The following is a 137,170-nucleotide window of genomic DNA, read 5'->3' as shown; positions in this document are numbered from 1 at the left end:
TAAGCTGTGGAGAGATTCCTGTACCCTGGAATGTTCCCCAAGCGTGGAGCCTTTCCAATGCATTGCAAAGGCCTTCTGCAGAAGGAAGACGGCTTGGCTGCAGTAATGGTATTAGAAAGTCCTTCCGTCTGTAGCTTGGATGGCACAGTCCTGTCCACAGACCTTCAGTGCTCTAGCCTGAGGATAGGTGGCAAGACCACAGTGAGCCCTTCTCTCAGCAGTGGCTTCTGGGGGTAAGAACTGCTTCTCAGAACACCCACTCTTGTTTCTCTGTGGCCAGCAGGCTGAGGCTCCCACACTCACTGGCCAAGGGGAGCAAGGGCTGTAACTGGCTCGGTCACGGGCTATACTGCTGTTAGAACCAGTACAGGCTCCGCATTGGAGGTAAGTCAGGTGACAAAGAGCTGGCGCTTTAGCAACAAACCTCACTTCCTTCAGTACAGCCTGGTCTGTCTGTCTCTGCAGTTTCTGCTCACTAGAGTCTTAATATGACGGCACTGCTGTTTCCAGGAAGCGACCGTTCCGGCTTTGCCGTGTGCACCTCTGTCTCCAGCCGAGTCGGAGACTCCACACGCTGTCCATTCCAGAATTGCGTTCAATACCATCCGCCATGGAGACAGCCTCACTTTCTTCCTCCCGTCTCTGAGGCCCTGTACACTTGTCCCCTGAGATAGGGCAGCTTGTGTTCTGTGCCTCACCTTCCACGGGAGAACTGTCGCACGATAAATAATGAAAACTCAAGATTCCTGACCCGACTCACTTCTCAAGGCTGCCCAAGGATTCTTGTCATCTAAGCACAGAGCCAGACATTTTAGATGAGTTCTCTCATGGGTTCTCATACTCAGCATGTTGAATACCGCACAACTGATAAAAATTAAGATTTTTATGATAGGGGCGTAGAGAGATGGCTTGGAGATTCAGAGTGCTTACGGCTCTTGCAGAAGGCCCGGGTCTAGGTCCCAGCATCAGCATAGTGGTTCACAGTCATCTGTACCTCCAGGTCCAGAGATCCAAAGCCAACCTCTTCTAACTCTGTGAACTCCTGTGTGTGTGCGCGCACACACACACACACACACACACACACACACACACACACACAAACAAACAAGTGTTTTTTTTTTTCAATGAACATGACCTTAGGTACCTAAGAGTAGGAAAAATAGTCCTCTGCAGGAAGATACATACCAATTGCTTATACAATATCAAATTGTCAGCCCTAAAAACACACACAGATGTAACATGTACACACATAACACGTATACACACATGTATGCAGACTGAGCAGATCATATTTTGGAATATATGTGTATACACACACATATATGTATGCATGTAATAACAACATTGGGGAAAAGAGGCCATGCGCTCAGGAAAGGTGGCCCTACCCCTTGCCCGGGCAGCATGGGAGAGCGGGCCCTCGATGGTACTGATCACGGGAGAACTGGTGAGATGACCAACTGAGCTACCCTCCAGGCTGAGATCCAGAGCTTTGAGTTGGTCCACCCCAACATCTACCCATCTATGATCTGCTGGGGTGTGTGAAGGGGCTGGTCCTCCAGATCCAAAGCTGCAGGATCTCCACGACACGGGGCAACAACCGGACATCTGAGAGGAGTCAGTGTGGATCCAGTATTGCAAGTGTATCAGGAGCCAGAGACCCTGAGCCAGACCAACGGCTCGCTGCAATGAACGTGTATTTGCAAGTAAAGACGTGTGGACGAAAGGGTACACTGTGACTCACTGCAGCTTCACGGCGATAGTAGTTTTGTTTGTTTTTTTGTTAAACTAATAACAATTTATGATATAAAAATGGAAAATAGAGGAATTGATCCATTGTCTCACCCTTCAAAAAATATGAATCAGATCATGTAAAAAAGGACTTGAGAAATTTAACGTACTAGTTAAATATATAAACCAATGTCCTTTAAAAAGGTTTGACCTTAACCATACAGAGTTGTGAGAGTCGGGAACTGAACTCTATCTCCTGTCAGGAATGTTGGAAGCCATGATCCTCTGAGGTTACACAGCCGGTTACAAGCAGACCAATGACATTTGGAACTGAGTTTAACTCAAAGCTTACGTTCACATCTACTGTGCCGTCCTTTCCCTCCACAGGCAGCTTTGGCTACAGCCCAGGCTTTCCAGCAATAATAGAAAGTGACGGAGAGCGTCCCTGGCATGAATGCTCAAGGCCCTGGGTTCCATCCGGAAGTGTCGCCAAGCAATCAGAGTCATAACAATGGTGAGACGCAGCAATAGAATGAAATCCTCTGCCGTGTTCCTATTAGCACCACCTCCAGCCTTTTCCCTTCCCAAACCTCAGCAGATCAAGAACCAAAGGGTAAAGCTATGCCTAGAGTACAGCTTACCTCATAAGCTGTAGTCTGAGAGAGAATTCCCAAGATACCCGGCTGAGACACTGAGACAAGGGTGAGCTGTGTCTGCAGGAGACTGGGACTTAAGATAGAAGCAAAAACCCCTATTTTGTAGGGAGTGGTTACAGTGTAGCTGAGTGGCAAAGGGCTTTTTACCCTATGTTCTAGCCTCAGTAGCGAAAAAGTGTGTGTGTGTGTGTGTGTGTGTGTGTGTGTGTGTGTGTGTGTGCTTGGTGGTAGGGATGGAGGTGTTATGTGTACATGATGTATTGTGGTATGTGTCTGTGTGATGTGTGTAGGGTGTTTGTTTTGTGTGTACATATGTGATATGTATATTTTGCATATGTATGTGGGACGTGTGTATGTGTGTGTGCATGTGATGCTTATAGGGTTTGTATGTGGTATATGTGTTCTGTATGTATGTAAGGTATGTGTGTCTTTTGTGTGTGTGTGATATGCATGGGGTGTGTAGTGTGAGATGTATGTATATATGTGTGTTCTGTGTATGTGTGTGTTATATGTGAATGTGTATGGTGTGTGTAGAGTGTGCATGTATTGTGTGTGTGGAGTGTGTTTTCTGTATGTGTAATGTGTATGGGGTGTATGATGTGTGTATGTGTGTGTAGTGTGTTTTGTGTGTGTGTGATATGTATGGTGTGCGTATATGATGTATGTGTGTGTTCTTTGTGTGGTATGTGTTTTGTGTATGTGTATGGGGTATGTGTTCTCTCTCTGTGTGTGATACATGTGTGGTGTATTTGGTGTATGTGTGATATATATGGGACATTATATAATGTGTGTGTGTGTGTTCTGTGTGTGTATATGTATGCCATGTGTATGTGGTGTGTGTTTATGCGTCTGTTACCAGGTGTGAGAGTACATATCTGTAATGCCACTGTTTGGGAAATAGGGGCAGGAGGTTCAGAAGTTCAAGGTCATCTCTGGCTCCTTGAGTAGCTCAAGGACACCCTGGGTTACCTGAGAACTGTGTCTTAAAGCCGAAATCAGAAAAGAAAAAGACAAGAGGGGAGATGGCTTAGGTGGCCTAGCAAGTGGGACAGTCCATGGGACTGCAGCCAGGCCTGACAGTGACAGGAGGGAGGCGTGTCCTGCCCTCTTTCTGGTTCTGATTTAAGGGCAGGACCCAGGTTCCTACTTGAGTCTGGAGGAGCTGACGCAAAGGTCTGTCAAAGAGAGACTCTGAGTTGCTGGAACATTGTCCCCAACGGAACTGAAGTAGGTGTGACCTCATTTCCTTGAATGGACACCTTTAATCGTCATCAGCAAAGCAAATACGAGCGGCAGAGCCAGGTTTCCTCAGTGTGGACATTTGAGCCGTGACTTTGATGGACACACCTGAGAATGTCCGGTTTGAGAGCTCAGCCCTCACGCTGCCTGGTCGGCCGGTTCTGTTTCTTTCTTTGTTTTTGAGACAGACCCACCCCATGCCCATCAGGCTGAGTTTGAACTTGAATTCTCCTGCCTCAGCTTCCGGGTGTGAAGTTGTGGGTGTGGTAAGAGCTCTGCAACTGTACTTCCTGGAGTGTTGGGAAATGCTGCAAGTATCCAGGGCACACCTTTAACTGCTGTGCTCAAGAGACGGGTGGGTCTCTGAGTGTGCGGCCAGCCTGGTCTACAGAGTGAAACCCTGTCTTTAAAAAAGGAAAGAAAAAAAAAAGAAGGAGGGACTGAGGGAGGAAAGGAGAGAGAGAGAGAGAGAGAGAGAGAGAGAGAGAGAGAGAGAGAGAGAGAGAGAGAGAGAGAGAGCTCCAAGTATCACTATATCCCTCTACAGAAGAAGTGAAGGTAAAGACCACGGTGGGTTGTAGATTCTTGCAGGAGAAAGTGGGTCCTCTGGGTGTGCCTTGAGGTGTCTGTCCTGTCACACGCCTGCTCACTCTCTGCTCCCTCTCCTGTTGCCATGCCTTCCTGGCTGTAATGCATTGAGGAGTTTGCATCCCCTCAGACTTAAAAGAATTAGCCCTTCTTCAAAGACCTAAGTTGCCTCTTACCAAATATTCTGTCCCTTTAATGAAAATATATCAAAACCAAGCTCTATGCCAGTAAAGGTCAGTCTTACAAACCAGAAAAGTAACGTTTGGGATTGTTTTGTTTTTGTTTGTTTGTTTGTTTGTTTGTTTTTGCTGTATACAGTAATAGTCTTCTGAACTTATTGGAAGAGGGAAAAAGTTAAAAGATTAAAAAAAAAAATAGATGACCTGGCTGGGGACTGACAGCTCAGCCCGGAGGTGGCGTGCCTAGCCTCGAAAGACCCTAGGTTCATCTCGGTACTACAATAAACAAACACGCCAAGCCAATGACTGTTCAAATCTCAAAAAACATAATTCACAGGAAGAAATATGAACAGAGATATCTGGGGTGGGGTCAATATATCAAGATGATAAAAGTCATAAATGTTTATGTTCAGATAAAAAGGTTCAAAGTGTATCTCTGTTTCTCGTGTTCAGTTTGAGATGTGAGGTCTCGGCTGTCCTGCTGTCATGCCATCACGGACTCTATCCTCTGGAACTGTCAACTCAGCTGAACGTTTTCTTTTATAGGCCACCTTGATCATATGTTATATGGAAACAATCAACGGTAGCTAATTCCGATGCTGAACCAGAGGGGAACTCGTCTGGGGTTGGGGAAGACTGACAGCTCGTCAGAAGATCTCGCAAGAGCCTGGGACTGAGCTGTTGGTGCTGGGTGCTTAGTTAATCACACCTTTGCCTCTATTCAGACCTAAACCTCATGTAAGGACCCTAAGATGGACTGCGGACTGGGCGTCGTCATAGACCGCTTCCTTCTTTCCGGTGTGACCCAATGGTGACCCACTGATTCTGTCTCCTTCCTCTGTGTTGTGTGGGCGGAAATATCTTCCTTGCATCTCAGTCCGGGTGTTTCATTGACCTGTCATCCTTGCTTTCCTGCCTGCGGACAGGGGACACAGTGAGCAGCCAGCACACAAGGCTGACAGCCTGCTGGTTTTTTAGCACCCTGGGCATCACACCCGCGAGAAGAATCGGAGCACCGCACCAGGCGCTTCTGATGTTTGCTCTCCTCTGGAGAGGTCGGGGAGCCTCGCAGCAAGCATGTGCTTGTAGGGAGGTCATTGCAGCTGGAAAGTCTCTTTTCTTCTATCACGAAGAAGATGTAGGAAAAAAAAGATAATCCCAGAGCAACAGGATGATCACACTAAGAAAACAACAAGGAAGAAGCAGAGAGGACCACGGTCACAGAGTACAACAGCCAGAAGCTTCACAAGATGATGGCGAATCGTGTTGGCTCAGTGATGGTGGGGGACAAAGCTGAGTAGAGTCTACTGAGCTACACCCCAAGACTGGAAGTTCTTCAATGAGATAAATCCAACAAGAATTGGTTAAATTGATCAGGTGCTGGAGTCAGGAGAATAAGGGGTCCAAAGCCATCCTCAGCTAAGGGCAGTTGGAAGTGAGCCCAGGCTAGTGAGAAAACAGAAGTTGGGTTTCTCTCTCCTTGGTGTCTGATCATTATGTGTGGCTAGTCTCTTACCTTCCTTTCCAGCCACCCAGTTGCCCTCAGCAGGAATTGGCTTTAACGGCACATTCCCAGCATGCTGCTGGTAAAACCGGCTCACAGCACACGTGGCACATGAACCAGACTGACCAGAGGCAGGAACTTAGCCTGGCCAACTCTCCAGCCTTCTCACCTTCTGAAGACACTTCTGAGCATGGTGCAAATGTGACCGATGCTTGTCCTCTGCGCGCCGTGGGCGACTCCTCTGGGCTCAGCTGTTTCCTCACGGCCTTGCAGTTCTGGTTCCCCTGAAATAGCTTTCTAGAGATTCTGGGTGTGATAGGGTGCCTCCTGAGTCACTAGGAAAAATGGAGCAGAGAACTGAACACAGGAAGTAGGAATCCCTACCCAGCACTAAGGGTTCCTGTAAGTCAGACAGGCACCCGCACCGGCTCTACTTCTGATCAGAAGTGCTAGAGGCAGGAAGTATGTTTGCTGGCCATGGGGGAGGAATGGGGGGACCTTTAGCTCTGTGCTAACCTACTCCATATATCTGAGCTCATGTTGCAGGCTCTGGTCAGGTGTGGTGGTAGAGACAATCTAAAGCCAAAATACATTTAAAGTCACAGCGTATGTACTGCTGGGGGTCTCTGCACTAGGGAGGTAGAAGCAGGAAGATCAGAACTTTAAAATCATTCTCTAGGGCTGGAGAGATGGCTCAGTGGTTAAGAGCACTGACTGCTCTTCCAGAGGTCCTGAGTTCAATTCCCAGCAACAACATGGTGGCTCACAACCATCTGTAATGAGATCTGATGCCCTCTTCTGGTGTGTCTGAAGAAAAGATAAAGCCTAACTATGTAGACCAGGCTTAACTCACAGAGAACTACTTGCTTCTGTTTCCTAAACAAAGGCATGTGCCACCATATCTGGGACAAATAAATGGATATGTACCCAGGGAGGCAAACTGCCCTTGTAATCTGTAAATCATTAAACTTTTTATGGCGAGAAAAAAAAGATGTGTTTTGAATTAGCCAGGGGGACTCAGTTTAGATGATGCCAACGTGTAGGGGTGCTGGATCCAAACTTGGGTGGGAAATGTGGGTTGGTTTCCAAAGGCAGTGGGGGTCAAGAGGATAGATCCAAGTCCAACAGTGGGCACCACCCTGGGGCGGCTGTAATTGGGGGGCTAGGAAATGTTCAATTACAAGTGGGTCCTAAGAAGCTGCGGTTGCAGCGTGATGTCACTGGGAAGGGGAAGCCCTGGAGAACCGGGCGGGGAGGGGGGGGTAGGGTGTTGCGCAAGGCTGAGTCCGGCAGAGTAACGACCCCTGGTGGCGCCGGAGGGAACCGTACCTCAGCAGGCCAAGTAAGCACAGCAGTCTTGCCTGTCGCGCGGGAACCACGGGGAAGTACAGGGAAGGCGCGGACTCTCCCAGGTCTTGGGCAGTGTCAGCTCTGGGAGGAGAGGCTCGCTCAGAACCAGCGTTCGCGTCCACCTCTGGACCGCCCTAGCCAGGGGCGGAATCCCACCGGGACAAATGAATTCTAGGGGTGAATGAATTCCCCCACGCCTCCGCCTGCAGCTGCCTTTGCCTTATAAGGCGGGGTCGGGCGGCGCCGGGGGAGTGGCCGTGGTCGCCCCTGCCCCTCCCGGCCCGGGCCAGCTGCTGGGACCCGCTACCCAGCGCAGCGCAGCCGCAGCGGACAGCCGAGAAGCGCACGCACCGCAGGCCATGGGCAAATCAGGTTAGTCACCCGTATGGCCCGCGGGTATGCAGGGAAGGTGCCTTGGACCCTCACCGTCACCCTGCCCCATCTGGGGCATGATCCCCTGGGAGGCCCTGGAAGGTCCCTGTCACTCCCGCTGCAGTGCGGGACTCCTGGGTGCGGGGTAGGGAGCGCGCTTCGCAAAGCGCTCAGAGGAGCAGCTGGGCTGTTTCTGGTTCAACCTGGGGGCGGAGGTAGCGGTGAGAACACCGGCTAGGAGAGAAAGAAAGAAGGGATGAGATGGAGGGTCCCTCTGGCTGCGGGCCACGGATTGCGTCAGTGAGGGCTCCCAAGTGCTGATGGGGATAGCCGTCGGAGTCTGCCAAGGCGTGGTTATGCTTTGTTCCACAGGAGGACAAAGTTATAGTGGGAAAAAGTCACCAAACCGTGGCAGCCTCCTGCAAAGCAGCTAGTCTGGTCCCACCCAGCTAAAAGGCAGCTCTGAGAATCCTTTTCGTTTTCTTCTGGCTCATCTCCTGAGTCCCTTCTGTGCCAGGCTGGGTACTGTGCAGAGCCTCCCCGTCCTCACTACGGTGGCTGTAAAGTTTGAGTTTCTAAAGAGCACTTTTCCTGTCGCTCCCTGCTCGGCACCTTCCACCCCATTGTCAGACCCTCTGGCCACTGGCAGCAGTCCCTCTGCCACACAGCTGTGCTGGCTGGCAGTCACTCAGGCCCCTGTCCCTCAGTGTCCCGGCCCAGTCTTCACCACTCCCACCCTCCAGTCTGAAACCTTCCTCATCCTTCTGTGTGCAATCCTATGAGGGGGAATCCCACCCACAGTCTCTCCCCTCCTTCAGAGGGACAGCCTACACCGTTGTTTGTCACTCCTGCACAGACAAGGGACAGGTGGGCAATCGGTCTTTTTGCCTTAGATCTCTCCCTCGTGGGCACCAAGGCTTCCTGCTTCTTAGGACAGCATTCCTGCCTCATGGGTTCTCCACTTTGCTAATGCTAAACCCTTTAATTTTTGTCCCTGTAACCTCTCCCTCCCGCCATAAAATTACATCGTTGCTACTTCACAACTGTAATTTCAATACTGTTATGAACTGTAATACACATATATGTGACCAGCCCACAGGTCGACAACCACTCAATGGAGTCAATGGGCTGTGAGCCTCGGATGAGGACAGCTTAGTCCCTTTGTGGAGCTGTCCTCCCAAACACGTTGGAAGTGTGGTCCCCCGACCTGGTCCTAACCTGCTCCAGCCTGACACACCTGGCTGGATCTATTGGTCATTTGCTATGTGATATTAAGCATGATTTTTTCTTCCTGCATGCCTCAGTTTACCCATCTGTACAAAGACAGTGTCCCGTAAGATCCTTTGCAGCGGAAAGGAAGAAAAATGCTGTTTAATTAGGGCAAATGAGAGCTGACCTGGGAAAGCCTCCTGAGATCTCTACTTGAAAATTAACTCCTTCCTCTCCAGACTCATGAGTCAGCCCCGGGATTCTCTACAGCTACTTTTCATTTGATTAATATTTCTTGCTTTTGTTATTACTTTAAGACATGGTCTCACTGTGTACCTCTCTCTAGCCTGAAATTCCCTAGATAGACCAAACAGGTCTCAGACTTACAAAAAGAATCACCTGTCTCTGCCTCTCTGGTACTGGGATTAAAAGCTTGCCCCTCCCTGCCCCACCCCATTCTAAAGATACAAATTGGCTGTTTCCAGCTCCTGCTCTAAGATACAATTTTCTAGAACTGCACATGGGTTGACCTACTGCTGTTCTCCTCCTGTCTCTCTCCCTCTCTCTCCCTCTCTCTCTCTCTCTCCCTCTCTCTCTCTCTCTCTCTCTCTCTCTCTCTCTCTCTCTCTCTCTCTCTCTCTCTCTCTCTCCCTGTCCCCTCCCTCTTACCGCCCATCTCTCCTCCAGGCTGTGGACCCGGTGTGGTAGAGGGACAGCCTGATCTTTAGGAACATTCATTTTGAGTTGTGGAATGTATAAATGAAACTGATTGGGAAAGAGGCTCAGGAGGAGGTGGGAAATGACCCAAGCCCACGGTGTGCCAGTGAGGGAAGCAGGAATCACAGGAGAGAGGCCTCATCTAGAGGCTCATCAAAGGTGTCTGAAGAAGGAGATCAGATCTAGGGGGGTTGGAAAAGCTCTGAGTTACAAGACAGGGGGTGCCACCAAACATGGTAGGACCATGTGTGGCTGGGATGAGGGTCAGAAGCAAGAGCTAGAGAGTGGAGAGACAGACTGCCTTCCTGTGGACAGACTGCCTCCCACAGACGACAGTACTGCAAGTTCCTAGGGTCCTGCTTCTTAAACTTTGTCTATGTGTGAAAGAAGTAGCCCCGCCCAACAGACTGTTATACAACCCCAGGTGTACCAGCTTAAAACGATTGTACAAATCAAATATTTACGGATAACAATTCATATGTTGTGTGTGTTCTGTGTGTTCCACTGTGAGTGAAGGCCAGAGGCAGACGCTGGGTGTCGTCCTCAAACACCCTCCTTATCTTTTCAGACAGGGTCTCACTGAACCTGGGGCTGGCTGATTCAGATGGACTGGCTGGCCTTTGAGCCCGGAGCCCCACCATCTTCCTTTCTGACTTTTAGCTCTGGGGTTACAGGTGTGGCTGTTGTGCCCAGTTCTGTGGTTTTAGTTTCTGTTTTTTTTTTTTTTTTTAACTAGGAATGCTGGGGGTCCAAACTTAAACCGTTATGCTCGCCTGACAAGTATTGCCCCTGCTCTAAGAACTTTATTTTAAAAGACAGACAGACAGACAGACAGACAGACAGACAGACACACACACACACACAGAGAGAGAGAGAGAGAGAGAGAGAGAGAGAGATATTTGAGATAGTCTCACTATGTAGCCTTGGCTATGTAGGCTAGGCCAGTCTCAACAAACTCATAGAGATTCACCTGCCTCAACCTCCTGAGTTCTGGGATTAAAGGCATGAACTACCAACGATCATATATTTGGAATTCCTGTTCTAACTGGAGCTAAAATCCGTTCACTGACTTGTTTGTTTACGGTGCTGGGGACTGAACATGGAAGTAGTCTACCGCTATCCTATATCCCTAGATCTTTGGCAGCTTTTGATTGCTCTCAAGTGAGTAACTCAACGCAGTTTTTAAAATCAAGCACTCTAGGGTCAACAAGATGGGTCGGTGGGTGAGGGTGTTTGCGGCAAAGCCTGGAGACTTGAAATTGACCTGCGTGGTAGAGGAAGAGAGTCAACTCCCATGAGTTGTCCTCTGACCTCTGAACACAGACCATGGTGCTCACACACATCCTGAAAATATGTAAAGAGGGGGAGAAAGAGGAAGAGGAGGAGGGAGAGGAGGAGGGAGAAGAGGGGGAAGAGGAAGAGGGGGGAGGAAGAGGAGGAAGAAGGGAAAGAAGCAGCATTCCAATAAGACAGAAGCCAAAGCTATACTAGTTTTACTGAGAAATGGCAGAAGAAAAGTGTTTTCAGGAATTAAACCATTGTGTGTCTGTAAGAGCAGAGCCCTTTGTGTGTGCAATAAAAGCACAGACATCCATAACTCATGGGCTTCTTTGAGGAGGGCCCGGTGTGGAGACTTGTTCGGTGCACAGCCCTCATCTGAACCTCATTCAGAACTGCAGAGGGAAGACCACCGGCCGAGCGCTACCAGAAGTTCCTCGGGTCTGTCCTAACGCTTTCAAGCCAGGTTTGGTGGTCGATTCAGAAATCTTTGGCTGTTGTCAATATTCTCACCACCTCCACATTCGGTGATGTGGCCACACGGTGCCTTACCCCACAGTCTAGGAAGCTGTGGTCTAGGACAAGGATGGGAGCCACTGGGGAGGAGGGATAGGTTTGCAGATGGTGACAATTTGCAAGAAATAAAAGGAAGGGGGGGGCATGAATCGGCTGCAAATGGCGCTGATGTGGGTTGCAGAGAAGAAAAGAGGGAGCTGGTGGCAGGAAGCAGGTCCTAGCTGACAGAGTCTGGTGTCACCCCCACCGGCCCCCACACTCACCAGTACTCTTCTAGTTCAGCCACACATTCCTGCCTCTTCGAAGTTCTCAAAAGAGAAAGTGCCTTTGCTGAATAACTCAGAGCCAGTAAACCTCGTATACAAACCCAACCCTGAAACCCGGGCCACCAACGGAGGCTTCAGGGAGGTGGCTTCTCACTGACCTAGAAGTTCTATGTGGCTTCCAAAAGACCACCTAGGTACTCGGTCTGCTTGTCTGGGTCTCAGTTTAGCATTATGAAACAGATGTCACCGTCACCTCAGTTATGGTCCTAGACCTTCATGGTGGCCATGAGTGACCCTGTGAAAACACAGAGAACTGGGGCACTGTTGGAGGAGCTCAAGGTCCTGCCCTCAGCCCTGTTCTCTTTCCTGGGTTACAGTGTGCAGCAGGTGTGCTGGGACCTAAGAATGAGGTAGAGCTGTGCCTCAAATAATAGTGGTGTCCAGTCACGTAGCCCCTGTTATATGACAGGCAGCAGAGTGAGACATTTGCATTAATAACCTCTTAATAGCACAAGGCCATTACTGTCAGTGTGTTATATAACGTCTGGACCAGTGTGTGCTTGTGTGTGAGTGTGTGTGTGTGTACAGAGCCTACCTTTTTGATTTCCAAACTCTATGCTTCCAAAGCACACTAACCACATGCCCTCACTCCAGTCCCCGTCCCAAATGAAATCTGGCTGGTGGGCGCGCGCGCACGCACACACACACACACACACACACACACACACACACTCACATGCACAAGTACTATAATTGTCTCTAAGAATCTTGGTGTTCCAGACACTGAACTCATAATACCAGAGGCTATGAGAGCAGAAGGCCAGGGATTTTCTACCAGGTGGGCGCTTGGGACCTATGCAGGGGGAGGCCACATGAGCCAGGGCAACCCAAGCAACTCCAGTTTAAATCTTCTTCTTCTTCTTCTTATTATTATTATTATTGTTGTTGTTGTTGCTATTATTATTATTATTATCTTTAACCATTTGAAGGGTTTCCCTACCGTGAGGCCATCTTGAAACCGCAGCTGTCATGTTCTAAGCACAGAGGAGAGCCTGGAGCTCATGGTGGCAGAGACTTGTCTAGACCAGTGTTTATCATCCTGTGGGTCTCTACCCTTTGGGGTGGAACAGTCTTCTTACAGGGTGTCTAAGATTATTGGAAAGCACATATATTTACATCGCAATTCATAACAGTAGCAGATTTATAGTTATGAAGTAGCAACAAGAACAGTTTTATACTTGAGGAGCTGGATTAACGATCACAGCATTAGGAAGGGTGAGAGCCACTGCGGGCAGATCCTCGTGCCGTGGGCAGGACTGGCACCTGAGCAGCCTGGGCACTGCTGTCTGGCGGCCTCGATCACTCAAGGTGTGTGTGCGCCGTCATTTTCAAACTGGTCTGCTTGGAGAAGGCTGTCACTCTGAGAAATGGATCCCATGCCCACAGGCCTCTAAGAAACTCTTGGTTGCCTGTTCCCGACATCAAGAGGGGCTGTTGGATGTGAAAGAGCAAACACACAGACGTGAGGGCAGGAGACGGGGAGGGCGGGTGTGCTTATGTCTGAGCGACCTGAGGCAGGTCATATGCTGCCCCAGATGTGGCTTCTCCCTCAGAAACAAGGACAGGAATCTAGTCCTGGTACTGTCTCTGTACCTGAAGACAGACCTCGGAATTCCTTCACTTTCCTCTTAAAGGACCTGGAGTGGCCCACCCAGAATATCGGGCCTCGCAGGTATCCTGGCAACCCCTTGGTTCTATGTAGCCCCCATAGTCTCCTGCAGTCCCAAGATGGCGGAGGCCTCTCAAGCAGGCCTACCCAGCTCTGAGGAGACTCTTGAGAAATGTATTGTTTTTCCCCTTCCTTCCTCTTCTGTGAGAGACTGGAGACAGTTGTGAGTGTAGGATCCTTTCTCCTATTGGTAGCTTCAGTTGTCCCTGAACGTCACCTAGGTGGCATCTCTACCACTGTTTGGTAACCCATGGGCTATGGCTGAACTTCAGAACAGGGCCTTGCTTCAGACCTAGATCCCTCCTGATGGCACACCTAGACCAGCAAGGGAACTCTGGGTCCCCTCCCTTACAAAGCACATTGTTTCTAGTCTAGTCTTAAAGATGGGTAGTGGAAAGATGATCCAAGAGGTGAAGAGCAGTTAGTTAGAACGCCAAGGCTCAGTGAGGGACAAGCAGGAGGAAGTATAAGCCGGGGACGGACGGGTTTGCCGGTCCCTCCTTCTCACTGAGGGACAGCTAAGGGACCTCTCTGCCTGCCTGTGGGCGGGAGGTTTAACTTTGACTTTATCTGTGTTCTTGGGTTTTTCTATAGAAGCAGGGTGTGCCCTGGCTGGGTGTGGTCACCAGCGATAACTCACCTCCTAGGGCTCTCGTCTGCTCAGACTGGGAGGGGACTTCAGAGAACCCTAACTGGCTGGAGGGGCCTCTGGCTTTCAGCTGAGGGAATGGAGAGAGCCGTCCTCTCTGGAGACTTTAGGCCCTGCAGAGGCCCTGGCTGAGGGAGCCCCCCTGGCACTGATCTTGTGTTGGTTCAGGAACTTGACTTTTGTCCCTTGGAACTTCCCCCATTCTGGGAGCACACTGACCTAGTTTTTAAAGGCCTTATATGTCTCTGCTGAAGACTACAGGACCTACGTCACAACTGGTCCAATACAGACTCACCCCAACACTCACCCTGCTTTAAAAGTGGCTTCCTCTCTCCTGGGTCCCTAATAGCCTGGCCCTTTCTGCACCCTTGGCCTCCTCCTGCTCCCGATCCTGGGACACTGTTGCAGGGAACTCTCATGACAATGTGCAGCCACTGAGCCTCAAGTGTCTCACCATGAGACCTGGAAATTCTGGATGCCCCTGGCTGTGCCTATCACTGAGACAGGGTGCCTTCCTCACTGTGACCGTGTGGCCCTTTCAAGCCCTTGCTTTATTACCCTGCCTACTTACTGAAGGGCGGGGAAACTCCTGGAAGTTGTAGGCCACTTCTCCACCTCCCTCACCCACACCCACGGAACCTTACAAGGAATGGAGACCAACTTCCTTGAAGACACCGCTTGTCACTTTCTTGGGGGAAGCTTCATAACAGAAAGCTTTATGACAGCCCTGGCAGAAACATGTATTTCCTAAAGAGAGATACAAACTTCAGATATCAGACTATTGGGACAGTGGACCCAAGGAACTGGACTTTCCCCGGAGTCTCCTGCTGCGGGGAAAGAGAGGGTTGCAGCCCCAGTGCCAGCCGGGGCAGGGACTTGCTTTCCAAGAAGAGACTCAGAGAGTGCTGACAACTTGAAAAGAGCTGCCTTGTAGGCCAACCTTGAGCAGAACCACTTCCTCGTACACACCTTGCCTGTCAGTTAAACCTCGGTACGGCCACATTGTCACCTTTCTCTGCTTTCCCATAACCTTGGAGTTCTGAGGACAGGGATGGTCATCACCGGGTACTGAAGATGGGGTGGACCCTCGCTTCTCACGGCTGCCAGGGCCCCATTTTCGCTGAGAGAGCAGACCTTCTTAGTCCTGCCAAACTGTCACCCTGCCCTTTCTACCCTCTGGCTCCAGCTTTGTCCTGTAGGATCCCAGAATTCACCAGAGCACCCCCACCCGAGTATGTCCCCTAGTCTCTTCTCCAAGATAAAGAGCCCACTGTGTGGTTACTTTCACAGGACCCCACTTCCAGCCTCCTGCGTGCCCGTTTGGTTCTCTCCTCTCTGCCTCTTGTGCAAGGCAGGGTGGAGCACCCTTGGCCTAGGGGCTGTGGCTCTGTTACCACACCAGCTCCTCAGCTCTCTGCAAGAGACCCAGCTTGTGACTTGTGTCCAGGAGTTGCCCTTGTTCCCATGATTCCCCCATTCCCCATGGTTGTGGAAAGGACTGTGTTTTGACATCCCCTGTTCTACGTCAGCATGGTAGCCCCGAAACCCACCCTCAGATGCTCTCTGTGTAACCGCCTAGTGTCACATGGGTTCACACTGCTCCAGGATCTCCCCACTTTGCAAACTCCACACTTATTAAACACTGCCCGTTTCCTCCCACATGGGAACACCTGGTCTCTGTCCTTTGGCTCACAAGGGTGTGGATCCTCTCTGGCCACCGGGACCTGAGGATTTCTAGCTGTGGTTCCACCCTCTGCACTGTTAATGTGTCCTCTTAGGTTCACATCACCACCTGTTACCCCAAACCTCAGAAATAGATTCGGAGCCCCTTTCAACCCTGCCCCACCTGAGACCGAGATCTCCTGCGCAGCCTTGCTGGACCCTACAGCCCCCAGAGGCAGTCTTCTTCCTCTGACATTTGTCAGAAAGTCCTAGGATGTGATCACCAATCATGACCTTCATTTCTTCCTTCTGCCTGCAGCTAGCCCTAAACACTTCCTTCATGACTGTAGTTACACGCTTCCTACCCTGACCAAGGCAGGCTCCTAGCAGATGCGATCAGTCCGGTGGCCACTCACAGACCTGCCCTGCACCCCATGACTCCAGAGAGGGTTAGATTCTAGATTCCCAAGGCTGTTGCTGGTGTGTGATCTTATCCTGGCCGCGCTGGCTCCAGGTTGCTCGTGCACATTACTAGTCTGCTTTACTCGGCCATCACTGGCCTCTGTCAGCATCATGTGTGAATCTGCTCAGGTAGCAGGTGAGTAGACTATTTGGACCAAATAGCTGGTCAGCACTCGGGTGGGCTGTGTTGTCTGTGAAGAGTTGGAGGAGGATGAGGAGGTGTTCGCAATGGAGGAAGGTACAGATGCTGATGCTGGTGGTTCCTTGGAGGGACAGACGGATGGTCTGAGTAGAGGAAAGATGGGAGACGGGTGGAGTTGTGTCAGATGGGAAGCAGTGTGGGTCGCGTCCACTCTGTGCCCTTCTCAGCACCCCTCAGCATCCAGCAGCAACTCTCTGCATCCACGCAGCCCCCTGCTCTTCCTCAGAAGTCTCCCACAGCCTCCGATGTTCAAGTCTCCGAAGATCCTAATCTACAGAGGTCCGATCTGCAGAGGGCGGTGGTGGTGACCGAGGCGGAATGAACGTTGGCGTGGAACAGGGCTGGTGTGACCAGGATGAAGAAGGGAGGGACCGGCAGTCTCTCGGTCCCGAATCGTGGGTCTCCCCCTGCACTGAGCTGCTGTCTGTTTCTCTATCATTCCAGCTTCCAAACAGTTTAATAACGAGGTCCTCAAGGCCCACAACGAGTACCGGGCTCAGCACGGTGTCCCGCCTCTGAAGCTCTGTAAGAAGCTCAACCAAGAAGCACAGCAGTAAGTCCCCAGGGACACCAGGCCCCAGCCCTTTACAGAGATGCTACCACAATCATGGAGGCCCTTGGGTGGTTAAACGGATGTAACTGGGGTTCAGATGTAGCCAGGCTTAAGGACCCACTCTTTTGCTGGCCAAGGCAGGTCCCTTTGTTCCTGAGAGTCAGGTCGGTCTTCTGAAAATGGGACTATTGGGAGGCCCTGACTTACGGTGCAGCAGTGTTTCTGCTGTCCGTCTGGTGAGCCCAGATAGGGCAAGAGGCTCAGCCGTACAAGTCTCAGACATTGGATGGGGTGTGTGTGTGTGTGTCAGGGGTGGCGGTGAGGGTGTCCCTGAGTTGGGCCTGCTCTAAGAAGACACATTATGCAGGTATTCGGAGGCCCTGGCCAGCACGAGAATTCTCAAGCACAGCCCAGAGTCCAGTCGTGGCCAGTGTGGAGAGAACCTCGCGTGGGCATCCTACGATCAGACAGGTAGAACTCTCAGCTCCTCTCCTCTCTGTTCAGCTAGACTTAGGAGGAGGTCTCTGGGCACTCCTCCTGACACGCCCGTCGTGGTTCAATGATGGTGGAACCACAGGCCCAAGAAGGGAAAGAAAACCCATGGACTCTCTGCATCTGCCTCTGGACTGACCTCAGTAGCTGGCCCACAGCCAGGAAGCTGGGAGCCTGAATAGAGATGAGTCAGACTTGACCGCTCGGGTGCAGAAGTCCAAGTCAGAGGCGTGGGCGCCCGAGACTTCAGCATCTGTATAATGTCAGCCTGCCTCTGTGGCACTGGCGAATCCTTGTGTCCTACCACATCATTTATGTCTGCACTGTAGGAGTATTTCTTCCACAGATAAAAATATGAGCAGTTTTTCTTTTCTTTGGAAGAAAGAAAGAAAAGGATGACTTTTCTTCTTAGGGCTCAGGAGGGAATGGCCCCACACCCACTAAGCAAACAGCCTTGAGACTCTAGCTCCTACAGCCCCGAAGTAGCTTTTTAGGAAAATAGTGAGAGATGTTACTATCTCTGGAGCTTTCTCCAAACCTCAGAAGTGAATGACTCCGTTCCCTCCCCAGCCTCACATTCCTGGGGACTCCCAAGGGGGTTCCCCAAGTGTCTGGATTCCCTAGCATCACCCCCCCACACACACACCAGCTGTCCCCTCCCCAGAAGCTATATGCCAGGAAGGCAGCTGATAGTGGGGCCTCTGAGCTTCCTCCTCATCCGGCAGACTCTGGGCCAGACTCTGGCTGCTCCTGACTGGGAGAAGGGTGCTGCGTAGATGTGACTTGATAGGACCCCAAGGATGCTGTTCTGTTCTGCCTGACCTTATGCTAGATCCCAGGGCACCATGTTCAAGCCAGTACTTTTTCTGGCCTGAGTTTTCCTGTTCGTACACAAAGAAGTCTGGGTTGATGTCTCCTAGTTACATACTAGAATCTTTGGAGAGCTGAAAATGCTTTCCGACCCCTGGGTCTCTCCTCTAGAGAATTGAGCTGATCTCAAAAAGGACCTGGGCCTCAGTGTTTGGTAAATGGTCTCCATGGTGATTCATCTTGATTCCTGTGTCCCCATTGGAGCTGTGGCTTTGAGATCGACAGATCCTAAGAAATGCTTCCTTACGCCACGCTGACAGTGGATGCTCAAGATGGAGGCCCCTCAGACGGCAGCGAGAACTCTTAGCCTACGGGCTCAGCTGCCTTTATTCCCATGGGTAGTTTAGAAACAGACCCCAAGCAGAATGGAAACAGGCTCTCAGAAATTCAAAGCATCGCTAAGAGACCTTCCCATTGCAGAGGTCCAGAGCAGGGAAACCCTTGTCCAGAATGCCATGGTGGTTCAGTGGCAGAAGAGAGGCTACCTTTCCTGGGGACCCTTGAACCCAGTGCCCAACTCTCCCAGCGAATACATTTTCCTGAGTCCCCGGGAGTCTGCAGGGAGTCACCCTGATGTTTTGCCTTGCCAGTGCTTTGTGGAATGGGGAGTTTGGGGTTTGGGGAAGAAGATGGAGGGGTGTATGTGTAGACTTTGTTGCTGAGCTCTCGGGCATCTATTCTTTACAGGAAAGGATGTGGCTGATAGGTGGTACAGTGAAATCAAGAGCTACAACTTCCAGCAGCCTGGTTTCACCTCCGGGACTGGTGAGTGGAGGGGCTAGGCTGAACGGCAGCCTACGGTCTTCAGAAAGCTCTCTTTCCTCCTGCATTGCTTCAGCTATCCTTCTCCCAGTTCACTTTTCCCAGAACGCAAAGCTTTCCTCACCCCACCCACCACCATCCCAGACCTGTTCCTGACCCCGACCCCACACCCTCAGCCAGCTCAAAGCTGGGCTTGTTCCTGCAGTGTCTCTTTCTTGAATTGACACCGGAGCACATGTGACCAACTGCTTGTCCTGCCTCTGCTGTCTCTCCTAGTTACACTGCTGTGGTTCCCTGGGGACAGTTCAGAAAGGGTCAGCTTGTGTTCACCTCCTTCTACACACACACACACACAGAGAGAGAGAGAGAGAGAGAGAGAGAGAGAGAGAGAGAGACAGAGACAGAGACAGAGACAGAGACAGAAACAAAGGGACAGAGAGACAGACAGACAGAGAGAGAGAGAGAGAGAGAGAGAGAGAGAGAGAGAGAGAGAGAGAGAAAGTTTCCCTTGCCTTGTAGGCTGTTGTGTGGGACTTGAGTCATTCCTTTTTCTCCCCATCCAAGGACATGGTGGTGGTCTCTCTGGTGCTTGGGAGACGGCAATTCAGAAGCAGCAAAGATCACCTTTCTTATAGGCCTTGTGTGTGCACGCGTGCGTGCGTGCATGTGCGTGTTTGTACATGCAGATACACGTGCGTGTGCTCATACATGTGTATGTCTGTGTGTGTATCTGTGTGTATACACGTGTGTGCAATTGTGTGTAGCTACATGAGTGTGCAGAAGGAGATCAGAGGTTGATGTGTAATGTCCTCATTTTCTCTCCACCTTATTTTTTGAGACAGATTTTCTCACTGGAGCTCAGCAATTTAACTAGACTGGCCAGCCAGCGAGCCCCCACCCCTACTCCCACCCTACCCTTAAGGAGACTGGGGAGACTACAGTGCTGCCGGCAAGCCTTTTTGCACCAGACTGAGGACAAGCCCTTTCTCCAGCCCTGAGCAGCAAACATTTATCTTATTAACGTCTGGGCAGCTTTTCTGGGCTCTGAGGCCCTTCTGCCTCTTTGCTGCTCCACCTCCACCCCTTGTCTTTCCTCAGAAGTGACTCAGACCCCTGCTGAGCCCAGGAAGGAATGTGGGTCTGACTCAAAACTCCGGAGAAACTGAAAGGGGGAGCCCCCTCCTTACTCCAACCCCTCCCCCATCATCCCATCTAAGGTAGAGCCTTCTGGGGCCTACCGTCCCCTGGGGAGTTTCTTCAGAAGCAGGAAATGACATGTTCTCATCATTTCCTGTGGTGCACTGCTCACCCTGACCAGGAAGGGTTCTTGCAACCTTGTTCAGTTAGCTGCCCCCCCCCCCAGGTTGCCAGGCTGAAGAGCAGCAAGCAGCCTCCCGAGCTTCAGGTGACAATGACCTTGCCTCTGAATGAGGAGAAGTGATTAAGGCTGTGTAGGCAGAGCCTTGTCTCCTTTTAACAGAGTCCACAGACTTCGATTTCATAGCTTGCTTTTCTGTGAGGTTCTTGACCAACAGGACATATGCCGGATTTTGGAGCTGTTGTGGCACTGATTGATGGAACCACAATGGAGCTAAACGCAGGTGCTAATGTGCTCTGCCCAGTTAGCTGGGAGAAGACTGAGACCTACAAGAGAAAGGCTTCTGTCACGTCTTCTGTTCTTACCTGGTGCCTCTTCCACGGCCACTGCACAAGGGGACAAAGGGCATTTGACACCTGAGAATAGAGCCTTGTCCAGTGTTGTGGAGCTATGGCTTCAAGCCTTGAGGACTGCCAAGCCCATCTTACTCAAGTCTTTCCATGCCTGAGTTTCTTGCTGCATTTGGGGGGGTCCCCAACCTGAGCTTATATAAGTGAAAGGCCTTTGAGATACTTTATAACCTACTTGGACTGACAGCCCCTCCCTCAGCCAGCCTTTAGCAAACTGCCCCTACTATTCATTATGATTACTTTGTTTATCATCCTAGAGTTATTGTGTGTGTGTGTGTGTGCATGCACATGTGTATATGTGTGAGTGTGTGTGTATGTATGTGTGTGAGTATGTGTCTGTGTGTGTGGTGTGTTTGTATGTGTATGTGTATACATGAGTGTGAGTGCATGTGTATGTGTTTGCCTATGTGTGTCCTCTTTTGCACCCTCAGAGACCGTCTGGATCAGTAGAGAAAGCTGTCTCGTTGTTTCTTCTTTGTACGCTATTCCATTGCGAGGATATACTGTAATCGGTTCAGTGTGGTTTTCAAAGTCCTATTCTAGGAAGTTCGGTCCACAGTCAGAAAGAGGATGTGATCCCTTTAAGAGGTTCAGACAAAGAAGAAAAGAAAAAGGAACCGTTGTCGGAAGTTACTGTTAGAAACCAGTGTGTATCTGATGTTGCTAAGGAAGTTGTGTCCCTTAATTCATCTCTAAATGCCATAATGGGATTACCCTGTGCAAATGGAAACCTCTACAGAGACTGCCCAGTGACCTCCCTTAAGGAGGAAAGTACATACATCATCACAGATGAGCACTTTCTTTCCAGCTAGTTGCTTGGCAACCAGTGGATGATGTCTGTTTCCCCTCCTCTGGGAAAGAGAAAGATGGTTGATGGCCAAAACCTGTGGTCATGGCCACTTTAGAGAAAGCTGTGGGAGAAAGGGCTTGAGCCCTGGCCAAGAGGCAGCCAGGGAAGCAGGAGTTCCTGGCAAGGTTGCCCAGTGCCTGGAGCTGGGACCCACAACAGACCAACCAAGGGTGACCAGGCCAGTAGGGCCTCTCTGTTCAGAATTGAAAACCAGTTTATAGAGCTGAGGTCAGTACAAGTTTGAAGATAAGTAAAGATGTCGGGTTGTACCTAGGCAGTCTTTCTTTTGCTCTTTGCGGTGTGTGTGCGTGTGGGGGGTCATAAGTGAAAGAGACTGTAGCAACAGGGACGGGGTTTGGTCAGGATGGAAAGAGAGATGTTTGGTAAACAAAGGGGTGGTTGTGTAAGGTTTACTTAAACAAACGACATTTAGTCAGAGACCTAAGAGACAAGATTCTGTTGGTCAATAGAAGAGCTCCCAAGGTTGGGAGTCTACAGTGGTGGAGAGCTTACTGGTGTGCACAGTCTTGGGTTCAATTCCCAGTGCAAATAAACAAAAACATCCACACTTAGGCTAATTTGAACAAGGGTTTATTCCCAACAGGGTCTTCAGTCAGAAGCAGCTCGCTGTGTTCGGGAAATGGAGATACCAGGCCAGAGTATTAGCTTTCATTCCGGGTGTAACCAGGAGTGAGTACACGGTTTACTTGAGGAAAGTGAATAGGACTTACGCCTCGGAGTGATCCCCTGTATTTTCCTGCTGATGCATTTGTTTCACAGTGACAGTGGGTTAGAGAAGGCGACATGATTCCAAAAATAGTCCAGGATGTGTTGCAGTGTCCTGAGAGAGAAATCTGTATGGAACCAAGGCTGGGGTTAGCTTTTAGACTTGCATTCCTCAGGAACTATCCGTAGGTTGTTATGAGGAATATCTTAGGAGAGAATGCAGGTCATCCTAGGGGCATTAGCACTAAGATGCCGTTGGTACAGATGGGTCAGCAGAGTAGGCAAGAGAACCAAAATCCAGAGTGAGGTTTGGATCGATTGCATGCGTGAGTCACAGGTGTGATGTGGAAGTGTGTGGTGTTTGTTTTGGGAGCAGAGACTGCAGATGTGAGCGGAAGAAATCCACCCAGGAGTCGGTCAAAGATGAGGTTGCCTGAAGAAAAGGAGAACGAGAACCTTGGATTGGGAAGGATGTGGAGGGTGTAAAACCAAGATGGAGACTAGGGGATGCTAAGAGACTAGTGTCCCGGAACTCAGCGAGGGAGAAAATTTAGAAAGGAAGGAATGCTGAGTGTTGTAATGTTTCTGAGAGACCAAATAAGACACAGATTTAAAGAAAAAAAAAAAGACAAGAAAAACAACACAGGAATGTTTAAGAAGTTCAGCTTTGGGGGTCTGGAGAGACAGTTCAGCAGATAAAAACATTTGCTGCTGTTGCAGAGGACCCAGGTTCAGTTCCCAGTCGCCATGTGGTGGTTCGCAACCACTCAGAACTCCTATCCTGGGGGTATGACTTCTTCTGACTTCCTAGGGAACCATAAACTTTCAGGCCAAACATTCATACACATACAGCAAAATTAAAAATCTAAAGAATAAGCAGTTTCACTTGGGGGCCATTGTTGGGGGCTGGGTACCTGGTGTCATGGTCGCTGGGACCCCTGTGCTCTATCAGGATCTCAGGAGGACCAGGAGAAAGTGTTGAGTTGGCCGAAGTCTGTTGACTGATTGGCAGGATGTACTTTACAGATCCAGTGTCAGTGTGCTCTGTTTCTTCTTCATGACTGGCATCTGGGCACGCAGGGCTTCGAGGATCCCTTGAGCATCCTCTTTCGGGTTCTGATGACTCACCTGCTCCTTCCTTGTTTCCTACAGGACACTTCACAGCCATGGTGTGGAAGAATACCAAGAAGATAGGCGTGGGGAAGGCATCTGCGAGTGACGGCTCCTCCTTTGTGGTGGCCAGATACTTTCCAGCGGGGAATATTGTCAACCAGGGCTTCTTCGAAGAGAATGTTCTACCTCCAAAGAAGTAACTTACACCACCAAATGTATTCAGACAGAGCGCCTATAGACCACAAAAAGCCAGAGGGTGTCTGTCCCTGTGAGTGTATGTACTTAGGTGTTTGACCTGTGAGCATCTCTTGCGACAGCTGCACAAGAGCTCATTCTGGTTTAAGGATGGGTGTCCGAAACATTTATCCAGAGGGTTAGTTAGCTAGACCGAAATTATTCAGACTACGTAAGATTGATTCTGACACCGTTTTTCTAGTTTTGTTCGTTTTTTGCTGCTGCTGTTGGTTTTGGTTTTTTGTTTGTTTGTTTGTTTTCAAGACAGGGTTTCTCCGTGTAGCCTTGGCTGTCCTGGAACTTGCTCTGCAGATCAGGCTGGCCACAAACTCAGAGATCTGCCTGCCTCTGCCTGCATGAGCCACCGCCGCCTGCATTGGGGTTTTTTGTTTTGTTTTTCTTTTTTTCCTGTTATTTTTAAAGCAGACTTCATTTGAGACGTTCTTACTTCTAATGTCGATCCCTGGCTTTTGTGTACGCGGAATATTTGCCATTCTGAGACGTGCGCCCTTCCTGCATTGCAATCTCCTTTTGGCCGATATTGAAGGCATCAAAACGTCCTTTAGATGTGACACAGCTCAGCCTGCCTTAAGAACGTGGCCAGCTGCATTTCACGGGATCAGTGAGATTTCTCACTCTCTATCGGAAGAGTGAGATTCAACCTCCGGGATTCCCTAACGGAATTGCCAAAGAGCAAATGGAAGGAAAAGTTTTCCAACCTTTAAAGAGCAAATGCCACGGCCTCTATCATGTCTCGTGTCTCACACATCGTTTTGTTGTTATGTTTTAAGTTTCACCACTCACAGCCCTACTCTGGCTTCTGGGGGCGGGGCTAGGTCTGGAATGTACCCCACCCCCACTCCCTTCGCGGTGGACCCTCATACTGCCCGGGCTCTGGGCCAAGGCCTTGGACTGTGAAGTCAGTAGAGCAGAGGTGAGCTTCACTTGGGGGTCCTAGAGGAAGCCCCGCAGCCTCTATCCTTCCCCAACCCTGCAGGCAGTGACCACCCAGGCCTGTCCCCCGCAGCTGTAGCTGCAGCTGTGCCTTGGCTTCCTCCCGGAATGTGTGACAAGCCGGGAGGAGGCCCAAACAGGGAGATCGGGAAGGATAATTTGATCCCGTGTTTTGCCTCAAACTATACACAGTTCCTTCCCTCTGAAGAGCTGATTAACCAGGTCCACCGGGAAGGGACTAAGCCAGAGGTTCCGTTGCTGATCCCCGAACGGTGGTATCTCCTGCAAGGAGATGAAGGGGTTGTTGGTCTAATGACAGCAAGGTTGGATGGTCTTTGTTACACTGTGAACACTTGGTTCATCCGGAGATAGCGACTAACGTGACAATAAAATCTTTTCCTTTTTGTGTTATTTCTTCCCCTAATGTGATTCATGCTTAGTTTATGGCTGAGGTAATCCAGGACTCTGAATCCATCTTGAGCTACTCCTCCTCCCCAGCCCCTCCCCTGGGGATCGCGTTGCACGTGACCCACTAGCTCACAGATGAATGGACTACCTGATCCGAGCCAACCAGGAACAAGGAATTTGAGCTCAGGCACATGGAAAGAATTTATTGGTGGAACCGAAAACACATGTGTGGTGCAAGTTTAAAATAGAGCGCCAGCAAACCTTAGCTACATGTCTGTTGCTCAGTTATTAATGGTAAAGACAGGTGAGCTTGCCCTGCAGACACAAGCCTAGAATCCCAGCTACTCTAAAACTGGGGCAAGAATGTGGGAAGTTCAAGACCAGGCTGGATAATCTACTGAGACCCTGTCTTTTTCTTTTCTTCCTTCTTTCCTTCCTTCCTTCCTTCCTTCCTTCCTTCCTTCCTTTCTTAAGACTTATTTTATTTATGTGAGTACACTATTGCCATCTTCAGACACACCAGAAGAGGGCATCAGATCTCATTACAGATGGTTGTGAGCCACCGTGTGGTTGCTGGGAATTGAACTCAGGGCCTCTGGGAGAACAGTCAGTGCTCTTAACCACTGAGCCATCTCTCCAGCCAAGACCCTGTCTTAAAGGAAGGTAGGACTGTCCCTTACATGCCTGAGGCTCTAGGGGCAAGTGCCATGCTTTATGCTTCGAGTACCAAGAGGCTCTTCTGAGCTTCCTGCTTGTAGCCCTATATATTTTTGAAATGCCCTAATTATCTTTAAGGGTTTGCAATACAGTGATGCCAATCTATAAGGATCAGAATATTAGGGTCTCCTTCCCAGGAAATTCCCATAAGTGGGACATGATCGGGGCAGGTGCGATGTGGGTGGAACAAAGAGACCTGGCAGGGGCCCTTTCCTGGCCACACCAATCAATCAAACCGCCGGTGAACTTCCGGTCGATGCCTAGGAGTACCAGTGTCTGGGTAGAACCAGGTGGAAGAAGCTGGTGTGGAGCAGAAGCTGGTTGAAGCCACCCTCTAAGCTAGTCTGTATCCACAGTTGGTTGGGACTAAGGAGAAGGCTGCTTTCCAGGTCTGGAGAAGAGCCAGAGAGCAATGCCGGCTGAACAGATGGGCACAGGCACACCCACTTGCCTTTTTAAATGTTGACAGTATCCCTGGATGTCCTAGCACCTGCTATATAGACTAAGCTGGCTCCAAACTGGCAATTCCCCTGTCCCAGCTCATTTCTTCTTTAACTTTAAAGAGCATTTTATTAACCAGGTGTGGGGTGCATGCCTTTAGTTCCAACCGAGGCAGAAGCAGACAGACAGACAATTCTCCCTGAGTTCTGAGCCAGCCTGGGCTACCTCACAGGTTCTAGAACAGGCAGGGCTACGTAAAGAGACCCTGTGTCTCAGGTGTTTTATTACAGTAGTAAACCAACGGGACCCAAAGCAGCTTGGAGAGGAAAAGGCTCTTGCATCTTGCACTTTGGGTAACAGTCCCTCGCTGGGGAGGCAGGAATTTAGAGGCCGGAACTAAAACACAGTCCATAGAGAAGGGTTGTTTACTGGCTGCTCAGGCTGCTCAAGACCACCTGCCCAAGGACCAACCCACAGTGAACTGGGTCCCACCAACCGTGAATCAAACAAGACCCCCCCCCCCCGACTTACATACAGGCCAAATAATGAGGACTTTTCTCAACTAAGGTTCCTTCTTTCCAGATGCAGCCAGACCAACCAAAACACCATCTCTAAACAAAACCAAACTGTACATAGTGTGTGTAGGTAAGAGGACAACGTTGTGCACTCTCTGCGTCCCTGTGTCCTTATGTGGGCTCCAGGAGTTGAATTTGGGTGCTCAGGCTTTGAACACCTCTTTTTCTTCTTCTTCTTCTTCTTCTTCTTCTTCTTCTTCTTCTTCTTCTTCTTCTTCTTCTTCTTCTTCTTCTTCCTCCTCCTCCTCCTCCTCCTCCTGTTCTTCCTTCTTATTCTTTAATCTCAGGTAGTCCAGGCTGGCTTAGAACTCCCAATCCTCCTGCTTCTGTGTCTTGGATTACAGGGATGGACTATTCTAAGTTTATGTGGCTCCAGGGACCCACTTTGTGCGTGTGATAGGCAAACATTCTACACACCGAGCTTTATCCCCAGCCCAGTTTAATGAGCTTTTAACCTTTTAAAAAAATTTTTAACTCTGAGACGGTCTATTTTGTTGCTCAGGCTGGCCTGAACTTAGGCCTTCCTCAGTCTCCAAGGACTGAGACACATATGAACTAGCACAACCTACTTTTTGTTTTAAGGCCTGTGTTGCCTGGGCTGACCTTAAACTTTTGAGCTCAAAGTTCTTCCTGCTTCTGCCTGCGGAGTAACAGGATACAGGGCTTTCAGTCTTTAGTTTGCTGAGGATGGGTGAGCTCTGCAGTTAAGACCAGAGAATATGACTAACGATCATCAGATGAACAAGCCTCTTCTCTCCAGGCCGCAGGAGGGTCTGTCAGACCTTCCCACTCCGTGATCTCTTGCTGGAGGCATGTGGTGAGTGAGCTCCTTTCTGTCCTGGTGCTCTGGGATCTCATGACCTTCTGCTTGTAAATGTCCCAGGAAGTGGGGTTCTGACAGTCAGGATGACGGTGGATTCAATCATCCTCACAGCTTTCATGATGCTTCCTGCAGACATGTGGCCCCTTTCTCCGGTGTTGAGAGCTGGCTGAGAAGTATGCAGGACTGAAATTCTCTGGGGGAGAGGGGAGGGAGAGACAGACAGACAGACTGGGCAGTGGGGAACTGAGTCACATAGGGAGTTCTCTGAAGTGGGGCTGGGACCTAAGCACTCCAAATGGGGACACAGAAGTTCTAAGTCCTTCATGGGCATCCCACCCGAAGAGACAATTGTCCCCACAATCAGGTAACAAGATGTGTAACTTCAGTATTATAGTGTAATTGTTTTACAAATAAACTTCAATTAATCCCAACACCTGGGAAGCAGAGGCAGGGTAGATCGCTGAGTTCAAAGCCAGCCTAGTCTACAGAGGGGTTCCAGGACAGTCAAGGCTACATAGAGAAACCCTGTATCCAAAACAAATGAACAAACTTAAAATTGATGAAGGAGAATCAAAGCCAGGCTGGAGAGCGGTGGGAATGGAGCTCACAGTCTCTCTGGGCATTCAGGAGGACTGGAAGCTCTGCTGTGAGGCTTGGAGGCCAGAGTAGCCGGCAGGGTCTGAGTCGGGTCCTCCTGACACGTACAGGGGCCCGTATGGCACGGTTCTTCCTAAGAGTTCCCTGGATGGCTCTTCTCCATAGGTCATACACCATTGCCGGGCTCTGTCCACATCTGTAAAACGAGAACAGATGTGTGTCTGCCACACGCGTGCGTTTCTGAGACGCTCCTACACAAAGGAGCCGTAGGCGGGACAAAGCAGGCGGAACCACCCCCTCCCCGCCCCCTGCGAGTTTCCTAAGCCATTGGGGCAGCGGCTGCGTGCTCACGGCCCGGAGGCGAGCCTGTAGCGCCACCGTGCGGCGAGCGCTTCGTGGAGGCCCATAACCTCCCATCAGCGCCCATAAACTGCGGTAATTATTAACTGAGAAACAGGAGCTGGCATTTATTTGAACGTTTGCTACAAGCTAGGCACTGTGAGTACTGCGCTGTGAAGCGAGTATTCTCATCTCACAGGAGAGGGATCTGAGGTCTGAGTGAACTGGTCTAAGTAACTCGGAACGGAGACACCGGACCAGGTCAGGATTTTACTAGATACTTGGAAATCTGGACCAGGGCGTTTCCAAGTCCTCCCATCTTCCTAGGGCTGGCGGACCCCTCCATTTCTAGTCGTGAGTGTCACCCACTTCTCTGTTAATGAAAATGGTACTCTGACTCCAGAGGTCGGAAGCCAAAGGATTTGTCTTCTCAGATGTTCACGAACCTTGGTAGAAAAAGGGCCCTTAGGGCCTAAGAATTGAACCATGAAAACTGGGTGGTTCCCACTTCCTGGAGGGATGAAGGGAGTGATGCGCTACATACAGCTGGAGTTCCAGGTTTGACACGGGGGAGTCCTTTCTTAGCAGGACTTCAGCCTCCTAGTTAAAAGGGGGGCTTCTAATGGTAACCTCTCCGCCCATCCCAGTATTTCTCCCTCCACAGCTGCCCTCTGCCCCACCCAAGCCAGCTCTGACATTCCTGACGAGGCCTTGAACTGTGGCTTGGAAGACCCCAGGGGCACGCCATGGTCCCATTACTGAGCCCCATGCCTCTGACAAAGGCCTGGGGGCAGGGAGGGGGCATTATGATGACCTCATCCATTCTGTGACATCACCCTGTCTCCCACGCCCACTCCTCTCTGGTCAGCTGCGCTGCAAACAACCATCAGTACAAATCCCAAAGGCCTGAAAAAGTCTGCCCTCCAGTACCTGCTAACCGATCTTCTGTCTCAGCCAACAAGAAGCACCATGAAACTGGAATTCACAGAGAAAAACTACAACAGCTTTATGATGCAAAACCTGAACAAACAGAGGAAACGCAAAGAGTACTGGGACATGGCCCTGACTGTGGACCACCACGTCTTCTTCGCACACCGCAACGTGCTGGCTGCCGTCTCTCCGCTAGTGAAAAGTCTCGTCTCCAGCAACGACATGAAGGCCACCGATGAACTCTACATCAACATCGACCCCAACTACCTGAGTCCGGCCGCGGTGGACCAGCTCATGGACTACTTCTACAGCGGCAAAGTGGTGATCTCAGAGCAGAACGTGGAGGAGCTGCTCCGAGGCGCCCAGTATTTCAATACCCCACGCCTTCGGATTCACTGCAACGACTTCCTCATTAAATCCATTCGACGCGTCAACTGCCTGCGCTACCTCTTCTTGGCTGAGCTGTTCGAGCTCAAAGAAGTATCAGACTTGGCCTACTCTGGCATTCGTGACAACTTCCACTTCTGGGCCAGCCCCGAGGGCTCCATGCACTTCATGCGCTGCCCACCCGTGATCTTCGGCCGCCTGCTCCGCGATGAAAACCTGCACGTGCTCAACGAGGACCAGGCCCTCAGCGCGCTCATCAGCTGGGTGTACTTCCGGAAGGAGGAGCGGGAAAAATACTTCAAGAAGTTCTTCAATTACATAAATCTCAACGCCGTCTCCAACAAGACGCTGATGTTCGCCAGCAACAAGCTGACGGGGCTGGAGAACAACTCTGCCCACGCGACCTTGATCGAGAGCGTCCTGATGGACCGCAAGCAGGAGCGGCCGTCCAGCCTGCTGAGCTACCAGCGGAGAGGGGCCCTGCTTGACTCAGTGGTCATCCTCGGAGGCCAGAAGGCCCATGGCAAGTTCAACGATGGCGTGTTCGCCTACATCATCCAGGAGAACCTGTGGCTGAAGCTCTCAGAGATGCCCTACCGGGCAGCCGCGCTCAGCGCCACTGCTGCTGGCCGTTACATCTACATATCTGGAGGGACCACTGAGCAGATTTCAGGACTGAAGACGGCGTGGCGGTATGACATGGATGATAACTCCTGGACCAAACTACCCGACCTGCCCATCGGGCTTGTCTTCCACACCATGGTGACCTGCGGGGGGACGGTTTACTCCGTGGGTGGTAGCATTGCTCCACGCCGGTACGTCTCTAATATCTATCGTTACGATGAACGCAAGGAAGCCTGGTGCCTGGCAGGGAAGATGAGCATCCCCATGGATGGCACAGCAGTGATCACTAAGGGTGACCGGAACCTGTACATTGTCACCGGGAGATGCCTGGTGAAGGGCTATATCTCCCGGGTCGGTGTAGTGGACTGCTTTGACACCTGCACAGGGGAAGTGGTTCAGTGTATCACCTTCCCCATCGAATTCAACCACCGGCCCCTGCTGTCCTTCCACCAGGACAACATCCTCCGTGTACACAGTCACCGGCAGAGCGTGGAAATCAACTTACAGAAGATAAAGGCCAACAAGTCAACAACCTCAATACCTCTGTTGCCCAACAGTTGTCCCTTGGATGTATCCCATGCTATCTGCTCCATTGGAGACAGCAAGGTGTTTGTGTGTGGGGGTGTCACCACGGCCAGCGATGTCCAGACAAAGGACTACACCATCAATCCTAATGCCTACTTGCTGGACCAAAAGATAGGTGAATGGAAGACCCTTGCCTGCCCACCAGAAGCACTGGACTGTCCTGCCTGCTGTCTAGCCAAGCTGCCTTGCAAGATTCTTCAAAGAATTTAAACAACTTTTTAAGTGGGAGAATAAGTAAATGCATTATTATTCACAATTTAACGACAGAGAGCAAGGGAGGAGTGTGGCTTTGGCTTTCCTTTAGTGGTCGATGCTTGGGTCTGAAAGTGGAGCGCTGGGCTAGGCATGTCCCTGATGGGTGGAAGTCAGGGTTGACGTCTCAGTGGGGGTAACGAGCAGAGAGGCAGTCTGGTTGGTAGTCTACAGCGGGTAGATTTGTTTGTTTGTTTATGGTATTCCAGCACTCTCTAAACTGAGGCAGGAAAAATAACCCTTGGTGGTGGTGGGATTGAAGTTCCTCCCAGACTCTGGGCTAGGGAATGTTTGGGGCCCCCTCCCCCTTCTCAGGGACCTGCTAGCATAGTAAAGCTATGCTCAGAGTTTCGATGTCATGGGCTTTTCCAGCATGTGTTTGCTTCAGGTCTTCTGGGAGACAGGAAAGGACCTCTCCCAAGTCTGAGAGGGCAGCCTGTGGGCTGGGGAGGAAGGAGGTGTGTGGGTAAGTCCAGGGACAAGCAGGGACAGGTTGTATTTGTGTACCTAGGGTGGTTTATGTCTCATTTGGGGGGAAGTTGAAGATTGCTTACAACTTCTTCCAGTTGGAGAGGTTCCTGAACTTTCTCAGGAGTGTGAGGTTTGGATCAGGGGTGGGAAACCTTACAGTAAAGGGGGAAGAAAGAAAGCTGTGTCTATAGTGGAAGGAAGCTGTGACGGGCATCAGGAGGCTGGAGTAGCAGAACCCACTAGGGTATTCTGGGTAAATTAATTTATACCTCTGTGCCTTAATTTCCTTTCCTTTTCTTTTTAAAGATCTATTTATTTATTTATTATATATAACTACACTGTTGCTGTCCTCAGACACACCAGAAAAGGGCACTGGATCACATTACAGATTGTTGTGAGCCACCACGTGGGTTCTGGGATTCGAACTCAGAACCTCTGGAAGCGCAGTCAGTGCTCCTAACCTCTGAGCCATCTCTCCAGCCCCTAATTTCCTTTTCTGTAACAGAGGTAGTGAGACTCTGTACCTAAGAGTGTAAGTGGAGTTTTAATGAATGAGCGAGGTACCAGGACAAAAAGTCCCAGCATACATTGTGCTGAGGATCCCCGCTCCCCAATTCTGTCACAGGATCTTATTCTATAGCTCAGACCTCTTGGGAACGGACTCTGTAGCTGAGGCTGGCCTGGAATGATGGTCCCCCTCGCCTTTACCAAATGTCTCATTGTAGCTTCTAGTGCTGGGACCACTGATGTATACTTCCACACCTGACTCAGAATTACCTTTTTAAAGGACAAGCCTTGCTCCATCCAAATATCCCCAAGTTCCATTGCTTCAGGATGCCACAGAAGGGTAAAACCTGGTGTCAAGAGGCCTTCTTATAAAAACCAGTTCCCAAAAACATGTTCTAAATTACCTCTTTAGATAACAGGTATAAAGTCCGGGATTCAAAACTGGAATATTTTGGTCCAAATGTATTATTCAGAAAAGCAATAGAATTGTTTTCTTTAAAGCTTTATGAGAAACAATTTACAGTCGCTATCTTTGACTTACTTAAAATGTACAGCTTAGTGGGACACGTGGCTCCTATAATCTCAGCATTAAGATGAGTTACACAATGAATTTGGGCTGCAGGGGAGGCCCTGGTTCAAAATGGGGCAGGGCCTGGAGAGAGAGAGAGAGAGAGAGAGAGAGAGAGAGAGAGAGAGAGAGCGAGAGCTCATAGGCTAAGAGCACTGGCTGATCTTACCAAAAAAAAAAAAAAAAAAAAAAAAATAGCTGGGCAGAGCGGCAAATGTGTTTTATCCCAGCACTTGAGAAGCAGAGGCAAGTAGATCTCTGAATTTGAAGCTGATCTACATAGCCAGTTCCAGGACATCTGAGACCCTATCTCAATAGTGTGTATGAATGTGTATGTGTGTATATTTATATGTATATGTATGTATATATATTTAAAGTATGCAACTCTATGGTTCTTAGTCACTCACAGAGATGTGCAACCATCATCAAAACTTTAGAATATAGTCTGTCTCAGAGAGAAACACTGAACCCTGGGCGTCATGGCTCACACCTGTGGTCTAGCACCCCCAAGTCTGAGACAAGAGTTTGCCAGGAGTTCTGGGCTAGCCTGGCCTACTTAATTCTAGGTTACACAGAGTGAGGCTCGTGCCAAACAACTCACCCAAAGACCTGCAATGTTTTACTGCCACTTCCAACTTCACCCCCTTAGCTCCAGGTAGCCCCAGGTCTATTTTCTGCCATTACGAATCTCCCAGTTTTGGACAGTTCATGTGAGATGTTCATGTATCTGTCTGATCTTGCATCTCCAACTTAGCTTTGTTTTTAAAAGTTCATCTGTTCTGAGGCATGCCACCCATTCTATACCACAATGATCGATAAACATTTGGATGATTTCTGCTTTGGGGCTATCACGAATAACACTGCCTCAAACAGGACTATGCACATTTTCATGGCAATGTATGCTTTCATTTCCGTTGGGTGAACATCGAGGAAGGTATGTCCAGGAATTCTGGGTCTAACCAGCTGGGGGGATGATGGACCTTCCAAAGCAACTGGTGTCACTTCCCACCAGCAATGCACGAGGGCTCCGAGGGCTCCGGGCCACCACCCACACATGCTATCCTTCGGAACACTGACTTGAAGTGACATCTATTGTGGGTTGAATTGCATTTCTGTGATGGTTAAAGGCAAAGAACGGGGCTTCTCTGACTACAGTGCCTGCCTTTGGATCCCTTTCTTCTAACTGGCTGTCTCTACTTACTGCAGCTTGTTATATCAAAGCTGTTTGATATCCATGGGAGGCCTCCTCTTGTCTGAGGAGAAAGGGAGGAAGGGTAGATGGGGAGAAGGAGAAGGGAGAAGGAGGGACTGGGAGCAGAGGAGGGAGGGGAAGCTGTGATCAGGATGTAAACAATAAAAAAAATGAACACTTTTTTCTTGGGTTTATTGGATGAGAGTTATTAAGTAACCTCGCCTTTTCTGTACTTAACAGCTATCAGAGAACTTGTTTCTATGAAAGAAAAGGGTTTTATCGGAGGCAGGATCTTGTTATGAAGTTGATCTTGAACTTGGATCCTCCTGCATCTCCACCTTATGAGTGCTAAGAAAGGTTTAAATCAGGAAAAAACAAAGATTACGGCTGAGACTAATACTGTATTGTATCAGCTCAGACCATGGAATAATGGGGGGTCTGCCTGTCAGCCTCTGTTAGAATATCCCAGACTTGCTAAGAGTGAAAGTCAATCCTGGTGACACATGTGCACTGTGGGAGTCAGAGAGCGCCTCCTTCTTCCTTATGGGTCCCAGGAACCAGTTGTTACCCCCCCACCCCCCGACAAGCACCTACTGAGTTTAAGGTTAAAATCTCCAATGATGGCCAGACCCGGAGGCACAGGCGGTCATCCCAGCTCTGGGGGATGGAGGAAAAAGCATCAGGAGTCAGAGGTCATTCCTGACTGTATCGGGAGTTCCAGGCAGGCAGAGTGAGATTTTGTAGACTGTGGTTTCCCAGGGACGGAGGAATTTGAAGGAGCTGCTGTCAGAGGGGATGGTCTTCCTCCAGAGGCGATGGAAATGTCCTAACAGCTGAAATTGCACATCACTGGTGGATTAAAAAAAAAAACCTTTGAATATATGAAACATATAAATCGTATCTCAATAAAACTGTTTAAGAATGATCACGGCTTCTGCCCTGTTCATTCACACTTTCCTCCTCCCTCTGAGGAAAGCCAAGTTCTGTGTTGTCTGAGCCTTATCCCGCCTCAGTGAAATTTTCAAGGAGAGCTCCTGAGCCAGGGCCAACTGCTGTGCTCCCCAAGAGCTCTGGCCTTAGAGACCCCTCGAGGTGATGTTTGTTACGAAGGGGCTGGGTTTTGAGATGGTCAGTACAGGCAAGTACACCTGTCCCTTTAAGGAATGTAACGTAAATTAGATTTCGGAGCCACTTATTATTTTCCTGGCACATTATGTACCTCTGAGGAAAGATACACTGTAAGTGGACATGTTATGGGCATCTACCAGAGAAAAGGGCTAGAACAAGGGTTTTAGCCAGTAGACAGTTTTTATTAACCAGTCAGCAACTACACAGGGTGTTTGGGATCACAGTGTAGTCCTGAGTCTTTCTCGGGGTGAACTTTTAAGCACAAACATCATGTTCTGGATTGACGTCCTTCAGTTAACAAGAACAGTTAGCCAGAGGCAGCACTACAGAAGCCAAAAGACAAAGGTAGTAACAGACTTGCCCGAAACCTCGAGCACCGATGGCTTAGGCCTTTGTTTCTATTCTGGCTGCCGGTGCTGTCTACACGCAGAGTTTTACCGCCTGAATGGTTCTTCCATCATGGAGTTCATTGTGCTAAGGGGGCCTAGTAGTTATATAATGAAAGTCAACCTAGGACAAAAAAAAATATTGTGGTGCTGGGATCAAATCCAGGATTTTGCAATTCAAGCGATCTCCAGGCCCCAGCACAAAAAAAAAAAAAAAAAAAAAAAAAAAAAAAAAAAAAAAAAAACAATTAGAGCCTTCTAGTCATAAATATGTTTTAGAAGGGATCAATAGAGATCGTGGTGGTTAACACTGGTGATCGAAGCCCTCAGGAAGCTGAGGCAGGAAAATGGCATGTGTGTGGGGCCGGGGTAGGATGGATCAGTAAAAGTCAAGCATGCAGGATGTGTGTCTGGATCACAGGCAAGGGTCTGAAATGCCTTTATCTCAAGGTTTTCCTTTTGCTGTGTTGGAGATGGGACTCAGGGCCTTCTCTCTAGGCAAGTGCTTTACCAGTGGGCCACACCCTGCTTACTGGTGCTTTTAGTGGATGAAGGCAGATCTCAAATTTAGATTCCATTATATTTAGTTTAGTTTTTAAGACAGTCTCATTGAGTAGCCCTGGCTGACCAGGAACTCATAGAGATCCACTTAACTCTTCTCCATTAGATACATTTAAATATTTTTAAAATTCGTGTGTGTGTGTGTGTGTGTGTGTGTGTGTATGTGTGTCTGTGTGTTGTGTTTATGTGTGTATATGTGTGTGGGGGGTTGGGTAGTGTGTGTGTGTAGTGTGTGTGTATAGTGTATGTGTGGTGTGTGTGTGTGTAGTGTGTGTGTGTGTGTAGTGTGTGTGTGTGTAGTGTGTGTGTGTAGTGTGTGAGTGTGTGTGTGTAGTGTGTGTGTGTGTGTGTGTGTGTGTGTGTGTAGTGTGTGAGTGTGTGTGTGTCACATGTGTTCAGGTCCCCACAGAGGCCAGAAGGGGTTGTATCTTCTGAAACTGGAGGTACAGGTGGTATATGCCACCTGACCTTGGTGCTGGGAACCCAACTCTGGTCGGTAAGAGCCAGAAAGACCTGTTAGCAGCTGAGCCATCTCTCTAGCTCCAGAATTTTTAGAAAGCAGCACAGATTTGAATTTGAGGATTACTCAGTAACGTGCTTGCTGCACGACATGAGGACCGAGTTCTTGTGCCCAGCACGCACATAGCACCTGGCTGTGATGGTGCTCATCTGCAAGCCCTGTGCCATGCAGACAGAGACAGGGGGGCCCTGAGTGCTCCCTGCTCTGCCAGTCTAACAGACAGCTCCATGTTCACTGAGAAACCCAGTGCTCCTCCTCCACACCCGTGCCACAGCCCAGTAGAACCACTAGTTTAAGGTCATTTTCTGTCACACCGCAAGTTCAAAGCCAACCTGAGCTTAATCAACAGATCCTTTGTGTGTGTGTGTGTGTGTGAGAGACAGAAAGTGAGAGAAAGGGGGTGGAGAGAAAAAAGTAAGGAAGGATTAACATAAACAAACAAACCTTCCCATTACTGGAAGCAGAACCATGTCTTCTGAACCACTTGGATTTTCAATACCCTGTGGAATGTCTCTTGAGTGTCCCCCTGGTTCTGCACTCAGTGTGGCCATATTTGTGCATCTGCTTTCTGCCTCATTGCTGGGGTGTGCGAGCGCTACTCAGGCAAGGCGAAACAGGAGGGCATTAGGCTACATGCCATCCTCACCGCAGTAAGGTGTTGGGGTGTTGAAACACAGCCTAAGATGGGGGGCCCAGGCCAGGTGAGAGATGGTGCCGGTTGAGCCTGAAGAGGCAGGGTTCCTAAACTCCTGGACATCCAGTTACCACTGGGAACTGAGTGGGCCTTGTGGGCTGCCAATGGGCAGGGGAACTCCAGCTTAGCTCAGGGGTGAGTGTTCGTGTCTGGAGGGCAGAGGGGCCTTCTGTGGAGAGGGCTTCATTACCCTATGGAGAACTCATTAACCTCATTAACATGGAGAACTCTGTGCTGTGTGACTAATGGTCACGGTCCTTATGTAGAATGTTGTGGTCATGGATCAGGAGTAGATATGAGAATTTACCGGAGTTTCTGGATCCACTCAACCTTCCCAGTTTTTTGTTTTGTTTTGTTTTGATGATACAGTTCCTCTTGCCACACACCCACTGAATTCTTTATCTGCCTCATCTGCCCTGAACAACCCAACCTGTTTGCCCTGTTGTGTCATGGTTTTCTGTTTTAGTTAGGGTTTCACTGCTGTGAAGAGACACCATGACCGCGGCAACTCTTTCAAAGGAGAACATTTCATTGGGTCTGGCTTATAGTTTCAGAGATTCAGTCCATTATCATCATGATGGGAACCTTGCGTCGTGTAGGCAGACATGACACTGGAGAAGCCAAGAGTTCTACATCTTGATCTGAAGGCATCTAGGAGGAGACTCTGCCACACTGGCCAGACTTGAGCATAGATATGAGACCTCAAAGTCCTACCTCCACAGTTCCTCTAACAGGGCCACACCTTTTCCAGGAAGGCCACATCTCTAAATAGTGCCACTTCCCATGGGCCAAGCATGTTCAAACCACATAGCTAGAAACCTTACCAGTGAATATTTCTGTCTTCTTTCTTCTACTTACTACATATCACCACTGAGTGTTCTCTGCCCTCCAGGCCTCTCCTATGTGAGCACATTGCCATTCCCTGGAATGTCATCCTTGGTCTGTGCCCCTGTGAAGTGGAAGTTTCTGGTAGTGTCATGTGATGCAGACTTGTGTGGCCTTTTGCTGAGGCAGGACCACAGAGAGAACATGTGAGGTTTGCAGAGAGCGTAAATAGGTCTCAGTGGACAGAGATGGGGGCTCACATAGCCCGGCAATGTTTCACTAATCTGTCATCTTTGCTGATCTTCATTTTGTTGAGAGAGGCAGGGCAGAGAACCTCTTGTGGCATCCTGACTAGTTTTGGTCGCTCCTGCTGACTTGTGCTGATTCAGAGGAGGCTTGGTGGTTTCTGCTGACTCATGTTTGGTGTCCTGACACTACTGAAAAGGACAGCTGGTGTCCTGACAACTAAGATTGGCACCACCCCAAAGAACTACTTCTAAGCAGGTCCACATCCCCTTGTCCTGTTTTCCATCTTTTCTCCTCTACCTTTGGATAATGGGTTAAAAATGGGGTCAAAGTATTTGAGAACCTTCATTAAAAGTAGTTTTGAAAAATCTAAGCCTACACCCCTCCCTCCTGAACCCCCAAGGCAGTCTTCTGCTCTTTTCAGAATTCTTCCATGGCTTACACTGGGAAGCTGCAGATACTCTTCCAAACCGGGGGCTTGGGCTAGATCATTGCCCAAGTAAAGCCACCTCAGGAGTTCTACACAAGAGGAACACTCGTAGCCTGGGTGCTCAAGCCCTCCATGATTTGGTTTCAGCATACTTCCCCCTGTGTCTACCTGGTCTCCTTATTTCTTCCCACAACATTCCAAACCCTCTCTAGCATCCTCTATGAGTCCATTATAAAGATTTTTATTACATTTATTTTGTGTATGAATGAAGGCCACAGTGCACATGTAGCGGTCAAAGGACAGTTGAGAGAGTTGGTTATCTCCTTCCATCCTGTGTGTCCCTGTCTTTAAAAAATTAATATGTATGTGTGGATGGGGAGGAGGGGAACTCAGGATTCTGGTGGCAGATAAGTCCTATCAGCATGATACTGGTATACAGCAAGTGACCCCTGGCTCTCATCACGGGAAAGGTGACGTCAAATAATAGGTAAGTCAGGGGTCATGTGATAACAGAGGAGAACCACAGAGGAGCCAAGGTTGTTCTTTTGGAACCTACTCTTGAGGGAATTTATTAAATCTTGCAAGACCTGACCACCAACAATCCCCAACCTTCTCTTCTAATCCCAGCACCTCCCACCAGGCTCTGCCTCCTACAAGTTCCAGTGTTCTAAGTGCTGTTATCCCAGAACCAATGCAGTGGTTTGAATAGAAATGACTCCCGGAGGCTCATATATTTGAATGCTTGGTCTTTTAGGAGCACACTACTTGCCAGGAAGAAGGTATGGCCGACCGTGGGAGTAGGTGTGACCTTGTTGGAGGAAGTGTGTCGCTGTGGGTGGGTTTTGGCATTTCAGAGGCCCAAGCCAGACCCAGAGTATCTCTTTCTTCCTGTTGCTGTGAGTTCAGAACTTCCAGCTACTTCTCCAGCACCATGTCTGCCTGCATGCTGACATCTTTCCCAGCATGCTGATAATGGACTAAACCTCTGAAACTCTGAGCCAGCACCAACTAAACATTTTCTTTATAAGAGCTGCCATGGCCTCCTCCATTGTTGGTGGGATTGCAAGCTGGTACAACCACTCTGGAAACCAGTCTGGTGGTTCCTCAGAAAACTGGACATAGTACTACCTGAAGACCCAGCTATACCACTCCTGGGCATTTACCCAAAAGATACTCCAACATCTAACAAGGACACATGCTCTACTATGTTCATAGCAGCCTTATTTATAATAGCCAGAAACTGGAAAGAATCCAGATGTCCTTCAACAGAGGAATAGATACATAAACTGTGTTACATTTATACAATGGAGTACTATTCAGCTATTAAAAACAATGATTTTATGAAATTCTTGGCAAATGGATGGAACTAGAAGCTATCATCCTGAGTGAGGTAACCCAGTCACAAAAGAACACACATGGTATGCACTCACTGATAAGTGGATACTAGCCCAAGAAAGCCCTGAATACCCAAGAAACAATTCACAGACATTATGAAGCTAAAAAAATAAAATAAAATAAATAAAAATAAAAATAAAAAAGAAGGCCAAAACGTGGATGCCTTAGTTCTTCTTAGAAGGGAGAACAAAATACTCACAGGAGGAAATACAGGGACAAATAGAGGAGCAGGGATTGAAGAAAAGATTGTCCAGAGACTGCCTCACCTGGGGATCCATCCCATATGCAGCCACCAAACCCAAGCACTGTTGCTGATGCCAAGACGTGCTTACAGGCAGGAACCAGATATGGATGCCTCCTCAGAGGCTCTGCCAGAGTCATACTGATACAGTTGAGGATGCTTGCTACCCATCAGACTGAACAGGGGGACTGCAATGAAAGTACTAGAGAAAGGACTGAAGGAGCTGAGAGGGTTTGCAATCTCATGGAAAGAACAACAATATCAATCAACAAAACACTCCAGAACTCGTAGGGACTAAAACACCAACCAATGAGCACACATGGAGAGACCATGGCTCTAGGTGCATATGCAGCAGAGGATGACATTGTCTGGCATCAATGGGAGGAGAGGCCTTTGGTCCAGTGAAGGTGTGTTTTCCCAGTGTAGGGGAATGTCAAGGCACTGAGGTGGAGAGGGTGATGGGGAGAGGGAGCACCTTCATGGAAGCAAGTGAAGGGGGGGAGGGGTGGGAGAAAAGGGGGAAACATTTGAAATGTAAATACAGAGAATATCCAATAAAAAAATAAATAAAAAAGAGCTGACGTGGTCATGGTGTCTCTTCACGGCAATAAAACCCAAACTAAAACATTCTACAAGTTGCTTTAGGTCATGATGTTCTAACAAAGCAATAGCCACCTAACTAGGACAGCAGTTGGCTCTTGCAGAGGACTTGGGTTTGGTCCCAGCGTTCTCATCAGAGGCCCACAACCACCCGGAACGTTAGTTCCAGGGAAAATAACGTCCTCTTCCAGATTCTTCATTCACATGGTACACATACTAACAAGCAGACACACACACACACACACACACACACACACACACACATTCATGCAAATTAAAATAAATGAAACTAAAAATCAAGATAAGAGATGGACCTCCCTCTTTTGTGGAAGAAGGAAGTCTGCCAGGAAATTACCTGCATGTGTAACTTTAATATCAACTCCTGGGTCTTCAGATAATTACATGTCAATTCCTTAAAATATATGTCTAACCCTGCCATCCCCTTCCTGCTCTTGCCGTTATGAACGGAATATTTATGTCTACCTTCTCAACCATATGTTAAATCTTTAATTCCTAGTGTGGCTGTGTTTAGAGATCAGTTCTTGAAAGAATTAAAGTTAAGGAAGAATTGAAGGCCCTGAAGAGACAGAAACTCCACAGGATGACTAACACAGTCAACTAACTGGACCCTTGGGGTTCTTAGAGACTGAGACACCACCACAGAGCCTACATGGGCTGGAGTGAGGTCCCCACACACATGTAGCATATGTACAGGTCAATTGATTCAATCAGAATGAGAACTAAAGGCCCAGCCAGTGCTGATCGCAGGGGAACCCAGAGAACAGACTGGCATCCATTATCTGACAAATTATATATTTGTCTCTCTTTTTATTTTGAGCTTTTCCCCAATCATAGCAAGATTTTTTTAATTACTCCTGATTAAGTAACACAGAACAAGTTTTTCCAAAGCATATGTAGTGTCCTTTATCTCATGAGAAGTCTAAGTTGCTATCCTGGGTAGTAGAGGGCTGAATGTCTGAACATGACCAGCAATCCTGGGTGACTTCTGACTGGGAATGATTAACTATATCCCCAGGTCTCTTCTTGTAGTACAGAGTCTGATTCCCCAAGTTCTCTCTGTTTCCCAAAGACTGGAATCTTTTTAAGAAATATTTATTATATATGAGTACACTGTTGCTGTCTTCAGACACACCAGAAGAGGGCATCAGATCCCATTACAGATGGTTGTGAACCACCATGTGGTTGCTGGGAATTGAACTCAGGACCTCTGGAAGAGCAGTCAGTGCTCTTAACCTCTGAGCCATCCCCCTAACCCCAGCTGGAATCTTTTAAAAGGAATTTTCCAGGAAGCTCCAGTTTCACAACCCCAGTTTTTGCAACGGAAACTCGTTGTTCCTGGGAACCAAGAAGGCAGGCTGCAGGGCATGCATGGATTTATAAACCCTGTCCTACCTCAGAAGATAAACTCCTGCTCTTCCCTCTCCACACGGCAGACACCCATAGACAACAGCAAGCAAAGGTCGAGATGGGTGTGTGCTGCTGCAGTCACGCGAGCTCTCACCCTCCCTGTCGCTGCGTTCCTCAGTTTCCAGGTCCAGACCTGAGGAGGGTGGGCATCAGCCCATGACTCTGTGTTCATACCAAACAGAAGGCTCGGGAGAAGGTGGAGGGCCAGGGAGTGGAAGAGCCCAGGGCCCAATGAAACCTTAACTTTAATGAGTCCACAGTCTGGGAGAAAGTCTATTTGACAGCAGCGTCAGTGGCTTCTGCTTTCTTTACCCCGGTGTGGCAGATCCGTGGTGTAATGGTAGCTTCCTCCATCACCAGAGAAGTGGAGAGAATCACTTCGTAGGGTCCTTTCCGGGATAGTTCTAGAAGAACACTTAGGCTATGTGCTTGACCTGGATTGGGTATCACTGAACTCAAACAAGGGATAGCTAGTGGTGGGCTTGGGGGTCAGCTGGGTCCCTAAGATGGTTTCATGACTAGCCTGTATGGAGAACTGGAGGGCCAGTAGTGACTTGAGAAAGGAATGGTTAGAGAGTTCTGCCAACTGCTGATCTTTAACCTCGGAGACCATAGGGGAGGCCTTCCAAACAATCTCATACAGGGTAAAGCTTTTCCTCTATGGGGCTCAAGGGGGTCTCAGAGCAAAGCAAAGGAAGAGGTCTATCCACCTTTGCTGGACTCTGGGTCACACAGGCACCACACAGCCAGCGTTCCGGTGCTCCTCAGAGGAGGGCCTCAGCGGCCTGGGGTGCTGTGAGTAGAGGTCTCGTCCAGAGTTAACTTCTTTGTTTTCATTAGTTTAGCTGCCTTGGCTCGTAGACAGGTGGGCCATCCTGTGGCTACAGGGTCCAGTTGTTTGGAAAAGTTCATCATAGAACATTTCTATTTGGGTTAAAACCTTTTTGAGGTTTTGAGACATCTGCCCGAGGGCTGGGGTAGAAGTCAGAACTGTATTAAAAGTCTTACATGCCTTTTGTTTAGTCTCGGTACAGTTTAGGGGTTTGGTGCACCCCTGCTTTGTGCTGGTGTATAGAGGCCTTGCTATTTCCACAAACTCTGGTACCCAGAGGCAGCAATACCTAGCTATACCAAAGAACTCTCAAACCTGTCTCTTAGTCTTTGGGGTTGGGGTCTGAAGGATGACAGGAACCGTCGGAGACAGGCTTCCTTTAGCCTCTGCCCAGCTGGTACAAACAGTTGGCAGCCTCTGATGTATGAAACTGGGCTTTCGTAGTCACCAGTCTGTGGCCCGAGGTCTGCAAGTCTTATAGCCACCCCTCAGTTGTCAGGGGGTTAATACTTAGGTTCTCATCCAGCAGGGTTGGAGAACTTTTGAATCTCTGGGGAAGCCTGGTCCAGGCATGTGGCTCACTGTAACTGCCCTTTGGGTTTGTCCATTTCAAAGCAAAGATGGATTGACCACTTCTGCCAATGTGAGGCTGAAAAATGCATCTTTCCGGTCTGAGACAGCGTGTGCCTGTTCCTCTGGGACACCCAGATGTGTGAGAATCAGAGGTCCTAGGTTTCTTCACAGGCAAGAGAGGTGTATCCCAGGGTGACTGGCAGGGCCCCAGGATGCCCGTCTCTCCAAGCCTGGCAATATGGTTGTCAGTTTCCCCTTTTGTTTCCAGGGTCATTGGGTATTGTTTAATCTGGATGGAGGTGGCTGAGCCAGTTGGCTGAACAATTACAGGAACTTGGTGTTGGGCCAGTCCTGGGAGGTCGGTTTCCCCTCACACTCCCAGGAATCTTTGTTCTCAGTTTGGGAGATAGTCTAACTGCACCTTTTGGTTGGAGGTAAAACTTTCTGCCAAGAGGTTTTCTTCTGACACGGGGTAAGACCAAACTTTGCTGGCATCTGTGAGTCTAACTGCATCTCATCCGCAGAGAAGAAGACAGCCTTCAGTTCATGCAGAAGGTCTCCTGGCAATCGGTTCTCCGTTGTCAAACACTTGAGCAGCCTCAGCAACTGGGACCTGCTGATACCTTTTCTTTCTTTTTTATTGGATATTTTCTTTACTTACATTTCAAATGTTATCTGCTTTCCTGGTTTCCCCTCTGGAATCTCCCATCCCATCCCTCCCCCCCCTGCCTCTATGAGGGTGCTCTCCCACCCACCCACTCCCTCCCACCTCCCTGCCCTGGCATTCCCCTACACTGGGGCTTCAAGCCTTCACAAGACCAAGGGTTTCTCCTCTCGTTGATGCCCGACAAGGCCATCCTCTGCCACATATGCGTTGGAGCCATGGGTCCCTCCATGTGTACTCCTTGGTTGGTGGTTTAGTCTCTGGGAGCTATGGGGGGGGGGTCTGGGTAATTGATATTGTTGTTCAAACCCCTTCAGTTCCTTCAGTCCTTTCTCTAGCTCCTCCATTGGGGGTCCTGTTCTCAGTCCAATGGTTAGTTGAGAGCATCTGACTCTATTTGTCAGGCTCTGGCAGAGCCTGTCTGCTTCAGTCCCTCTTAAAAGGAAGAACAGGGGGCTGGAGAGATGGCTTAGTGGTTAAGAGCACTGACTATTATTCCAGAGGTCCTGAGTTCAAATCCCAGCAACCACATGATGGCTTACAACCATCTGTAATGAGATCTGATGTCCTCTTCCGGTGTGTCTGAAGACAGCAACAGTGTATGTACTTATATATAATAAATAAATCTTTTTAAAAAGGGGGGGGGCCAAAATATTCACAGGAGGAAATACAGAGACAAAGTGTGGAGCACAGACTGAAGGAAAGGCCATCCAGAGACTGCCCCACCTGGGGAATCCATCCCATAAACAGCCACCAAACCCAGACAGGATGCCAAGAAGTGCTTGCTGACAGGAGCCTTTAAAATTTTCTAACCATTTCATTTTTTTTTCTAATATCTGGGATCAACTGGATGACAAAGGAAATCTTTTTAGCAGCCACCTGTAAGCCTTCTAAAAAGGCTTAGCAAAGGTTGTTTAAAGCTTCAGACCTTGGTCAGTGTTAGAAGAGAAAACCCGCTCTGTCTGGGATGCACTGTCCAGCCCCAAATCTCCCCACCTGGCCCTGGGAAGGTTTTCTATATTTTTAGAGAACAGCAGGTTTTGAGTCTTCCAATTATATGAATCATTGGTTGAAAAGCAGACAGAAGGCGACAGGACATACGTGACAACGACGACGACGTGTGTAGTGACAGCTGCTGGAGGGCCGAGGAGGCGGAGCTTCAGGCCGAGGAGGCGGAGCTGCAGGCCGAGGAGGCGGAGCTTCAGGCCGAGGAGGCGGAGCTTCAGGCCGAGGAGGCGGAGCTGCAGGCTGAGGAGGCGGAGCTGCAGGCTGAGGAGGCGGAGCCGCGGGGTCCTATCCTCACCATGAGGCTGTAGCAGCACGGGTGAAGGTGTTCATTCAGGGAGACCACAGCTGTGGCACACGCCGCCAGCTCCAGACCAATTTCCTGGCGAAGCTGGAGAACAGGATTGCTAGGCAGCAGTTTGAAGAAACAGTTCCAACTCTAAATAACCTTTGCGCAGAAGCAGAGCAGCTTGGGGTAGGCCAATCGTATCTTGAAGGCTGTTTGGCTTGTTCAACAGCATTACCATCTTCTTATGCATGGAAACTCATTGTGAGAAGGTCTTGAAGAAAGTCTTGAAATCCATCCAAAAACAGAATGAGAAGATATGTGCTCCCCGAGGCCTCCTCCAAACAGACCCCATTGAGAGAGGTCTTCAAGTTATTGAAATCACCATCTATGAAGACCGAGTGTGGGCAGTGGAAGATGACCCTCCAGCTGAGACCTTCGTCTATCCACTGGCCGATGGCAAAGTGTCCCTACCTCCTCTCCAGAGCGTTATTCTCCGGTCTCTGCTGCCAGAGCCACGGTGCCACACCTGGAGTGACAGCTGGTCACTCAGCAGCCACTCTGTGTCTCCCAATTGTGTAGAACCGTGTGATCTTTGGATTTATCTCCCAAAAAGTTCAAGGAAGCAATTCACTTTTTAAAATTCAAAGCCATTTAAAAACCAGGCAGTGGTTCAGCCCAAGACAAAGTCGTCTTCTCATCTGACACCAGCTCACTGGTTCTTCTCGTCCCTTGGGTCCGTGTCCTAGGAGGCTTTATAGTTCCACAAGTCGTGTCTTAGCTCAGTTCTTCCCTCAGATTAGTAACAGGCTTTGAGGGTGTGCTATGCCTGTAGTCCAGCTAACCCACCCCAGATTCCCCAGGCTACCAGCCTTGACAAGTTTCAGATCTCAAGATTGATTTCTACTGTTCAATATCAGAAGCTCCTTGAGAGAATATTGTATGTTACTTGTTTTAATATTGCGGTTATTATTAAAGCAGTATTTAATGCAATCTGGGTTATTTCATTGAAAGCATTTCTGTTCATGTGCATTACCTGGACATGTTGGGGAGCTGCTGTGTGTGTGTGTGTGTGTGTGTGTGTGTGTGTGTGTGTGTGTGTGTCTTGCTTGTTCATTTCACCGATAAGATGCACAAGTAGCAGATACTCTGCCATCAGATGTGCCAGCTCCGCCCCCAGCTCCTCCCCAGCTCCGCCCCAGCCCCGCCCAGCCCCGCCCAGCCCCGCCCCCAGCCCCGCCCCAGCTCTGTCCCAGTGTAATAAGCAAGTGTCCTAACCCCCTAATTCTAGTTTTGTTACAAATATGACTTAGGAAGAAAAATTAGGAGAAATAATACTGTATGCTGCTAATTTGTAACCTACTGATAAGCTCTGATTCATAGCCTCCTCACATAAGTTCAGGGCACCGAAATTTTTTGATTGACTCAAGTAAGTTTTGGCTTCGGTGTAACTTGCAAGTTCAAGTTAATTTTCCAGCCCTATTTCTACACACTCTGTATTGGACTGTCTTACGTCCTTCCTTTTAGGAGGTTGAAAGCACTTGTTTGGGAGAAGTTAAGAAATTTAAGGAAAGAACGAAGCAGTTACAAGTTGAACTTTTAGAGATATTGTAGGTGCTAATACTGGATTTAATCTTTCAGATTTAATTTGTTTTCTGGGCCTTGTAGTGAACCCCTTAGATCTGTGTAATAATGTAATTGTATAACTCTCATTTGTTCTTTTAAACTTGTTGCAATAATGTTGCCAAAATATTAATATTAATATTAACACATTTTCTTAAATTAAAAAAAAAAGAAAAGAAAAACAGACATAAATAACAAAAGACAAAGTAGAACTCCCTTTCTCCTTCCTTAGGGAAACGAATCCACCTCTCTCTCTCTCTCTCTGTGTGTGTGTGTGTGTGTGTGTGTGTATGTGTGTATCCCACTTAGTTGGCAGGGCCCCTGGATGAGAGGCCCAGCGCCTCCCTACCTCCACAGGACCATGAGCGGGAGTCAAAAAACAAACTCTGAGATTGGAACAGGCGGAAGCTTCTTGTATTTGTTTGTTTGTTTGTTTGGTTGGTTGGTTGGTTTCTCTGGGTGACCTGGCAGCGCCAAAAGGATTCAGGTCCCCAACAAGAGGGGCACAGCTCTTAAGCTAATTACACCAGAGAAAACCGCTGGTCAATACAGGGAAACCAAACTAGTGGAAATACATAGAGAGGCACACAAAGACACACAGTAAGGCAACTGATAGTGACCATCACACATTCATATACCTGGACAGATCCCTTAACCTGCCAACCAGGATGGGACTTGCCTGGCCTAACATTCACATCTTAACCTGCCAATCAGGATGTCAGTTTCCCAGGGATATATCTTTCTGCCAACGAGGATGTCAGTTCCCAGAAAGGCGCTGGGAACTTAAACTTTCTTTGACCCCCACTCAGAGTGGAAGTCTTATTCCAATGGCTTCTTACATTGGTGCAGGTGTCTCTCTTATTTGGGGTCCATCACAGAGCAGGTTATAAAGGCAAATGCCATGACAGCTCATGCATAGGTTCAGGAAGTGCCGCCTGGTAGTTGGTTTGGGTCCAAGCTTATTGTGGCTAACTATCCAAAGCCATTCTGACTGACTTCTGTTGTGATCGGCTTCCAAGAGCACCAAAGCACAGGATATAGCAGAATATGCAGTCAACTTAGGCATGAGAAAGTTTCCTAGTAACGGCACAAAATGGCAGGCTAGACAGGTAAAAGTTACCTAGGCCTTAACATTTTACTTAGGCATTAACATACTTAACAAGGACAGCTAACCAAAAGCGGGATTACAGAGACAAACAGCCAGACTATTGCTTTTAGAGAGGTTCCCGGAACTATGGACTTTGATGATCAGGCCTTTGTTCCAGTTTTGGCAGGTGGTGCTGCCTGTGTGTTTAACTTTACAGCCTGACTGGTTCTGGCATCATGGAATCAGAAATGCTAAGGTCTGAGGTTTACCAAAGCTTGGGGCCCTGTTACAATTCCATAACCCCTTTCTTATATCCTTGACTCTAAACCCAGAATGGTGTGTCTGAATCTGCAAAGCGCTGTTGTTTGCTGGGGTTGGAACCCCCATTTGGTTACATCTGCATCAACTTCTGTTTTTGATGGTTTTTTTCACTGCTTAAGCTTTTCCTTAACCCCCACCCACAGGTTGGAAGCTTACTCAGTGGGGTCTGACCCTAAGGTCACCATTCCGAGTGATCCATTCAGCATTGGGAAACTTAATCTCCTTGAGTCCTGGGCTTGGCCCCACTACACTTCCTGGTCTTCCTTTTCCCTTCAGGCTGTACTCTTTGCCTCCTCCTTTTCATAATATATCTGTGTAAGAGCGACCACCGATAACCAAATAGCACATATCTGTGTAAGAGTCACCACCGATAACCATATGGCATGGTCAATACTAGGCCATCTTGAGACCTCACCTGCCAATGCCACGAAGCCAGAACTCTTCAATTTAGCCTCAGAAAGATTTCTTTGGTACAAAAAGCAGCCACACTTTTCTCCAAAATATCATAAGGCCATTTGATAATATTCTTTTCCTCATAAGCCTCTTGAGCTAAGCCATCATAATCTTCATTGCTCTCACTTCTGTCTTCCTCTACATTCATACTAGTGTGGCCATTAAGCATCACTTAAAACATTCAGCCGCTTTCCTAATCTAAAGTCCCAAAGTCTAAATTTCACCAAAAAGCAGTGTGATCAGGCCTGTCACAGCAATATCCCACTCCTAGTACCAACTCCTGTTTGGTCAATATTCCAGTGCTTTGAGAAAACACCATGACTATGACATTTAATTAGATCCTACTTACAGTTTCAGAGGTTTAGTCACCACATTATAGAAGAAAATTTGCCTAACCTAAAGGAGACACCTACCAAGGTACAAGAAGCATACAGGAACCAAAAATAAATTCCTATAGCACATTATAAGACATCTAAACATCCTATACCAAAAAAAGGATATATTAAAAGCTGCAATGGAAAAAGACCAAGTAACATATAAAGGCAGACCTATTTTATTATCACCTGACTTGTCAATAGAGACATTAAAAGCCACAGGAACCTGGAAAGATGTTCTGTAAACTCTAAGCGACCACGATGCTAGTCCAGACTGCTATACCCAGCAAAACTATCAATCAGATAGAGAAAGATAAAGTCAAATTTAAGCAGTATCTGTCTACCAACTATCTTCCAGCTCTACAGAAGACACAAGAAGGAAAACTTCTATCTGAAGAGGTTAACAACACCTAAGAAAATGCAAAGAATACATAATCCCAGGCCAGCAAATCAAAAGAGAAAAAAAAAATCCACAACATAGCAACAAAATAATAACAGGATCAATAAACACTGCTGTATGGTTTGTACGTGCTTGGCCCAGAGAGCAGCACTTTTAGAAGGTGTTGTCATGTTAGAGTAGGTATGGCTTTGTTGGAGTAGGTGTGTCACTGTGGGGGTGGGATATAAAATCCTCAGCTGCCTGGAAGTCAGTATTCTGCTGGCAGTCTTCAGATGAAGATGTAGAACTCTCTGCTCTGTCTGCACCATGCCTGGATGCTGCTGTGCTCCCACCTTGATGATAATAGACTAAACCTATGAACCTGTGAGCCAGCCCCAATTAAATGTTGTCCTTATAAGAGTTGCTTCAGTCATGGTGTCTGCTCACAGCTGTAAAACCCTAACTAAGACAACTGCTCACTGATAATTCTCAACATCAATGGTCTCAATTCTTCCAATAAAATGACACAGACTAACTGATTGGACTTAAAAAAATAAAAAGATCTATATTTCTCCTGCATTCAAGAAACACACCTTAACATCAGAGATAGACACAATCTCAGAGTAAGAATGAAAAAAGCTATTCCAAACAAATGGACCCAAAAAACAAGCTGATGTTGTCATTTTAATACCTGAAAAAATTAGACTTCACACCAAAACTAATCAGAAGACACAGGGAAAGACACTACATACTCATCCAAGAAAAAACCCACCAAGAGGATATTTCAGTTCTAAACATCTATACACCAAATACAAGGCACCTAAGTTCATAAAAGAAACACCACCATAGCTAAAAATCATATATGGACCTCACACAGTGATAGTGTGAGAATCAATACCCCACTCTCTCGAAAACAGACAGGTCATCCAAAAACTACGCAGAGAAATGCTGGCATTAATTAACAACATAGTTCAATCGAAACTAAAAGACATTTACAGAACATTTAACTCAATATAAAAGAATATACTTTCTTCTTAGTGGCTCATAGAACTTTCTCCAAAACTGACCACTTACTTGGACACAAAACAAGTCTTAATAGATACAAGAAAATTGAAATAACAACCTGAATTCCATCTGACTACCAGGGACTAAAGCTGAATATCAACAATAGATTTTGGTTTTTGTTTTGTTTGTTGTTTTTTATTTGTTTGTTTGATTTTGAGACAGGATTTCTCTGTGTAATAGCCCTGGCTGTTCTGGAACTCAATCTGTAGACCAGGCTGGCCTCAAACTCAGAGGTTTGCCTTCCTCTATTTCATGAGTGCTGGGATTAAAGGTGTGTACCACCACTGCCTAGCTATCAACAATATCAAAACTCTTGAAAATTGAACAACTCACTCAATAAAAAAATGGATTAACACATAAATTAAGAAGAAAACTAAAAACTTTTTAGGATCAACCTAAATGTAAAAATGAAATCACAACACACACACACACACACACACAAAATGAAGGTGGTTCTCAGAGGCAAGTTCATAACACAAGTGCCTACATAAAGAAAATGAAGACATCTTTATATTAACAATATAATGGCACAACTGAAAGACCTAGAACAAAATTAATAAATTACACCTAGTAGATTGTAAAAAATAGTCAAACTCCGAGCTGAAATCAATAAAATAAAAACAAATAATTTTTTTACATAGACTCAATGAAATGAGTTGGTTATTCGAGAAAATCAGTAATATTTATAAACCTTTAGCCAAATAAACTAAAAGATAGAGAGAAAAGATTCAAATTAACAAAATTAGAGACAAAAAGAGCACATTACAACAAAGGAAATTCAGAGAATCATAAAGATATACTTTAAAATCTGTATTCCACCACACTAGAAAACCTAAAAGAAAGGGATAATTTTCTTGATGTATACTACCTGCCAAAGTTAATCCAGATCAGATAAGCAATCTAAACAGACACATAACCCCAGGAAAATAGAAGCAGTAACTAAAAGTCTCCCAAAGAACAGCAACAAAAAATAAAATAAAAATTCAGGACAGATAGACTCAGCACAAAATTCTATCAGAACCTCGAAGAAATAATTACCGTCAATACTTCCCAAACTATGACGCAAAAGAAAAACAGAAGAAACACTGCCTAATTTTTTAAATGAGACATAATTATTCTGATACTTAAACCACACAAAGACCCAACCAAAAAAAAAAAAAAAAAAAAAAAAAAAAAAAAAAAAAAAAAACCTACAAACCAATTTCCCTAATACACATAAAGAGCCAACAAAAAAAGAAAATTACAAACCAATCTACAAACATAGATGCAAAAGTTCTCAATAAAATACTGGCAAACAAAATTTAAGAACACGTCAAAAATTTCATCCAACATGATCAACTAGGCTGAATCCAAAAGGTGAAGGGACTATTCAACATTTGCACAAAATAAATGTAATTCCTTACATAAATAGACTAAAGACAAAAACCTTATTGCAAAGAAGAGCTATGAAAAAATCCAACATCTTTCCATGATAAAGGTTCTCGAGAGATTAGGGATCAAAGAGCCATACCTCAACATAATTATAGCATCAACTTAAGTGGAGAGAGACCCAAAGCATGTCCCCTAGAGTTAGGAACAAGACAAGGCCATCAGCTCTTTCCATAGCACCCAATATAGGACTTGAAGTCCTTACAGCCAAAGCAATAGGACAACTGAAGGAGATCAGGGGAAACAATAGGAAAGGAAGAAGCCAAAGTATCTTTGAATTCTACCTAAACGTTCTACCAAGAAATGTCTACAGCTGAAAAACACTTTCAGCAAAATAGCAAAATACAAAATTAACATGCAAAAAACAAGAGCCTTCCTATATACAAAAGTCATATGGACCGAGATAGAAACCAGGGAAACAAAACCTTTCACAATAATTTTAAAAAAAAAAAGGGGGGAGCAACTCTAATCAAGCAAATGAAAGAGTTGTATAACAAAAACTTTAAGACATTGAAGAAAGAATTGAAAAAGATAAGATATCAGAAGATGGAAAGGTTTCCCATGGTCATGGACTGGTAGGATTAATATAGTAAAAATGGCCATCCTATCAAAGCAGCGTACAGATTTAATACAATTCCAAAATTCTTCACATATGGAATCACACACACACACACACACACACACACACACACACACACACCACAGGGTGGATAAAATAATTCTGGATGATGAAGAAAGGCTGAAGGTAGCAGCATCCTCAGACTCAAGCTGGACTACAGAGCCATGGTATTAAAAACAGTGTGTTGTGGACACAGAACAAACATGCTGAACAATGGGAACAAAGTAAGAACCCAGACCTAAATGTATAGATCCATGGACACCCGATTTTTAACAAACCCAGACATACTCACTGGGAAAAAAAAGCATCTTCAACAAATGGTGCTGGTTAAACTGGATGTCTGCATGTAGAAGAATGCAAAGTGACTCATGTCTATGGTCCTGCAAAACACCCAAGTCCAGATGGACCAAGGGCCCCAACCCAAGGCCGGACACCCTGAACTTGATAGAAAACAAAGTGGGAAATAGCAGGAATGGCAGAGGGAAAGGCTTTCTGAACAAGAATATTATCAATACAGGTGCTGACATCAACAGCCTCAGGAAACCGAAAAGCTTCTGTAAGGCAAAAGACACTGCCATTTGGACAAAGAAGTAGGCTGCAGAATGGGAAAATATCTTTATCAGCTCCACATCTGACAGAGGGCTAATATAAAATAAATATAGAACTAAACCAACCCACCCCCCCAAAACTACAACAACCCCCCCCAAAATCAAGAAAACAAATAACCCAATTAAAAATGGAGTACAGACTAAATACAGACCTCAAGAGAGGAAACATAAATAGCATCTTTAATTATTTTTAAATTAAATACTCGACATCCTTAGTCATCTGGGAAATACACATCAAAACTGTGAAATTTCCTCTCACACCAATAAGAATAGCAAAGATCAATAAAACAAGTGACACTCATGCTGGTGAGGACGTTGGGTAAGGGAAACTGTCATTTATTAATGGTGGGTGTTGGGATAATCTTTTTGTATACTCTGTGAAGGTGTGTTTCTGTCCCTTTTCACCTGCCTAAGGCATTCTCTGATTGGCTTTAATAAAGATCTGACAGCCAATAGCTGGGCAGAAAGTAGAAGGCAGAACTTCTTGGTAGAGAGAAAGGGATTGTGGGAAGAATCAGATGCAGGAGGATTCTGACAGAGGTGGGAGGAGCAGGTACCAGTCTGAGAGGTGATGGGCCCTGTGGCGGATGTAGACTAGAATAAATGGGTTAATTTAAGTTAGACAAGGTAGTTGGGAGGTATCCAGCTATAGTGCCTACGCGTTTATAAATAATAAAAAAGCCCTGTGTCATTATTTGGGAGCTGAGGGGCTGGCGATAGGTGTGAGTCTAAACTATAAAATCATTATGAAAATCAGGGTGGCAGTGGCTCAGGAAACTGGGACTAAATCCCCCTCAAAACTCAGCTTTTCCACTCCTGGGCAGATAGCAAAGGTCTATATGCCACCATAACAGTGGCTCTCAACCTGTGGGTCACAACCTGTTGTGCTAAGTATTAAAAATAAGAGCCACCAACCCACGTCATTGGTGGCATCACTGAGTCATATGGCTCCAGAGGGGAATTTTCATATCAGTAGTGGTGGGTTCCGGTGTGGCACTATCACGACTCCAGAAACTTGTAATTTAACAATCAGATTTATCTCAGTAATGTACCTCAATAAATTTGCACTCCACAAACTGTCCGCACAATAAACTCAGAGCCAATTGATATGACGCGACCTGCCCACCTAGACAAGACAAACCATCCTGTACTAATCCATCCCTTATGAAATATTCATAACTACCTGTGGTTATTATAGCCACACGGAGATGAGTTTTCTTCATCCTCCATCTTGCCTCCCCCTCTCCTGGCTTCTCTCCCCTTTCCAGAACTCTGTTCCGGCCTATCTTTTCTTTTGTCCAATCACAGGCCTCGCCTTATCTTTTGCCCGCCCTCCTTGCATATTCCAACAACCCTCTTGGGGTGGTTGAATGACGCTTTCACATGGGTCACCTAAGATCATCAGAAAATACAAATCGTTATATTACAAGGACAAAATCACATCTAAGAAGTATAATGAAAATAACCATATGGATGGGTGTACCACGGCGTGAGGAGGAACTATATTAAAGGGTCACAGAATTAGGAAAGTTGAGAAAGTCGCTCAGCTGTGTCCATTGCTGCTTTATTCATAACAGCCAGTGTTACAGGACAGTTGGTGATTGTACACAAGAAACCTATTTGTTAGCAAAGCATGAAAGCCTAGAAAGATTCGTGTGTGTCAGATGCAGTAAGGTGTGTCTGGAAGAAATGCAGTTTGGGTGTGCCTCTAAAGGCCTAGACAGATAAGAATGCCAAAGAATTAAAAGTTCCTGCACATTTCAAGGCAAATTGCTTGGGGGAGGCCTGTGGCCTTTGCTCTAGGACCTGAAGCAAAGTCAGCTGGATGGCCTTGAGCTGCCACTGTGCAGGTAAAATGGTTTGGCCCCCACTGACTTGGCTTGGAGCCACCACCACCATGACCATGACTTGGCTCAGCCTGGCCAGGGTGTAAGGAGGAGCTAGAGACTTCTTTTATAGCAATGGACCTTTGAGAGAGCTCTGCTCGCTTTGCCTTTTGGGCTCTCTCCCTTTAGGCTTGGAAGAGCTTCATGGAAGGAGCTCCAGGTTAAATGAGGGACTCATTCTTTGGGCTAGTAGGAACCTCAGAGAAGCTGCTGGCAGGGCACAGGTGAAAGGGGATTCCAGGAGCTCAAAAGAGAGGTAGACTAGCTCAGTGGAATGACACAGATAGAAAGATTTCTAAAGAGCTAGCAGTTTAGTTGTAGAATCAGGCTTGTAAATAGACTTTTTGTATATAGTTAAGAAAGTAGTTACCTTGCTGAGCTGGTGGGTTTTTGCCACAGCTCCAGTGTCTTTATGGGTATAGATATTAAATAAATTTAAAAAGATAATTATTATAAGCCTTAATTGGAAACACGCTTGATACTTGCTGTCTGAGTTAGGGTTTCTATCGCTGTGAAGAGACACCATAGCCAAGGCAACTCTTACAAAGGACAACATTTAACTGGGACCGGCTTGCAGTTCAGAGGCTTAGTCCAGGAAGCATGGCAGCATCCAGGCAGACACGGTGCTGAAGAAGGAGCTGAGAGGAGACTCAAGTTCCACACTGGGTGTAACTTCATCTTATATATGAGATCTCAAAGCCACCTCCAGTGACACACTTCCTCCAACAAGGCTACACCTCCTAATAGTGCTACTCCCTCTGGGCCAAGTATTCAGACACATGAATCTAGGGGGGCCAAAGCTATTAAAATCACCACCTTTCACCACCTGGTCCCTGCAGCTTGTAGCCATAATTTACAATGCATTTAGTCTAACCGCAAAGTCCCCAAAGACTATCAGAACCTCTAAAAGTTCAAAATCTCATCTGAGATTCATGCAGTCTCTTAACTGTCATCCCCTATAAAATTAAAATGAAAAAGCAGATGGCATATTTCCAACATTACAGGACATACATTACCATGCCAAAACATCCTAATGAAGAAATACTGGACTAAAACAAGACCAAAACACACTGAATAAACTCTAAATTCTGCATCTCCATGTCTGATATCCAACTCCTGTCAGCTTTGTTGTCTGCAACACAATTCTTTCTCTTGGGCAATGTAGTTCTACTCCCTGTTAACCACTTTCCTCAGCAGGTATCCCATGACTCTGGCATCTCGAATAACTTGGGGTCTCCAAGATGTCAACTCCACAGCTTCTTGTTTTAATGTCTGGGATCCACACATAATCTTCTGGGCTCCCTTAAAGGGCTTGGATCATGTCTCCAGCTTTGCCTTTCTTCTGTAGCACTCCAGTGCTGTTTGGCTCTACTCCGCTGCTGCTGCTGTTTCTTGGTAATCATCCCATGCTACTGGGGTCTTCCTATATGCTGGAAGCTGCAACTAGGCTGCACTTTCGCTAATAGCCCCCCATAGGTCTCTTCCTGATGAAGCCTCTACTTCTGTGCATGACCCCTTCAGTCCTGGGCCTTCAACTACCACTGAGTCTACACCTTCACCAGTGGCTTTTCCTGGCCTTGAAGAGTCCCAAGCCTTGGCTGCTTCCCTTGACCCTTTCATGCCTTCAAAACCAGTACCACATGGATGCACATTCCCAAGTCTGGCTGCCAGCACACGGTCCTTGACCCTGTATCCGGAAACATATGGCTGAAAGCTGCTAAGGTCTGTGGTTTGCCAGGGTTGGAACATGACCCCCTTTTTCAAATACGCCTTTACCAGCTTTCCTTTTTTCAATGGTTTCCTTCACTGCCTAAGCCTAGGCATCATGAAACTTGCTCTGTAGACCTAGCTGACCTTGAACTCAGAGATCTGCATGCCTATATCTCTTGAGTGTTGGGATTAAAGGATCTTTCTGCTGAAATTAAAGGCATGTACCACCATGCCTGGACCTAAACTTCTCTTTAATTACTTTTTATTATAGGTCTTTATAAGCATGACCATTAATGCCTCAAGATCTGGATTAAATGTGTGTCTTCCCATCTCAATATCGGGATCAAAGGCTTGTCGTCTTCCTGCCTCACGATCCGGATCTCAGGTGCGACCTCCATTTCTAGACTGCAGTTCATCCCAGATATAGTCAAGCTGACAACTGAGAATAGCCATCACAATTCATCCCTTTCTGACTTGACGCACCATCATATCTCCTATGTCCAAACAACAACCGGGTCATAACAACACCTAACATGATGTAATGCCTTTGTACAATGCAAATGCATAGTAAATTTAGATTAGATGGCAATGTCCCTTTTCATAAGATGGAAACTTAGCTGGGTGGGATGTTGCCTCAAAGTCAACACTCTTTTAATTTCACTTAGTATCTTTAATCTGTCTATCTTCCTGAACACAGGATTTAGCTCCATTCCACTTCCTGGTGACCCTTTAATCCTTGGATCATGCATTTTTGTATTTTCCCTTTCTAAGCTTGCTACATTTGATCAAAATGCTCTTGGTAAGAGTGAACTACAGGGCAGAGCCTATGCTGGGCCTTTTTTGAGACTTCCTTTGTCAGTGTAATTAATCTGAATCTCTTTACCTTAGCTTCAGGCAGACTCTTCAGACAAGGGCAAAAAGCAGCTACATTCTGCATCAAAGTAACAAGAACAGTCTCCAGGCCACATCCTAAAATTCACCACTGAAACCTCTTGAGCCAGACCCCCACAGTTCTAGTCAGTCTCCGGCTGTTTTCCATTGCTTCCACTAGAATTGCCCACTGAGCCCCACTTAAAGTGTTCTACCGTTTTCCAAAATCCACATTCCTCCTAACAAAAGCATGGTCAGGTCTATCACATCAATACCCCAGTGGCTGGTACCAACTTCTGTCTTAGGGTTTCCATTGGTATGAAGAGACACCATGACCAAGGCATCTCTTATAGAAGACAACATTTCATTAGGATTAGCTAACAGTTTCAGAGGTTTAGTCTGGGAAGCATGGCAGCATCCAGGCAGACATGATGCTGGAGAAGGAGTTGAGAGCTCTATGTCTTTGGAGATTTTTTTTTTCTTATACTGCTTTGTTTGGTTATGCTTTGTGTTTTGTTGTTGTTTTTTTCTTATTTTTCTTTTTTTAAACTTTACTGGTTTTTTTGCTTGTTTATTAAGGTTTCTAATTTTGAGTTTTTATGGGTTTTGTCCTCCCCCCCCTGTATGTGTGTGTATACATGTTTCTTTTCTTTTTAATTTTATGTATATGAGTACATTGTAGCTGTCTTCAGACACACCAGAGGAGGGCATCAGATCCCATTACAGATGGTTGTGAGCCACCATGTGGTTGTTGGGAATTGAACTCAGGACCTCTGGAAGAATAGTCAGTGCTCTAACCACTGATCCATCTCTCCAGGCCCCCACGTTTCTTGTGCTCTTAGTTTTTAAAATTTTATTAATTTTCTCATGTCATCTTATTCTTGTTCATCTTTATTTTCCTGGGTTTTTTTTTTTTTTTTTTTTTTTTTTTTTTTTTTTTTTTTTTTTTAGATTTTATTATGTATACAGTGTTCTGCTTACATTGCAGAAGAGGCACCAGATCTCATTACAGATGGTTGTGAGCCACCATGTGGTTGTTGGGAATTGAACTGAGGACCTCTGGAAGAGCAGCCAGTGCTCTTATCCCCTGAGCCATCTCCCCAGGGCCATCCTATTTGTTTTTTCTTGTTTGGTTTTTAAGAGAGTGAGAAAGGAGTGGAGTTTGAAGGGGGAGAAGGGGGGACCTGGGAGATGAGGAAAGGAAGCCATAATTGAAATACAAATTTGAAATAGTATGAAGATTTGATTAAAAATGTAAAAAAAAAAAAAAAAGTAGGGGGGGTTGGTGAGGAACCACAGACTTGCCTAACAGAAGCATTTTCTCAATCCCCAGATGACTCTAGGTTGTGTTGAGTTGACGTAAAACTAGCACAACAGCTAACAGTCATCTTCTCCTGGGATTTCTCAAGGTAGTCTCTACTAGTTTCCCAGGAATGTCCCAGTGACAAATGAGGGAAATCATACATCATTATTTCCTGGTTCTGTTTATCAGACATCATCTACCCTGGCATCTGCCTTTGCTAAGTAGACCACACTGGCCTCACACTCACGTTTTGATTTGTTGTTTGTTAGAGTTTGTCCTGGGATGGTTTCTATTGCTGTGACGAAACACTGCAACTAAAACGCAAGTTGGGGAGGAAAGGGTTTATTGAGTTTACACTTCCACATTGCTGATCACCAATCACTGAAGGAAGTTAGGGCAGAATCCTGGAGACAGGAGCTGAAGCTGTGGGTATGCATGGGAGATGTGCACTAACTTTCCCCAAACTTTTCTATAAATTGTTGTCTCTACATTTAACTTGTTGTGTATGTGTGTACTGTGTTGTCTATGTGTGCAGTGGCATATTTGATTGTGCCACGGTAGCCAACTCAGGTCAGCAGGCAGGCAAACAACATTTTTACCTGCTAAGTCATGTTGCCGGCTTTCTACTATGCTTAGGGTGGTTTTAGAAGGCCCGGATGTAATTCGGTGGTAGAGTTTGCCTAGCAAGTGTATACAGCCTTCTGTCCCCACTCAGCAAAACGAAAGAAGGCAGTGGTTTATGTAGCAACTTAAAAAGCAAAAAGCCAAAAAAAAAAAAAAAAAAAAAAAATCAAAGCTATGTGTATCAAGACACACAGGATTGGCAAGATGGCATACTGGATAAAGGTGTTGTCACCATGCCTGATAACCCAAGTTCCATCCAAGGGACCCACATGGTAGAACTGACTGCCAACAAGTTGGCCTCAGATCTACACACACATTTTAAGTAATTATAATTAAAAAAAAAAAAAACTCACAAATTTTCTGTCTTTACTATTTCTGAAGGCATCTATGACCCAAGAATTGGTTGGTTGCTTAATGGGGGTTTCTATGTGATGCCCAGGCTGGCTTCAGACTCCTAGGTTCAAGTAGCAAAGTGACCTTTTTTTCTTTTGAGGATAGTAACATTAAATGGTAAACGCGCTTCTCTTGGTCTAGGGCCCCATAAACATTTTCAATAATCCAGGAGGAAGGCAATGCAAGATTCTTCTACCAGCTTTCCAAGCAAGGAAGTGAGGCTCAGAAACACCAAGGGTTGAGTAGTCGGGAAGAGCTCTCACATCTGATACCCACAAAGCCCTCGAACCCCAGTAAAGGTTGTTCCTGGTCTCAGCTTTCGGTAAGGTGGCACTTCCGCTGGCTCCTCCCTCCGCTCCAAGTCACGAGTTGTCTCCAGGGCTCCGCCCCTTTGCCAGCTGATGGGGCAGCTCCCGTCTTCTGATTGGCTGTCCTTTTTGTGGCTCACCAACCCAACCGGATATAGAAGCAGGGCTTCCGCTTCCACCTTCTCCCTCCTCTCGCTCGTCCTCCGGTTGTATCCGCCAGCGCAGTGTCCGCTGCTGGGCGGGGTGTCGGCGGATCGGTCGGTTGGTTTCGGGGTCGCTGCGGTTGAGTTGGGCCGTCATGGCTGAATTGGATCCATTCGGCGCTCCCGCCGGTGCGCCCGGTGGCCCCGCGCTAGGGAACGGGGTGGCCGGCGAGGAAGACCCGGCCGCGGCCTTCTTGGCGCAGCAGGAGAGTGAGATTGCGGGCATCGAGAACGACGAGGCCTTCGCCATCCTAGACGGCGGCGCCCCGGGGCCGCAGCCACACGGCGAGCCGCCGGGGGGTCCCGGTGAGAGGGCGGCGGCGTGCGGGCGGGAGGACTTTTGGGCACGCTCGGGTCGGTGCTGTTCCGCGGGACTCGGGCTCCTCGCTGAAGCTCTAGGAGCGCAAAGAGGAAGTGAGACCCCGTCTGGGTCCCTGCACAGACCTCTGCTGCTGCAGGCGGCTGGCGTCCGAGCGCTGCTGGGCTGGGGCGGAGGGGGGCACAGATGCAATGTCTGTCCAACTTTTCACCAAGCTCTTGCTGTGCATGAAGCCCGGTCTCGGAAGCTGCCGCATTGGCGCAGTTTGGCCAGAGTTACAGACGTGTCTGAGCCCACTCGGAAATAACTGCTTATTAGGAAAAAGTAAGAATAATATAAACTTTGGGCACACGCGCAAACAAAAATGTCAACGTAGATCAGCAGTTAGGATAGATAAAATGTTGTACTGTGGGGAGGAAGATGAGGAGTTCATAGAAGGTGGGCTGGGCGCGGAGAAAGAATCTAGCCCAGAAGGATAGGTGTTAGATTACATACATTGCAGACCTTGTTGAAAGTAGGACTCCTGGCGCTTTTCTTTGGAAACAGCTTCGGAAGGAATTATTGCTTCAGGAAAAGCCAGGGAGAGTCCGGACCAATCAAAGAGGGGGGAAAAAAAGATGAATGTGGAGTGCAGTGTGGGCCGTTTCACAGCAAAGCCCAAGCAAAAGAGAAGGGTTGGGATAACAGTTTGGCCTTTGGGTGGCTTCCTTGTGTGATGCTTAGGATTGTGGTATGGGAGGGAATATTGAGTGGAACAGGACCATTCTGTCCTAAAGGAAGTAGGAAATTATCTAGAAAAGAGAGACGGAGACAGTGGCTTCCCATTTTTACTGGGGGGTGGGGGATCGTTGGGGAGCATGTACTTAGGTATTTGGGACATTGGTGCCAGAGGTTCACCACGTGCTTGAGTAAAATAGGGGGAATCCTCCATCCAAAACTGCAACTTAAAAATGAAAATGGCAGTTTGTGGGCGATTAGGAATATCTACACTCTAAACTCTGCAACTGTGAGGCAGATAGATAACCATGAGAGCAGACAACACCCAGACAGTCATGGTGCAGGCCTAGGCCTTTATGCACCAGAGGGATGCTTTTCGTGTATTTGAGGGCAGAGGTCGCAGATGATCATTCTAAGCAAGAAGAGTATTTTGGGACAGACTTACTCCTACTTTGTAAAACAAAACCAAAACAGGACATGATGCTGTCTCCTAGACAAGTCATCCCCCTGCAGGAGCTTTCATGGGAACAGGTAGTGTACCCCAGGTTTGCAGTTTCCAGCAAGCTGCTCGGACAGAACTGGGCCATAACTTAGAGCTGAGGTTGATTTTAAGTGGCAGAGGCTGTTTTCTTTGAGTGGTCTTTTGCATTTGCCTGTGAACTTCTAAATTTTGCTTTTTAGCTCTCCTTCACTTAATAGAAAGATGAATCCTAGAGAGTCGTGACTTGGTTAAGAAAACAGCAAAAACAGCTGCGCCTTGACTCTCCTCCCTCCTGTTGCAGATGTTTTAGCAGGGTGTGCCTGGATGGAAGAAAGGCTTTGTGGGTGTTTTGAAAAGGCAAGAATTGGGAGAAGTAGCACCCATAGAAGAGCAGACGCTGTAGTCAGTGTCGCGTTCAGACCACTTAGGTGTCTGGTCTCTAGTAGGTGCTCATGTGTTTGACAGATAAGTGGGCAGAAAGAACCCTGAACAGAGCACACAGCTCTTGGGGGCAGGCGGTTTGGGAAGCTAAAATGGAGAGACCAGAGCTGCACAGTTGTGCCTTTTTTTCAGCAAAGGGAAGGAAAGGGATGATTGCTGACTTAGTTCCTGGGAAAGACGTTTTTATGAACTAAGCATTTAATGACTTAATGCCAGATCCTGGCAGCGCGTTAAGGATGGTAATAGTGTAATCTCAGCACTTCCTTTTAGGATTAGAGAACTTTCATACGCAACACAGTAGTGGTTGGGATTTGGGCTATCCTATGCTGCTTGAGGGTAAATTTAGGCAATTTATGTTACTACCATCACTGCCTAGTCTGTTTTCTTCTCTGTCATAAGGGACATAATGTATACCACATGGTGTTTTAGAATTGCATTAATTACTGGTGTGTAGTAAGCAGTCAGTGAACTTTAGCTACTATTTTCCTGGAAGTAGGAAGAGGCGTTACAAGGCTTGGGGGCTCTGAGGTGTACCGTGTAAATTGAAAGTGTAGGTGAGGGCCCTGCTTCATGCACTTTCCAGAGGGACATGGGAAAAAGACAGAAACTTGCTCCCTCTTCGGGGAAGTTCCTGTGGGAGATGCTCACAGGTTAAACATGAAGGCTGGGCCAAGACATACTTTTAGGATAGGAGGTATCCAACAGGTGAAGTGGCTGGGGGCAATGAGGAGGGAGGCGGGGCAAGTCCAGGTATTGAAAAAAATCCCTTAGTGGGACCCGGCAGGAGGGAAATGTAGAAGGTACTGAGGAGCCTTGAGGAACCACGGAGCTTGGCCAGCAGGCACTGCGCTTCTGATGAGCCGAGAGATGGATTAAGGGTGTTTTCTGGAGGGAGATTAGTATTGTTGATAGAAGTGGAAGAGAGAAATTAGAGTGTTACACGTGATATTTAAGTATGCTGTGCATTTATGGAATCTAAATACCCTTCACTACCTCTGGATCCGTGCACCATCTTCCTGCTAAGCTGAGGTATTTCAGATGGGATGTGGTCTAGGTCTGCCTGACTTCATGTGCTGACATAAATGTAAGGTTAAAGTTGTTTTGCTCTGTGGAAACTGTACTCTGGTCCTTAGTTCTTTTTCTTTTGGTGGGGGGGTGAGGCAAGGTCTGTCTGTCCTTGTAGCCTGGACTGTCGTGGAACTTAGGTTCTCTAAAGTTCTGGGACTAAAGTGTGTGCTATTGTGCCTGATGTGGCCTTTCTTTCTTTCTTTCTTTCTTTCTTTCTTTTTTTTTTTTTTTTTTTTTTTTTTAGTTTATATGTTAGTACAGTGTTGCTGTTTTCAGACACACCCCCAGAAGAGGGCATTGGGAATCCCATTACAGATGGCTGTGAGCCACCATGTGGTTGTAGTTGCAGGGAATTGAACTCAAGGCCTCCGGAAGAACAGCCAGTGTTCTTAACCACTGAGCCATCTCTCCAGCCCCTCTTTTTTTTTTTTTTTGGAGAGGGTTTCTGGCTATACTGGAACTCACTCTGTAGACCAGGCTGGCCTAGAACTCACAGAGATCTGCCCACCTCTGCCTCCCAAGTGCTGGAATTAAAGGTATGCCCCACTACGGCCTGGCTTCTTTCTGGACTTCTTACGATGCCTGAGAAGGTTTTCTTGTGAGTCATTGGAATTAGTGTAGCTATCCTAACCAAGGGTCATAGATTACTTTCCTTTGTTTCTTGTGTTTGGGTCATTTGATTGGTGTAAGAATGAGAGAAGAGGACTAGAGACAAGTCTCAGTGGTTAAGATCACTGGCTGCTCTTTCTGAGGAACTGGATTCAGTTTCTAGCATCACATGGTAGCTTTAACTCCAGTTTCTGGGGATCTGATTACCTCTTCTTGTCTTTGCAGGCATTGGATACATGGTGGCGTACACATAAAGGCAAAGCACCCATATGCATAAAGTGTCAAAAGAATGATATCTAATAAAGAGCTCAGAGCATGTGCCAGAGTGGGGATGAGTCCGCAGACCTAAAGGACAGGCTGCCGTGGGGTGTGCATCGCTCTGGTTATATAGACAGAGCAATGGCCAAAGTCTTCTTTTGGGAATGGCCCTAAGCTGAACTATATTAACTGTTAGCTGTAATATATTAACCATACTGTAGGCCTGGCCAGGCTGGCCACTGGAGGCTCTGGGGTTTAGAGCTATGTCACTCTTCTGTCTTACACAAAAACACATCTCAGGTGAAATGAGGACCATCGAGGTGGCTCTGTGGGTGAAAGGCTCCTGCTGTCAAACCTGAGGCCTAAGTAAATAAAGTGTAATGCATTATTTTTAAGTACCAGAAGAAAAATATTATTGTGTGACAGCCCGTGCAGAAGCCACAAAGAGTTGGTGACATTTGCAGACAAATTAAATTGTAGTTCTCAGTATTAAATGTCATAAGCCAAACTAAAAAACAAAAGGGGACATTGGGATGTAACTGTTAGTGGAGTGCTTGCTTAGTGTGCACGAAGCCCTGGGCTCCATCAGTACCCTATAAACTGACTTATGGCGGTGTGGGCCTGTATTCCCAGCACTTGGGAGGTGGAGGAAGAGTCTTAGAAGTTTAAGGTCTATTCTCACCAACATAATGTTTGAAGACAGCCCGGGCTACAGTGAGAGCCTGTGTCAATTACACACACACACACACACACACACACACACAGAGAGAGAGAGAGAGAGAGAGAGAGAGAGAGAGAGAGAGAGAGAGAAACAGACACACACACACACACACACACACACACACGGCGGCCATAGGACAGGTTGAAGACAGTTGAGAAGATAATCAACAAGAACCCCTGAGCTCCACACGCCTGCATAGGTGCACAAAGAGAGGGGCCTGGGGAGGGAGGTGAACAAAATAGGAAAACTACTTGCAATAGAATAGGTTCATTAATAAAGAAATTTAGAGATCAGAAGACAGTAAAAACAGTGAATAAGGACCTTCTTGGTAATACATACCCTGTGTCCCAGCAGTTGTACAAGAATTTATTGAAGGAGTAGTTGACTACACCAGCCAAATACTTACTGGCTGTTAGGAACCCTTGTTAAAATTGTTAGGCCGTATGCCCCCTACCTGGGATCTGCCCAGGCTGGCCTCACAACCCTTGACCTCTTTCCTCAGCTTCTGAGTGATGGCACTACAGGTGTGTGTGCGCGCGAGTGTGTGCATGCAGGTCAGAGGAAAGCTTGCAGGAGTCCTGTTCTACTGTTTGGGTCACAGATTGGCAATTTTTAAGGAAACATTCTTTATGTGAGTGTTTTGTCTGAATACGTGTTTCTGCACCACTCCATGATAGCCATGGAGGGAGAAGGAGAGCATTGGAGCTCGTGGAACTGGAGTTACAGGTGGTTCCAAGCTGCCCTGTGGGTGCTGGGAATCAAACCTGGGTCCTCAGAAGGCCTCTAGTGCTCTTTACCACTGAGCCATCTTTCCGGCTTCCTTACCCCACCGAAGTGTTTTGTCCCCAGGGCCTCACTGAGGCAGCAGGCCGGGCTGTCTTGGCCACTGAGCTGGGCTCCAGCTCTGCCATCCATCACGTCTTTCAGGCTGTGTCTGGCTCGTAGCTTTGAGTACCATACGGTAGTGGCCGTGGTGGGTACAGCGCACCGTGCATTCTATAGAATCCTTAACCCTTTGGCCCAGCATTGACGTTTCCCTGATTGACGGGCTGAACTCTTGTGTCTTGCAGATGCCGTTGATGGAGTTATGAACGGTGAGCACTACCAGGTACAGCGCTCCTCACTGGGATGACAGTGGCCTCGGTTTACATACTGTGTGCCACCTGCCACATCTAGCACTGTGAATGTCACTGGTCACAGTGGAGTCCTGGCTGTCCCAGAACTAAGTCATTCTCTCTGTTAGTGTAGTGAGGCTGAGCTGGCATGTCCCCGGCTGGCCGCACGGTGTAACTAATCAGTTCGCAGTTATGTGTGGTTGTCAGCATGTTGTTGGCTCTCGAGTCCCTGCCCTCTGACCCACAGTCACACACACTTTTTGACACTGCCCTGGTTTGACTCTAGTTGCTCTACTTTTTCTTCTGAATTCTTTAAGATGTACCGTTTGGTTAGATGGTATTCGGTGACTGTTTCCTGCATAGGAGAATGCCATCGGACATCTTAGGCTCTAGGCTTGGCTTTGCTATGTGCTTAGCTCTGTCACTTTGAAGGTAGCACATAGTCTCTGTCAAGTGAGGAGAGAAACTGATCACAGTGTCCTAATATGTCCCTTTCCCATCCAGCCTCAACTTCCCTGTCACCCACCCGTGCCCCACTTTTTAACAGATAACAGCTAGTCTGCCTCCTTCCCGAGTGCAGCCCAGGTAGTACTGCGGCGGTGCAGGGAGCCCTGGTGGCTCGTGGCTCTCTTGTTGCTTTAAGCGATCTTTAACATCTTACACCAGCCAGCCTCGCTGTGTGACCTGACATCCTACTCCAGTGAAGAACGTTTCAGACAGGCTTGGGGTACTGACGGTCTATAATTGTTTTGTGTTCAGGAGAGCAATGGCCCAACAGACAGTTACGCAGCCATCTCAGAAGTGGATCGATTGCAGTCAGAGCCTGAGAGCATCCGTAAGTGGAGAGAAGAGCAGACGGAGCGCCTGGAAGCCCTCGGTAAGGAGCCCTGTCCTGCTTTCGGGTGTCTGTTTTCAGTAGCATCGTTGATGTGGACTGGACTCCTCCCCTTTAAGCTTGCACCAGCCGCAGTGTCTGTTCAGTCTTGAGGAAGTTGTATTTTCAGCCTAAAGGTCACAAGGCCACTGACAAGGCTGTGCTTCATTGGAGGCTGTCGCGTGAAGAACTTGGTGTATGGGGAGGCGTCTTCTCCAGGAAGACCCTGGATCTGAAGTGAAAGGCTCAGTTCAGGATGGCACCTTGCTTGCCCTTCCTGTCTGCGGGTGCCTGGCTCCCATCTGTCACCGTCACCATCCAGGGCGATGTCGGTGTAACTGACCTAGAGCTCAAGTGTATGGGAACTTGACGTACCGTTGATGGGAGCAACATGGCGGTTCACTTATGGTTTGAAAGGTGAATCTTGTGTTAGGAACTTCCTTGTTGCAGTGGGAACACGGAAAGAGCCAGCTTAAGGAAGAAGGTTTCATTTGGCTCAGTCTCAGAAATGGGCTGCTGGCTCTGTGACTTTTAGGTCTAGCAAGAGAGAAGCATCCTGGGAGAACAGACAAAGGACATCTATTCACCTCATAGCAGCCACCACGTCACCTAGGCTTTTCTTTCCCTGTCACCACATTTTCCAGTGGTCCATTCGGTTCCCAGTCCGTCATTTAGGTTGGATCTCTTATAGTCCAGCCACTTCCCAACAAATAGCACCCTGAGCCTTTTTTTTAAGGTTCATAATTGAATTTATGTGTATAAATGTTTTGGCAGCATGTATGTCTGTGTACATGTGTCTGGTACCTGCAGAGGTCAGAGGTCAGGAGGGGTGTTGGGTCGCCTGCACCTGGAGTTACGGGTGGTTGTGACCCATTATGTGGGTGCTGTTCCTCTACAAATCAACAAGTGCTCTAACTTCCGATTCTTCAGGAGTCTTTTAGGGGCTCTGTCATATTCAAGTCATAACAGGAAACATGGACTTTTTTCTTTCCTTACTATCTCCGTAAGGTGAAGGATCTTTTGCATTAAAAAAATATTTATTTTTATTTTATGTTGGTGGTTTTGACTGCATGTATGTCTTAGTGCGGGTGTTGGATGCCCTGGAACAGGAGTTAAACAGTTGTCAGCTGCCATGTGGGTGTTGAGAACTGAACCCAGGTCCTCTGGAAGAGCGTCCAGTGCTCTTAACTGCTGAGCCATCTCTCTGGCTCCCTTTTGTATTTTTATGAGTAAAGTTATTAGGACTAGAAGCAGGTTATTTGAAGCACACAGCTAAGAGGTGTGGTAAAAACAAGTCTGCGTTAGTCTGCTCTGCTACCGGGCCCACATCCACTCCCACCAGCCACATTGCTTTCTAAGTACATTTGTGTACACGGCTGTCCAGCCTGCAGGCCACGCCCACCTTTGGCTCAGTTCTTCACGATCAGGGAAGCCTGGTGGTGCGCAGTGCTGAGACGGTGTGAGGAGCTGATCGGTGGTGCTTGCTTTCATCAGGTACTTGTTAAGATTTCAGGCTAACAGTAGGAAAAGGAACACTGGCGGGTTATTGATTTATTTATATTGAGTCTCTCTTTGTAGTCCTGGTTGTCCCTGGGATCGCTGTGTAGACCGGGTTAGCCTGAACTCAGAGTTCTGCCTGCCTCTCTGGGCCTATCGAGTGCTGAGATTAAGCATGTGCACTATCATGGCCAGTTCTTAATGACTTTCATTTAGTTAGAGTGCGTGTGTGTGTGTGTGTGTGTGTGTGTGTGTGTGTACACCAGTGGTGCCTGGTGCCTTCAGAGGCTAAGAGGGTTTGAGGTCCCTGGGAACCCAGATAGATGATTGAGAGCCACCGTGCGGGTGCTGGAACCTAACCTGGATCCTCTGTTAGAGCAACAAATGCTCTTAAGTGCTAGGCGTCTCTCTGGTCCTCATGTGTGGTTTATAGAGGCATGTGCACATGCGCCTTTTGTTCTGGCTGATCAGCTCTAACATACAGACATGACTTCCTGTCTGTTTTATTCTATAACTCCTAGAAATGTGACGTCTAAGAAGTCTTCATGTACCTATGCCAGTAGTTATTCCTCTGACACTGGCCTTAGTTTTCAGACGGGGTAACTGACTCTTAGACATAGGAAAAGACCTAACCAAGTAACCTAACCAGTATATGTAAGTACACCGTAGCTGTCTTCAGACACACCAGAAGAAGTCACCAGATCTTAATACGAATGGTTGTGAGCCGCCATGTGGTTGCCGGGATTTGAACTCGGGACCTCTGGGAGAGCAGTCAGTGCTCTAACCACTGAGCCATCTCTCCAGCTCAGCAGATCTTTTATCCCTAGTTTCAAAGCTTCCAAAACAGTGACCCTGAATAGCAGCAGCAAACTTTTCCTCAGTGGAAATACTTGGTATGTTCACCTTTGGCCAGTTGTCCTGTTTGTAATGTTAGTGCTGGCTGTGGTAACACAAGCCCCTGCTCAAGTGCTTGTAACAGGAATTCAGAAGCTCAGTTTTATGCTTTGTTCATTTTTAGTCAGCTTACATTCCAGAGGCCTTGTGTGGCTGGAAGCTACTATATTGGCGAGTGCAGTTTAAGGTGTTGCAAATAGGCCGTCGGGCCTTAGCAGCTGTGGTTTTTTTGCTTGCTTTTGTCTTTAGTGAGGGCTTGGACGCAGAGTTTGTCTTCACAGAAAGAGTACATTTTGGTGGTAGGAAATTTCTTTAATTATCAAGTTTGTGTTTTGAACAATTTTTTGAAGAATTTTCTTAACTAAGGAGCCTTCACCCAGCTTCGCCACAAAGTCTCATAGTGTAGTCCTGTTTGACCTGAGATTTGTTGTGTATACCAAACTGGCTTTAAACTTAGGAGCCTTTTGAGCTGAGATTACATATGCATCCCCAGTCCCAACTCAAGGTGGCTACTTCAGGGAAAGTCGAACATTTGGTCTTGTATTACAGATTGTTGGCAGTTAGGGGTCTCTGCAGTTTTACCCTTTTTGTCCTACAAGAACTGAGAAAGAGCGGATGTTAAAGTCGAGGGTCGGGGGCTGGAGAGATGGCTCAGTGGTTAAGAGCATCGTCTGCTCTTCCAAAGGATCCAGGTTCGAATCCTAGCACCTACATGGCAGCTCACAGCTGTCTGTAATTCCAGTGCCAAAGGACCTGACGGTCTCACACCAATGCACATAAAATAGAGTTAAATACATTATTAAAATAAGTCGAGGGTCAGTGCAGTGCAGCAGAGTTGGTGGCCCTGCTCTCAAATGTCATTCCTGAGAGGAGCAGTGAGGGTGGCTGGAGGAGGGCTCCTGTCAGTGTGTCTTGCTCTGAAGGAGGCTCCTTCCTTTCTGCTCCAACTCCTGTGTTTAGATCTGTGTCCCATCAGGCTGAACAGCAAGATTCTGAATTACTTTTAGTAGCACATCCTAAATCTGTAAAGGCCAGAAGAAAGCATCCTGTTTTTATACTGAATACATTCTGTTAGAGATGATTGCCCATCTTACTTCCGTTAGACTAATCCATTTTAGAAACATGTCCATATTTTAATCCTAACATTTAATGAAAACTATGTATGCTGGCCGCGGTGACACCTGCCTCTAATCCTAGCAGTTGAGAGACAGCCAAGTTCGAGGCCTGTCTGAGCTGTACAGAAGGTTACCGTCCATTTTGGGCCACCTCATGAAACTGAAAAAAAAAAGACTTTTCAGACACAGCCTCTCTATTATGTGTCTCTTGTTTCTCTGGCTGTCCTGACACTGATACTTAGATCAGACTGGCCTCAGATTACAGAGAACCATCTGCCTCTGCCTCCAGGTGCTGGGACTAAAGGTGTGCGCTGTTCTGTCTAACCCTACCAAAAATAATTTTAATGACTGCTAGAATACGTAGAAAGAATATAGTCCGATCAAAAAACACTTAAAATTTTAAACATTTCAAGGTTCTGTGGGACGCAGGATTGGACTCAGGTCATTTGCTTGCTTGGCAAAGTGCTTCTACCCCGGAGCCATCTCAGACACAAAAGGGCTGTGATTGGAAGTAACTCCCCTTTGTCCTTGATGGTCACATGTCTCTCAGCTTCCAGAGTCTGATGGCGGTGTAGTCTGTCCTCTGTCCTGTGTGCCATGGGCAGGCCATCAGAAGTCCTCTGCAGCATGTCAGAGGCTTTAGACGGGTCTCATGCGAATGCCAGGCATCTTCTGGTGAGTTAAACGACAACATGGAGAGTCGATAAAGCAGGACACATGGAGATGACTCCCACGGGCTGGCACAGGATGCTGGGCGTGTCTCGAAAAGGGCAGATGCCCAGGACTGCTCTGCTTCTTCAGACTGTCCTTACTTGATGCCACCCTGCTTTCACTCCCTTCTCCAAGATGCTGATTACAGGTTGGGCTCTAACTCTGCACTTGGAGAACTCCTGGTTACTGGTAGCCGTGATGGTTACATAGTAGTCATGTGTCATTTCCAGTCCTGCCTACTGCAGTGAGTTGTGTGAGCTTGAGAAAGACTAGGTGTTTGCTCCTCCCTGGTCCATGGCAAGTTTACTCCACTTGTTGAGTTTCTGGTTTTTTTTTCCTCCCTCACTACTGAAGATGAACAAAATTTGTCTTTTTCGGAGTATTGTAAAGGTTGAGCTACATGTAAAACTTGTGCCAAAGAGGATGTCCCCAAGAACGTGTTTGACTGTTACAGTGCCTCACGTGTGCCACTAGCGATGATCATGCTTCCCTGCCTTTGTGACTGGTGGTCTTCAGCCAAGCGTGCAACACTACATTTAATTTTACGACTTCACAGTGGAGTTGGAAAGATGGCCCGTGGCGTAAGCACTGGCTGCTCTTGCAGAGGACCCCGTTCAATTCATAGCACCCATGCGGCAGCTCACAGCTGTCTGTCACTCCATCTCACAGGTTCTCGTGCATGTGTGCCCAGTTGTGTGTGAGTGTGTGTACACACACCAAAAAAGAGCTTCCAAAGGAGAAGATGTTTGAGAACCCAGGCTAGCAAACCTACCTATGTGAATTCTGAACCTACTGTCCTGAGCCTCTCGGTGATTGTTGGATGGTGAGCCTGTGTCCGTGGTCAGCAGTTCCTCCATCCCTGTTTTCTTTCACTTAGCTCTGATACAAGCTGCCATCCAAGCTGGAGTAGCTGTTGGCTGCTCTGTGTCCTGCCATTCTCTGATTGTGAGTCATTCTGCCTCTGCAAATCCCACTATTAGTTTCCTGCCTCACACAAGTGTTTGCCGTATTTATGAGGAGAGTAACGTTGTGCTGTCTAAAAATATAATGGTTACATTAGGGGTGTGGACTGTGCAGTTCTAGGAGTTAGAAGAATCTGTTCAGCTAGTTGGGAGAGTGCTTGCCTGGCATGCACACAGTGCTGACGTCTGAACTGGGCATAGCAGACGTTTCTGTAGAGGAGTGTTCGGAAGGAGAAGCAGGAGGCACAAGTTCAAGGTTTCCACCGGTGTCTTAGGTTTAAGGTCATCCTGGGCTACATGAAATACTGGCTCATAAAAAAGTTGTATCTAGGCCTGTGCACCACGTGTGTGAAGTACCTGTAGAGGCCAGAAGAGAGAGTATTGGATCTCCTGGAACTGGAACGGAACCCTGGTCCTTGGAAAGAGTGGTCAGGCTCTTCACTGATGAGCAGTATTTCCCCCCAGCATAAGTATGCTCACACCCGCGTGCTAACACATGACACCAACTTGTATTCTTTCTCTCCTAAAAGACGCCAACTCTCGGAAGCAGGAAGCAGAGTGGAAGGAGAAGGCGGTGAAGGAGCTGGAGGAGTGGTACGCGCGACAGGACGAGCAGCTGCAGAAGACAAAGGCAAACAACAGGTAGGTGGCGCTGGGCACGGCCTGCCCTCGGAGACTCAGCGGGTCCATTTTCTAGGGCGCAGTCCACGCTCTTGGCTGTGCCCACTTTCTTAGAAAGGCCTTGGAGATCTAGAAGAAACAGAGGCCACAAGTTTCCTGGGTCTCAAACTTGGATTGAGTTTGGCTCTTAAACTGGGTTTGGTTTCATCGGCTGTAATGGTGTGATCTGGGAAAGGTAGGCCCTGGAGAGCCTTGAGGTGAAAGAGTCTCATTACTTTTGAGACAATTACAGACTAACCTATACAGATCCCTAAGTGTAACCCTGCCCTCCTAAAGAGGCTTTCTGACACTCTTAGCCTGGATGTGCTCTGTGATTAGGTAGCTCAGGATGGTCCAACTGCTGCCTGGGCTTAAGAAGCTTTGAGTAAATTTAAATTGGTTTTCTCAAAATGCTTAAAACACACACATCACACATGCACACACACACACATCACACACACAGTGAAAGTTAATACTGTGGAGAGGAAACACTCATTTCCCATCATTACAAACAGTAGCTGTGCTATACACTTGTTTCTTGGTCCTTATTTCTCGGCTGCAGCTCTGCCTGTAGGTGAGCTTTCTGCTGGCTTCAGAGCCAACTCTCACCAGGCAGAGGCACGCCACTCATTTCACTGTTAAAACACAGAAACAAAGCCCAGGGAAGACGGGGCCTTAGGTTATTATCTGTGGAAGTCTGTCAGAAAATGTAGCTGACCCCTAGAGCAGCCTGCTGGTGCCATTGAGAAACACCTGTGACAGGATAGTGGGCTCTTCCACGATGTCCTTTAAAGCTTCTGTGTCTCTTGATCACCTTTGGCACTGTTCTTTGGTGCCCAGCCCAGGCCTCTGCCCCTGGTCATTTCTCTAGGGCTGAACTCTAAGACAGTGCCTTTCAGGTTCCGTGTGAGAAAGGCGGGAGGTACTGTGTAGTCCGCTCAGGTGCCGTCAGCTGCCCAGAGCTTGGCTCTTCCCACCTCACGATGACAGGCAGGATGCAAAGGCGCCCGAGGTCCGTCCACTCACGCCTGACCAGGTCCCCACGGCTTCAGCAACTTGACACATAGGTTTTCAAACTTAGTAATGAAGGCATTGGAACAGGCTTACTCTCTATTTAGAGGAGTGCCCTGTGTCTACTGTAGGAACTTAGGGTGTGGTCTGAACACGGTACTTGTTTACTAGGACAAGGTCCAGCTGATTGGTCCTCCCTAGCTTCAGAGAAGGGCTTTCTCATGGAGTGTTAACATTGCTGTCAGAAACCAACTTAACGGCCTTGTGAGTCTGCTCACAGGCTGGTGTATAAACGCAGGGTATGCCAGCCACCGTCCCCATGATCCTAGGGCAGAAGATACTCTTTTTACTCTTTCGTCCTGTAGTTTTGGTTTTTTATGTTTTGGGGGTGGATTTGTTTTTGTTTTTCGGGGGGGGGGGTTGTTTGTGGGGGTTTCTTGGTTTGGTGTTTTTTTGTGAGACAAGTCTTTCTATGTAATCCTGGTGGCTGGTGTCAGACTCAGATCCTCCTGTGATTCCTTCAGAGGATGGTGGTTAGGATTTATAAATCATTGGAGGGGCCAGGAATTAAATCCTCAAAACGAGCGAGGGAAGGGTGGGGTTTCTTCACGCCATTTGTGGCACCACATTGCTGTAGTCGGATGCTCTGCCGGCTGAGACGGCAGTGAGGCTAACCTGGGGCTAACCTGGGGCATACAGACCGTGCTTAAACAAAACTCCTCACTAAGACATTGGGAGCACATGGCGGCCAGGCCCTCCTGAGCGGGGTGTAGAGGAGTCAGCAGAAGCGAGGTGGGTGGTGTAGATGGTTGTGCTGTCAGTGCCAAGCCACATCGATGACCCCCAGATCAGGTCGAGCTGTCACCGCACCAGAGCAACATCTCCCTTCCCAAGCCAGCAGAGAACATCCCCCTTGTTAGCAGTCTCTTGTGTTAGGACTTTCAGCCCTAACCAAGGCCTGAAACCATTTGAAATAAAATCCATCATTCTTAGTAGCAGTGGACTTCTTTTCCCAGGCCCACTGCAGAGCTATTTCTAGAATGAAGTTCCGAAGGGTTATTTTAGGCCCTCGGTCAGACATTCCTCTCCCCCCTTCCCAGGTTTTCCTGAGCACCCCGACAGTTGCTGATTCCAGGTCTGCCTTATCCTGGGGGAAGAGCAGGCAGGTGGGGTTCCTGTGTCTGCTGGGTGTAGTTTTGTCCTTCAGAGGCATTGCTTGTCACTGACGTGCTTTATTCTTGGCTAGTTTCGAAGGGGCAGAGCCTCACAAGGGCCTTTGTTGGGAAGTGATACCCTGAAGGGGAGACAGTAAACCTTTCTTCTCCCCCAGTCAGAGCTCTGTGGCGTTAAATGGATTAGGCTAAGCCTTCTGTAAACTAAAGGGATCAGGGTGGGCCAGCTGCCTGCCCTTCCTTGCCTCCCACTTAAGTGACTCACCAGCAGCTGTTTGCCTGCTGAGTCCCTGAGCTGCAGCCAGGCTGCTCCTTTTGCTTGCTTTAAATTTCCACAGCTACCTCTGTGGAGAACTAGGAAAGAATGGACAGTATGTGTGCATTTTGAAAGTAAAGCTAAGGCGGCTGGAGGTGTGGCTGAGTTAGCGGATTGTGTAGCATGTGTGAGGCCCTGGGCGTGGTTGGAAGCACCACCTGAAGGGGGCACTCACAGTCCCAGCCCAGCCCTCCTAAGACCTTAATGAGTGATTATGATTGTCCTTTAAAAACCCTTCCAGCCAGTCTCTGCTTCCTCAATTTTGGGAGGCCATGGCTACAAAGTGAGATCCTATCTCAGAAAAACAAAGTTTTCCTGGTTTTTATTTTATCCTGAAACAATGTAGCAAAGGACAAGCTGAGACTTAACCAGGTTACTCAGTGTGTGTGCCCTGGTGTCTCAGGTTCAGTGTGTGTGCCCTGGTGTGTCAGGTTACTCAGTGTGTGTGTGTGCCCTGGTGTGTCAGGTTACTCAGTGTGTGTGCCCTGGTGTGTCAGGTTACTCAGTGTGTGTGTGCCCTGGTGTGTCAGGTTACTCAGTGTGTGTGCCCTGGTGTGTCAGGTTACTCAGTGTGTGTGTGCCCTGGTGTGTCAGGTTACTCAGTGTGTGTGCCCTGGTGTGTCAGGTTACTCAGTGTGTGTGCCCTGGTGTGTCAGGTTACTCAGTGTGTGTGCCCTGGTGTCTCAGGTTCAGTGTGTGTGCCCTGGTATGTCAGGTTACTCGGTGTGTGTGCCCTGGTGTGTCAGGTTCAGTGTGTGTGCCCTGGTGTGTCAGGTTACTCAGTGTGTGTGCCCTGGTGTCTCAGGTTCAGTGTGTGTGCCCTGGTGTGTCAGGTTCAGTGTGTGTGCCCTGGTGTGTCAGGTTCAGTGTGTGTGCCCTGGTGTGTCAGGTTACTCAGTGTGTGTGCCCTGGTGTCTCAGGTTCAGTGTGTGTGCCCTGGTGTGTCAGGTTACTCAGTGTGTGTGTGCCCTGGTGTGTCAGGTTACTCGGTGTGTGCCCTAGTGTGTCAGGTCCTGTTGTTTGACCCCCGTCAGGATTGTAAGCTACACTTTGTCAAAAGCCCAGACTGCCATGTAAGTGTTTAGAAACTGCCCTGGCTTCCTGAGCAGACACAGAACCCCAGGGCCAGAGCCCAGACGCTTCCGTTTCCCCAGACCGCTTTCCCTCCAGCCTCTCTCATGTCTGAGACAGACATTTTGCAACAGCCAGAGGTTTTTATTCCACCAAGAGAGTGTGGGAAAGCAGTGATTAGGTCCGAGATTTGGGATTAAATCTTTGGGACTGCGCCCATCTCTTGCCTAACAGTGATCATACCCAGCGATAATTCCTGAGGCTGGCAGAAGGCAGCACGGCACGCTGAGCTGGCAAATGTTAATTGATGGTGGATAAAGCATGTGCACCAGGAGCCACCAAGTCTCCACTAAGCTTGGGGCTGACTGGGGAGGGTGGGAACGGTAGCGGTGTATGGACTGGGATGAAGCCCGTGACAAAGTGCTTACTAAAGGTTGTCGCTGGTAAGACCCAAAGCTGGAGCTGCAGTGCTCTCCTGAGGAGAGCCGTGAAGGCCAGCTTCCAAGATGCCTCTGTGCACTGGAGTGCCCACCGCCGGAAGCCCCCTGGGGTCAGATGGAGCCTTGGGAGCAGCTCCCCTGGGTGCTGTCACACCTCTACTGTGGATTTTGGATGTTTCTGCCTCTCAATGTTTTCTCTTTTTTCCTGCCTGCTTGCCTGCCTTTTGGACTTCTTGCTGTCTAGGGTAGCAGACGAAGCTTTCTACAAACAACCCTTCGCTGACGTGATTGGTTATGTGTATGTTGCAAAACTAATTCCTTTTCCTGTTTTGATTCTTTCTTTTCTGTTTAGAGTTAATGCACTTTTTTGTCACAAGTTGCTTTGCTTTGTAAAATATCTCACATTGGCTCTGTGGGGTTGCTTGAGAGCTGATGAGCTAGATGTGACCGTTGCTAATCTTGTAGGACTGTCAGCCCACGTACTCCCTGATGACATTTTCATACTGAGGCCCTGGAGGGAAGCAAACCTTCATGCTCTCTTAGACTCTTAGATGGGTCTGACCACTCGCTGGTGCTGACAACTTCCAAGCCCTGCTGCCTGATGGGAAGGAGCGTTTTCCCCGTGGAGCTGGTGACGACCTAAGATGTTAGGGCCCATGGTCAGCAGCACCATAGATTACCAGAGCCAGAGCTGGGAAGTATGGGGGCGGGCTCACTTGCCAATTCCTGATCCTTAAAGAATGTGAAGTGTCACTTACTCAGGCAGGGTGGGCATCTGTCACCTTTTCCTCTGGTCTTAGATTTCAGAAATTGCTGTTTTAGTGGCCAGCTTCTGGTGCCCTGTCCCCTTCCCCCAGCCCAGGCCCCCAGCTGTGAAGTCAAGGTAGTCAAAACTGTCCAGTAAACTTGAGGCTCCTCCCCCGGAACACTGTCTTCTCTGGAAAAGCTTTTCTGTTTTTAATAGAGATCCTTGTTAATGAAAACTGTATTGCTGAGGACTTGGAAATAGTCCCGTTTCCCTTTTAATGATAGAAGTAGGGAGAAAAATGACAACTGCTCGGGCAAGGTGGCAGACAGTCTCTTGGGGCCTCCGAGCCTGAAATGTCCACCTCACTAGACGGCAGAACTGGGTTTCCTGGGTCCCTGGTGAGTTTGCACCGAGACTTGTGAAATGCTGGACTTACAGGCGGTGTTCACTTTGACTGTTACACGTCCTCTGGAGTAGAGATGGAGACTGGAAAAGTTGAGTCTGGGTTTGCTGGACTGCAGGGTGGCCCGGCAAAGGCAGCTGCACGCTCCCAGGCCTAGAAAGACCGGCCAGGGCATGTCTAGCTTACTGACCATCTGCATTGAGCCATTCTCATTTTCCATATCTGACCTAAAGTTTCTCCTTGTTTCTTTTCTTCTCTTCACCTTTAAGCACAAACATAAACCATCCTTGCTACAGCCTAGAACAGTTAAGTAACCCTTTCTCACTGCCCTAACTGTGTGTGCCATGAAGTCGCAGTGTTGTAGTGGCTCTGGGCTTCAGCAGTGTTTGCCACGGCCATCCCTGTGAGAGTGCCACCCTCTGTCCCCACAGCCGGTCATGTCCATTGCTTTTGCTTTGCCCGTGATGCTTGTTGGAGTAGCTGACGTACATTGTGTCTTTCTCCCACTTCTCCCACCGTCCTCTGGGCTGTTGCTCCAGCCAGTTAGTTCCCACTGGGGGCGGGCTGGTCCTAATGTGAAAGAATGTTGGAGTGGCATCCTGCCAAGAAGCAGCTCACGTTGGCTCTCCTTCCAGGGTCTTCCCTGAGTGGCACCAGATGCCTGGCTGGAGAGAAAATGGCAGACTGTTGGCTGAGCTGGTGAATGTCCTAACCCCTCCAGAACGGCTTCAGTCTCTAGTGCCTGCTAGCATGGGAGCTTGGTCTTGAATGCCTTTGCTCTGCCCTGTTTCTCTCCAGCCTTGTTAGTTTCAGCCATTATGCAGTGACTCAAGGGCTTTTTAGAACTCTTAATCCCTCGAACCTCAGTATAGCCCAGCACGAGCTACTTGGCAAGCCCTTGATCGACCTGCTGCTTTCTCTTATTCAGAAAAGCAGTTTGTAGTTGGCCAAGGACTTGGTTTTTCATGCTCTAATGAGCAAAGCCAGCCATAGAGACAGACCGAGCCCTGAACCAAACCTGTACTCCGCCATTTCACACAGCAGCCTGGGTACCTGTATCTAGGAGAGCTGGCCACATATCTGCCCTCGCTTCTGACCTGAGCTCTAGGGGCTGATACTCTGGAAAACCAGAATGCCACTGAGTCAAAAGTCACTTACTCTGTAACAAGTTATAGCAAGGCAGCCAACAGATAGTTCAGAGGGTTTTTTACATTAGACCAACATATCCTGTTATTGCTTCCAGGGCAGCAGAAGAAGCCTTTGTAAACGACATTGATGAGTCGTCCCCAGGCACTGAGTGGGAGCGGGTGGCTCGCCTGTGTGACTTTAACCCCAAGTCCAGCAAACAGGCCAAAGATGTGTCTCGCATGCGCTCAGTCCTCATCTCCCTGAAGCAGGCCCCCCTGGTGCATTGAAGAGCCACCTGTGGAAACACTACGTCTACAATATCTTAATCCTACTCAGTGAAGCTGTTCACGTAATTGGATTAATTATGTTGAGTTCTTTTGGACCAAACATTTTGTCTTTAGAGTTGATCATTGTTTGTGATTGCATGTTTCCTTCAACTGTGTTCTCCCTGGCATTCAGAGAAGAGAGAGGAAGAAGAAGGGAGGGAAGCTCCCAACAGTAGCCTCAACCTGTGCTTTTGTGCATTATTCTGAGAATAAATTTCTGTTTCAAACAATATATACATGAAGCATCTTTAATTGATCTCAAAATGGTGCTGCAGCTTGGGGAGGTTTTAAAGGGGTGAGTGGTCCTCAGTTATTTCTGGGGCTAAGAAGGCACAGCCCTTTTTAAACTCTAGTAGCTCCAAATTTCTGGTGTTTGGGTTGGGGGGTACTAGAGAGCGTACCTGGGGTCGGGTGTGCTAGGTAAGCAAGCTATCACAGCCCTTAAACCGCCCTGTTTCCTTTCCAAATTGGTCTAACAGAAGAACCAGTTTAAAGCCCCTCCTTGATGCCCTACTCCTCTCCCCTGAGCTCATGGCCCTACAGCATAGCCCTTGGTTACACACCATTGTCTGGGCTTTGCTTTGCTACATGACAGCTTTAAATTTTGATAATACAGATGAAATAAACCAGAGGACAGAAGCAATGGCTGTGAATTCCAAAGCTAGATCATAAGGGGTGGGACAGCTGACGTGTTAAATCTCTGCCTGGTAACCCCGAGCCACTGTGTGTCAAGGAAGCACAGGCTTGCCCAAGACCACCTGAGAGACATTCCTGTCAGCTCTGACAAGTTCACAATGCTGGGAGCAAAAGCTCTCTGCCAACCTCTGACTCAGACGTCATGGGTGCAGTTACTATTGTGTAAGTCCTTTGTCTCTTATGCACAGCATTTACAATTCTTACTTAGCCACACAGACCTTCATAAGGCGACAGTGAGGGACAAGGCTGGCCGTGATGGCACACACCTTTCATCCCGGGACTGGTGAAGTAGAGGCATGTGAATCGCTCGAGTTTGAGGTCAGCCTGGTCTACACAGTGAGTTCCAAGCCCACTAAGGCTGCACAGTGAGACCCTGCCTTTAAAAAGGAGGAAGAATTGGCTCAGGGACTCAGTGGGTGTTCAACATTTAGTTTTGAGCTTCCTTCTTGGAACTGCATTTTCTCTGTGCTAAATACTAAATGCTAGTTTAATAATGGTCTCTATTAATAACTTCTTTTCCCTTGATTAAGAAAGCAATGGTAGGCTGGAGAAATGGCTCAACAGTTAAGAACACTGACTACTCTTCTAGATGTCCTGAGTTCAAATCTCAGCAACCACATGGTGACTCACAACCATTCGTAATGGGATCCGATACCTTCTTCTGGTGTGTCTGAAGACAGCTACAGTGTACTTATATTTAATATATATATATATATCTTTTTTAAAAAGCAGTGGTACTTGACAACATTATTTCATGTAATAATAAAAGGTAAGGCCACAAATACAAAGCTCTTTTGGGGAAAGAAATGCTTTAGCCAAGGTAAGGGTAAGCAATAGTATAAGGGTGACAAGGAAATGTATTTTGTCTTTTCAGAATCGCAATAAAATATTTAAATTGGGAGATAGTTAACCATATATATGTGTGTGGTCAGAATATAGTACACTTATCCACAAATTTGATTACAACTTAGATTTGGCTTCCAGTTTGGTATCGTCCTTTGGAATATAGCTCACAGCACGGTAGCAGTGCAGTTGGAAGCTAAAGCAAACTCTCCTGTGCGTTGCCTTGGTCACCTTCACACAGCAGCAGAAGGTCAATGGACTGGCACTTGGTACAATTAGTAGGCAGAACTTCAGACCTTTAGATCTTTTGTTATCCAAGAAAGAGCAGAGTTTCAGCTGGGTGTGGTGACATCCAAAATCCGGTACTCTAGCCAGGGCAGGAGGACTATTCTGAGTTTAAGACAACCAAGGATACAGAATGAGACAAACAAGATTCTGTCTTAGAAACAAACACAACAAAAAGACACTGATTTAGTCAGAATCAGATCCATGGCTCTGGGCTGTAGTTGTCACACGCACACTCTGCCTCCGCTGACATTCTGGGTCACAGGAAGCAGTGAAAGGAAGGCTCTCCTTCCAGGAGCTCTCAGTCCTGCCTGCTCTCCCTGGGAAGATAAGGACCCCAGTCTAAAGGATCTCACAAACTCCACAAGTCAAGCATCTTTCAGCAGACACTGGGATGTGACGCACCTGTCCAGTCCCTGGACTGCTAACTATTCATCGGGGTACGACTTCTTGAAAGGCGGTGAAATGTACAGTTACATTGCTAAAAACCAAGTGAGCAGCATTTCTGGTGAGCTTTTCTTCTGTTGTGTGACAGGCTCTGTGGTCTGAGGAAGGACTGTTAACCCCAGCTTTCCCATGATGCTAGCATCCCAAGGTCTATGAGGAGTCCCAAGTCTTGTGGGTCAGTCGCTGTTGCTCCTTTCTGTGTAGGAAGCGTCCCTGGAACCCACAGTGGGGTTTGCAGTAAGATGTTCCTCAGAGCAGCCTTTGCGAAAGCTCATGAAGAAAGGTGGATTTGGAAGGTGTTGTTCTTAGTTGTCAACTTGATTACATCTGGAATTCACTAAAACCACCTGGGAGGGATTTTAAATTAAATCATTTGAAGTATGAAGGTCCACTTTTAATCCACATCTTTTGAGGTGGGAAGATCCACCTTTAATCTGGGCCACACTTTCTGGTGACATCTTTAAAGTACATGGAAGAGGGAAGTCCCATGCACTGAACAGGGCTCTTGGGCTTTCCCTTGAAAGACAACCATTGCTGGCCTAGCTGAACCACAGCCTGTGAACCACTCTAATCCCTTTTATGGAGATCTAGTCCAGCAGTCCCTCTCCAGGGAACTCTAATACAGAAGAGAAGAAAAAAAGCCAAGATACTTCTGGTATCTGGTATTTCTGGGATTAAATAATCAAGTTTGCCTTTTAAAAAATAAGATTTATTTTTATCTATGTGTATACGGGAGAGGAGTATGTACACGTGAGTGCAGATGCCCTCGGCAGCTGAGGCACTGGATCCCCTGGAACTTGGCTGTCAGGCAGTTGAGCTGCCCGACGTGGATGCTGGGAACGGAACTTGGATATTTGGCGAGAACAGTTCAGGCTCTTGGCCACGGAGTGGCGTGAGCAGCCTCCCAAACTTGCCTTTGAAGAAACACTGACGTAAAAGCACAGCACGGCTCCACTCAGTAGCTCAGGGTCTCAAGCTGTGCCCACGCCCAGGAGGCCTAGTGGACCCTGCGGGTTGTGTAGTCCAGAACCATGCTGGCTGCGCCAAGCAGGGCTGGGTCAACCAAGTCTGAAACCACCACATCCACATCCTGTACGGAGGGCAGAGCCTGCTGGCGGATGACATCCTTCACAATGTGGATGTAGTGACTAGCCAGGACTCCAGACAGGATCACCAGGGAAGGGTTCATAGTGTGGAGTACGTTCACAACCCCGAGTCCCAGAGCAGTTCCAGCTGCAGGAGAGCAAAATCAGAGACATTGCCAGGAAATGTTAAACCAAACACCAGGAAGTGCTGTAGTTAGCAGCTGTTCAGTTTCAGTGAAGGCCAGGTGTGACGCTACACAGCTTCAGTCCTCAGCCTGGTCTATACAGTGAGTTTTAGGACAACCAGGACTTACGTAGAGAGACTGTCTCAAAAAACAAAATCCGGGGCTAGAGAGACGGCTCAGTGGTTAGAGCACTGACTGCTCTTCCAGAGGTCCTGAGTTCAATTCCCAGCAACCACATGGTGGCTCACAACCATCTGTAATGGGATCTGATGCCCTCTTCTGGTGTGTCTGAAGACAGCTACAGTGTACTCATGTATAATAAACAAATCTTTAAAAAAGAAAAAAAGAAATCCAAACCAAACCTGTTCATGACTGCCTCACATTTGTTTTCTGTTTTTGAGACGCTCTTCCTGTGTGACACAGGCAGGCCTCCAGCTCAGCATTCCTGTCTTCCCTCAGCTCCCAAGTTCTTGCCTATAAGGTCTGAGCTGGCTTTTTGTTTTGCTTTGAGACAGGAGTCTCAGGACATGGCTCAGAACTACTGGAATGAAGCAGCTCTGCATCAGGAGTCTAGCGGCAGAGTGCTTGGCAGAATGCATAAGGCCCTGTGCTTACTCTAAGCACTGAAAATAGATAACAAAATTCTGTTTATAAGTAGGGTATGACCCTGATAATCTGACATCCTGACAGTTGGTGACTGAGTGGGAAAACTCGGTAGTTTTTCTTCTGTCCTATACTTCTCTAAGTACCTATATGTAAACTCGGAATATTTCATTATACAGTAAGGATTGCAACACACTTACAGGCAGTGCTGTAAACATCAGCACTTTCCCTCTCGGCAGGCCAAGTGTCTGAAGGCACAGTGCAGAGCACCGTGCCTGAGGGAGCGGAGGCAGCCCTGGGCATCAGGGGCCGCAGGGCCGCAGGCTCACCTGTCCGTAAGATGCTCTGGGCCTTCACATTGCCCAGCTTGGCAGCTTGGATGAGGTGAAGGGCACCCACGGCTTCGTCTTTTGGTACCGACATCCCTTCCACCAAGAGCAGGTCCTCTGAGCAAACAGGAGAGCAGTTAGGGAGGAGCAGCCCTGAGGGGTCTCCACAGGCCTGTGCTCACAGCATGAGACCTCCTCAGGGCAGAGCCACTTGTCATGATGCCCACACACTGTCCCTCTGAACTTACCCACACTCCCTACCTGCTGCTTCCCTGGCTTCTCCCTAGCAGTGGCAGAGCCCTTGCTACACTCCCGCCCCAGTCTTCCTTCTCTGCCCAGCTGAGGTCTACCTCAGCAGAGCTCGTGGCCAGGGCGACGGGCCTGCCCTGCTCCGCTCAGACCTGTCCCAGCAGTCACTACCAGCTGCGCAGGCCTCCATTTCATTCTGTGTGGTTCTCTCTTCTACAAGACTGGGATAATAAAAATTGGAATTAAATTGGACAGTGGACACGTGTTATGCACAAACCTGGCTCTACTAAGTGCTAAGTAAACAGTAGAGGCAGGGTTTCTAGTGGAACCTAGAAGTCACCAGTCCCTGGAAGCCCCAGATGTGCACCAGCATGCCCGTGTGGGCGCTAAGGATTCTAATGAAGCCCTCATGCTTATGAGGCAAGAGCTTTACCAACTGAGCCATCTTCCCAGCCCTAAGAGTGGACACCACTGTCTCTGTCCTGGAAGAACTTTCCATGCACACTTGATGTATTCCCTAAGGCTCGGCTCCCATGGTGCTCTGACACTCCCTCCTTCCCCTGTACGGAGGGCAGGGAGGGAACACGAGTGTCCCCTGGACAGGTCACCACTGTCTTGCCATTGCTCTCAGGGCATTTGCCACACTGAGATGGAAGATGTTCACTGTTTATTTCTTCACGAAAATGGACATGGAGTTTGGTTTGTGTGCACACTGACGGCTGAGAAACAAACAGGGAAGAACTTCCTGCTGTCCTGGGTGGCCCTGGTACCTCCCCCAGGCAAGGACCAAAGATGCCCTGAAGCACCGGAAAGAGGGAGGTGAAGAGCGATCAAAATCCCGGCTCCTGTGTCAGCTCTCTACCTGTGACGTCTACCCCATGTCCTGGTCTGCCTTTGTTTAGTGGTGTCTGCAGGTGACAGATACCCACCGTCGTGGAGTTTCTTCGCTTCCCTCTGCAGGGCCATCCCCGAGGCATAGGCTTCAATGCACCCGTGGCTTCCACAGGAGCAGTCGGGACCATCCAGAGACACCACGAGATGGCCAAGCTCTGCCGCACAGAAGGAGCTGCCGTGGATCAGCTGGTGCTGGTGGATGATTCCTCCACCGATCCCTGCAGGGAGACAGGCACTGGGTGTAGCACCTGGAACAGGAAGCCAGGCTGTCGCAATGCCCATCATTTTATGAAGTGCCTGCTTCTCCAGGTGGCTGAGGCTCACTGTTCACGGAAACTAGGCAGCGTTTGCAGCAATCGGAGGTCCTGCTTCCCACCTGGCTGGCTTACTATGCCTTCAGACATGGTCCCTGAAGCACCCACTGCCTGCTCTATGCACTGGAGTGAGAGGGGAACCAGCAGGGAGCAGACAACTCCAGACAGTGCTGTGGGAAGCTTCTTCAGTGCTGAGAGACTGTGACCCTCGCTGTCCCGATGGGACTTGGATAGCACACCCTTTAGTGGCTTCGCTCCATTTTACCCTCCCCCCCCCCCCCCGCCCACTTCCTCCTGCACTAGAAACGTGCGTGCTCTGCTTCAGGGAAGGCAGGGAAGCCGACCTGTCTAATTGTGTTACAGTGACTGCATCCAGAAGCCCAGACGTGGACTATGATTTTGGGGCCATGTCTGAAAGTCTACCATAAAATAACAGACAAATGAGTGTCTTATGCAGAGCACCACGGCATTAAGTCTCTTACCAAGGAGTTAAAGGACATTTTACACTAGAAGCCCCCATTCTAAGGAGCTATCTATTATTTTTAGCTTTAAACCTTATGTGTATGGAGTTTTCTGTGTGTGCCTGGTTAGAGGCCAGAAGAGTGTATGAAGTGCACTGGAGTTACAGATGGTCAGGAGCTACGGTGTGATTTGAGAATCAAACCTGGAGCCTCTGGAAGAGAAGCCAATATTAACTGCTGAGCTTCCAAAACTCACCCTCAATCCTTCTTCCTCTCCCTGAAGCTCACTGACTGTCCTGAGCTAGAAAATGTACCCAGGTTGTTAAATTGTTCAGCACAGAAGGAGGACTGCATGAAACCCACAACTTAGTCGGGATGGTGGCACACCACCTGTCACTCAGAGTTTGCAAGGCTGGGGCAGCGGTTCAAGTGTTCAAGGCCAGCCTGGGATACATGAGACCTTTGTCAACCAAGACTACAAACATCAGGAGCCTGAAGGGAATAATACAAAATGTAAGAAGTGTGTAGTCTGGCTCAGTGGGAATCCTGGCAATCCCCCTGCCTCTGCTGGGATTCAGGTGTGAGCCACATGCCTGGCCAAATTCTCTTTTCTTTTTCTTCTGGGTGATACTGGGGGTGGAACTCAGGGCTGCACATGCGGTGGACACAAGCTCCTACTGGAACTATGTGCTCGGGGCTGAGGGAGCGTGACCTCTGGTGCACACATCACCGTCACGGTCTACCGTAGGGCAAGTGAAGGCTAAGGCATAGCTGCGGGTGCCTCACTGAGGGCTGAGTCCAGTTCTGAAGAGCCCTTGCTCCCGTCTCACCTGTCCCTGTGATGAGCGTCACAAAATTTTCCTGTCCTTTTCCTTGGCCAAACTTCCGCTCTGCCATGGCGGCACAGTTACCGTCATTGTCCACCCACACAGGGAGGTGCAGCGTGTCGGAGAGGGGCGTTCTGAGGTCCACAGAGTTCCACTCCTGGATCAACTTGGTTGAATGCAGCACAACCCCTTCCTGGGGATTCACACGGCCTCCTGTGGAAATGCCTGAGCTCCACCCCAAACAGGAAAAGAGTTTGGATTACCCATTTTAGGAACAGCTGCCAACAGAAATGAATTCATCTAACATCTTGAACGTTACTGAATGAAATCTACGGTACCCAAGGATCCACGGACCAGCCAAGCTTCTCCCTAATGCTCGCCGCCATGTGAAGCATGTGTGGGGCCCATGGCGAACCCAGGACCTAGTCACGGTCAGACACTGGCCCGTGGGGCCCATGGCGAACCCGGGACCTAGTCACGGTCAGACACTGGCCTGTGGGGCCCATGGCGAACCTGGGACCTGGTCACAGTCAGACACTGGCCCCAGGTAAAGGCTTGAACTATGAACACAGAAAGGAACATTCTTCTCACCTACTCCCAGAATTCTGCAGTTGAGTTTCACAGCTTCCGCGGCAGCTTCCACACACATCTGCAGGATTGAGCTAATCCTCTCTTCGTAGGTTTTAGGATTGAACTGAGTGTACTTCTTAACTATTTCACCCTAGGCGAGGGAGAGAAAACAAAGCGCCGGTCTGTCTTGCTGGCCGAGCCAAGAAGCACACTCTGTGAATGTCAGCCTTTCGGGTGACAATAAGAAGGTGCTGAGTGTGACTGAATGTGGAGGGCCTGTCCCCGAGATGAGCCTAAGTAATTTCCTGGGAATCCATCCAACATGCAGAGACAATGGCAGGCAGTCTAGACCTAGTTCATTAAAAGGTCATAATTCCTCTTTTCAGGTTGATACAATTATCTAATTTCAATACTGAGGTAACTAAACATTTCCCCTAATGTTTGATTTTAGCTGTCTACTGTAATGGTATGCATACTCAACTCAGGACAACTTTCCATGCGGACTGGTACATCACCATGTCCGGTAGAGCTCTGTCCTGATGTCACACAAAGCAGAGACAGTCCTCCTAACTATTCCTGATATCACACAAAGCAGAGACAGCCCTCCTAACTATTCCTGATGTCACACAAAGCAGAGACAGCCCTCCTAACTATTCCTGATGTCACACAAAGCAGAGACAGCCCTCCTAACTATTCCTGATGTCACACAAAGCAGAGACAGCCCCCCTAACTATTCCTGATGTCACACAAAGCAGAGACAGCCCTCCTAACTATCCCTGATCTTCCCTGACACTATTGAACTGTTGACTACAATTATGTTAAATTTATACTCCGATTTGTGAGGTGCTGACATTTAAAAATACTCAACACTTTCAGATACTTTTTCAGGACTTTGGCACTATTTCAGAGTTTTATTTATGTAAATCATGGCTTTATGGTTTTGATTGTTCTTAGGAATCTGGGTTGTTCTCAGTTGGTAGCCTTTCCCTTCATATTCCTTTGTATTAATGAATGTTATATATCGAATACAAGAACTAAAGCTGTTTATCATTAAAAATAAATCTACAGGAGTGCTTCTCAACCTTTACTGTGTGAGTCAGCTCAGCATAACTATGGTGTCCCAGAGGGTCCAAACTGAGTCTGCGCAGGAATCACACCTGGAGTCTCACAGCACCTGAGTAATGTTAGTGTGCAGGCACTTCTGACACGTCCACATAAAGGGACCCAAAATCCTTGTCACAGACGTATTTAACCAGAAAATTATTGATACATATTAATCATAATATCTGGATTAATAACTGGGTCACCCTAACTCTACAATCCAGTTAATTTCCTCACATGGCCCACAAATGATGTTTTTGCTATGTATAATCTCCATTTTGTTGTCCCTTGCTTTATTCCTTACAGGACAGAAAACACATTTTCTTAATTTCAATTAAAAATTTACCTCTTAAAAAAGTTGTGGTCCCTAATAAAAATCCTATGTTAGGAAAATAATCTATTAATTTTTTCAAGTATAGAGAGGTTTCTTTTGCTTCTCTTGAGATAGCTATGGTATGTCTTCTTTTGCTTCTCATTGACCTAATATTAAATTTCTAATAATTTATGTTTAAAATCATTGCTATTTCCCAAGGACTGTTGAAACCTTCATGTCTATGATACTGTAAATCTATGTACTTTCTTAAATCAGTAAGAGGTCATTTTAACAGTCTGCTGTTTTTAATGAAGGCCCTCTCAGCCCCAGCAGTGTGATTCTCTGTGAAAATCCGTTTATGAAAATGTGAGCTGCAGATGTATCCAGCTAACCACGCCCTAGACCACTCATCTGTGGGGACTCCCAGCTAGGTGGGAGATGCTCCCTGGACTGCACACTCTTGGTGTCTTCAACTCAGTCGTCCAGTGGCCTCTCATGTCTGGGGCCTCCCCATTGCCAACTCAGGACCTACCGCACTGGGTTCCCTAACAGTTTACTTCTCCCAATGTCTATTTTGTTGTGTTTTGTGTTTTGAGACAAAGTATCACCCTGTGGCCCAGGCTGCTCTTAAACTTTCAGGAATCCTGCTGCCTCAGCTTCCTGAGTCCTGGGGTTATAAGCATTACCTACTACACCGGCTAGAAATGTTAACAGTCTGTAGACTGGAGATGTACATTGTATCGGAGCTGACCTCACCACAGGCAAATGATGGCGCACTGCTATACTTCCTACAGCGCCTTCCACTGATGGCACTCCACTGCTGTACTTCCTACAGCGCCTTCCACTGATGGTGCTCCACTGCTATACTTCCTACAGAGCCTTCCACTGATGGTGCACTCCACTGCTGTACTTCCTACAGCGCCTTCCACTGATGGCGCTCCACTGCTATACTTCCTACAGCGCCTTCTACTGATGGCACACTGCTGTACTTCCGACAGCGCCTTCCACTGATGGCACACTGCTGTACTTCTTACAGCGCCTTCCACTGATGGTGCACTGCTGTACTTCCTACAGCGCCTTCCACTGATGGCACACTGCTGTACTTCCTACAGCGCCTTCCACTGATAGTGCTCCACTGCTGTACTTCCTACAGCGCCTTCCACTGATGGCGCTCCACTGCTGTACTTCCTACAGCGCCTTCCACTGATGGCACACTGCTATACTTCCTACAGCGCCTTCCACTGATGGCACACTGCTATACTTCAGCGCCTTCCACTGATGGTGCACTCCACTGCTGTACTTCCTACAGCGCCTTCCACTGATGGCACACTGCTATACTTCCTACAGCGCCTTCCACTGATGGCGCTCCACTGCTGTACTTCCTACAGCGCCTTCCACTGATGGCACACTGCTATACTTCCTACAGCGCCTTCCACTGATGGCACACTGCTATACTTCAGCGCCTTCCACTGATGGTGCACTCCACTGCTGTACTTCCTACAGCGCCTTCCACTGATAGCACACTGCTGTACTTCCTACAGCGCCTTCCACTGATGGTGCACTCCACTGCTGTACTTCTTACAGCGCCTTCCACTGATGGCACTCCACTGCTGTACTTCCTACAGCGCCTTCCACTGATGGTGCACTCCACTGCTGTACTTCCTACAGCGCCTTCCACTGATGGCACTCCACTGCTGTACTTCCTACAGCGCCTTCCACTGATGGCACTCCACTGCTGTACTTCCTACAGCGCCTTCCACTGATGGTACACTGCTATACTTCCTACAGCGCCTTCCACTGATGGCACACTGCTGTACTTCCTACAGCGCCTTCCACTGATGGTGCACTCCACTGCTATACTTCCTACAGCGCCTTCCACTGATGGCACACTGCTATACTTCCTACAGCGCCTTCCACTGATGGCACACTGCTATACTTCAGCGCCTTCCACTGATGGTGCACTCCACTGCTGTACTTCCTACAGCGCCTTCCACTGATGGCACACTGCTGTACTTCCTACAGCGCCTTCCACTGATGGCACACTGCTGTACTTCCTACAGCGCCTTCCACTGATGGCACACTACTATACTTCCTACAGCGCCTTCCACTGATGGCACACTGCTGTACTTCCTACAGCGCCTTCCACTGATGGCACTCCACTGCTGTACTTCCTACAGCGCCTTCCACTGATGGCACACTGCTATACTTCCTACAGCGCCTTCCATGCACACATTCTAAAGCTCAGCCACCGCTGGAGATGACAGTTAGGTGTTTGTAGTGAGTTCACCTTCATGCTAACTATTGCCACTCGCAGATTTGTCCCGCCCAGATCAACAGCCAAGGCACTCAGGGTTTCAAGGATATGGTCAATATCTTGAGAGATGTTCTCCTTTACAGGAGGGAAGCAGAATTTCTTCTGTAGTGGCTCTTGAAGGTCGATGGACTTGAGAAACTTTAAAATCCTTGGAACAGCATTTCCATCCCCATATATCTTTGAGCTGCAATATCCAAAAAGGTCACTTAGTGAAACAGTTTTGCCAGACTTACAAGGTCATTGAAATCGGAGGCTTCAGGGAAAAATAATTTGATTTTTAAAATAACCTCCTGGGCTGGGAAACTACCCAGTGGTAGAGTACTTTCCTGCCGTGCAGAGGCCCCAAGTTCAGTCTCTTACATCACAAACAATAAAACAACATCTCCACAGTGTGTGTGTGTGTGTGTGTGTGTGTGTGTGTGTGTTAAAATGTGATACACATGATAATTCACTCTTCGAGTTTATTTCTGTCAAAGCAAAAACTAGAGCTAGACATGGGGACACACACCTTTAACTCCAGCACGTGGGTGGTAGAGGCAGAAGAATCTCTCTGAGTTTGAGGCTAGCCTAGCTTACATAGTGAGTTCTAGGACAGCCAGGGCTGCATAAAAGAGAAACCCTGTCTCAAAACACAAAGGCAAAAACAAAATAGCAACAACTCTGCAAATCATAATGACACAGAGCTAAATACAGAAAACAGCCGGGCCTTTTGAAACATTGTAATTTAGTACCTAAATCTGGGGCTTCTGTCTTTGTTTGGGTTTTTGCTATTTTAGAAGTTTTAATCTTTACATTTCTGAGAGATTACCATATTGAAATAAAAAGGGGGACAGCCAAAATTAAGTTTTGAAGAAAATCAGATACATTATTTTCTAGCATGTAGTCAGATTATACCAGTGAAACCCACTGTAGGGTTAGTACTATGTAACTAGCAGAGCCAAACTGAAAGTTCTCCACTGGAACTGGGCAGAGACGTGGGGTTTGACCCCTGTCTTCCCAGCTGCGGGAGTGTGCTAACGGAAGAGGCAAAGTTCTGTTGAGATGGTGAAATGGTGATGGACCATAGCTTCAGCTGGTGTCTGAGGCAGCTCCCCGTTTAATTACTCCAAAATGAAAGGCTCTCTACTCACCAAGGGTACTGTTTACCGAACTGGAGGTGTAGTGCTTGCAATATCTTGTCTTGGGTGTCAGCATCCCGGACATGAAGAACATTCTCACCTAAATAAATCCAGGGACGTTAGAATGACTTGCAGTGTGACTGTCAGAGAGAGAGACAAACAGCAGTGTGTTCACACAGACAGAAGTGTGCTGGGTTCAGACAGACAGCAGTGTGTTCACATAAACAACAGTGTGCTGGGTTCACACAGACAGCAGTGTTCTGGGTTCACACAGACAGCAGTGTGCTGGATTCAATTCACTCATAAGCCCTGCAGATTGTAAAATGCTCTTGTAAAAAGACTTCCCTGCAGCAGACAAGATCCTTATCCCAAAAGAAAACAAACCACAGCTTTGTTCATTTGCTGAGATGAGAGAGATCAATGTTTGTTTGATTTTTGTTTTAGAGACAAGGTCTTACTATGTAGACCTGGCTGGCCCCTAAATTGTGGCACTCCCCTGCTTCTCCCTATGTGCCAAGATCACACATGGCTTGTTTTGTTGTTTTGGGGTTTGGGTTTGTTTTGTTTTGTTTATTGGAAGTCTTGCTCTACAGGTTGGCCGTAAACTTATGGCCTTCTTGTCTCGAACCCCTGAGATAGCGTGTACCACCACACCTGATTAGTGAGTTAATCTAACACTAACAAACCGTGCCTCGATAGCTACAAGTCCTATAGTGGCATTTTTCTTGGGGTAACCAGCAGCTGTTTAACTGGACTTCTGGATGGATTCATGGCTAATACTATAAAGTAGTCAACTAGCAGTAGCTAGAGAGATCACAGAACCTACAGGAAAACTTACTACCACCATTTTCCTATTTATTTATTTTTATTTTATGTATGTGAGTACACTGTTGCTCTCTTCAGACACACCAGAAGACATGTAATGGGCATCAGATCTCATTACAGATGGTTGTGCGCCACTATATAGTTGCTGGGAATTGAACTCAGGACCTCTGAAGAGCAGTCAGTGCTCTTAACTCTGATTGATTCATACCTGGTCAACATGCAGAGCCTCAGTGACTGGGGTAGACACCCCCAACCAGTACATCTATAAAACAACCTACACTTAAGGCTCAGGGGAACCACAGAAAAGCAAGTAGGAATCTTTGAAGAGGCAGAGGACCAGGACAAATCCTTTGAAACAGTGTCTTCTAGACTTGGCAGGGAATCTAATCTCAACAACATGGCTGCCATACAAGTCCAGCACGGCAGCAGCTGACACAGCAGTGTAGACAGGAACTTCAAACAACCTCACCAGGAATGGAGATGGACGGCCATTAGTGCTTAGTGAGAGGAGGCAAGCAGCTCCTCTACAAGTCAGTCCAAGTAGTCCACCAAAACACATGGACAATGAGCAGCAGAAATGGATTCAGTAGGTGTGTGTGTGTGTGTGTGTGTGTGTGTGTGTGTGAGTGTGTGTGTGAGCGTGTATATGAGTGTGTGTGCACATGTGTGTGAGTGTGTGTATGTGCACATGTGTGTGAGAGTGTGTGTGTACACATGTGTGTGAGTGTGTGTGTGCACATGTGTGTGAGTGTGTGTGTGAGTGTGTGTGTGAGTGTGTGTGTGAGTGTGTGTGTGAGTGTGTGTGTGTACACATGTGTGAGTGTGTGTGTGTGTGTGTGTGTGTGTAAAGCAATAAATCTGAAGAAGTAATGCATTTGAGAAGTTGGGGAGGGAGGAGGAGCAGACCGGGATGTGAGTATAAACACATTATTCATGTACGAAAGAAAGAAAGGTAAACACAAAGATGTGGCCAGTGTCACACGGACAGCGCAGAGCTGAGCGGCAGGCAGAGATAGGTACCCGTCTCTCTTCCGATCTGCCGCGTGCCCAGGTTGATCACGGGTGTTCCGAAGGCGCCGACCTCTCGCACCCCACAGCTGCTGTTCCCAATCATGCAGCCAGCATGGGCGACCAGCTGTATGAACTGGTCAAACGGGACGTGCTTGACGGCGCGGAAATTGGGGTGATGCTCGATGCCCTTCTTCCGCATCACTCGGACCATCTCCTTGCTGCCTGTGGAGGTGATCACATCGCACGATGAAATGCGACTGCTTAATCGATGACACAAAGACGCACTTCTCAGTGATGAGTGCAGCCCTAATCCTCGCACCAAGGACGGGGACAACAGCCACTCATCTTTCTGTCTTTTTGTGCTGGGGTTTTTGTGAGCAGCTCTCTGCGCCTCATCCAGGAGCTGATACAGTAGCAGCTGGGGGTTTCAACTAGAACTTAGCAAGTAAATATATTTTATTAATACCTCCATATAAACTTTCACTTAGTCAAGGGGCTACAACAAGCCAGCAGATTCTAAGCAGGGAGGTCATAGGCTCCATACAGAAACGGTTAGAGTGGCTCACATTTTCACAAACTCCCACCACTGAGAACTGAACTCCAAGGCAATATGGATAGGGTCCAATCGCACAGCAGGTGTTTCATTTTAAAACAATTTAAAGCTGTGAGAGGAAAAAAACAATACTTAATGATCTCTGCTCCCGTCTTTTTCTTTTCCACCATTGTGTGTGTGTCCGTGCACACGTGTATGTAACATGCGCATTGGTCATGTGACTGGAAGGCAATACAATGACCATACGGTGTTCACCAATGGGCAGAGGCCATTAACCCACCAGAAGCTGTGCATGTATCTCTTCTTTTTCTTTTAAACTTTATGTGCCAAGATAGGTAAAAGGGCTCGGGGTCCAGTGCCCTGCAAGATGACAGGCCACTTTCCTTACATGCCAGCCCTCAGCTGCAATTACGGGAGAACGTGACACTCTAGAAGGTCCTGCTGTCCCAAGGCTGCACTGCGGTTTCAAGCCTTAGCCACATGCACTAGTATAGTTCTTCCCTGTAGCCCACCGTGGGCAAACTACAGACACACTTGGGCACTAAGCTGACAAGGTTCCCTGTTGCCCCACAGACAGCAGAGGCGCATGTGAGGACCTGCCTCAAGTGATTTTTCTTTAAATTTAAATGCTTTTTTCTTTTTTTTCCCCAAGGGATCATTCCTGGGTAGCCGTGACTGCAAACACTCACACTACATCTCAGGGGCCATTTTGTTTTTAACAGAAGAAAACTGTCTCTAATTCTAAAGCGCACACATTCAGGAAAGTTACTACAACCAGAATACGTTATTTGGCGCTAAGCAGACATGTTAGAATTTCTTACAGAGAACTTAAAGGGTCCAAAAGAATCATAAAGGTTTTGAAATATTGCTATATTGCCTGATCAAAATCCGGCTCGAATCTTGTCTCTCCTAACAGAAAAGATTCTTCTGCAGTAGATGGTAATATCTTAGCGTTCCAAAGAAACGGTCCCACTTCTGTTATGAAAAGAACCCAGAGGGTTCTACAGCAAGTAATGTCCACACCAATATTTGAAAATTCTTTAGTGTCAGGCCCTGGCTTAGCCTCTGCCTTTTGCATCTCAAGATCGCCATCAAGTTGCCACGGTCTCAGTTAGCACTGAAGTTCACGGTTCACGGCTCATCCACCGCAGGCCTGAGGATCGACGGGCTGGGGCTCCAGGTCCAAACTACCTAAGCTCAAGCTGGTACTCTGAAGCACAGCTGACGTAAACAGGAGAGAAACCCACTGATAATAAAGGCTATCATACTGAAGCCAGGCATCAGTACCGGCCACCAGACACACTTCACCCTGACTTCTAAGGTCCTTGTCTCACAGGCCTGGGAGGATCTTCTCTGTGCACATTGGAGGGAAATGACAACACGAGACCAAACTGCACACTGCCGAGATCCTTCAAAAATTATTTATTCCCTCCTGTCTCAACCGACCTCGACAAAAAAAATACCACAACATCCCAATCTACAGCAAGATAGGGAAGCTTTGACTAGGATTCAGAAGAGCCTTTAGTGAGATGGGCAAGAAAAGGCTGCAGGCAGGAAAGAGGTGACGGAGATTAAGGTTTAAAAAGGCAGACGGCACAATTTCATCGAAAGTTCCATTACCTGCGTCGATATTTGGGAACAGAACCAGGGTCCTCTTGTTAAATGACATGAGGGCATCCAGCGTCAACTCAAACATCTTTATGGAATGCTTAATGTCAGTGGTCACCGGATGCTGCAGAGCAACAATGTAATCTTTACATTTTACATCATCACCTGTTAAAGAAAGGGATACATTTTACATCATCACCTGTTAAAGAAAGGGATACATTTTACATCATCACCTGTTAAAGAAAGGGATACGTTTTACATCATCACCTGTTAAAGAAAGGGATACATTTTACATCATCACCTGTTAAAGAAAGGGATACATTTTACATCATCACCTGTTAAAGAAAGGGATACGTTTTACATCATCACCTGTTAAAGAAAGGGATACATTTTACATCATCACCTGTTAAAGAAAGGGATACATTTTACATCATCACCTGTTAAAGAAAGGGAACCACAGTGCTTCTTTAGTTAAGATTCTCATTGGCCCTGGAGTTGTTTATTTTTGAGGTAGAATCTCACTGTGTAGTGTGACTTGCCCGAAACATTTTCAAAGGTGAAGAGAGAGCCAACCTCTTTCATTATGGTTTGCAGACGTCTAAAGGACAAGCCTTCAGGTTACCAGATAACCTCAGTACTGGTACCATAATCAATAGGGCAAAACTATGTACAGTTCTCCCAACCCACAGCTGTAACACATGGTGCTGTAATGTGAATAAGCTCATTCCTAAGTGGTAAACAGGAATGCTATCACCCTTTACCTCGGCAGTCGAGGTACTGTAACCATCCTCACAGTGGTACCCAGAGCACCAGCATCTATGCAGACAATTGGAGGGATCCCAGCTCCTCTCAGAGTCTCTCTGCCCCTCGTCCTTTACCTCCATCACAGAGGGTGAGTCTCTAATCTCTTCTCAGAGAGCTTTCTTTAAAGGGAGAAGGACCCCTCACCCCAGGAGTCTGGGAAGTAAAGCCAGGATTCACTAATCAAGTAGCCGGCTACACTAGCTCTGAGGGCTGGGATGCTAAGGACTTTTATAGTCCCATCTGTAGAGCATCCCATACAGTGCATGGGTGAGGAGAAAGCTGACGACTACGTGGAACTCCACAGTTTTCTCCATGAGTGATTTCTGCTTCTCATTTATCTATTTATGATTATTACTAGTAAGGGGTCATGTGCATGCTATGGCACACATAGGATGACTTTCAGTCAGTCTTCTCCCACCATATAGGTCCCAAAAACCAAACTAGGGCTTGGGTCAGGTGCCTTTCCATCTCACTACCCTGTGCTTCATTTTGTTTTGGCACAGGCTCTCCTGGGTTCCAGGTCTAGCTTTGCACTCAACATGGCCAAAGAGAACTTTGAACCCTTGATTTTCTCCCAAGTGCTAGGACTAAGCATGTGCCACTATACCTGGCCAGGTGCTGTTTGTTTGTTTGTTTTTGAGGCGGAGTCTTGCTATGTAGTTGGCCTGAAACACATTTTCCTTTTCAAAGAAAACCCTCTTTCTTCTGAGAAAGAAAGCTCAAGCCATTGAGCCAAAACTATCTGTTCCCAGTAGTGAGGTCTGATATTCCCTGTGTGGTGTCTCTCACTATTATGAGCTTAATGTATCTCTTTGACCTTGTTAATATTTCACTGGGGTCATACTAATATTCAGGTTATAGAGCTGCATGTTGTATGTGACCTGCACAATTTATTTTCCCGTCAGCACAGTGAAAACATAGAAAGCTGTTAGTGGAGAAGCAAAATGTATTGTTGCCAGACACACAGTTCTCTTCACTGTCGTGTGTTTTCTTTTTTACTGGTTTAAGAAACAAAGCCAGAAGCTGGGTGTTGTGTGCACACTTGTAAGCCCAGCACATGTGAAGAGGAAGCAGGAATGCCACAAGTTCAAAACTAGCCTGGGCTATGCAGTGAGTGCAAGAATAGCCAAGGCTATATAGCAAAGCTCCACCTAAAAACAAAGAAATAAATATAAAAACTAAAAATCCAGGGCTTGCTCTTTCTATAATGAAGCATAAATGGTCAAATAGGCTTTAAATTTGAATTACAATCTTAACGCGCCATCTCTCCGTTTAAAAAAAAATTAGTATTATTTTGTGGGCATAATGGAGGGGGTCAGAGTGCTTCTAATGGTCACTTTTTATTCATTATAGTTTGACATATTTCCATACTAGAGAGAAAGCCGTATGATCAGAGCAGAATGCAGGAGCATTTACTCAAAGCCCGTGAGAGAGAGAGAGAGAGAGAGGAGACACCTTTATTCCACAGCATTGTCTACACAGCATTGTCTACACGGCATTCTTGACAACAGCACACCCACCCAAGGGTCCAGGCAAGAAATGGGTCAGCTCATCTCTAGAGAAAGCCTGACCGTTTTTCTGTTTAATATGCCTAAATTAAAAGTGTAGCTAACTTGGGCCTATCAAGAGACTCGGGATAAATGTGCTTCTGCTGACTCTGACATGTGGAGATCCATCAGGGACCCAGGGGCTGAGAAACTGACTCCCACACCATGTCCTCTGACCTCCCGGTGTAATGTGGGATACACATAGACAAACGTGAAATAAAATTTAAAAATAGAAAAAAGTGACACTTTATTTCTTTGATTATGCAAGTACCAATTTCTATTCTTCAATTTCATTATTCAACAGATCTGCTTTCCATAAGAAGTCCTAAATAAACAACTATTCCTCATCTCCCAACACAGACTTTCACTGTAGACTTAGTTTGCTGCTTTGTTTTGTTTTCTCTGTGTCCCTGGCTGTCCCGAACTCTCTCTGTAGCCCTGGCTGTCCCGAACTCTCTCTGTAGACCAGGCCGGCCTCACACTCAGAGAGCATGTGCTGATATTAACGGTGTGTACCACCACCGTCAGGTTTAGTACCTTCCTATTAAGTTGGTTCATTCATATTTCTGTTTGCAATCTGGCTTTCTTTACCTCTGTTAACAAAAGGTAATTTCTTGGAGGTTAAATCAGTGAAATCTTCAGACTTGAAGGCTTACTTATGAAAATCCACTAGTGGCCTACCACTGTTTAACACCAGCGTACCCTAAAGGGCCTGGTGTGTAAGCATGAGGGCCAGGGGTCAGGTCCCTAGACCCCACACTTAAAAAATAAAACAAAAACCAGACAGACAAAAACCAGGTTTGAATCAGGTGCGGTGGCACACACCTTTCTTTTACCGTAGGACTGGGAAAGGAATCAGGGGAAGGAGGAACTCTGTGAGTTCAAGGCTGGCCTAGTTTACATAGCAAATTCCAGGACGGGTGGGCTACACAAAAACTAAACTAAACTAACAACAACCAAATGAACAAAGCAGAGCCCCAGCTGTGGTGTGAGGGGAGACAAGACTCTCTCTGGCGCTTGGCACTCAGCCGGTTGGCCAAATCGGCTGCTGCAGTTTCAATAAGAGGTAAAAATATAACACAAGGCAAGAACCATGAAGTAAAAACCTCAGCTCTCTAGCTGCTAATGGAATATTGTGTCCACGTGTTTCCAAAGAGATTGAAATATACCCAATACTTTGTGGCAGAACAACCATGAGCCTGGATAAAGGCTGGCGTACATACCCAGCCACATCCGAATGATGCTCATATAGTCTTTGTTCTTGGCCGACAGCAGCTTGTCGTAGGACGGGCAGCCTGCCAGAAGGATGCGGTCGTGGTCCTCGCACATGGAGATCAGGTGCTGTTCTGCACTTCTGGTGCAGCACACGTGGTAGTGAGCCAGTTTCGTTATGGCGTGTCTGATGGAGTCGTCAATAGTACCGCTGACCTCTCCTCCTTCGATGTGGAGGATGCGGATGTTCATCAGGGCAGCAGACGTAGCCAGGGCCAGGGCGTCAAACCGGTCTCCGTGAACAATCACGATGTCAGGCTTCAGGCGATTGAGGACATCGGGCAGCTTCACTAGCGCTAGGCCTACTGACTCCACCATGGCTGCTTCGTCCTCCCCTCTGACGATCGTGTGCAGCCTCGTGTTAATGTCAAAGTCATCTTGCTCAATCATGCGGTATGTGTTTCTAAACAGGAGCAACAAGGAGCGACAGCGTGTTCTTATGTAAGAAAGCGACCATGCTAACCCCAACATGTTCTTATGTAAGAAAGCGACCATGCTAACCCCAACATGTCCTTATGTAAGAAAGCGACCATGCTAACCCAAAGTGAGATACCTGCTTACACTGTTCTTGCTAAAACAAGTGATCACACTGAAGTATAAACTGCAAACGGAGGGTGAAGAGCATAAATGTGCATACAGGATTCACAGTTACATAACAGCGGCCATTGCTCAGATCACAGCCTTCCCTGGGAAGCTCAGTTGTGCCCCACCCTCACTCCTGGGAGCATCGGAGGGGGACATTTTCTTTGGGGGGCAGAACGAAATCGGACTTTTAATAATGATTGGGCCTTTCCCTTTTTATTAGTCATCTATCTTCTTTTCGAGAAGCAAATGGCCCTTTAGTGAGGGAAAAAGTTTCCAAAACAAAGTTGTTTGTTTGTTTTTAACCAAAAATAAATGTATGAAATAAAAAGCAGGACGTGTGGCATGGCACTATTGTATCATTTCTTTTCATTTTTAAAGTGATTCTTTAGTTAGTATCAGGTTCCTAGCTCTTCCTCCCCAGCCTACTGTCTGCTCTCCTATCTGTGCAAACAACACATACAGGCTTATATACTTCAAACCTATGTTCTAAGTGAGAAAGCAAACAGACAGTCTGTCTTTCCAGACCTGACCGATTTTATGTAACGTGATTCTTGGCAGTCCCACCCATTTTTCTGAGTCATAGGTTCATTTTTTATGGCTGGATAAAATGCCACTGTGTGTCTGAACCACATTTCCCTCCGCTGTCTTGCTAGTGGTCAGCACCAGGCTGCTTCTGTGACGTGCTGTGAACCGGCCATAATAACCGCGGTACGTGCACCTCTGTAGTGCTCGCTCAGACTCCTTTGAGGAGTACGGGTTTAATTTATAGTGCTCAAACATTTCTAGTTGCCTTTCTGTGACTGAATAAGCGATTGTTTCTCATGTCCCCACCCCTGTGTGTGTGTGTGTGTGTGTGCGATTGTGTGATTGTGTGTGTGCTCGTGCATGTGTGTTACCAGGAACTGAGCCTAGGGTCTCCTACATTGCTAAAGTAAGTACCAGACTATAGCCCAAGCACTGGTTTTATTTTTATTTTGAGACAAGGTCTCACTAAGATATCTAAGCAAGCCTGAATGTAAAGTCTTCCTACCCATGCCTTGAGAGTAGGTGGGATATAGGCCTGCACCACATAGTCCTCCAGTGTTTAAAACATTCTTTCACAAAGCTTTTAAGAGGAAACTGAGAGAAATAACCACACACGATCTGATGCTCCTAGAAATAGAAACGGCGCTCGGTTTTCTGAAAAAGTATAATTTGAGCTGAATCTTTACTCCTAACATCGCCCAGTAGCACTACAGGCTTCTGAAAAGTATCACTTTAGTCGCTGTAGTTTATTATACATTTATATGACTTATCCATAGATCAGTCTCCCTGCCAGAACTAGGTTCCATGTTGGCAGGGTTTTCTTTCACTGCTACTGTGTGCAGCCCACGTGTGCACTGGCTGCCTGCTGAGGGAACAAACGTGTGTGCAGGCAGGCTGCTCATATCCATTTCTTGTGTCTTCACATTCAACTTTAAATGTTTTTAGATTTGCTAATTTTATTTTACATGTGTGAGTGTTCTGCCTGAGGGCCTGTCTGTGCACACGTGTGTGCCTGGTGCCTGTAGTGTTCAGAGGAAGGAGTCAGATCCCTGGAACTGGAGTTACAGATGGGTGTGAGCTGCCATGTGAGGGCAGGGACTGAGTCTGGGTCCTCTCCAAGGCCAACAAGCTCTTCACTGCTGAGTCACCGGGCCAGCTCCCCCATTCAACTCTTACAGCGCGGTCCAGTGCCATCCGAAAACAATCCTAAGGGTGAGTCCTTATAATCCCACTGTAAATCAAAAGTTTCACAAATTGAAACTGCATTCAGGAACTCTTGGAAGGACATGCCTGCCTGCTCTCACAACATTTAGGAAGCAGATCTTGGGGTACAAGCTTGGACTAGTTTTAGGCCAGCCATGCTATGTAATGAGTGTCTCAACACAAACAAAAGCACAGCAAGAAGAAGCTGCAGTATCTGTACCTACCAACCTACTAGAAACATCCTAGCAGAGGGTCAACTGGGCAGGCTGGCAGGCCTCAGCATCCTGAGTTCTTATTGCATATTTCTAGCCCAGGGAAAATCCAAATTCAAAATCTTAGGCATAGTTTCTACTGAATCCCTATCCCTGCAGATTAATTATAATAAAGTTAAAATATTCTTAACTGAGCCAACACAAATCTGGGATGGTGTGAGTTGGAACAGGAATCAGCTTATTTTTGTGGCTGATTTATTGTCGTTTTAAAGATCATGTGAGTGGGTACATGTGTGTGTGAGTGTGCACACGCGTGCTGAGGTACACGAAAGACTAATAGGAACTGTCCCTTTCCCCTCTGTGTAGGCTCCAGGAATCGAATTCAGGTCATTAGGCTTTTGAGGGGCCTTCTCACCACACTGTTCTAAAGTCTGGTGAAAGCAAGTTACACAAGCCAGGCATAGGTGTGTGACCTATGTCCACCGAGTTGGGAACCTAAGGCAGAAGGCAGTTAAGTCCAAGACTTGGGAGCCAGGCTCAGCAACAAAGCCCAAGGCAAGCAAAGGGCAGGCATGATACTGCATCCCCCTACTTGGGAAGCAGAGACAGGAGGATCACTACAAGTTCAAGTCTAGCCTGGGCTACCTAGTAATTTCCAGGTTAGCCTAGGCTACATGGATAGAGTCTGTCTCTAAACAAACAAACAAAATAAACAAAAATAAGCTAGGCATGGTAGCACATGCCTGTTGTTTCAGAACAAAGTCATTCGTGGCCACATAGAGAGTTTGATGGCTGCCTGGACTACAAGAAACTAAAATCTCCCTAAAACAAAAAAGTAAAAAATAAATAAAATTTGTAAAATGCATTCTCACGGTTTAAAGCTGAAAAGGTACAAGAAGGCTTTGTGACATCTCTTACACTCTCGGTACTTGGTCCCTTGTGTTAGGTGACGAACACATGTGTTTTCCTTCAGCACTAGTTGGTTTTCCTACCCCACAGTCTCACCAGCAAATGTTACCTTTCCACCTCAGGTGCTGTGGCTGCTACCACTTCCTGGAGAGCCACCTTCCTGCCCAAGCTTTGTCACACGAAACTTAAGGCCGTACTGTGCCAGAAGTCTTTGGAGCCATTTTATGCCTCAAAAAAAAAAAAAAAAAAAAAAAAAAACGTGGTGTGGACATTTTCACACCACCAGGGTGCACTAGATGTACGCCAAGGGCAAAGCCAAAGCTCTTTTCTGGTTTATCCGTACGGGGCTCTCTCAGAGTACACTTCAGTTCTCAGATATGCCCACATTCGGTGCAAACCTTAATGTCACACACATTTACCAATGACGCTGGTAAGAGAAGGTTTGAATTTGCCTCAAGATAAGTAAGATTTTTTTATATCTTGTTTCTTTTATACTACTTTATAAACCAGGACTGGTTTCTGCTGTTGTTCGTTTGTCTGGAGATAGGGTCTTACTGCAGCCATTACTAGACTAAAACTCACCATGCAGTCTGGGCAGGCCTCAAAGTCAAAGCAATCCTCCTGCCTCTACTTCCCAAGTGGTAGGATTATAGACATGTTCCAATACATTCAGTTTGGTAAACTATTTGAAGAATTGCCCTTGGGATCCACAAGACACAATGTAGCCACTAAACAGCAACACCGTGACAGGCTTCACCACCATGTTGGTTTCACCCGAGTCTAGAACTGAAGAAGCCGACTCTGAGAGGCTTCCAAAGTTCTCCAAGGTACATGGAGTCTAGGGCAGAACAGTGGGTTCACAAACCCACAAAACCCAGGCTCCCCAAGGCACACCAGAGGCACCGAACTCACCCGTAGTCGTCAATCAGGTGAGAGCCCAGCACCACCACGTCGAGCTCGAAGAACGCAGGCTCTGTCTTGATGCCGAACATGATGGGGGCCAGTTTGGAGTAATCAGCTCGGTTGCAGGTGGCAACGCAAACCCGAAGCTTTCGGTTATTCCCGTTCTTCTCCATGACTGGCTTTTTTTTACTTGAGAGTTTCTTAAAATAGAGTTCCTAATGACAAAAAAAAAAAAAGATATTGTTTATAATTGGAATTACTACTAGGTAGAAAAGCAGAAATTCTCTTTCTTTCTTTTTAATATTTATTTACTCTACATATATGAGCACACTGTAGCTGATCACATCTCGAAAGAACATGGCTTTGCCCTCACACTACACAGTCCCTTGGGAAGATAAAGATGCTTAGGAGGAAAGTAGACCTCTAAGACCCCATCTACACCAGCTGGGCCTCAAGGTCCGCTCCAAATGCCTGCAGATAGCTCTGCTCTACATCCCGAGCCACCTGAAAGCCAGTCCCAACCTGACCTGATTTTCTGCTGCAAACCTGTTTTTCCGTTTGTTCTCAAACTCAGTTATGGACTGGTCCAAATGCCCTGAAGTCTTGCTGTTTCCGTTCCTCTCCAGTACCTCCTAAGCCCTGGTAATTCGCCCTTGAGAACTGTCTCCTCCTCTTGAGCATGTCCCTTAGACCTGAGATACTGATCAGCGGTGTGTCTGCCTCCAGTCCTGCCTTCTCCCACAGACTTTCCAACTTCATAGATCTGATTGTCATACCAACCAGCATGCCTCGCTATGGGATACAATCCAAACTGCTAATCTGGACCTCATCCAGTTTTTTTAAACCACTTCTCTCCTGTCTTTACTAACTGTCAAAGCATCAGCATATCGTGTGGTTTCACGAGTGGATCTATGCCATTCACAGATCTAAGCACCTCTACCTACTTCCCTCCCCTCTTGCCCAGACTCCTACTCAGACTTCAAAAGTCAGCCAAGGGTCACCTCTTCTGGAACAGATTCACACAAACCCCAGTTCCTTCTCACTCTATCCCTCGTAGAAGCCACCTTCCTCTTGGCACTGTGGCCCTACCATATACACAAAAACCCTTTAGTGTAACTCCTCTCTCTGCCCACCTAGCTTCCCATCTGCCCTCATGCCACACCCTTCATTCACAAAGTCAAAAATTAGAACACAAGATGCTGCTTTGTGGACTTTGTCTCTACAAGTCTAGCATGGAATCCCAGCACTTAGGCGACTGGGGCAGACGGGTCTGAAGATCTTGAGCTGGAAGTCAGTCTGGTGAAACAGGACTCGAGGAAGGAGCAAAGAGAGGGGAGGGGAGGGGGGAGAGGAGGGGAGGGACCTACAAGGGAGGGAGGAGAGGAGGGGAGGGAGGAGAGGAGGGGAAGGACCTACAGGGGAGGAGAGGGGAGAGGAGGGGAGGAGCCAGGAGGGGAGGGGGAAAAGGAGAGGAGGGGAGGAGAAAGGAAGGTGGGGGAGTGGAAGGACCTACAGGGGAGAGGGGAGGGGAGAGGAGAGGAAAGGAGAGGAGGGGAGGGGAGGAGATTTGTTTTATGGAACACTTTAAACTTCCCAATAGCAATGTTAAGTTTCACCCCAGGGACTCCGGGCTTAGTGCTTAGGTTTGAGGAGGCACATCAATACTTTGAACTTGAATTAAGTGTCCAGACAGCTTAGGTAAGAGTGTGACAGGAGTCGTCCTGCCCTCTGAAGCTCACTAGAGAAGCCCTTCCTGAGTCATCAAAAGCAGCTGTTCGTGCCCTCCAGTTGCGGAGCGCCCCGACCACACCAAGTGTCCCACAGCGAGGCCCGTTCTGAAGGCACAATACCCAGAAAAGGCTAATTCCACCCGATGGAAAGCTCTTGTGAGATGCCAAATGAGCATTCTGCTGAGAGGCCCAAGCACTACTCAATCATTAAAGACAAAACTGTTCTTCCATATCAGCTGTCTTAAGTGGTCTAGCCCAGAACCTCCCTCCAGAGACCAAATGAAATGTGTGCCGAAGGAACTGTTGGCGACATCTCATTGGCTGAGTGAACTGTTGGCGACATTTCATTGGCTAGGTGAGGAAAAGCAAATTATTGACACTTGGTCGGTTTCTGTTTATTTTACACAGCAGTGAACTTTCTATCTGCTGGCTCTTCAAGTTTGCCAAGTTATGCTGTATGATTGTTCTAACTAACCCAAGCAAGCCAGCAGTATGAACTATAAAAATACAAGTGTTCTTTCATTTTTTTTTAAAATCAAAGGTTTTTAGGAGAATAAATTAAATCTTAGAACCTTTTAAAGAGGAGTATTTCCTGGATTCTTAAAAGGCATTTCAGAGGAAGAAGAGGATCTGGGAGGTGGGGGAGTGTGGAGAGGACAGGGAGGCAAACTGCCCTGGAATATAATGTATGAGAGAAGAATAAAAAATTAAAAAATAAAAATACACACACACAGCTAATTATTTCATACTGGATATGGTGTGGCAACCTTTAATCCCAGCACTCAGGAGGCAGAGGCAGGCAGATCTCTAGGAGTTCCAGACCAGCCTGGTCTACATGCAAGTTCCAGGACAGCCAGGGCCCTATGGTAAGACGCTGTTCCAATAAATAAATAAGCAGTAAGTAAATACATAAATTCATGGTTAGGTAGTATGTCCACACGGCTTCAGATGGAGAAGTCACCACACACCTCAGACAGAGTGTGCTGGGGTGAGCTCAGCCACATGGCTCTCCCCAGTGGCTTGAGGTACCCGTTTGGTTTCCTTTCTTTGCTTTTCCGTCTTCTCTCCATGTCCTCACCATTTGTTATTTGGGCTTATTTATGGGTTTTTGGTTTTGTTCTCCTGTTTTGTTTTGTCTTTGAGCCTTCTGTAGCCATCCCTGGCTGGCCTGGTTTAACACTTCCAACTCATGGCAATCCTCCTGTCTGAGCCTTGGGAATGCAGGAATTATAGCAATGCACCATCCTCTTACATATACACATTTATTTATGAATACATACAGTGTATACTATGCAATTGAAAACATTTTACAAACTTGCTACATTCTTTACTTTTTAAATATTATGTTGCTGAATTAAATAGGAACATGGAAAAATTTTAAGCTAATGGAATGTCAAACCAAAGGTGCAAGGTGTCAGCTTTACAATAAATGAAGGGTTATAAGAACCATGAAAGCAAAATCCTGAATGGGCAAGCACTTCCTGAGTCTTAGGCTGTGTGGGACTCTGCACAGAAAACAGACAGGCACAGAGAACAGCCTCATTCTTGATTTGGGAGCTGACACTGGGGAAGAGGGCCCAGAACACACGGATCCAGCCATTTTGCTTTCACTAACAGGAGCATCAGAAATCAGAAACTTAAATTATTTGTTCTGCACAAAATATTCCTAAAGGGGTTTTTGTTTGGTTTGGCTTATTTGTTTTGTATTTTTGAGAAAGGGTCTCTCTACAGCCTTAGCTGTCCTGGGATTTTTTTTCCCCACAGACCATCTGGCCTCAAACTCACTGCCTGCTTCTGCTTCCTGGGTCGAGGGATCAAAGACTTAAACCAGTAGAGACACAGTTTATACTGAAGATAGCAACCAGCATCTTCATCATCCATATGCGATGCGGAAACTGGACTTAAAACACCTAAAGGAAACTTAGATTCCATAAAGCACACGCAAAGCCAGATAAAACTCACTTCTTTACATCGCAAAATGTTAGACAGAAACGAAGATTGATCAGCTGTATCTACGTTTGCCAGTGCATCCTGTTGTATTCCCATGCAAAAGTCTGAGGCCCCAAGCATTGCCAAATGCAAACGGTTCTGAGCAGGGAAACATTGGCGGCATGGGTAAAGGCAGAGGCCAGAGGGAAGCTCCAGTATCAGTCCACCCTGCTGAGAGAGAGTGAGAAATGGGGTACAGACAGATAAAGGGTACAGGGGCGTGCTTCTGTAAGACTTGGGGGACCGGAACAGACAGCAAACAGCCAAACAAACAACTGCAGAAAGGAAAGGCTGCCCAGCGCAAACGTTTGGACCAGAGGACCAGGCAAGAAAGGAAATGGGAGGACGAGGACGCATGGGTTTTGTAAAATGCCTAGCCCAGAGTCCACCTGCCAGAACTCCCAAGTCCGGGCCCATGCCATCCCAACAGGATCTGTGGGCTTGCTTCAGTGAACTTTCGCTTCACTTCTTCTGCCTTTGAGTCTTCTGTCAGCCCTATGCCTGTCTCAGAACAACCTCACCAGCCCTGCTACACTTCACCTCGACGGTGACAGGCTCTCTGTTGTCTCCCCGCTCCCTCCCAAGGTCCGACGGCTGGGGTTGCAGCTGCTCGGAGTATGGGACTGATTTTACTGGGTTCTGAGCATCCAAACTCAAGTTTTCAGCGGTAACCATCACCAGTAGCAATCTCCCCAGCTCCAAGAAATGGCAATGCTGACTTACTACATTCAACTCCGTGGTGCTTTATAAATGCTGCAAACGGATAAGCGAATGTCCCAACCACGAGAGCGTAAGTACGCTTGCGCAAGCGGTCACCAGCAGAGAAACAATAGTAAACATTTGCTAAGTGCTTTCACCAGCACTGGGCTAACATGGCGTTACAACCACCCTCATTCACTCCACAGGGACACTGAGGTATTGGGGGGAAAATCCACTCGCTCTAAATCACAGTTTATGTATGATTGGCTGAACTTCGATTCAAATCTAGATGACCTTCCTACCCGCTGGTCACTGACCTACACATCCCTCTACCTTGTGTGTACGCTGCACAAACATCTACGAGTGCAAAGCTTTCCGGAGAACTTGGGACACTCCTTCTTTCACTCAGAGCGGGTGGAGCTCACCGCAATAAAAAGGGAAGGGCTGCATAGAGTTCTCAGAACCCTGCTGCCCAGCTGCAATAATCCAGTTTGATGTTCCTTCCAGAGCTTTTACAGTTGGGCTAAGCCATTATCTTTACTGTCAAACCTTCCCCCGCCATCACACCCCTCCTATCCAAGAGCAAAGTCTAACCCTTGCTCTCACAATTTTACAAGCCTGTTCAGGGATGGGTGTAAACGTCTATCAAATTTCCAAGGACGCCGAGAGTCCACACGGTCCCTCAGTGCAAACCCTCCCAGTGGTGTGTCCCCGCAGCTATCTCACGCCTCCTCCGGGGGACCCAGGGCCGTGCCTCCTGCTGCCGCACGGAGGGGCTGGAGCGTGGCCAGGCCTACCTCTGCACGCCCCGGTCCCCATCCACCCGCGCGCTGAGCCTGACAGCTCCGGGATCCCACGCTGGAGCAACGCACCGGGGCGGGAGAAGCGCCCTGCAGCGCAGAACCCGGGCACGCGGCGCAAGGCCCACGGCAGCAGCGGAGGTGTGGGACCCTGGCGCGGATGCTCGTTGAGTCACCGACTGACTCGTGGCCTCCGCCGGGTTAGTCCCCTCCGGCGCCACCTCGGCACTCGGCGGGCTCGCGTCCAGCGGGTCCACAGGGCAGGCCCCGGCAAGCGCGCCCCGCGGCTTCCGCTACCCGGCGCCGCTCGACGACTCGGCGCTCGATCCAGCCCCAGCCATCGCTCCTGCATTCGCCACACACGCGCCCCAGCCCCTGCGGAGCGCCGAGCGGTCGATCGCTCCGGCTCCGCCCCCGCCCGTTCCAGCCCCTCCGCGGCGTATCTCTGTTGGTCAGTGGTGCGGAGCGCCTTCCGCTGTCGTGTCACCTCTGGTCGTGGCATCCACTCGGTTTGCTGGCCCTAGTTCTCGCCTGGGGCTGTTCTCTCCTCTGGCACAGCCCACAGTGAAGACCGAGTTCTCCCACGAGAAGGTTGTTTTAGCCTTGCACTCAAGCTGAGAGCCATCTCGTGGACCAAGCTCCAAGGCAGCTGTGTGTCCCTGGTCCTAGAATGGACCCTGGGATTTAAGCTTTGCCACCCCTGCGACGAGGCTCGGGAGGAGTGGACAGTGACAATGCACAGCTGAACTATCAACTCCGAGTTACCTGCCACTCCAGGGATCTAGGCAATTCTATCACCGAATTTGGGCCGCCACAGTTTGTGCCCTAGAAGCCAGGTTCTGTCACCTGTCCTCCATAAGTTAACGAGAACAAGTTACTACTTAAAAAAGCAGAAAACGGAGGTTAATTCAATGTGGCCGTGTTGGGAAGAGGGACAAAGATATCCAAAGATATGTCCCCCCCGCGTCCATTTTGGGAGCTCAAATTTTAGGTTAACATATATAGAGTTGGAGATTTGTGCATCTAAGCGGTTCAGGTCAAGATGTCTGGACTCCAGGGTCTCCAGCAAAGTAGCAGAAACAGTCAGTCCCGTGTGGAGTCTCTTAACAGCACCAGAATCCTGCCTTTTCCTTCTCTGAGCATGGGATTCTTGGGGGGAAATTCCAGTTTCTCTGAGTCGATTGTTTCAACAGTCTGATAGATTGAGGGACGCAGATATCTCTAGAGTATCTCTGGACTAACTGCAGCTCCGAGACCCAGGAGGAGGGGAGAGGGGTCTGTGCAGCTAGCTCTTGATGACTGTTTTTTAAGATCTGATTTTAGCTTGTTTTTATTATGTATATGGAGAAGGTATGTACAAATTAGAGTGTACGTGCCATGGAGTCCAGAAGACAGCATCAGATACCCTGGAGCTAGTTACAGGTAGCGTTCACCACAACTAGGTGCAAAAGAATGAGAAGCTAGACAGGATTCTGAACAATAGAGCTGCACCCATGTCTCAAAGAAGAACAAAGAGTCACAAGTGAAACTTTCAAATCTGATTTTTTAGTTTCTTGAGACAGGGTCTTAGGCTGTAATAGCTGAAACTGGCATGGAATTCACTGTGTAGTCCAGACAGGTCCTAAACCCACATCAGTCCTCCTGCCTCAGCTTCCAGAGGCTGGATCTAACAGCGACACTATTTTAAAAATCTAGCAATCCATTGGGGTTTCTTGCTATAAGCTAAATTTTAACCCCATCAGAATTTTACAGCCTGTGGTCTATTTCATCAGAATTTTACAGCTGTGGTCTACTTCAGTAAAGCATGAAGCTCGGGTTTGTATGGTATTTGTAGAGCTTTGTTGGATCCAGCAAGGGTTGCCTCATCCTGGAAAGACAGAGGTGACACTGTCTGCCTTTGTGGTCAGAGCAGCTGTCCCGTACTAATAAGAGGTGGATCCGGCCACACACTCTGAATCCACCAGACAGTCTGGTTTACCAGCGTACTACCATTGCTGCAACCAAGTGCTAACACTTTTACTTTTCCTTGTCTTACACTTCCAGAGGTTAGGAGTGAGCGCAGAATTTGAGGGAACCAACATCCAGCAGTAGCAAGGTATCTGCCCTTTGGGGGCTGAAGGAGAGAAGCCACTTCCTTGCCCTTTCCTTGTGGAGACAGGCACACTCCTCGGCTTGTGAACACTCTCACAGCAAGCCTTTCTGTGGCTGTGCCTCTCCGCCTTCCTTTCCCTCACAGAGACACTTTGAGCACTAAATGTCTGCCTAAGTAGTTCAGGATAATCTTCCTGGCACAAAATTCGTGGTCACATCTTCTCAATCTGTCTCCAAAAAAAAAAAAAAAAAAAAAAAAAAAAAAAAAAAAAATGGTTACGTACATTTCAAAAAGCCATTATTCAGCCTGTCATGTGTGGTGTAGAATCATGTTCGAGAAAGGTATCTGGCTTTTAAAGTCACTTGCTACGTCATTGCATAGCCAATGTAGAAAGTGAAGACAAACCAACTTCAAGAACAATGTTTACCTGGGCATGGTGGCCTGTACACTGTCATCCTAACCCTTGAGAAGCTGAGGCAGGATGAGTTTCCTTAGTCTAAAGTCAGTCTGGGGTCTGGGTTATAGAAAGACCCTGACACATGAAAAAGACAAAACAAAGGACACACACCCATACACACACGCCACACACACGCCACACACACATGAATGCCACACACACATGCGCACACACACACACACACAGTACTTGACAGGCAAGTTAGCTAAGCAGGTAAATAAAGGCTCTTTCGACTAAGCCCAATCTGGTCCCCAGGCCCCACATGGTAGAAAGAGAACAGATTCCCAAGGTCATTCTTTGAACACTGTAGCACATGTAAAATGTACTAAAATCTTTTCCAGATAAAATGTTTTCTCTTTATTTTTTTGTTATGAAATCTAGGGATAAAAATCAGAAGTGAAAAGGGAGACAAAACAACAGACATCAAGGGCATCCAAAGAATTATTAGGTTATACTTAAAAAAAAAAAAAACCTTTACTCCACAAAATTGAAAAATCTGAAAGAAACGGCTAATTTTCTTGATTGATACCACTTATAGAAGTTAGATCAAGATCATATAAATAAGACTGGAGAGATGGCTCAGTGGTTAAGAGCACTGGCTGCTCTTCCAGAGGTCCTGAGTTCAAATCCCAGCAACTACATGGTGGCTCACAACCATCTATAATGGGATCAGAGCTACATTGTACTTGTATACATAAAATAAATAAATAAATCTTTTTTAAAAAATCACACAAATAATTTAAATAGACCTATAACCACTAGTGAGATAGAAGCAGGCATCAAAAGTCTCCCCCACCCCCCCACCAAATGACCAGGAACAGAATTCTACCAGCTTTCCAAGGGCTAATACCAATATTCCTCTAAAAACAGAAGAAACATTGCCAAATTCATTTTATGAGACCACAGTCACCTTGCTACCAAAACCACACAAAGATTTGCCAAAGAGAATTACAGACTAATTTTTCTCATGAAAATTGATACAAAAATACTCAATAAAAATACTTGCAAATTGAATATAAGAACACAGCACAAAGATCATCCACCATGATCAAGTAGGCTTCATCCCAGAGATGCAAGGATTGTTCAGTACAAAGATCTGTCAATGTAATTCATCATACAAACAAACTGAAAGAAAATAAAACCCACATGGTCATCTCATTAGATGCTGAAAATGCTTTGGACAAAATCCAACACCCCTGAATGAATAAAAGGCTTAAAGGGATTAGGGACAGAAAGGACATGCCTAAACATAATAAAGGCAATTTACAGCAAGCAAATGGGTAAGACTGCATTAAACGGTGAGAACATAACAGCAGTTCCACTAAAATCGTGACTAAGACAAGGCTGTCCACTCTCTCCATATCTATCCAATATAGCACTTGAAGCCTTAGCTAGAACAAGGCACCTGGAGGAAATCAAGGGGAAACAAAAACGATAGTATAGATAAATGACCCCCCACAAATGCCACCAAACTCCAGTGGATAATCACCCTCAGCAAAGTGGCTGGATACAAAATTAACTTTGAAAAGTCAGTAAAATTAACTTTGAAAAGTCAGTAGCCCTCCTTGATACAAATGATAAAGGGGCTGAGCAAGAAATCGGGGAAACATCACCCTTCACAATAGCCACAAATAACATAACCCTCCCCCCAGACGCAGATGTTGGGTCAGAGGCGGGCAGGTGGAAACCCAGTGGTGCCTATCCTGGATCCTGAGCAGCTTTCAGACTTCAGTCTATTTAGAAGCTGGACTTACTTCCCACTGCTTTTTGTTTTTTTGCAAGATTAATACTCTGCCACTGTGCCGACTTCTTGGCTCTGCTCTCGATCCATTTTTTTTATCATTACAATAAATCCCCCTTTTCTTCAGATGCCTTTCCCTTGCAATTATGAGACCAGAAGATACAACAAAGCTGAAAGTCAGGGAGAACCCCAAGTTCAAGACTTCGGTCCCCAAGTCCAAGTCACAGCAATGTCTGCCTGGACTGTGTTGACTGTGACTCAGGAGGCAGTACAAGTGAGACTGGAAAGAGCACTGTGTCTGCCATGTTGGTTGTTGTTTGGAAGGGGCCCAAAGGGAGCCAGAGATGGTGTCATACATCTGTCTTTGCTTTGAATAGTAAGTGATGAAAAAGGCAATCAAGGAGAGAGAGAGAGAGATGGAGGAAGAGAAGGAGGGAGAGAGGGAGGGAGGGAGGGAGGGAAGTAGGGAGGGAGGGAGGGAGAGAAGGAGGGAAGGAGGGAGAGAGGGAGGGAGGGAGGGAGAGAGGGAGGGAGAGAAGGAGGGAGAGAGGGAGGGAAGGAGGGAGGGAGGGAGGGAGAGAGGGAGGGAGGGAGGGATCAAATCAGCTGGGCATGGTGGATTAGGCCTATCTGGAATCCCAACCCTCAGGGAGAAAAAAAAAAAAAAACAGGTTTTGGGCCAACCTGGGCTACAGTGAGGAACCAATTGTCATATCCATCTGGATAGTCACGTGTAAGAAACATTCTTCATTTAGTTGTTTTCACTCATGATCCCGACAGGGCGTCTGGAGTGTGTAGGGTAAAGCATGCTCTACACTTCGTTGGTCTGAACCTCCCTATAGTGTATAAACATGGCCAAATATAGACCACGACTTGGTAATATATGTCGCACATCGCCCAGCATGACTTTACTTGCCACCTGGAACAGCGTGGCCCAGCAGAGTGGCCGGAACAATGGCTCGGTTCTTCGCCTGACCCGGCTTCCCTGTTTGCTCACTTCAGCTCGTGGTGTTGGAACACGAGAACACAGGCAGGACCCAGTGCTTGGCCTTTCGGGAGCTGCGGTGGCTTCAGTCTGCCTCCCTTCTGTCAGAGTGCTTGTTCTAGAAAGATTCCTGCAGCACTCAGAACACAGAATGGCTCCAACTACACACTAGGTTTGCCTCACGAGGCTGCCTTACACTTCGAAGCCACCCCCAACCCCAGGTTAATATTGCGTTGTCTGACCATGGAGCCTACTCTGGGGAGTCCCAGATCAGTGAGAGACTTCCTAAAACAAACCAGGACCACATGAGCAGCCCTTGAGGGTGACCTCTGACCTCTATACAGAGTTACAGACAACGTGCAAGTGGGCCTGGGCCTTCACACACACACACACACACACACACACACACACACAATGACACTGGCTGAAAGAATTCAGAAACATTCTCAAGTGAATGAGTGAACTTCAGTTTAAGGTTAAAAGACAGGCTGACAAAAGACTGGCTAAGGAAAAAAAAAAAAAAAAAAAAAAAAAAAAAAAAAAAAAAAGACTGGCTAAGGTACTAGCCGCAGAGGAGACTTCTTGAAGCCCATTTTTCAGAGCAGGTGTTCGTAGTTGCGGTTAGTAGTCAGCGTGCTTTTCAGAGCTCTGCGCTGGCTCTGCTGTGCTGCTAACGACAGAAGAGACACACATCATACAGGACACACACACCTACAGTGCCGCTGTGTTTGTGACTATGGGATATTGTCCTTTATTGGGGTTTTAAAATGTAGCTTTCACTGCGGGTTAGGAGGATAAATCGCTTTATCACCTAGAAGTTGGAGAAATAATGTAAGCCAGGAAGCACGCAGCCACCCCTGGCTAACAAACATTCAGGAACTGGCACAAAGCCTGGAAGAGTATGAGGAGAGAAACTAGTTTGCCTTTAACTTTGACTCTGCAATAAAAGGTTGGGTCAACATTGCTGTTCTCTAAAATAATGTCTCTCTGAAAGTTTAAAAGTTTGTTCTGTCGAACTTCCTGGTGCTTACCTACAGCCAACAGCCCTCAGCGAGCAACAGACCTTCAGAGAGACTTGATGGGTTCCTGACAGAGGCTGAGAAATGACCTGTTGGTCCACAACGCCTGGTCGAGGAATCGGCCACGTTCCGTGTGTAAATGCCACATGCTAAACCCATTGTGCTACTGGAGTGTCCACACCGAATTTTCTAGGAAGGATGAAGGAGAGGATGTAAGGATGAGGGAGAGGATGTGAGGATGAGAGAGAGGCTGTGAGGATGAAGGAGAGGCTGTAAGGATGAAGGAGAGGCTGTGAGGATGAGGGAGAGGCTGTGAGGATGAGGGAGAGGATGTGAGGATGAGGGAGAGGCTGTGAGGATGAAGGAGAGGCTGTAAGGATGAAGGAGAGGCTGTGAGGATGAAGGAGAGGCTGTAAGGATGAAGGAGAGGCTGTGAGGATGAGGGAGAGGCTTTGAGGATGAGGGAGAGGCTGTGAGGATGAAGGAGAGGCTGTAAGGATGAAGGAGAGGATGTAAGGATGAGGGAGAGGCTGTGAGGATGAGGGAGAGGCTGTGAGGATGAAGGAGAGGCTGTGAGGATGAGGGAGAGGATGTGAGGATGAAGGAGAGGCTGTGAGGATGAGGGAGAGGCTGTGAGGATGAGGGAGAGGCTGTGAGGATGAGGGAGAGGGTGTGAGGATGAGGGAGAGGCTGTAAGGATGAGGGAGAGGCTGTGAGGATGAGGGAGAGACTGTGAGGATGAGGGAGAGGCTGTGAGGATGAGGGAGAGGCTGTAAGGATGAGGGAGAGGCTGTGAGGATGAGGGAGAGGCTGTGAGGATGAGGGAGAGGCTGTGAGGATGAAGGAGAGGATGTAAGGATGAGGGAGAGGCTGTGAGGATGAGGGAGAGGATGTGAGGATGAGGGAGAGGATGTGAGGATGAAGGAGAGGATGTAAGGATGAGGGAGAGGCTGTAAGGATGAGGGAGAGGCTGTGAGGATGAAGGAGAGGCTGTGAGGATGAAGGAGAGGATGTGAGGATGAAGGAGAGGATGTGAGGATGAAGGAGAGGCTGTGAGGATGAAGGAGAGGCTGTGAGGATGAAGGAGAGGATGTGAGGATGAAGGAGAGGCTGTGAGGATGAAGGAGAGGCTGTGAGGATGAAGGAGAGGCTGTGAGGATGAAGGAGAGGATGTGAGAATGAAGGAGAGGCTGTGAGGATGAGGGAGAGGCTGTGAGGATGAAGGAGAGGCTGTAAGGATGAAGGAGAGGATGTAAGGATGAAGGAGAGGATGTGAGGATGAGGGAGAGGGTGTAAGGATGAAGGAGAGGATGTAAGGATGAGGGAGAGGCTGTGAGGATGAGGGAGAGGCTGTAAGGATGAGGGAGAGGCTGTGTGGGGTCTTGCTGTGCACTTATGGCCGGCCTCGGCTCTGTCACCCAAGTTGCCACAAACTTTCGGCCCCTTCACCCCAGTCCTTGAACGCTGGAAATATAAGATTGTGCTGCCTGGTGGTTCAAATGGGATGCTTAATACCTGCATGGAACTGGATATAGTGGCTCATTCCTGGAGGAGCCCCTGACACGGGAGCTCAGGACTAGCCTGGGCCATATCCTTCAGACTCCATCTCAAACAAACAACACAGCACGGATGCTTAAGGCGTATCCAATATGCATAGCTCACATCTCTAAAGCCTTTACATGGACATAAGGCCCCAACCCTGCTCCTCTGTGTCTCCCATACCCCCATGAGATAATATCAACTCACACCTTTCATTTCTTTCCTTCTTCCTCTTGACCTCCCGTCTTGTCCCTGAATGTGAGCAGTGTCATGACTGTGCGTCCATCCTTCCATGGTCTCCTACATACTCTGTCTTCAGAACTTCTTGTTATTCTTAAGCTTTCTACGTCAATGTCCACGTAGACAAAGCCTCGTATACTGCATCTCCTCTCTTCTTTGGTCCTCTCCTCTGTTCTCCTCTCCTCTCCTCTGTTCTCCTCTCCTCTCCTCTCCTCTGCTCTCCTCTGTTCTACTCTCCTCCCCTCTGCTCTCCTCTCCTCCCCTCTCCTCCCCTCTCCTCCCCTCTCCTCTCCTCTCCTCCCCTCTCCTCTCCTCTCCTCTCCTCTGTTCTCCCCTCTTCTCCTCTCCTCTGTTCTCCCCTCTTCTCCTCTCCTCTCCTCCCCTCTCCTCTCCTCTCCTCCCCTCTCCTCTCCTCTCCTCCCCTCTGCTCTCCTCTCCTACCCTCTTCCCCTGCTCCTTCCTCTCATGGATACCCCACACTCACCCTACAGCAGAGGACAACTTTGGAAATTTAATCCCCCTGCCTCAGCTCCCCAGTGCTGGGAATTAGACAAGCACTTTACCAACGGAACTGCACCCCCAAAGCCTTAGTACCCCATCCTGAGCACTTTCTTCTTCGCCCCCAAGTTTGTGTCGAACATTTGCAAGACCGAGTCTTGTCTTTGCTTCTTGTACCTCACTTGAATTTCAAGTCCTATCTGTTCTGAAAATTAGTCTGAGCTCTCCATACACAGTCCTTCCTCCACTGAATCTCTTTAGCACTTGGCTTGAGTGGCCAATTTGTATTTGTGAGCCTCTGGGCGTTTTTAATGGATACATTATGACCTGATGGTGGAACATGATGGGTAACGTCAGAGGAGCTAGCTAACTCCTCGCCGTGACGTCCTTTAAGTTAACCCTGCACGCTTCTCTCGGATAGTTCCTGGAATGCGTTCTCCTGTGTGCACTGTGGGCAGTAAGACTGTGTCAGGTAAGGGTGGTTCTGGACGTTCCTGGTTTCCCCCAGGCTTCCCCTCAGTCTGTAATCAACCCCCTCACTGGCCATCCTCCATCACCTACGTTTAAATACCCTTTCCTAATAATTATAAATTACCGTCATGGTGTGTGCATGTGTCTGTGTACACTCACGTGCTGTGACACACATGTGTAATCCACTTTTTGGGAATTGATTCACTCCTTGAGATCTGGGGAATCGAACTTATGCAGCAGACACTTTTACCCAGTGAGCAATCTAGATGGCCCCATAATATTCTTCATTGCCAAGTTTTTATAATGATCAAGTATGAAAAATAGTAATGAGCTGGAAGAGCAAGGAGAAATTCATTGTTGCTATAAAAAAGATAACTGTGATATGTGCCTGAACGGCCAGACCATCACGGGCCATGCATAGTATCACACTAAGAAAGTCAGATATGGGGCTGGAGAGACGGCTCAGTGGTTAGAGCACTGACAGCTCTTCCAGAGATCCCAAGTTCAAATCCCGGCAACCACATGGTGGCTCACAACCTCTTCTGGTATGTCTGAAGACAGCTACAGTGTACTTATACGTAGTAAATAAATCTTAAAATATAAATATATAAATACAAAAAAATAATAAAAAAGGCAAGTCAGACGTGCACCATCTCTGTATCTGAGATGGCATTTGGAATTATTGCTGATGGATTGGGAAGAGGAGGGACTAGAGGAAAATATTATTTCCAAGTGATGGTAACAGGAATTAAGAAAGGATCACACTTGGGAAGTTGAAACAGGAAGACTGTGGTGAGTTCCAGGGCAGTGAGAGAACGAGAAGTGGGGAGGATGAATCCCGACGGTGGAACTGAGAGGATGTGGAGACAGGATGGTTAGAAGCAGACGGAGCCACAGTGAGGGACCAAGTTCCTGCTTCAGGATGTGGGCGGTTGGCAAGATGCTGTCTTAACAGAGCAGAGACAGATGGATGAGCTGTAGACGGGAAGATGGTGCTCTAGCTTTGATGAGTGTGGACTCTTAGGAGATCGCAGAGGAAAGCGTAGGCTGTGAATTCAGACTTGTCAGGGCAGCATTATTCCACTACATAATAACCGGCTTGGGGTTTGGTTTTGTTGTTCCTTCTGTTGTTGTTGTTTTTAAAGATACTGTTTACACTTAGTCCAAGACACCACTGTCTTTCTGGGGTTTTTGTTTATGTTTGTTATGGTTTTTTTTCCAGTCAAGTTTGCCACATTTGCAATGAATAAACCTCATCATGGCTCTGAACACCACCATCCTTTCTTTTCTCCTGACTCCTACTTAGCGTTCCTCGTCCATGTCCCACATCCATGGGCTTAAAGAGATGCCAACCAGGAATATTCAGAAAAGATGTGCCTGTACCCAATCGCATGAAGAATTCTCTCCTTGTTAGTTACTGAATGTAGTGAGTGACTTAGAGCAGATTTGACTATACCAGAGATGTGTGAACACTATCACTATATGAAAAACCCTCATCTTCTGTAAGGGGCTTGAATAGCCACAGGTCTTTGACGCCCGTGAGGCTTCCTGGAACCAATCCTACCAAAGGCTGGCTGTTGATGTTTGTTTTGTATTTTACTGCCTGGCCCTCAGACAACTAGACTCAAACATTCAGAAATTGAATTGGATGAGGTGGAAAGTTCCGGGAAAATGGACGCCTTACTCTGTGAAGTTTCTCTGGAAGTGAGCCTCTTTCTTACTCCCGCTCATCCCTCCCGAAACCTTTTCCTCCCGCTCACTCCTTCCACCAGCCCAAGCACCCGCTTTTCTTTCCCTCTAGGTTCTCACAGTTTCTTTACTTTAGTTTACAAAACGTTTTTCTTTTCTTCTTGAGACAGGGTGCCATGCAGGCCCGAAACTCACTACGGAGTCAAGGATGACTTAAACACTCATCCTTCTGAACGCTGAGACTGTACAACACCCGAGCCTCTGCCTCGTTCTGGAAACCTCTGTCGCCTCTGCCGCTGCGCTGCCTCAAATCCTGGTGCAGAAGTTGGCTCCCAGGATTATTATCTATCTCCCTATGCATGTGATTTACTATTCGGGCTCGACTTCATTTACTCGAGGGGCTTAGCCATCATTTAAAATGATTCCAAATCTGCAAACCGATCCTAGGCTCCCTCACTGGCAGTACTCCCTTTGTCTCAGACACCTCAGGTCAAACTGGCCCAATTAAAGACGTCGCTGACCTCATAAACCTGGGCCTTCTCCCCAACCACAGCTCCCAGCGAACGGCATTCCAGTCCAGCCAACGTCCTGAGGGACACATCAGTTCCTCTCAGTCCTCCATCATGTTCTGTAGGCCATAAAACCTTAGGAGACTTAAATATACTCAGGTGACTCTTGTCCTTACAATACCACACACTAGATCTCACAGAGGACCTGAGGGAGAAGAACGGCAGCTTAGTTTTAGCCGGAAGCACAGACTAAACTTGAATTTAACTGTTAAACAACAAAAATAATACATTTCACCGAAGGCAAATCAAAACGGGCCCACGGTCTTGGTCACGCAGCTGCAGACTGCACTCACCACTGCACCACCCACCTAGACTGAAATGAAAGGTACCGCCCAACTAAAGCAGGTCCTTTAAAAACTTTTTTTCTGGGTCTGGAGAGATGGCTCAGTGGTTAAGAGCACCTACTGCTCTTCCAGAGATCCTGAGTTCAAATCCTAGCAACCACATGGTGGCTCACAACCATCTGTAATGGGACCTGGTGAATCTGAAGACAGCTACAGTGTACTCATATACATAAATAAATGAATTTAAAAAAAACTTTTTTTCTGATTTCTTTACTTAAAAAAAAAAAAAACCTGTCATATATTCATGAGACGGAGTAGTGAATGTCATAAAGACACTTCTCCCCAGTGTGGCGTGGAGTTTGGCCCAGCCCCTCCCACACCCCCTTCCTTCCCTTTCCTCCTGTGCCTGCATGTCTCGTGCCTTCCCCTGACAGATTCTGAGAAGCGTTCCTTAACTGCAGGTGATTGTCACACTGAAACATTCAACTTAAACATGCTACTGCCCCAGAGCGTACAGCTGCTGGGATGCTCCAATCAAAGCTTCGCTGAAATAGACCACGTATTAATGTGATACAACATGTGGTATGGTGATCTAAATATTGATAAACATGGCAATTTTGACTTAGATGCTAATTAACACAGAGAAACCGTCCCACCCCAATATGGTCATTTAATAACTCAGCCGGGGTGAGTATCAATTAAGGCGGGTCTATGTGTCATGTTTCAAAATCAAAATGAAGTTACAGCAAACACTACCTTTTGGAAAGAAACCGTCTTTATGAAGTGAAGAGTTCAAAAGGCAAAACCAAACCCTTCCTCATCTGATGGGAGCCAAAGCACTCAGGATTTTGTTTTTACCTCTCCCTTTGGAAATACAAAGAGACCAGGATGATGACAGGAAACCCAAAGCTATACAGTGACTAACCACAGTGGCAAGCCAGCGTGAGGAAGAGGAAAGACGTTTAAGAAATAGTCGATGGGACAGATTTACAACTCAAGCTCGATGGCCTTTGTCGGTGACAGCAAAGCCACTGTGCTCTAGGGGTTAGGGGTGGCCTGCGTTACTCACATGAGGCCCCGGGTAGCTCTGCTCCCTGTGGAGAGGTGCGTGAGTTTCCATCCTGTGGCACAGCGTTTCCTGCGGTGTGGTCAGACTCACTGAGCGGCTGGCTGTCCTCTTGGGTCAGCTGCCACAAAGTGGTTATTAGTGAGCACCTGCGGTCCAGACGAACTCTCAATCCCCGCCTCCTGGAAAGGGAGGGAGAGACTGGCTCTAATTGTCTCTGAACTCTTCCTGTGTTCCTGGACACTAGTTTTGAAGTAGGACAGCTGGCACCTGAGGGCCACTTCCCTGTTCTTGATAGATGACTGAACTCACTGATTTTATTTTCGATTAAAAAAAAAAAGTTTCTTTTGCGTTTCTGAATGCCCACCTGATGACATCTACAATGCAAATCTCCATTGTTCTTTCCACTCAGTTTTCACACAGGTAATTTCGAAACATCTGCTCTGCTTTTTGGAATGAAAACCTCCCTCTGAACACAGCAGTGGAGACATGAAGACTTTATTAGGGGTCCTCAGCAGCCAACTGCAAACGTCTCTATCTGTAGAAACCTTAGCTTCATTAGACTGAAGGAAAATCAAACCACATTCATCTAAGCTGTTAGGAAGGAAACTATGAGGAACAAAGAATGTGCTTTTATGTTTTTAAGTGTCCCGGGACCCCCCAGAGGGATCCCACTAACGATCTGCTAGTTACAAACACAGTCCTCTGTTTCAGCGGTAAGTGATCATCTCCACAGTCCTCTCAGTCCCCTGCTGGACTCAGCCTTAGGTCCCCCTGGCGATCTATGAAGTGGAGCTTGAGTTCCAGGTCATCCTGGAAACAGTCTGAGCCGGCTAATTTCTGTTCAACTTTATGTAAGCCAGAGTCAGCAGACAGGAGGGAATGACAGTGGGGAAAATGGTTTCCCTTGTGATTCTCTGGACTTCCTCAGTGCCCTTTTAGGTCCCCTTTTTCTTCTTACATGAGTCCACTGTAGCTGTCTTCAGACACACCAGAAGAGGGCATCAGATGCCATTACAGATGGTCGTGAGCCACCATGTGGTTGCTGGGAATTGAACTCAGGACCTCTGGAAGAGCAGTACGCGCTCTAACTACTGAGCCGTCTTTCCAGCCCTTATGTGTCCCCCCCTTTTCATCTCTAATTTTAACTTGGATCTTCTCTTTCCACCCTTTAGTTAATTAGGTTAAGGATTTGTCAATCCTGGTGATTTCTCTCAAAGAATCACCTTTGTTCCATTGGCTTTTTTGGGGGGGGGGTATTTGTTTGGTTTGGTTTTACTAATTTGCCTTCTACTCCTTTTAAGTGTTATTTCTCCTTCTTGTTCTAGAACTTTCAAGTGTGCTATTGAGTTACAGTATGAGGTCCCCCCACACCTTGAGCAGCAGGCCTTTGCGCCGTCTCAGAACCACGCCCTCCTTGTCCCTTGTTTGTATTTGATGTATATACATTCTCACCCAGCTTTCCAACGTCTTCCATTTCCTTCCTGGTTTGTTGTGACTCCCCCTTTTCATTCAGTAGTGAGCTGTTCGGTTTCCGTGAGTTTGCAAGCTTTCTGTTGTTGGTGTCCAACTTTATCCAATCTGTGGTGGCCCAGATGGGATGCAGGGTGTCCCTTCAATGTTCTTGTGTCTGTTGAGACTTGTTTTGTGACCAAGTATGTGGTCAATTCTGTGAGGTGCTGAGAAGGTATATTCTGTGTTTGGGTGGAACGTTCTGCAGACGGCTGTTAAGTTCGTTTGGTTTATAACATTTTAGCTCCAGCATTTCTCTGTTCAGTTTTTGTCCGGGTGACCTGTCTATTGGTGAGAGTCGGGTGCTGAAGTCTCCCACCGTCGGTGTGTGAGAATCAAGGTGTGACTTAAGCTGTACGAAAGTCTCTTTTTAGAAAGCAGTTACTCTTGTGTTTGGTACCAGCCTAGATGTTAAGAACTGAAATGTCCTCTTGGTGGGTTTTCCTTTGCTGAGTATGTAATGTCCTTCCCTTTCCTTTCGGACAAGTTCTGGTTTGAAGCCTATTTTGTTAGGCATTAAACAGCTGTACCAACTTTCCTTGCTCTTGGAGGTTATCTCTCCTTGATGTTGAGGTGTGAGTCTTGGCTGCAGAAGGACTCATTCTCTCAGCCTGCGTTTTGTTATTGGGGAGCGGAGACCATTGGTGTTGAGTATTATCCATGAGCGTGTTTATTTCCCACTATTTTGTTACAGTGATGTCCCCCATGCCTGATTTGGTGGTCTATGATTATTCTTTGTGGGTTTTGTTTTGGGGGGGGGGGTTGGTTAACCTCTTTATGTTAGAGTTTTTCTTCCAGCACCTTCTGTGGGGCTGGGTTTGTAATTAAACACTGCTTAAATTTGGTCTTATCATGAAGTGTCTTGTTTTCTTAATCTATTGTGATTGCAACTTTTGTTGGGTGTAGCAGTCTGCGATGGAATCCGTGGTCCCTTGGAGTATATAGAACATCTGTCCAGGACCTCCTGGCTTTGAGAGTCTGACTTTGGGGGAAGTCAGGTGTTAACAAAATGGCTCTGTCTTTATATGCGGTTTGGTTTTTTTCCTTGCAGCTTTTACTGTTCCTTTGCTCTGCATGCTCCAAGAGGACTTTCTTTCTGGTCCATTTTATTTGGTGTTCTGATACTTCTTCTACCTTGACAGGCATCTTCCTTATAAGGCTAGGAAATTATCTTCTACGATTTCTTTTTGAAAATAGTTTCTGTGTCTTTGCCCTGGTTTTGTTTTGCTTTGTTTTGGTTTTTTTGCTGTTTCTATTCCTTTTATGTGTATATTTGGCCTTTTCAGAGATTTCCTGGGTGTTTTGTGCCAGAATTTTTTGTTTGTTTGTTTGTTTTTTGAGGCAGGATTTCTCTGTGTAACCCGACTGTCCTGGAACTCACTCTGTAGACCAGAGTGGCCTCGACTCACAGAGATCCTCCTGCCTCTGCCTCCCAAGTGCTGGGATTAAAGGCAGTGCCACCACACTTTGTTCAGAGTTAACGTTTTCTTTGACCAAGTGTCCATTTCTTCTGTCATCTTTTCTATGCCTGAGATTCTCTCCCATCTCTTGTATTCTGATGGTGAGCCTTGCTCTGACATTCTTGCTTGAGTCTCTAAATTTTTTTATTTCCAGACTTTCCCCAGGTTTTTTGCTTTGTTTTATTCTATTTCCACTTGCAGGTATGAAACTGTTTTATTCATTTCCTTCCATTGTTTGTACTTTCATAGATTTCTTTATGGAATTTATTCATTTCCTCTTTAAGGATCCCCATCATTTTCTTTCTTTCTTTTTTAAATATCTAAACAATGGTGCTTTATTGGAAAAGGGTTAATTTAAATGGATACAAAGTTGAAGTGTGCAATGTTTTCAAAATACATTTCTACAAGTACGAGTTACTTCTTAGTGAAAGAGCAAGTGTGTGCTAGCAAAAGCAGTAAAGCTGAAGGAATGAGAATCGTGGCTAGGAGATCTCACAGTGCACACTGCCGTCCTCAGCTGTCCATGTGACCTCACAGTCCACACTGCTGTCCTCGGGTGTCTGTGTGACCTCACAGTCTACACTGCCGTCCTCGGGTGTCTGCTGGCCCTAAGTGGCACCCTTAACTCGCAGACATGGAACGCCCACTGAATGCTTGGCAATTCCTTCATGTTTGTTTGTTTTTGTTTTTAAATCTTTCTCCAACAAAATTAATGTCAAAATAGGCCAAGCAAAAGACCGCACGGGCACACTCTGAAGCCGTCGACGCTTTTCTTGGGAGGAGCTTCCCTGACCACAGAGGCAACTTGAAGGGCAGAATGAGCAAATACGGTTTTCTCTGTAATTTATGAATAGCCGTCTGTAGCTTCACTGCATTGGCACTACTAGTTTTTGGGCTGAGTTAAACGTGAACCCCTGCCTCCTCATCCATCAGTGCTTCCTCCTGCAGCAAATGAAAGCGCACGGGGCTCACCGGCTCTGCTTTCCCACCGCCCTCTCCGGCCCCTCCCTCCTAAGGCCGTGAGAAGCCCTGGGAGAAGAGGAAAGGCTAGAACGTGAACCATGATCTGCTCGCCTGCTGGGGCACAGATCCGAGAAGCCTTTCGCGCGTGTCACGAAGTCATTCATAGACTACACAAACTGAAGAAAATGCCAGGGCCCGAAACAGAGGAGACAGTGCACGTAGAAAGCCAGCACTGCCGTTTTCCTTTCAACGGAAGAATCTCTGAAGAGGAGAAGAGTCAGAGGAAAACCTGGCCGGCACCTGGGCTTCAAGTGGCTCCTTGTGCAAGCCCGGGTTTGGATCCGTGCCAGCCCAGGACTGAGTTCCACGGCCGTGACAGCTCATTTGCACCGAGTTATAAAAGTCCATTAAAGTACACTATAAAACACAAACATTCAGGTTTCTTGAAAAGGCGCTGCCTTTAGTTTCCGGACTCTTTCTTACAGAGTCTTGCTATGAAGCCGGAGCCCACGGCATAACCTCATCCACGGCACACAACGTCCTCGCCGTGGGTTTTCTCTGCAGAGGTTTGAAAATGACGCGGCACTAGACTCCAGAGCTCTTAAAATCCAACCCTGAAATCCTGCTTTATAAAAGCTATTTGAGTATAAACATGTCTCTGATTAGATGACTCTTCTGTTCTGCCTGGTTAACAGAGACTTGTGCAGATGAACTAACCGAATGAACTACAGCAAACTGGTTTTAAACTGGTTCTAAGTGTTCCGTACAAGTGGAATGTCAACAGGGTGACTTCATTCTAATAAGCAAATACCTCGCCACCACGTATGAGCAGCCACTTCTGTCTCGGGGACATCATGTCCACCACGCAGGAACATTCTGAGCAAACAAATGTCCCGACAGAAATCGAGAATACCTGTCGGCGATTCGTCAGGGCAGCTAAGTCGAAGAAATTCCTGTGAGGAGTATACAGGCTGACGGGCCTTAGCCGTGAATTCTAACAGTGGCTCAGGAGGGACAAAACACCAAGAGTTTTAAAACATAACACGGCGATGAAGTGTGAATGTAAAAAGTACTTCATACCAAAGGAAGCTGGGGGAGGGGGGAGAAAGAAGGAAAAGGGGAAAAAAAGAATAAAACCCAAAATCAAAACCATCAAATGTTAAAAATCAAAACAAAGCAACTGAAATCCTCAGACACGGGCACTTCGGTGCGGACGGGAACCCTTCCCCGGGGCTACGACACCTGATGCTGCTGCACTGATCAGACTTTCTTTTTATCCAAAGTGTCTCCAACATGAAAACTGCACCTCACACACGGTGCCCGAGAGTCCCGCTGAACCGTCACCACCCTGCATCAGCATCTGCATCAGCATCACCATCTGCACCAGCATCTGCATCTGTATCTGCATCAGCAGCATCAACAACATCAGCATCTGCATCTGCGCTTGCATCCTCACAATCATCTCTTGCATGCGGCGGAGTTCAGCCTCCTTTTCAAGCAAGATCTGGCCTTTATTCATGTCCTCATTCTCTGCCTTCCTGCTGCCTCTCTCTCTCTCCAGCTCAGAACGGAAGTTCTCCTAGGGAAGGTCTTGGGTCACTTCCTGCAGGTCCCGCAGGTGGGTGGTGAGCATCGTTCTCCGCTTCAGAAAGTCTCTGTCTGGGCTCTCCACCTGGGTGGGCGCCCCACGGGTAGGGACGGCCTCTAACCCTCTTGCCTTTGGTTTCAGTCTGCTGCTTGGAGCCAACCACAGAGAATGGAATGCTGGCCTTGAGGAGTCTAGACTGTTCCTCAGTCTTCATCTCCATCTGACTCTGCCAGCCTGGCCTACCCCAACGCCCTGGCCCTGCCCCTAGAATCACCCAGATGGGGGCGCCCCGTCCATTGTCCTCGAAGGGACGCCGCCGGCCAGGCACCCATCGCTGGAGCCACCCCCATCTTTCATAAAGGCTGCTTTCAAGACCTTGTGCTGTGCTTCAGCTACGCCGTATTTCTCAGGTACAGTAGTAGGGTTGCTGTGCTCTAAGTAGACATTCTGGGCGTCTGGGTTCGGGATGAGTGTCATTCCGGGTGCTAACATCTGGTCTAGTCCTTCTCGGGTCAGGGTTCATTCCTTGGCTTCGGTTGCCCTCTCTGGCTTTTAGGCAGCTGTGGGTCGCCGGGTAGGGAGTGCTGCTCAGATCTGTCGGGTATTGCCACTTGGGCTTTAAAAAGATGTTTCTTGGTTTTGGGAGCTGACACTTTGAGTGATGGGCTAGAAAGGGGTGCCCAGGGGTCCAGGGGGTGGGCAGTAAAGCAGGGAGTGCTTCCAGGGTCTGCTGATCTCCTTGGGAATGGGGGGCAGAGCAGGAGGAAGGCCACAGGCTGAAGTTTGCTACTGGGCTGTGGAAGACACTAGGGGGTTGGATTTGAAGGAGAGGAGGAGAGTAAGGGCTCCCCGGGCTGCGTAGCCCTCGGGTTCCCCGGGATTCTGGGGCGATTTGGGTTAGGATGGGGTGGTGAGAAAGGCTGGAGGAGAATCACCACGACCCTCAGGGGATTCAGGAGATGGGGGCAGGAGGGAGAAGCCACAGCGCGTGGTCTGCTACAGGCTGTGGGGTTGGATTTGGAGCAAAGGAGGAAGAACGAGGGTCCGAAGATCGCCTACCTCCTTCCCTAGCCAGCAGGTTCTCGGGCGTCCCAACAGCGTACCTTAAGAATAGTCCCTAGGGATGGAGAAGATGGCTCAGCGGTTAAGAGCACTGACTGCTCTTCCAAACGTCCTGAGTTCAATTCCCAGCAACCACATGGTGGCTCACAACCGTCTGTAATGGGATCTGAAGACAGTGACAGTGGACTCACATACATAAAATAAATAAATCTTTAAAAAAAAAATCCTAATGGTCAAATGTCCTTCATTGTTCAACCATCAGGACGGTTCAATTTTAGAAAATCTCTATACAATCTATTGTATTAACAACAACAACAAAAACTAAGTTAGTTAACTTTTGATAAAGTATTTCTGATTTTAAAAGCACACAACTGGCAAAACCCCAATCTTAATTCAGTAAGAAAAACTGTGTGACTCTATAGTGAGGACCTCGGGTGACGCTGAACGCCAGCATCCTCACCGTGGCTCATCACTCCGTACAGAACAGGCTATATAGAAAGTGTAAGTATTAGGAAGAATTCAAACCATATTATTTATGGATTGCATGGTTAACTACATAGATAATCCCAGAGACTCCGCCTAAAATTATTATAATCATTGTTTGCCAATTTGGCTAGATAACAAAATTGCCAGTAGTAAGTAGGTTTTTTTTTGTTTTTGTTTTTTTTTAAGTAACAAAAGAAAATTCTCATTCACAGAATGCCAAAGACATTTGCTACCTAGGAGTCACTTTAAATGAAAATGTTTAAGCCATGGACGTGAAGAAAACTATAAACCTTTGCTGGAAGGACCTAAGACCTCGATCAATATGCAGACTCTGTCCTATGGGAACGATACCGAGTCTCCCAAAAGTTGGACAAGCCCGAGGAGTCCCAGGGGGGTTGGTGTCAGCGGAAAATGATTAAACACGCTGTGGGTTACTTAAGCAGGGACAGTGGGAAAGACACAAGATGGTCTCCTTAGAAAGAAGGCCTGTAGCAGAGTTTAGAGAACTCCTGAAACCTCACAGGACTAGGAAGCAGAAACTGGGGTGTTTGTGTGTGTGTGTTGTTGTTGTTGTTTTACGGAAAACTCATGTATGGAGAGAATATATTCTAACTCAGAAAGTATAAGGTAACAAGTTGACATTACAAATTTATATCAATATATACGTGTACGTGTATACAACTATTTTGAGACTTTTTTGAGATTATGTAATCCATTCTGGCCTTGAACTTCTGCTCCTCCTTCCCCAACCTCCAAAGCCATGAACCACCATGCCTGGCTCAGTATTTCACTAATGAATCATATTTTATAGTGCACATTTGCGGAAACACGGTCTCACGCTATAGTCAATCTTGCCTCTGCCTCCCAAATGCTATACTTAAAGCAGAGAGCTACTATGTTGCGCTTCAGTGTAATTTCTGTAGCTTTGTTTCGTTTTTTGAGACAGGATCTCACATACAGTTCTGGCTGGCCTCGAACTCGGACATCCACCTGCCTCCTCAGCACTGGGACAAAGGCCACCACAGACACTAGTGTGATTTGTTTTCGGGGTTAGGATTGGAAGGTCATTCTCAGCTACATGGTAAATTCAAGGCCAACCTGAGCTACATGAGACCCTGAGACAGCTCAGCAGGTAAGGGTGCTTGTCATGAAGTCTGATGACCTGACTTTGAATCCCAGAACCTACATGGTAGATAAAATCAACAAGCTGACCTGCCCAATGCCCATACACATATTAGACAAACACAGGTATGGTGGCGCATGGGAGGGAGAAGGAGGAGGATCACCCAGGGCCGACCTGGTCTAAATAGTCAGTTCCAGACAAGTGAGAAATTCGTATGCGACTGTCTCAAATCAAAACGGATAGGCCTTAGTTTCTTCTGTCGATAAAATAACATCTGTATTTCCACAAGCCGGGGTTAGCCCTGGCTCTGCTCTCTTTGACTCACGCGTCTTTCACAGTAAAAATCAACAACTGACCCTGCACGTTGGAAAGGTGCTTCGCAATGGGCTCTGGTTCCAATATCCTAAGGGGGTGTGCATCTTGCGCTCTGCAGGAAGAAGCAGATGCTAAGTAGACTTCTAGGGCCCGGGGCACATCACGCTGTCATCGAGGAGAGCGGGAGGAAATCACAGGGCTGACAGTGAGCTAGGATTTCCATACTGCAGAGTGCTGACTCGGGCAAATGCTCAACAAATGCTCTCTGACTTGGGAGACAGTGACAGTGAGTGTCTTTAACTAAGTTGCTGTGAAGAGACACCATGACCGCAGCAACTCTTACAAAGGACAACATTTAATTGGGGCTGGCTTACAGGTTCAGAGGTTCAGTTCACTATCACGATGACAGGAAACATGGCAGCATCCAGGCAGGCATGGCGCCGGGGTTGCCAAGAAATCCATCTCTTGTTCTGAAGGCAGCAAGGCTCCCACGTGGTTAGGAGGAGGGTCTCATTGTCCACCCTCACTGTGACACCCTTCCTCCAACAAGGCCACACCTCCTAATAGTGCCACTCCCTGGACCAAGCATATTCAAACCACCATAGTGAGTGTGTCCAGGGCTGAGCCAGCCCAGAAGACAGAACCAGGGCTTATCTTTGAAGACCTGCAGCTAGAATAACAGATAGAGCTGTGCTGTCAAGTGAGAAAGGCTGGCCAGCAGTGGGCAGGATCGGGGCTCCTTCGGCAGAGTGAGATTAGGGCGGGAGGTGAGAGCGCTCAGGAAGAGGTAAAGGGTTCAGAAGTGACTCCTCCTGCCCTCCTCGTGTGTGGGGGGGAGGGAATGAGGGAGAGAGGGGGAGAGCATGCAAGCACATGCTCACACAAGCCCGAAGTGTGACTAGCCAGGGTAGGGTAGTGAGAAAGATGTCTCCCAGGTGTCTCAGCGTCCTCAGTACATTATCCAACCATAATGTAGAACAACAGAAATTTTATTCTCACACTCCTGACTTCCAAAGCCATCCAAACTGTCTGCGCTCCCTTTGCAGACTCTAGGGAACGCCTTCCATTTGGCTCTTCTAGCTCCTGGTGGCCGCTGTAGACATTCTTTGGCTTATTTGGGGTACCCATGTCTCCCAGTCTCACCTGGGCATCCCAAAAGCTTTCTTCTCTTCTGTATGGTCCTCTGTGTGGCTCTTGTGAGGACACTAGTACTGGACTCAGGAACCACCTAGGTAACTTTTCTCGTTATTGTAACGAGCACGTGACCACTTAGAGCAACTCTTCGTGTTTGCTCTGGTTCACGGTTAGTCGTGGTTGGGGAGCCGTGGCAGCAGGACTGTGAGGCGGCTGGTGGTGTCTGCAGTGGGAAGCGAGGTGAACGCTGGTCCTCAGTTCGTTTTTTGCCTGATTCACCCTGATAGGTTGGCAGTCAAGTATTTACCACTGCAGTAATGGGGGCCACTCCCATCTTTCAGGGTGCTCTGCTGAGTCCGTGGACCCTTTTTTTTTTTTTTTTTAGATTACAAAATAGAGATCTACAGACCTATCTGTTGGTGAGTGTGAAAATTTAATACAGTAGTTTGAATGGACCACTGTACTCAAATTTTTGTAATTTGGGGGCTACTGGGTACTGAACTCAGGGTTGTAGACTTTCTAGACATCTAATCTCGTCTATTACTGAGATAAGCCCTAACTCATACATGTGCTCAGATGTTATTCTAGGTGGTTTCCTGAGGGTGTTTTGGGATGACATTTACACTTGAAGGGATGGGCATTTACAGTAGATTACACAGCTAGTCCAGGCCTGAATACAAGGAAGCACTGACGTCTCCCACACAGGAAGGAGTCTGTCAGAACATTTCATCTTCATCTACAATGGGACACTTCCTGGCTCTCTGACCTAATTGCCTTTGAATTTGAACTACAAGTTTTTCTGGAATCTAAATGGCCTCCACCCATCAGGTTTTGGATTCAATAGTCACTATGATCAGCTCCTTAAGATAAGACTTTTGTGTGTATCCACAACTGATTTGTGCCTCTGGTGTGTCCTGACCATCCTGGGCTGTGGCAATCTCTGTGGGTCTCTTTTTGCCAGAGCTTTAATTCTTCGAGTTTTCTATCAGAGAGAAAGCGCCCATGGGAAGACTCCTTTATGAAACCCTCACAGTGGCTCATCAGACCGACTCAGCACTGACATCACTGCGCTAAGAACCTTGCACAGAATTCTCATCACCCTTCCTTCAGGGAGCCCAGCATCCTATGTCTGCTGACTCACCCCCTCGCCTGCACAGACTGGACCTTTGCAGAGTGTAACCCCAGCCTTGATGCTTGAGTTTCCTTTCTTTCCACATAGACAGAAGGAAGATATGGGGCTCCATGTGTGCCTATACTAAACATTACCTGTGATATTTTAATGTTTTTTATATCTCTTTTGAAATCAATCTCAGATCAGTTCTTCTGTCTGTATTTTTTTTTCTTCTATTGAGATGCCATCTCATGTGGCCCAGGCTGACTTGGAACTCACTATGCAGTCAAGGCTGGCTTGACTTTCTGACCCTCCTGGTGGCACCTCCCCTGTGCTGTGATATTGTAGACGCTTACCACTGGCAGAACACAGTCCAAGAACGAAGCGATTGTGAGTCCTTGGGAGACAACACCAAGAAAACAAGGCTCTTATGACCTCAGGTGTAGCAAATTGGATGGAGCTCACCTCAGATTGTTCATTACAACTGGCTGTTGTTATTTGTGTATATGCCTCTGTGGAAAAACACATTTCTGCCACATTTCTGCCCCGTACAGCTAGCTCTTGTGATTGTACACAACTTGAGCTCATGAGAACTTTACTCACATAACTTTTCTTAACCCTCAGGGTATAAATTGTCTGATGCTCTGAATAAAACCAGCTGCTGCATGAGACTTTAGTGTGCCTCATTTTTAGGCTTCATGTCTTGGGTTCTGCCTCCTGAGGTGAACATGCCACCAGCCCAGTTTTATGTGGTTGAAACCTGACTCCATGTATGCTGGGAAAAACACCCTACCAACTGAGCTGTATCTCCAGCCCTTGTATCAAAATAAAAACAAACAAACAAACGAAAGTAAAGATGTTGCTGCCAAGCCTGATGACCTGAATTCAGTCCCTGGAGCCCCAGTCGGAAGGTGCAACAGATCCTCCACTTCCGGCTGTCCCATGTGGAGGGAGCAGAGACATTAGAGGAGCTAAGCCAAGTGGGGTCTGTGCAGTATTATAACTAATACTAAAACAATCATCTGTTCTTCTTCACCCAATTCTTCCTGAAAGAAAAATGACTGAAAATGAAAATGTTGTCCTCTGACCCCCACGTACGTACCACAGCATGTGAGTGCCAACAGACATATGCATTCATGTGTGTGTACATGTGCACACACACACACACACACAAATAAAACTGTAACTAAACATTTGGTTTTAACCAGTAACATTTATGAAATCATGTTTAACATTGACCATTTCTCAGCCAAGAGTAGATTCATTTGGTCACTCATTCAAGATAGAAGATGTCTATGCGTAGAGAGATCGAAAGGTTAGTTATGCACATTTTTTTTCTAGAAAGATTATAACAAGTATGTTGATAGTCATCTAGCGTGTAGTCAGCCTGTGTTTGGTTTATAATTGTATTTTATGTGTGAGAGAGATCTGCATGCATGTGTGCAGACACACGTGGGCCAGGGCACACTCGTGGAGGCCAGAGGACGACTCTGAGGGGCCACTTCTCTCGTTCCATTGTGAGAGTCAGGCTCGTGTGGCAAGGGCCTTCACTGCTGAGCTGCCTTGCGGTCCCAGCATGCCCTCCGTGTCAGTCAGCAGCCTGGCCTTAAGTTCTCTTTGTTTTGCTTGCTTTGTTTTGTGAGTCAGGTTCTCTGTGTGTAGCCCGGACTGGCACTGAATTCACGTTTCTCCCGCCTCACAAGTACCACGGTTACAGATGCATGCCACCACGCCCGGCTCACTGTATGCCCAGGCTGAGCGCCAAGCCCCTGTATTCCTACAGAAGGGAAGACTGACAGCCGAGGGAGAAGAGCACCAGATTCTCCATTTGGGGGTGGCACTCTGTCTGCTCTTCTCTTTGCCTCCATACGGAAGGGAACAACGAAATTAGAGGAGCTAAGCCAAGTGGGGTCTGTGCAGTATTATAACTAATGTTAAAACACTCATCTGTTCTTCTTCTCCATCTAATTCTTCCTGAAAGGAAAATAACAGATGAAATAGAGCACCCCGAATACCCTTGCAAGGATTCATGTGTGTGTGTGCGTGTGTGTGTGTGTGTGTATGTGTGTGTGCATGTGCATGTGTGTGTGTGCATGTATGTGTGTGTGCATGTGTGTGTGTGTGCATGTGTGTGTGGTGTGCATGTGTGTGTGTGCATGTGTGTGTATGTATGTGTGTGTGTGCGTGTGTGTGTGTGTGTGTGTGTGTGTGTGTGTGTGTGTGTGTTCTTTCTGTCTCTTCAGGTCCTTTTTCCATGAAGCTCACTGATTCAGTTCTTGAAAGGGCTGGCCAGCTAGTCACATTGACCATCGCTTTATTTCTCCCCCTTGCTCCTCGTCACATTGTCACAGGTGGCTAGGTTCACGTACCAGCCTTCAGATCACTTGACGATAGCAGTGAAAGCAATGACAGGTATGGTGGTTTACTTCAGTTGGTGGGTTCCGGAGGCACGGTGGAAGCGGCCCTCTGAGCATGTCTGTGAGGGCAGTTAGCTTAGTGCAGACGGTCAGAGCCACACGAGCTGCTGGCGGCACCATTCCTAGGTCTGGGTCTGGAACTGATACAAGTAGAGAGGAAGCTGGGCAGCTCCGGTCGCTCCTGCTCGTCCGCACACCGTGCACCCAGCTGCCTGATGCTCCCTGAGGCGTTAACTGTTTTCTTTCAGGGACAGGAAAAGCCACCACTACACCCTTTGGCCTATACTTTGATGAAACCCTGTAATCTCACACTGGGCTTTAACTAACAGAATGGCTCCCCACTGGGTATGATTTCCCAAGCCTCCTCCAGGCTGGGACCTGCCTCTGTCTGTCCCTTTCTTTGTTTTTTGTTTTGGTTTTACAGTCGAGACTTTCCTTTCTCTCAGGGCCTTCCTTCTGCGTGCTAGCACGGTCTTCTGTGGCAAAATCAAGCCCACCGACACAAACCAGTTCTCTCCACTATCCCAGCAACCCTTCTTTCCCTGTGGACACCCTCTCTTTCCCTCCTTTGACAGCACGAACACGGAGCAGCCTCTCTACAGACCGCTCTTGCCAGCCAGCCAGTCCTTAGTTCTCCAGTCTGAGCTGTGCAGACCTTGGTCTACTTCTATAGTGTGTCACCCTCTGACCCTCCTTTACCCGTGGCCCCAGGTAGCTTTACACACTCTCTCTGAGGCTGTTCCTGATGTCCTCTGGCCTCGTTTCCTGTCACCGAGTCTCAGAGAGGCCCGTGCGTCTTGTCCGGCGTCTCTGCAGTGTGACTCTCTCATCTGCCTTCTCGTTAGAGGCACAGTGACATGATTCACGTCGTCTCTCAGAGCTCAGAGCTCAGAATATACACATACATGTGGAAAACCTCAGGATGAGGCTTCTGGGTAAATCAGTGAGAATAGTTCAGGTTTTCAGCAGGATGTGTGATGGTGGATGGAGTCAGTGGCTCAGAAGAACAAAGAGATGTGGAGATGTGGAGAGGGAGGCATTCCAGAGCCACCACATGGCTTCCTGCTGACAGGACAGTGTGGTCAGCTGGTCGGGAGTCCCCTGACTGAAGGCGCCTGGGGTTGAGAGCAGGGCAGGAGAGAGGGAATACATCTCTCTCCTGAGGCATTATGGGTGGGACTTCTGAAAAGGAAGGGCTTCAGGGCACTGTGATGGTGAGAATGGCCCAGATTCTAAGGAAAGAAGGCGCTTGTTCACCCATGTCTGTGGGGACCTGGGGACTTACGTGTTCCTTTGGATCTGCAAGGCTTGTTTTCAGCCCTGATGGGTCCTGGCTGTTACTAGTGGACAGTTCCTTGTTTTGTTGTGCATCAGATAAGGGCAAGGGGCATGGAAAACCCGCAAGGGATTC

General features: G+C 47.5%; 4 protein-coding genes and 1 pseudogene across 9 annotated transcripts; 4 read left to right on the top strand and 1 right to left on the bottom strand.

Annotated features, from left to right (window-relative positions):
• The first annotated feature begins 7,550 nt into the window (after positions 1-7,550).
• GLIPR2 (GLI pathogenesis related 2) lies at positions 7,551-24,914 on the top strand. Its single transcript, XM_080940080.1, has 5 exons — positions 7,551-7,616; positions 16,751-16,859; positions 17,227-17,330; positions 18,909-18,986; positions 23,440-24,914. The coding sequence occupies exons 1-5, from the start codon at positions 7,604-7,606 to the stop codon at positions 23,598-23,600; spliced, it is 465 nt and encodes a 154-aa protein (XP_080796206.1). The 5' UTR covers positions 7,551-7,603; the 3' UTR covers positions 23,601-24,914.
• Positions 24,915-29,457: 4,543 nt separating this feature from the next.
• On the top strand, positions 29,458-31,224 carry CCIN (calicin; the record flags this gene model as incomplete). Its single annotated transcript, XM_080940336.1, has 1 exon — positions 29,458-31,224. The coding sequence occupies one exon, from the start codon at positions 29,458-29,460 to the stop codon at positions 31,222-31,224; it is 1,767 nt and encodes a 588-aa protein (XP_080796462.1).
• An 11,292-nt stretch (positions 31,225-42,516) lies between these two features.
• LOC308438831 (golgin subfamily A member 7-like) lies at positions 42,517-46,239 on the top strand (annotated as a pseudogene). The gene is made up of 3 exons: positions 42,517-42,520; positions 45,608-45,804; positions 45,858-46,239. The product of its transcript is annotated as a golgin subfamily A member 7-like (transcript).
• A 14,813-nt stretch (positions 46,240-61,052) lies between these two features.
• CLTA (clathrin light chain A) lies at positions 61,053-80,351 on the top strand. 3 transcript variants are annotated; one of them, XM_080939974.1, is made up of 6 exons: positions 61,053-61,378; positions 66,757-66,794; positions 67,561-67,678; positions 73,385-73,496; positions 78,945-78,980; positions 79,919-80,351. In XM_080939974.1, exons 1-6 carry the CDS (start codon positions 61,168-61,170, stop codon positions 80,088-80,090), a joined length of 687 nt encoding a protein of 228 aa, XP_080796100.1. In that variant the 5' UTR covers positions 61,053-61,167; the 3' UTR covers positions 80,091-80,351. The 3 variants fall into 3 exon arrangements, with proteins under 3 accessions (XP_080796100.1, XP_080796099.1, XP_080796101.1); XM_080939973.1 differs by lacking the exon at positions 78,945-78,980 and adding an exon at positions 77,769-77,822; XM_080939975.1 differs by lacking the exon at positions 78,945-78,980.
• A 1,318-nt stretch (positions 80,352-81,669) lies between these two features.
• Positions 81,670-110,233, bottom strand: GNE (glucosamine (UDP-N-acetyl)-2-epimerase/N-acetylmannosamine kinase). 3 transcript variants are annotated; one of them, XM_080940023.1, is made up of 12 exons: positions 109,936-110,233; positions 104,730-104,935; positions 100,335-100,786; positions 96,773-96,925; positions 94,609-94,821; positions 92,776-92,863; positions 91,619-91,829; positions 87,939-88,068; positions 87,351-87,572; positions 85,781-85,993; positions 84,603-84,719; positions 81,670-83,633 (listed from the first exon to the last, which is right to left on the bottom strand). In XM_080940023.1, the coding sequence occupies exons 2-12, from the start codon at positions 104,891-104,893 to the stop codon at positions 83,398-83,400; spliced, it is 2,199 nt and encodes a 732-aa protein (XP_080796149.1). In that variant the 5' UTR covers positions 104,894-104,935; positions 109,936-110,233; the 3' UTR covers positions 81,670-83,397. The 3 variants fall into 3 exon arrangements, with proteins under 3 accessions (XP_080796149.1, XP_080796150.1, XP_080796151.1); XM_080940024.1 differs by having other exon boundaries at positions 85,781-85,963; XM_080940025.1 differs by having other exon boundaries at positions 85,781-85,963; positions 110,011-110,138.
• Positions 110,234-137,170: the final 26,937 nt, after the last annotated feature.

This window comes from Micromys minutus (assembly GCF_963924665.1).
Source record: "Micromys minutus genome assembly, chromosome: 28".
Taxonomy (NCBI): domain Eukaryota; kingdom Metazoa; phylum Chordata; class Mammalia; order Rodentia; family Muridae; genus Micromys; species Micromys minutus.
This window is presented reverse-complemented; position numbering and strand designations above follow the sequence as displayed.

Coding starts and splice junctions, on each gene's coding strand:
- CLTA (XM_080939973.1), top strand. CDS start 61,168: ATGGCTGAATTGGATCCATTCGGCGCTCCCGCCGGTGCGCCCGGTGGC. Junction 66,795..67,560: donor TGAACGGTGAGCACTACCAG/GTACAGCGCTCC, acceptor TTTTGTGTTCAG/GAGAGCAATGGCCCAACAGA. Junction 73,497..77,768: donor AAGACAAAGGCAAACAACAG/GTAGGTGGCGCT, acceptor CTTGCTGTCTAG/GGTAGCAGACGAAGCTTTCT.
- GNE (XM_080940023.1), bottom strand. CDS start 104,893: ATGGAGAAGAACGGGAATAACCGAAAGCTTCGGGTTTGCGTTGCCACC. Junction 94,822..96,772: donor GTTCCCAAATATCGACGCAG/GTAATGGAACTT, acceptor TCACCTCCACAG/GCAGCAAGGAGATGGTCCGA. Junction 84,720..85,780: donor AGCGAAGAAACTCCACGACG/GTGGGTATCTGT, acceptor CTGTTTGCTCAG/AGGACCTGCTCTTGGTGGAA.
- GLIPR2 (XM_080940080.1), top strand. Junction 16,860..17,226: donor CTCAACCAAGAAGCACAGCA/GTAAGTCCCCAG, acceptor CACATTATGCAG/GTATTCGGAGGCCCTGGCCA. Junction 17,331..18,908: donor GGCATCCTACGATCAGACAG/GTAGAACTCTCA, acceptor TATTCTTTACAG/GAAAGGATGTGGCTGATAGG.